This window comes from Phacochoerus africanus, chromosome 2 (genome assembly GCF_016906955.1).
Source record: "Phacochoerus africanus isolate WHEZ1 chromosome 2, ROS_Pafr_v1, whole genome shotgun sequence".
Classification (NCBI taxonomy): Eukaryota; Metazoa; Chordata; class Mammalia; order Artiodactyla; family Suidae; genus Phacochoerus; species Phacochoerus africanus.
In genome coordinates this window covers 270,788,617-270,930,524 of record NC_062545.1, presented here as the reverse complement: position 1 = coordinate 270,930,524, position 141,908 = coordinate 270,788,617, and the positions used below count along the sequence as shown (strand labels likewise).

Below are 141,908 nucleotides of genomic sequence, written 5' to 3'. Positions count from 1 at the left end.
TAAAATGAATGGACCAGGGCTATAGGTATCAACATGAACAAATCTCAGAAAATAATGTTGAGTGAAAGCAAGTTGAGAATGATTCCATTTATGTAAATATTTAGTACATGATATGTGACAACTTAAATATTAAAAACATAAAATAATACTGTATTTTAATGGACACCTCTATAGTAAAAGTGTAAAAATGTAGACGGCTGGATACACACCAATTTAGAATAGAATTTACCTATAGGTAAGTAGTTGTGAAAAAAGTAATGAAAATGGATTGGGAGGAAGCCAAAATCAGATGAAAGTAATATTACAAAATGTTAATGATTGTTAAATATGGGTGAGAAGTAGAAGGTTTTTATTTATTACTCTCTTATTTTTTCATATTTATGAAATATTTTATATTTTAAATTTTAATAAAATAATTTTTAAAAATCCCAGTGAAGGATTCTAATTGGCCTCTCCTGAGCCAGATGTCCATTTATGGACCAATTAACTGAGTCATGGAAAAACATGACAGTTGTATGCCATGTAGGGGTCTGGGGATATAGACAGTGTCTGGAGAAGGGAGGGGGGCTGCACAGACAGAACCAAAGATACTCACTGAGTGATGGTCTCAGGGGCATAAGCAGCCATGATAACATGGGGAATTAACCAGGGTGCACATTAGAATTCCCTAGGAGTTTCTTTCAGGACTCAAACCCAGACCTGCTGAGTCAGAATTTTCCAGGCATTCACATTTCATAAAAGCCTTCCTGTTGGTTCGAATGGGAAACTCTAGTTAAAGAAAGTCACTTGAGGCCTTGGGTTCAAACCCCAAGTTGAATATCTGGCCCAGGTGAGTGGACCCAAGCTTCTACCCACTAGGTAAAATAGGGACTTCTTTCCTCCAAGAGTTAGCCTGTGGACAAAGGAGAGGTCGCACACAGATAGACTGCTTTCTAGGAAGGCCCCACTCCTCTGGTAAGTAATACCCTTGGCCTGAACCATCCATCTTGGTTCCTCTGGGGTTTGGCTTTAGGAGGTAGGTTAGTGAGGGATTTGAGCTTCCCTAAGAGGCCAAAAGTGTTAATGTTGGTGATTCTCCAGAAGCTCCTTTACATGGTTTAAAATAACAATAGTAAAACAACAGTGACTTATTAAGTGTCAGATACTGTGCAGAAATGATATGTCCAAAGTCCTTAATCTGGGGGTTGGCAAAGTCAGGATTCAAACCCAGGCCTGTTAGATTCCCAGATCCATGCCACAGGGAATCTTGGATTATTAAACATCCTTCATAGTGTGGCCTTTTCTCCTTATTGCTGCATGACACCCCAGAGTATACGCATCTCCTAGCACACAGAGCACCACCTGGTGGTGGTGGTGGTGGTGGTGGTGGTGGTCCTGTTGATGGCTCCACGTTTTCTATTGTTGTCCTCCCTGCTTGGTGTCCTCTGAGTATCCTTTCTATCAAACCATCTATGTGGCAAGTCCTCATGGTTTTTCAGGGCTCTGCAGAATGTGCAGTGGCATTGGTTGCTTGTGTCTCATCTCTCCTATTCCACCAGGCACTCCCAAAGGTGGGCACTAGTTTTCTCATCTCTGTATCCCTAGTTGATGAGCAGAATGAGGGGGTGAGTGAATACGAGGATACTGAACGAATCAATGATGATAGCGATGGCAAGCAAATGGTAGCAGTGCGGAAGAGGGAGATGCAGGGGCCTGTAACCATAGTAACAATGATGTTGCTGTGTGATAGTGATAAGAAGATGGTAACCATGGCAACATTGATGGTGAGGGCTGTTTAGACAGTACTAGTGCTGCTGGCTGTCCTTGTCCATGCCGAGCTTGACCCTCTCAGTGGCCAAACAAGATGATGAGTGCAAGTAGTAACTGTTGTCCTGCTCTCTCTTCCAAGTTCCCTGCCCAGGCTGAGTTTCACAGTGGACACACCCTCTCTTTGAGTGGCCCATGAGACTCTCGGAATACCCTGGTGGGGGCAAGGAGGTCCAGCCTGCCTGGATGTGGGTATATGTGCACAGGCAAGAGGCAGTCAGATGGGCAAATGTGTAAGGTGTGATTTGCACTAAGAACAATCTCATGTGATTGTTCTTCATGCGAGTGTCAGGGAGAGGGTCTGCTGTGAGTGTGTTGGAGGAAGGGAGACAGTGCCATATATGTGCGTGGAGCACGGCCAGATGTGTAGAAGACTAAGTGTGTGGGATGGGGGAGTCAGTTTGCTGCGTGTGTGGCCGCAGTGCAGCATTTCTGGGGGTGGCGTGGTGGTGCATGCACGCGAGTGCTGAACTCTGTCAGCTTACTGGGCCCGGGGTGGGGGTGCTCTGCCCATCCATCACCCGGAGCGCAGCGAGCTAGGCGGATATCACAGTGTCACGGGCGGCCCGGCTCGCAGATCTTATCCTCTTCATTTCCGCCTGAGCCGAGCCCGCCTGCACTGGCTCCCTGAAGGCTCCATCCATCATGCGGGAAAGAGGGGGGCTGGACGGGTGGGGGGTGGTGGGGTGGTGGTGACTCTCAGGTGGTGAGGAAAGGGAGGGGGTGGCGGGAACCAGAAGCACCATCAGACACCCGAGAAAGGCGCTGGGACAAGTTGGGAGGCATTTCTGGGTACGCTTTTCCACATGAGGGAGGGGGTGCTCTCTGGGCCCTGGTGGGAAGGAGGGGACAGCAGCCAGACTCAGCCCTAGCCTGGAACACCCAGCAAGTTGCGCGGGTTCAGATCCCTGGTGCCTGGCCTCGCTCTTCCATGCTGGGAGGCAGCATGAGGAGCTGAGCATGTCTCTACCCCAGCCCTGGGGAGGGGGCTGTAAAGCGCAGGGCTGTAAAGCACAGTCCTGCACCTGGACACTCCAGGGTGACCTCAGGCCCAGGCGGCGCAGCCGCGGGCGGGCGCCCCGAAGGGAGGCCTTATTTCATTTCCCCGCGCTGCTGAGGTTTCTGCGAAGTGTCTCTCTCACCTCTTTAAATTTTACGGCACTTGGCTGTGGCCTCTGGGCCCCGCCCCAGGGAGGAAGCGGGTGCTGGGTCTGGGAGCCTCCCCAGCTGAGGGGTGGCTCCACCAGGCAGGGCGCGGGTCAGGCCCAGGGCTGCGAACTCTGCAGGGCACTTTGCCTGAGACCCCCGTTTGGTTCCCCCAGGTCTGCTTGGAGGGGGTCTGAGATTTTCTGGGTCCAGGGGTAGGTTTTCGCCTTGCAGCTTCTCAGGCCTGGCCCCGCCCCATTTTGGAGCTCCTTCACCAGCACACCTCCCTCCTCCCACTCCCAGAGAGTGTTGGGGTGTGTGTGGAGGGGTGGGGGTAGGGGATGGTGGTTAGGGGGCTTACTGGAGGAGGGAATAAGAAGAACAGAAATGGATAGCAGCCTTGGGGCCTCAGTGGTGTTGCAAAATGCCCCTCCTGCTTCCTCTGGAGACAACATTGTGCCCCCAAGTCCTAGCCTGGGTCAAGTACACCAGTATAGTCTGCAGATGAGGCGGGCAAGCTCTGGTCCCTCATGGCCAGCCTAGCACCTGCCTGTAGATCAGGTTGGAGGCTGGAGATGAAGGGAAGGAGTGGGGAGGCAGCTGGGCCCCAACGCTGTTCCCTCAGGAGCCTGAAATGACTCCTTACCAGGATGAGTTGTTGGGGATGGGAGCATGTTCTTGCACTGAAGGAGATGAGGCAGAACAGGTTATGAGTGTGAACAGGAGGGGGTCTTGAGGGAGGAGAGAAGTGTGAACAGAAGGGTGTAGAATATCTGAGGATCTCATTAACTGGGGGAGGCATTGCCCATAGATACCCGGCCAGTTTGGGTAGAATCAGGATTTGAACACAGTTATGTCTGACTTTAGAACCCTTTTCTAAGATTTGTAATCACCTTGATTCCTCTGCAGTTTACTTCTTATTAATACAGCCCCACACTACCCAATCAAGCAGCCACAGACATAACTTTGTTACAAGCACAACCAGAAGGAAACAAAGCACAGAACAAATTTGGCTCCACTGGGTTGGGAGATGTGGGGCCAGTGGCCCAGCAGTGAGAGACACCAGCTGCCCAGATTGCCCCTTGTGGGGGTGCTCTGGGACACCAGGGCTGGTTCTATTCAGAGTGGAGGGTAGAGGAAAGGGGCACAACTGATGCTGGAGCTGCCTGTCTGGTGGTTGAGGACTGCTGGGAGCCTCCAGGCTGAAGAAAGCTCTGAAACATTCTTTTTCTGCATTGACTGGAGTGGACATCTTCTGGATAGGACACTTCAGGGAGCTCAACCACTGGCATCTGCATGAGGAAAATCATTCGCCTGCACATGACCCAGCAAGGGTCTGTAATGGACACCCCTCCATGTTCTCACCCCTGCTCCCGGTTAACGCTCCTGTGTTTTCATACTCCTCGCAGCCAATCTCTCACCAAGTTCTGTGGATTTGCTCTTCTAAATACCTCTCAAATCTGTCCTCTTCTTTCATCCCTGCCACCACAGTTATCATCCTTTTACTGTGATTTCTCCTTGTGTTATTGCCATGAGCTCCTCTCCATCCTCAATACTATGATAACAATAGGGCCCTGTCATACTCTGGTAAATCCCTTTAAGGGCTGCCTGCTACTCCCAGGGGAAAGCCAAAGTTCAAGGCATCAAATTCAAGGCTGCCTTTCCTGCTGCCCTCAGCTCATTTTACTAAAATGACATTGCTCCTTCATGCTTCTGAGCCTATTGCATGTGGTTCCCTCTGCCTGGAATACACTTCCTTCCCTTCTCTACTGGGCTAAATTTTTGTCATCCCAGGCCCAGCTCAAATACCTCTTCTCTGAGAAGGCTTCTGGAGGGAATCCTCTTCTGTGCTCTCATGGCCTCTGTACTCCCTTGTCCCCTGGTTGTAATTGGCTGTCAGGACCTGTCTGAGTCTTGCACTTGACTATTAGACTATTGCTCACAAAGGGCCAGGACCCTTATTTAACAGGAGCCTGAGGACCTGACAAGAGAAGGTAAGAGGGAATTGCTATTGAATGAAAAAGGCAAACCTGGTATCATAGGGACCTAACACCTGGCTACCCATAGCCTGTTTCTGGACTTCCTTTGACCTTAGACCCTGAGGCCATAATAATTAGAGTGTGGGTGAGGAGAAAGGGGCCATTGAGTACATTGTGTGCTTGTTTGAGCATTATTCTTTCACATGAATTCTCTTTCCTCTGAATCTCCCTCATACTGCCCCCAGGGCTGCAGAAGACCTACCTGAAATGAGGACTCAAGATGCAGGAATGTTGCACTCACTGCCTGTGGCTTTTGCATCTCTTCCCATAGGGTGACTGGTTGTCATGGAAACCTGAGTGCAGGAAGCTTCTTCTGGCTCCCTGCCCAGGGTGGGAGCTGTGGGCTGAGTGCACTGTAGGGCTCTGGCTGAGCTGTTGCTGAGCTGGCATCTAGTGTTAGATGGCTGGGGCCTACCCAAACTGGGCCAGACTGGGTCTCATCATTCTTTCCACAGCAAGAAGTTTATGGGCTTTGTGTTGATCTAAATCTGACCACATGGAGTTCCCGTCGTGGTGCAGTGGTTAACGAATCCAACTAGGAACCATGAGGTCGCGGGTTCGATCCCTGCCCTTGCTCAGTGGGTTAACGATCCGGCGTTGCCGTGAGCTGTGGTGTAGGTTGCAGACACGGCTCGGATCCTGCGTTGCTGTGGCTCTGGCGTAGGCCAGGGGCTGCAGCTCCGATTCAACCCCTAGCCTGGGAACCTCCATATGCCGCGGGAGCGGCCCAAAGAAATAGCAAAAAAGACTAAATAAATAAATAAATAAATAAATCTGACCACACACTTCAAGGCTGCAACCCTATGTGTTTCTTCTCCTTTGGGGACCAGCAAAACTCTTGATAAACTCAGGCTGAGGCTTTAGAGTCAGATAACATGGCTTCTAGTGTCAACTCTGCCTCTAGTTGAGTTGGCTGTGTAGTCTTGGGCAAGACATTTAATTTTCTGAGCCTTAGTTCTCTCTTCTGTAAAATGAGAATAATAATAGCATCATAGGATTTCTGCTCTGGGCAAGATAATGAGCTAGTGCTCCAAAAGGCCCTCCCACTAAAATAAAACTAGATTTGCATAAATTACAAAAAGAAAACATACAAACCATTATTTTTAATGTATCACTGGGTTTGTTATAAAGTAAGGGAAATCTCTAAGGACTAAACATCCTCTGCCAAGAAAAACTCAATGAGACAATGGGTAACTAAAACTAAAGCATGGAGTGATCACTAACAGGTAAACAGGAAAGTCAGGCTGAATTCTGAAATAAGTGCTGTGATAGGCAAGTTAAATCTAGGGCAGAGGCAAGGTGAGAGAACTTAATTTGAGACACCTGCATTGTGCCAGGGCCTCTTAAAAGATAGCTAAAACAGTCCCAGGTTATTAGGAGCCCCGACTCCTGGCAGAAGCAAATGCAAATGCCCTCAGGATTCCCACAGTTTAAATTTAAAAATATGAACTCACAATTGGTGATCACCAACCCAAAGGAAACAAGCCACTATGAGTGAGAATCAATGACAATAAACAATACACTGAGACAGTATACCCTTCCTGAGTACTTTGGGTATTAGAATTACCAAATACAGACTATAACAATCACGTATAAAATATTCAAAGAAATATAAGATGGAATCACATCACAAAAAAACGTGCAATAAAAACCTATCAAAAATGGCCAGGAAGATTTGAAAATAAACCAAATAGAACTAGTCTAAATGGAAATTATAAATGATATAAAAATCTCATCAAATGGTTTAAATGGGTTAGATGCAGCTGAAGAGAAAATTATGAGCTGGAAAATAGAGCTGAAGGAATTACCTAGAATATAGCACAAAGAAAAAAGGAGATACATAATATTAAAAAGAGGTTGAGAGAGATGGAGGAAAGAATAAGAAGGTCTACTCTGCAACTGAGACTCACAAGGAAAGAACAGAGAAAGTCATGCTGAGATTTTATATATATACAATTTATAATTTAAAAAATATATAATTTATACAATTTAATATGTAATTGTTACAACTTAAAAATTTGTAATATATATAATTTATAATATATATATATAATTTTTTTTCTTTTGGGCCACCCCATGGCATGTGGAGTTCTCTGGCCAGGGATTGAATCTGAGCTAGAGTTGTGACTTATACCACCTCTATGGCAATGCCAGATCCTTAACCCACTGGGGATCAAAACTGCATCCATGCTGCTGCAGAAATACCATTGATCCTGTTGTGCCACAGTGGGAAATCCAAGATGAGATTATATTTAAAGAGATAATTGCCGAGAACTTTTCAGAACTTGTTAGAGACATGTATCCACACCTAGACACATTGTGATAAACTTGCAAAAGAACAAAAATAGAGAAAAAAACTTGCAAAAGACCAAAAATAGAGAAAACCTTAGAAACAACCAGAGAATAGGAAAAAAATTAGTTGTAAGTTAATAAAATTAGTTATAAGTTATAAAATTAGTTATAAGTTAAAATATAAAGTACAAGAGAATGGCATTTAGATTAACAACAAACTTGTCAATAGCTACAATAGAAATCCATAAGAAATGGGACACTATCGTCAAGGTGCTGAGACTAAATAATTATCAACCTAGGCTTTGTATGCTTAGTAAAATCATCTTTTGAGAATAAGAACAAAATAAAGTCATCTTAACATGACCAAAAACTGAGGGATTTTACCACTGTCAGACTTTCACTCAGGAAAGTAAAGGAAAATGATCTCAAAAAGAAAGTCTGTTATTCAAGAAGTAAGTAAGGAAATGGTAAACATGTACGTAAATCTAAATAAAAAGTCTCTGTATAAAATAGCATCAATAGCAATAATAATGCCTATTTTTTATGCAAGAAAAAGTTCAGAACTCAAATACCAGATGTTAATCATTTAAAGTTGGGAGGGGTGATTGGAATTAATGTGGTTTAAGGTCCTTGAATTATTTAGGTGGAAGAGGCCTAAGTAATTATTAACTATAGACTTTTTAAAGTTTGAAAGATAAATTTTAAAGGATAACTACTAAAAAATAATAGAAAAGGAGTATGCAACTACCAAATCTGTAGAGGAGAAGAAATAGGATAAAGGAGGGGAACCCCTCAACTTTTAAAGAAGTGAAGAGTTCCTGTTGTGGCTCAGGTAAGGAACCTGACTAGTGACTGTGAGGATGGGGGTTTGATTCCCTGGCTTCACTCAGTGGGTTAAGGATCCAGCATTGCCGTGAGCTGCGGCATAGGTTGCAGATGTGGGTGGCTTGGATCTGGCATTGCTATGGCTCTGGTGTAGCACAGCAGCTGCAGCTCTGATTCGACCCCTAGCCTGGGAACTACCATATGCCGTAGATGCAGCCCAAAAATGAAGAGAAAAAAAAAAGTGAGAAAGGTGAAACAAAATCCATGGAAAAGATGGGTGGGTCAAAAAGAAAGCACAAAATTTGTTGGAAGATACAAGTCCAAATTTATCACTAACTGTAAAAATTGTAAACGTGCTAAACTCTTTAGTTAAAAGGAAGAGATTATCAGACATAATCTTTTAAAAATCCAGCTTTATATTGTCTACAAAAGCCACTTCTAAAATATAAGGACACCCAAAGGCTGAATATAAGATATTCAAAATGATATATGAGAAAAAAAATGTAAACCAAAGGAAAGTTGGAATGGCTTTGTTAGTGTGAAAAATAGTCATTGGGATTCCTGCCGTGGCACAGTGGGTTAAGAATCTGACTGTGGTGACTCAGGTTGCTGTGGAGGTCCAGGTTTGATCTCTGGCCTGGCACAGTGGGTTAAAGAATCTGGCACTGCTGCAGCTGTGGCATGGGTCACAGCTGCACCTCAGATTCAATCCCTGGCCTGGGAATTTTCATATACTGCAGGTGCAGCCATAAAAAATTTTTTAAAAGTCATTAGGTTAAATATTATTATAAGAGATAAAGAAATTCCTAATACTGATAAAAGTTTTAATGACCTTGGAAGATAAAATAATTCAACTGAAAATATTCTAAAAATATACAAAGCAAAAATGGAAAAAATTACAGAGAAAAGTTGATAAATCAATGATTATTATGGAAGATTTCAATATACTTTAGTTATTGATATGTCAAAGAAAAAAATTAAGATATAGAAGATTTTAACTACACAATAAACTCAAATGGATGTACATAAAACCCAATTATAAATCCAACAATCAGAGAATATAAATGTTTTCATCTACACATGGGAAATGTATAAAAAGTGACCACATACTAGAACATAATAGAATTCTCAATAAATTATAGTAACTGGTATTATACAGATTATGTTTTTGTAACCTATAATGCAACTAGATTAAAAGTCAATGATAAAACAATAAGTAAAAAATTTATGTATGTTTGTTAATTAGAGAAAAATCACACTGGAAGATTTTAAAGTCCTTCTGAATGAAAATATTACATATTAAAACTTTTGTAATACAGTGTGAGTGGTAGTTTGAGGGAAATTCATAGCCTTAAATGCTTATATTTTTAAAAATTTTTTAATATTTTTAAAGAAGAAAGCTGACAATTAGCTAAATATCCAGCTTACAAAGTTAGGAAAAGAATAACAGAACTCAATGAAAATAGAGGAAAGAATATCATAAACTAATAAAATAGAAAAATAAAGTGGAGGGAATCAAGAAGGCAAAAATTTGTTCTTTGAAAGACTAATAAAGTGGATAGGGAGTTTCCGTCATGGCCCAGCAGTAACGAACCCGACTGGTATCCATGAGGACACGGGTTGGATCCCTGGCCTCTCTCAGTGGGTTAAGGATCTGGTGTTGCCGTGAGCTGCAGTGTAGGTCACAGCAGTGGCTATGGTGCAGGCCAGCAGCTGCAGCTCCAATTCGACCCTTAGCCTGGGAACTTCTGTATGCTCTAGGTACGGCCCTAAAAAAAAAAGAAGAAGAAAAAGAAAATTAAAATAAAATAGATAAACACTTGTCAGAGATTAAAAAGAATTTTAAAAAGGCATAATATCAAGGATGACAAAGGAAATATTGCTACAGTTAAAAGCGGAGATTAAAAAGGTAAAATATTCCCTACAACTTTGTACTAGTAAATTTAAAAACAGACAAAATAACACAAATTCCTTAAAACACATTGCTTATCAAAACTGGCTTAAGAAGAAAAAAAATCCTGAATCATCTCATAACCATCAAACATAATTGAATAGCTTGCTAATCCCACATAGAAAACACCAAGCCCAGATGATTTCAAATATTCAAAGAATGGATATTACAATTTTATACAAACTCTTCCAGACAATAGAAAAAGAGGGAACACTCATCAGTTCACTTTGAGAAACCAATAAAACTTTATTACCCAAACCAGGACAACCTCACTCATGTTCCTAAATGCAAAAATCAAGAAAGAGTAGAAGATTGAATCCAACAAAATGTTAAAAATCATGACTAAACTGGGTTTATGAATGTAGGGGGTGGTTTAACATTAATACATATCATATATTTAATATTAATATAACAACATTATATATTGTGTAATAAGATATTATATAGCATATTAGTATGCTGTATTATTTATGTAAAATTATAAATATATGCAGTGACATTATTAAAAGGTTAAAGGAGAAAATCTATGCAGAAAAAGCATTTAATCAAAATCAACATCTTTTCATGATTAAAATTCTTACCTTCCAGGAGTTCCCATCATGGCTCAGCAGTTAATGAACCTGACTAGTGTCCATAAGGATGTAGGTTCAATCCCTGGCCTCGTTCACTGGGTTAAGGATCTGGCGTTCTATGGCTGTGGCATAGGCCCGCAGCTGTACCTCCAATTTGACCTCTAGCCTATATAAAGTTTTAGTAAAGGTATTGTGCTATTGGCACAGGATTCCATGTGCCGCAGGTGCAGCCCTAAAAAGACAAAAAATAAATAAATAAAATTCTTACCTTCCTAGGAATATAAGGAAATTTTCCTAACTTGCAAAATGGAGCAAAATCATACTTATTAATAAAAAATAAAAAAACATTCTCCTTAAAAAAAGATAAGAATGCTAATATTCTCTGAATCAAGAATCAACATTTTATTGGAAGTCCTAGCCAATATGTTTAATATATAGAAAAGAATGAGAAGCAAAAGAAAAGGAAGGAAAGAGGGAAGAAAGAAAACATAATGATTAGAAAGAAACAAAACTGTCATATTCAGGTGAGATTATTATCTACATTAAAAAATTCAAGATAACATACCAAGAGATTAGTAGCATTAATGAGTTTGTCAATATTCAAAACTAAATTGCTCATCTTTGCACTTGTTTATAAAACAATTCAGAAAAATACAGCATTTAGGATAACAACAGAAAGCAAGGAGTCTAAAAATAAATCTCATAAAAGATGCGCAAGACATGATGCAGAAAATGATACAGCTTTATTGCAAGACATTAAAGAAGACCTAAATAAAAAGAGAGATGTATCCTATTCAAGGAAGGAAGGGCTCATTATCTGCATTTTATCAGTTCTCCCATTATTAATCTATAGAGCAATTGTTATTCCAATCAAAACCCCAATAGGATTTTTTTTTTTTTTTGTCTGCACCTGTGACATGTGGAAGTTCCCAGGCCAGGGATTGAACCCACACCACAGCAGAAAACAAAGCCACAGTAGTGACAGTGCCAGATCCTTAACCTGCTAAGCCATCATGAACTCCAGGATTTTTAAAAGTACAGGATGATTCTAAAATCTAGGTGGAAGAACAAAAGCTCAAGACTGGTTATACACTCCTGAACAAATGGTAAAGCATGCCTAAATGCAATCAAGACTTTATATAAAGTTTTAGTAAAGATATTATGCTATTGGCACAGGACTATACCAACAGTCCAATGCAATAGTAATAAAAGTTCACATGTGTAGAAACCTGACATATGATAGAATTGGCTTTTCAGATGCCTGGGAAAGGATTAATTATTTGATATAAGGTGCCTGGATACTTGGTTATTCATATTGCAGAATAGCAGGTTGGATCCTTATCTCACCTGCACCCCAAAATAGATTCTTTTTTTGTTTTTTTTTTTTCAGGGCCCCACCCACAGCATATGGAAGTTTCCAGTCTAGGGGTGTAATCGGAGCTGCAGCTGCTGTCCTACACCATAGCCACAGCAATGTCAGCTCTGAGCTGCGTCTGCCACTTATATCGCAGCTCACAGCAATGCTAGATCCTTAACCCACTGAGTAGGGCCAGGGATCAAACCAGCGTCCTCATGGATACTAGACAGTTTTGTTACTGCTGAGCCACAACAGGAACTCCCCCAAAATAAGTTCTTGATGGATTAAAATTTTAAATGTGAAAGTCAAATCTTTAAAATCGAAGTAAAGGGAGTTCCAGTGGCTATGGCTCGGATTCATAGCCTGGGATTCCTAGCCTGGGAACTTCCATATGCCCTTAATGTGGCTGAAAAAGAGAGAGAAATAAATAAATAATATAAATAAAATCTAAGAAAAAATATAAGAGAATATCTTTATGATTTGGGTAGTGAAGGATTTTGTAAATAAGACACACAAAATAGCAGAAACCATAAATATAAGATGAATCAGACTACATTAAAATCTACGTTAACTTCTATTCCACAAGCCGAAAGAAATTATTTGTGGCACATATAACTAGCAAAGTATTTGTATCTAGAATATATTTCTTAAAAACAACCCTCAAAGTAAATAAGAAATAGACAAACAACCTGAAAGAAAATAAAGCAAAAGACATAAATAGGTGTTTCATAAAAGAGAAAACACAGATGGAGAAGACACATGGAAAGATGCCCACCTTCATTAATAGCAAGGTAGTAGCAAGTTCAGATTCTTTGGAGCAAGTCAAAAATCAGTCAGTATAGTCAAGGATGGGGAGCAGTGGGAACTCTTCTTAATTGCTGGTGGAAGTGAAAATAGTAAAATTACTACGGAAAACACTGACTTTGACAAAGCTGACTGTGCATCTTCTGGCAAGCCATCGACTTCCACTAGGTTATGCTCAGGAAAGACTCTGGTATGTGTGCTTTAGGAGCCATGTGGATGGAACTCATTGCAGGACTCTTTATTTTGAAGAATAATTGGAAAAACTCAAATACCTGCAGCAGGAGAATTAATAAATATGTAGAATTTTACATAGCTATGAATCATGGCTAGGTGCAAAAATGTGGATGAATGTTGGGAATGAAATTGAGTAAAAACTGAACTAGTAGAAGACTATGCATAGAATATGGCTTGTATAAAGCTCAGAAACATGCAAAAGTGAACAATATATAACTGGGAATTTTTTATCAAAGCAATAATATATAATTGTGTATGATATAGATTATAATATATATAAATACATATTAGATAATGTATAATATTAAACACAAAATACAAGATAATGGTTATCTTCAGGGTGAGGTAAGGGGAGAAATGGGCTGGAACACAGGAAGACTCAATTGTCTTGGTAAAGTTCTAGTTCCTGTCTCTGGTAATGTTCTACTTAGGCTCATAGGTGTTTATCTTATGTTTCATAACATAGCAGTTATAGGTTTCTGTATGTTCCAAATATAACAAAAAGTAAAATGAACTCCAGTTGTATACTTTTTTTAGAAAACAAGAAATAAAGAAAAACGGACAAAGAAAGACTGTAAAATATAAAGGGCTAGACAAAGATAGGTTAAGACAAAAAAAGAACGTATGAGCACCAGCATTATTACTGAAATAGAATTCAGGACAAAGAGGAAAATTAGCTAATGAAGAAAGATACATTCCTTGAGAAAGATAAAAGAATCATAACCTTTGTTGTTCCAAACAACACAGCAGCCAAATAATACAAAGTAAAAACTTGGAGTTCCCATCATGACTCAGTGGAAACAAATCTGACTAGCATCCATGAGGACGCAGGTTTGATCCCTGGCCTTGCTCTGTGGGTTAAGGATCTGGCGTTGCCATGAGCTGTGGTGTAGGTCGCAGACGTGGCTCAGATCTGGCATTGCTGTGGCTGTGGCGTAGGCTGGTGACTACAGCTCCAATTCGACCCCTAGCCTGGGAACCTCTATATGCTGCAGGTGCAGCCCTAAAAAGAAAAAAAAAATCAGAAATAAAGTAAAAACTCCAGGGGGGAAAACCTCAGTAGTTTGTCTTAATATTCTTTCTGCTTAGTGGTAGGAGAGTCTTCCTTGCAGTGGTGCTGCTGGCCAGGCCCTCTTCTGAGCAGGGCCATGGCTATGAGTGTCACCACTGAGACAGATCCCCCCCTTTTCCAGCGATTTGGAGAGACCTCAGGGAGTATATGGCCAGGCTCCCAAAGGTCCCAGCCTGGCATTGTCCAACTTCCTGCCCAGCTCTTGCACCTGCTTCTGTGTCTTATCTCCCCATGGATAACCCTACTTCCTGCTTCTTTTCCTGACCTGCTGATGTTCATCAATTTTTTAGGCTCTCAGTCTACAAGATTTCTTCCCTGGACTCTTGGGGGGTGGGTAGATAAGGGGGAAGACTTTAATCTGTGAAAATGAACCACCCTCCTCCCTTCTCTTCTCCATCTTCCCATCTGTGCTGATTGGCTGTGAACTTAGCAAGTGGTGGACTACTCTGAGCTCAGCGCTTCCCTTCTGGACAGCACAAGGCCATGATGCAAGAGGCACAGATCACGCCTGTAATAGCCTTGAGACGGAGGGTGGCTTTCTGGTCGTCAGTCTCCCTTTCTCCCGCTTCCCTTGTCCTGGCCTGTCTGAGCCAACCTGCTGGCCAGCACCCATGAGACAGCTTAAGATGGGCCACACCTCTCAGCCCTGCTGTTGAGTCCTCACTCCTGTTGCCTTGGGATGTGGCCTCGTCCTCTGTCCTCAGGCCATTCCCAGGCAATCCTTGGCTTGGAGCCTGTCTGATGAAGTCTGCCCCACCCCTCAGAAAGGCAGAGTTGCAAAATATTGGGGGCTTTTCCTGTCTGTCTTGGCCTTCCTTTTAGGCAGAGTTGCTTGTTTAGATCGGTAAACTGCTCTCAGGATCTGCCACTCACTCTGCGACCTTGAACAAGCTGCTGCACTTCTCAGAGCCTCAGTGTCTTCATCTGTAGAATGGTGATAATAATATTTTGAGTGAAAATGAAATGAAATAATCCCAGAGACACTGGCCTAGGTTAAGTACTTAGTACTCAGCAGCTGCTATTATTGTTCTGGCCATCATCACTCTTTTCATTATCACTCATTGTTAGCGGAGTATTTTATAAGCAAAAAGACCTATTGCAGTAAGTTGCCTTCTTCCAGAGTTGCAGCTTCACTTTGTTTTACAGAGCATGACTCCAGGTTTCTGCCCTTGTCACAGTTGTTCTGTTTGTGGACATTTTTGTGGTGGGTGTAACTTGATTATTTTCTTATTAGTAACTCAGCACCAGTAATTCATTTTTTCAGTTGAACTCTGTTGTTTATGAAGTACCCCACTGCCTGATCCAGTTGTGGGTTACCCAGAGGGGGTTCCACTCTATGCATATGGGACCGGAGGTAACCCTACATGTGTTCTCTTAGGCATTTTACACCAACAATTATTTTCATTTGTTCTCAGAAATCTCTGACAATATCCAGCTGAATGGAATCTACAGAGAAAATCCCCTCCCCCCACTGTCTCCATTTAAATACCAGCTCAAAACCTGTGTTCATGTTAGGGAGAGTTTTCACAAATTGTATTGTATAAACACAGTGGGGTGATATTGCAAAACTGGGGATGGAGAAGGTGCAAAGGTCATTACTGCATGTAGCTGAGAATCATCTTATTGATGACTTTTCTGAGCACTGATTTTTATGCCAGAGACTTGGAAATATTATCTCCTTTATTCACCCAATAACCTGGTGAAATGGTGTAGGTTTTCACCAGGACACTTTGGTGACAAGTGACAGAGAATTAACTCAGACTAGCTTAAGCAATAAACGGCTTTATTAGCCACTTATTTGTTAGCCCTTTAATGCCTCCACAAACTGAAGCTTTGGGCTCCCATCTTTACCCATCTTCCTTCTTGTGTCTGTGAATTGGCCATGGTCTCTAGGGCTCCTCCCTGTGGTAAAGGAGCATAACTACCCAAATCCCTGTAATTGTGTCAAACTTCACCTTGGACCCATGGCAGGGAATGGAGTATTCTGGCCTGGAGGCCTGGGCCAGGAGACACAGGCCTGGCTGACAGGCAGGGACAAGCCCACTATCTGTGCCTCAGTGCCTCCTCTGGCATGGCCCTTGAAGTCATGGGAGGTCTGGGTGTCTGTCAGCCTCAGAGGATGGGGAAAAGAAGGCTGGTGTCACAGGACACCCAGCTCCTGAAAGCCTTTCTGGCCTAAAGCAGTAGGGGCAACCTTGCCATTGCCAGTGCCAAGGACCACCCCACACCTACTCCCTTCAGGGGTCTTGGATCCCTCTTGGTTCAGTGTCTGGGCTAGATTAATTTTTGGGATGACAGGCACCCGTGAATAATATTAGCCCCACTGTTTAAGCACCTGCGGTGAGCTGAACCCTGTGTCTGTTTCGCTTGCTCATGTGACTCCCATGATGGCTCTGTGCTTGTCCCTTGGTTTACAAGGCTTGGGTAGTTAAGTGACTTGCCCAAGGTCACATGGCCCAGGGGTAGCAGAGCTGGGACTGGAGCTTGACAACACTGTACTCCCCATTCCCTGAAGCAAGCTGGATTGGGTGGGGCACCCTCAAACCTCAGAACTCAGGCCTGCCCACTAGGTCGGCTGCCCCTTACTGGTAGGCTCCAGAGACTAAAAAGATCAGAATGAAATATTGACCCTTAAATTTGGGACTCCCAACTCTTGCCTGCATTGCTTGTTCTAGAAGCATCCACAAGGGCCAGCACATGCTTAGGGTGGACCTAGATCTTGCACCAGTGGGGCAGCCTCTCTTCCTGTGACTGGGGCAGGTGAGGCTGCCCTGGGTCCTGAAGGAGGGGTGGAGAAGAAGGGGCCAGGCAGGGCTGTAAGTGTTGCTCAGCAGCCCTCTACTCACCGTGTGGTTCTCCCTCTGGGCTCAGGAAGGCTGATTGTCCAGGAGCCATGCTTAATGAGGATAAGCAGCTTCCCCCAGGCTTTTAGTCTCCCTGAGCCTTAAGTTTTCTTATCAATAAAATGGGGGTAATGACAGTAGTGTGAAGAGTCAGTGAGATGGGCAGACAAGGCTGAGAGTCACTGAAGCAAGTGCTCAAGAAGAGGCTGCTATTTTTCCCATCGCACTTCCCCTTGTTTTCTTCTTCCTTTGTCTCTGTCACTGCTTCAGCTCTGGTTCAAATCCCAGTTCTACTAGTTCCTTAACATCTCTGGGCCTCCTCCTGTTTTGAAAATGAGAATGCTGAGGAATGCATGCTATCATCCTTGTAAAGCGCCCGCACAAGTCCTGGTGCACAGAAGCCTTTCAGAAGGAGGGTTTTATTCCTCTTTCCTTCTCTGGCCATAATCTGAAGCCTCCCTCATCCCGGCATCATCCTGATGCTTTGGTGCTCACCTGTTTGACTCCTGGTTGCCACCTTGTGGCCTGATGGGTGACTGCATGTTCAATTTTTTTCAGAATTCAAACTAACTTCTGTTCTGTCTTGGAGATTTAGTAGCAAAGCACCCCAAGTATTAATAAGGGAGTTGAGTGAAAGTGGGGTGCCACCCACAGAAATATTCTTGGATGTTCTGCCCATATGGGAGATGCTGAGGAGTCTCCTGCCACTGGGCCTATTCCTGCTAGATTCTGTGCTAAGAGCTTCCTGTGCTTTACCTTGTTGCTATTTGGCTCCAGTTTGGAAGGCAGCTATGTTCGCCACTATACCACCAACACTGTCTTGGATTCAAATCACAGTTTTTCAAATGAAGAAATAGAGGCTCCTGGGACCATGTTGGGGCACATCAAGGGCTCCGAGGAATTTAAAAAGGTACCTTTTCTTTTTTTTGCCTTTTTGCCTTTTCTAGGGCTGCTTCCTGTGGCATATGGAGATTCCCAGCCTAGGGGTCTAATCGGAGCTGTAGACGCCAGGCTACACCAGAGCTACAGCAATGTGGGATCTGAGCCGTGTTTGTGACCTACACCACAGCTCACAGCAACGCCGGATCCTTAACCCACTGAGCAAGGCCAGGGATCGAACCCGCAACCTCATGGTTCCTAGTCTATTCGCCAACCACTGAGCCACGACAGGAACTCCATCGAGTCGGATTCTTTAACCACTGAGCCATGACAGAAACTCCAAAAATGTACCTTTTCTTTAGCTAGGGAGCGGGTCCAGAGGTTTTTAGTGTTTGTTATTCCTCTTAAGGCCACAGGGAGGTACTTTACATGTACTCCTCTGTATTATTCAAAACCTCATAATTCTCTCACTTTAGTCTCAGCTAAATCAGAGTATAGGATGTGTCAGGCATTGTCTCACTGCCAAGGGCCTGACTGACCCTCAGCATGGCCAGAGTGGGCAGTGGCAGCATGGAGGAAATCTCACCTCCTGCCACGTCTGGCCTTTGGACTCTGAATTCAATCTGAGTGTGCCCTGCCTCACTGGTCCTCTGCAGCTCCCACCTCTGAGCACTTGTTCTGGCTGTTCCCTCCTCCAGGAGGCTTCCCCTGATTTCCCAAGCACAATTGACAAATCCTTCTCCAACTCTAAGTCTTTTATGCTTTTTTCCTAGCTCCTTCTTATGCTCTTCCCAGGCAGGCATGGGTCCTGGGACGGTCTACCATGCAAAGGATGATGACCAAAATGGATGAGCAATCTATGGGCTGTCTCCATTCTCCAACCAAGCCCCAGGGGTTGTCCTGCAGTCACAGCCATACACAGAGCCCCTATACATCTGTCAGTGCCCAGGGTTGTCTGCCTGGCATGGTGTCTTGGATACTCACAGCCATCTGAGGCAGAAAAGTGCTGACCACAGGGTGGGAGGAACTGGGGAGAGCAGTCTTCACTATGAAGTGGACATTACAATTGCTCTTGCCACAAAGGGCTTCAAGAAGAAAGTAGGTCCAAGATGTGCGAGGCTCAGCATAGTTTTGGGTGCACATTGAGGGTCCCCAAAGTCTGCTCCTCCCTGATCCCAGGGGCAATGAGTGGAACCCCTCAACTCCCTACTGTTCTGCCTCAGCACCCATTGAACCTTCTAGCATATCAGCCATGGGCAAGCAGGCCAGCTGCATTGCCCAAGCCCATGGGGTGCCCCTGCTTCATACCAGCCTCCTAATATCTGTTGGGCCACCTATCTAACTGCCCGTCTGTCCAAGAGAATTTGCATTCTGTGTAGCTGGCTGCACAGACCTCCAAACCAGGCCTCAAAGCCTGCAGTTTTCTTAGGGAAAGCTGACGAGACTGGCATCAGTGGTGAACTCCAGATCAGGACTGGACTGGGCCTCAGACCCTTGAAGACAAATTTTGTAAGGTGGGCTTAGAGTCAGTTCCTCTCCTGGGACCATCCCCCTTTCTCAACTTCCATAGGACTATGGCCTAGGCCCTCTCCAACCCCAGGTTCCTGAGAGGAATTGCTCCTCTCCAAGCCTCAGTTACTTCTCTCCAAGCCTCAGTTTCTCGTCTGTGCAATGGATAAGAGCTGTTGTGGGTTGTTCTGAGGGTCAGTGAGCTGAAGTCTGACTGGCAGTTGTGGGGACTTGGCTAGTATTAGTCCTCTGGAAAGAGGGGCCTAGAAGGAGACATCTCTCACACCCTCTCTTGTCTCTAGACTTGGCCTACATTTCTTCCCTCTCCTCTGGCTTCACCTTCTGGGCTAGGGGGAGAAGACGGGAGAGACGGGAGCAGTAGATCAGCACAGCCCCTCCCCCTCACCTCCCCCCAAACATTTTTTAGTGACAGGATTTTATTTTTATTTATTTATTTATTTTTTTGGTCTTTTTGTTGTTGTTGTTGTTGCTATTTCTTGGGCTGCTCCCACGGCATATGGAGGTTCCCAGGCCAGGGGTTGAATCGGAGCTGTAGCCACCGGCCTACGCCAGAGCCACAGCAACACGGGATCCGAGCCGCGTCTGCAACCTACACCACAGCTCACGGCAACGCCGGATCGTTAACCCACTGAGCAAGGACAGGGACCGAACCCACAACCTCATGGTTCCTAGTCAGATTCGTTAACCACTGCGCCACGACGGGAACTCCGAGTGACAGGATTTTAAACAGTTGCTGTTGGCAAGAGAGCTGGCAGCCCGCTTCTGGGAGGTTGGCGGTGGAGCTTTGAGGCCCCTCTCACAGAAGCCTAGACCTGGGGCTTGGATGGAAGACCCGGTTTAGTCCTGCCTCTGGGTTGTGCGGTCTGGGCCAAGTGACTTGATTTTTCTGAGCCTCAGTGAAGGCACTCTGAAGGTAGGAGAGAGTTTCCTTGCTCCCTGGGTCTCCAGGGCTGACCTTGGAGGACCAAATTGCAGGGCCAGAGAGAGTGAGCTTGTGGAGGCAGCCAAGATGGTATCACAGCCATGGCTTTGGTTTTGAGCTCTGGTTCTGCTGCCCTTTGTTAGCTCTGTCATATTGAGCCAGGCACTTCTTCCTTCTGAAACGTGGGACCTTGACATCTGCCTCTCAGGGTGTATGGGGTGTGAAGCAAGCAATGGACAGAAGGGCCTCAGCAAATCTAGAAGCCAGAAACCCTCTGGGGCTTCTAGTTACCTGAGGCTACAGGCGAGGGTGCAGACAGGGCTGCCCCCAGGGGGCGCTGGTGCCCATGGGCAGAGGCAGAGATGCTCAAGGTGTCTTCCAGGTGATCCCAGTTGCAGAAGGGAGGAGGGGGCTAAGAATGCGCAACCAGAAAGTGGGGGAAGGAGAAGACATCAGGACTTCAGGTCTGCAGACACGAGTCCTCCCAGAAGCACAGCTGTGTGAAGTAGAGTAATATACCAGGGTACGGATGTGCAAACATCTTCACTGACCCACAGACACATGTCCAAGAGGCCTGACTCCTTAGGCAGATCTGGACAGCCAGCTGTGCCCTATACTCTGATACCTGCATACAGCTAGCCTCCTGCACCACCTATCCAGGCAAACAGATCCCTAGAGCTATTTCCATACACACATGTGCACACGCTGATACTCTCCAGGTCACTCTGAGAAAACTTGAGACCTCGAGGAACATACTTGTGAGAACCAAATGCCTTGAGTGTTCCATCTTCCCGCCTCCACCCCATCACCATCTCCCTTGGGTCCCAGGGCATGTCCAGCCTCAAGTTCCTGTGATTCCTCAGGATTTGCCTTCAGCTTCTTCATTCTCCTTGTCCCGTTCCTCTGGGTAGGCTCACCCACCTTGTGCCTCAGTGATCGCCTACTTGGTTGTTGAACATCTAGGTACTCAGGTCTGGTCTCTAGAGGTTCAGCCCTGACCAGGACATCTCTTGGATGTCCCAGAGACCCTCAGCTCCACTTCCCCAAGATCAGAGTGCTCTGGGAAACTCCATCTCAGTGAACCTAGATGTTGACTCCCCTCTGTCACCAATATCTCTGGGATCTGCCCCCTTCTTTCTCCTCCCTTACCACTGTAGCCCCCTAACCAAAGCCATCATCGTCTGTCACCTAGGTGATCCAGTTAACCCCAATCTCCACCCAGTCCACCTGAGCTAATTGTATCTGCTCTCCACTTGGCAGTCAGACCCTGGATGGTCTGGCCTTACCTCTGGCCTCAATGCTTCTGCCCCATCCCCACCTTAGCTATTCTTGCAGTTTAGGAGAAACATGAGATTTTCCCAGCCCCTGAGGTTTTGCACAGGCCTGGAGCACTCAGACAGTTCTCCTCCCCCTCCTCCTCACCTGTTCCCGCTCATGCCAGCTAACTTTCCGTCTCAGTTTAATATGTAGTTTCTTCCAGGAAGCCTACCATTATGCTCTGCCCCTCCAGACGAGGTTGAGTACCCCTGTAAAAAGGCCCACACCATACCTCAGCTGAGCTCACATCACACCATCTATCTCTTTGAGGTAGGGACCAATCCCCAGTTCTCAGCCTAGTGGCTAGCACTTAAGGGGGCCCTTCTTATTGGGTGAATGAATGGATGAATGTGTTGGGGAGTGGGATGGAGTAAGATTGGAGATGCATTTGTTTTGAGGATGGAGATGAGTCGGGTTGGGATAGGACAAGGATGAAGAGAATAAGTTTATGTGATGGGACAAGCGAATGTGTTGGGCAAGACCAGGGACCTCAGGCCTCTCCCTCCCTGACCTGCTGTCCCTGGTACCCATCAAGAAATCTGCTAACATCTCATGCAAGACTGGCTCAGGCCCCACACAGCCCCTCCCCCCAAGGAGAGGCACCACATGCGTGTACAGGTTGGTTTATTTACAAATATACTGATGTCTCATCTTTTTTTGTGGTTTCCATTTTCTGCTTTTGTGGGAAGAGGTGGAAGGTGAGAGTGGAGGGCAGGGTAGGGGTGGTGATGTGGTAAACGCTAATAAATAATTTAACAATGACAAGTTATTAAATAAAATGTGTCTGGGGATGGCGGGTGGACAGTGAGAATCTGTACAAGGAGAACAGGAATGGTCGGCAGCCCAGTCCCCACACCGGTCTGGGCTGGGCTCCTTTGGGACCCCCAGTGGGGGCAGGGGCACAGCAGAGAGGCCCACTGGAAATGCACGTCCAAGGGCCAAATGTTGGAGGTCCTTCCTGCTCTCCTGGCCCCCAGGCGGCATGTCTGTGAGCCTCCCTGTGTGTCTGGGTGTGAGTGTGTGTCTGTGTGTGTGTCTGTGAGCATGGATCCCCTTCCCCACGGAGCAGAGTAAGCCCCAGAGCTGCAGGTTTTCCCAGATGGGAGGTGAGATCCTTATCCCGGGTGGTGCCCAGAGCTCAGGCAGGGGCCAACCAGTTCTTCTCCCAAGCCTCACTGCTAGCGCCTTGCTCATCTGGACATAGTAGACCCCTGCCTCACCCCCTCCAGGAAGCCTCCCAAGATGCCCAGCCCACTTGCACTGGCCCCTTTTCTACAGGTTCTTCTGGCCCCATGGTCTGACCTTTACATCCTCTGTGCTGCCTCCCTGGAAGGCTCTATGGGGCAGGCAGCAAAACTGCTGTGTTACCTGGGGCAGATTCCTTCCTCTCTCTGAGCCTCAGCTTCCGCACAGGGAAGCAGAACACGGCTTTTCTCCAACACTCCCTCCGCCTACCTCTCACTTTCTCCCTCTTCCTCCAGAAGCCAGACTGTCACCTCCCACTTCTCTTGGGCTTCCCACCCAGCCTTCACATGATGGTGGTCCCACATCATGGTAGGATGGTCCTGGCTACTCATGCCTCCCGCCCCAGGTCAGAGCTGCACTTCTTCTGCGAAGTAGGAAGAATCTAGTCACCTCAGCTTGCCCTGGATCCCAGCAAGCCTGCTTGTCTCTGAGTGCTTCTGCCGGGTAACCTCTTTGAGTCTCAGGTTCCTCATCTGAGAAATGGGTCCCCAACAACGTCCAGTCAGGCTTGGGATGGAATGTGTGTCTTTCCTCTAGGAGAGAGCCCCTCACGGGGGGCCTATATCTTGCTCATCTGTGTCCCCACACCCAGGCTGGGGCCAGGAAGAGTGGGCATCAGAGCCTGGGGGCAGTGAACTGCAGTACAGCTAAGGAGTTACCTTAACTGGCTGATGGGGTGTCTCCGGCATGAGGGGCTGAGATCTCTCTGGCTTTGACAGTCTGTGGGTCATCAGCATGGGTGTCCTATACCAGCTCCTGGCACTGGCCCCTTTTGTAGGTAGAGGCAGAGCCCAGGCTGGACTTGGGGTTTGTGAGGTCCTGGAGTGGCAAGTTGACTAAGACACATCATGCCTCTGGACCTGGGGTTGGTTTACCAGACACAGAGGTTGAGGGGCTGGTGTGGTATCCCTAATTCTCAGCTCTAGCTTGGTCCCTGACTGGCTGAGAGGGGTCTTGCCCCTGCCGCTCTCCTGGACCATGATTTCCGGTGGCAGAATAAGGGGGTGGACTACTTGACCCATTCCTGAGGTTCCTTCCAACTCAAAGAGTCTGTGAGAGAAGCAGGGAGGCCTTCATACCCATGATTCGAGTGTGGGTACAAGAGGAGAAAGGGGATCATCTCTAAAGAAACCAGAGTGGTTGCCTAAAGGACCAGTGGTGACCCAGGACCAAGAGATGGACCAGAGCCCAGGTGGCCTGAGGATGCCGAAGGACCCAGGACATCAACTGAGACCCTGTGGAGTTCTGTGTGGAACAAGAAGAACTCAGAAGGGCCAGGCTGGCTTCTTGGGCCCGACGGCTGACTTTGAGCCACACCTCTGCTCTGACAGCTCCGCCTGGGGAAGAGCGTGGGCGAGGTGTGAGTGCAGAAGTCTGGGGGGCTGGGGAGATTGGCTCAGTACGCTCCAGAGGGACTGAGATCTCCCCAGAGAAGAGAGAGGCAAAACCACAGAGGATGTAGGGGAACTCTGAGGATCCCAGAGAGAGCTAGACAGAGGGGCCCAAAGGTGGAGAGACACTGTCATCCCATCTGCTCAAAGGCTGGATCAGGCAGACCTCTATAGCCTACGGCTCAGTGTTAGAATAAAAAGCAGGGCCGTGAGCACTTGGGTGAGGACACAGTGGCCTTCAGGGATCAGCAAAGGGTCACTGAGAACAGGGCCCGTCACCTGAACTCATTTCCTCTTTTGATGGGATTAGAGTTGAGTAGATTGGGGGCAGAGGTTGATACAGTGTATCTGGCTCCTAGCAGGGCATTTGACAAAATGGTTCACACACTTTGAGGCACACAGGGCTGACTCCTTATACTGACACATGTGCTCAGGAGAGAGAGCAAACCTGTTGTCACAGAGTTGGGGTGCAGAGGAACTCCACAGGCTGGACTGAATCAAATAAGAGGAAACGTAATAAGAAAAAAAAGCCAAGATCCTTTGCTGGGTGTCCAGCAAATAATAAGTGCCCCCTCCCCACACACACACACACACACACACACACACACACACACACACACACACACACACACACACAAGAGATGTGGCTTAGCTGTCACACATGTGTGAAAGTTAGAGGATCCGGTTACATTAGGGTAGGATGAGTTTCCTAGGTTATGTGACCTAAACCATTCACTGGATCTTGAGCCACATTGAGAGGAAGGGTGCCTAAACAGGGGGAGGTGAAGGGCCTGCTCACTTTGGCTGGCTGATGACAGTGGGAAGACTGGGTTATATCTGCTCCATACCTTTAGCGAGAAAGCTGGATCCAGGCTTTTGAAAAGTTTTACAGGAACAGTTTTGAAAGGAAGATCTAGAGAAGCTGGAAAAGCCTGGCTGTGAGAAGCGAGGACACAGGGCGGACAAGGGCACAGGTGAAATCAGCAGAAAAGGCAGCTGACTTGGGACCCAGTGAAGTAGTGGGCCACGTGTCACTGGAGGTATGCCAGGAGAGGCAGAAGTGGCTTGGGCAGGAGCCAAACATTGGATGGAGTGCAAGATGGGTGACTTGTGAGATGCCTTTCCACCTGAAAGTTCTGCCATTTGGCCTGAATCTACCTGGTTCTGGGGCCTCTGTCTCTGCCCTTGGAGCTAGTTAGGTCTGGGGCTGCCCTGCCTGCCCAGGCAACCCCATCTGGGTGGAGGCCAAGATACATCTGCGTCCACGTGCTTCAAGCTCACTCCATCCTCTCCCCTTCCTTCCTCCCCTCCTATCGCTATGAGGGGCTCCCTGCCCCATCTGGCCTCTTTCCCCTTCCTGACATGCAGGGCTGACCCGCAGAGCCACTCTGTCTCTTCAGCATTTCTGTGCATCTGCGTGAGTGCACCTTTAAGTGTATGTGCGTTTGCATGTACATCTCTTTTTTTGAGTCAGCCTGGGCTCTATCTACCTGAGCCCCCCACTCCCCATGATTCCCCCTCAGGGCAGAGTTGTGCCAGGCTCTTCCCCACTCCTGCCCCAGGCTCTGGCTGGAAGAGGTGATCCTAGGCTGGCAGGCCTGCCCACAGAGGTGGGCACCAGCGCAGGGCATGGGTACACATGCTTCTCATAGGTAAGAGGCACTGTGCACACCATTGTCTGGGGTGTGCACCCAGGGGCCCTGCCTCCACCTAGGTCTGGGCCATGGAAGTTGGCTGGACATAGAGAGGACGTTTAAAAAAATAGAGAGAATTTAAGCTTCTCATAAAAGAGATTGGGAGGGAGAAGGAGGTGATGGAGGCCGAGGTGGGGCTGGGAGACGAGTGGCTGTCTGAGAGCTCTGGGTCCCTGGGGGTGACATGGCCTCTGTGGACAGGACACAGCCCCTGCCCAGGCTGCGCCCATCTGCCTGTCTGGCTGTGCTCAGTGGGCGCTTTAGCCAGGCCCAGGTGGCCGAGGGGTGGGCACCGTATGGCTGTCTGTAGAGTCTGTATGGGCAGTGGGGCTGGGGGTGGCCAGGCTGGCCTCTGTGTCCTGCAGTCCCACCCCAGGACCCTTGCCCAAGCGTCCGTGTGGCCCAGCTGGCTCTCAGGAGGCGAAGTAGGAACTCTGCATGGAGTAGAGCCGGTCGATGGGGTTCCCCACGCGGGCCTGCAGGGAGCCTACATCCGAGGAGCCGAGGAAGCAGTCGCTGAGGCTGGTTAAGGAGGTATCACTGTCGATGTCGTGGAAGATGGAGTCGTTTCCTGGGGGGCAGAGGCAGCGTTAGCAACAGGTTAGGGCCCCTGGGGGCCCTGTCTGCTCTGCAGGCAGTATGGTTTGGAGGGACAGGATGACCTGCCAGTAGCGCCTGACTAGAAGGGTTGGGGGCCATGGGTGGGGTCTTCAGGGTGCCTCCTTCTGGTCAGGAGGAGGCAGGTGGGCTGTGTTGGCAGGGCCTGCCTGGGCCCTGGGCGAGGAGGTGGCTCTCTTGGCCCCAGGCCTGCCAGGGCAGGCAGGGGGCAGGGGTGGTGCTGGGGCAGGTGGGGGGTGGGGTGGCTTACCATAGGGGTTCATGTGGTCACCTGGCATTTGGGGTGGCGTGAGGCCCTGCTGGAAGGGGTCGCTGCTGCCGTAGGGGCTTTGCTCCATGGCCACGATCTGCTGCTGCGGTGGGGCCAACGGTGTGTAGGAGGCCATCATGCCCTCCATGCGACTGGACAGGACCTCTGGGGACAGAGCACGCCCTCACTGACTGGCCCTGCCTGCCCTGTCCTGGAGACCTCACAGATGTGCCCTAGGAATCCTACTGACCTCCTACACGACTCCCCAGTCCCGGCTGCCCACTGTGGTCCCTCTGACCTCCTCTGGACTTGCCAGCCCCTCCCCTTGCTGAGGTTGTCTGTGACCTTCCAAGGTCACTGAACTCAGGTATCTGACCCCATATGCCCCCCAACATTCCCCAGCCACACATTTCAGTGCCTCTTCCAGAATTAGCTTATCCAAAGTCAGAGAGCAACCCCCTTCCTCCAATAGCCCCGGCCTCCGGGAAGTTCACAGCCTGGGGAAGACAGACACCTAAGCAGCCAGGAAGGATTCAGTGTGTGGGTGAAGACTTCTGAATTCTTTTGTGGGCAGCAGGATATAGGTGTGTGGCTGCATCCAACAGCATCAAGGTGGAGCCTGTACTCAGGCCAACAAGGTTCAGGGAAGGAAAGCTTCCTGGAGGAAGGGGCCTTCTACCTCCATGTGACTTAAAGAGCCACCAGAGGTTCAACCAGCAGGGAACAGGCATGCCAGGCCAAAGGGCAACAGAGGCAAAAAAGACAGAAACTGCCCGGTGGGAGCAGGGAGACCAGTCCATGGGGCCGGAATGTGAGGACAAGAGAGGGTTAGGCATGGGGAGAGAGAGTAGGGAGTCTCCTGAGGCTGTAGGAAGCAGTGGAGGGTCTTCGCTGTGGAGGGACTGTAGGGAAAGGCCGGGAGGGTAGAGACTAGAGGTGGAGGTCACTGGTAGAAGGGAGATGGAGGGAGGGTAGATTGGGGAAAGTCTAAGAGGGGCCTGAAGGACACGGGACAAGAAACCGTTGCCCGACTTGGTGACTGAGCAGATGCAGCATGTGTAGGACAGGATGGGTCACAGGAGACTCCTGGGTTCCTGGTGTGGGTGCTGGGTGGGTGGTGGAGCCATCTGCTGAGACGGGGCAAGAGCAGAGGGTGTTGTGTGCACATGGCAGCAGGGGCAGCAGTACAGAGTACAGTATGGGCTGTGATGAACTCAGGATTATGGAACATTCTTGGGAGGCTGTATCCAGGGGGCAGCTGGGAACACTGGAGAGTGAGACACAGCTTGGGAACAGGCTGGGAGACCCAAGGCAGCGGCTGCAGCCCCAGAAGGCTGGGCTGTCTTGGGAGACAGGGCAGAGAGAGGAGATCGGAAGAGCTGTTCTAAGGCACAGCCTTGAAGCCCTGGGTCCAGCCTGGAACACTGTTCTAGCCCCAGAGTTCTGAATATAAGGGATTGCCCATCAGTGTCTTGGCATCTGCTTCGGAGCCCCGGACTCACCTGGGAGCAGGCAGTGGAGGCCCCTACCCCAGTTCAGCAGTCCCTGGGAGCTCCCTTTGCCCTTCCTTCAAGGCCTTGAAGGCTCCATGTCCCCATTGGCCCTGAGAGGCCAGCCCCAGCCCAAGATGTGGAAACAGCATTTGAGAAAAGCCCAGTCTACCCTGGACTCCTCAACACCCTGCAGACTTTCTCTGGAGATTTCTCTGGAGACTTCTGAATTCATTTGTGGGGTATATGGTCATGTTAAAGGCACAGGCTTAGGAGCCCTGCACTTGGGTCTGAGGTCTGGCTCTGCCCCTTACTAGCTAAGTATTCCCAGCAAGTTCCTCAGTCTCACTGAGCCTCAGTTTCCTCACTTGTGAGGTGGGATGTAATGATGCCCTTCCTCTCTAGGGTCTGTGAGGATTAAATGAGATAGAGTGTGTCGAATAGCAAGAACAGTGCCTGGCACACACTGAGGGTGAGAAGATGTTGCAGCTTTCAATATGAAATTCTGCCACCCCTTGTGCCACCTACCCTGCCATCTATCCTTCTCTGTTCCATGGTGTCCACGGCCTCTCTACTGATCTCAGCAGGTTCCAAGGCAGCACCTCCCTGAGCTCTGACTGTCTTGAAGGTTTCTGGGGAGTCATGTTACCGAGACTGAGCCCCGCCCCAGCCCTGCCCAGGCTCACCTTGGCCCAGCCTCTGGGAGTTTTGCTGCTCCTGCTGCTGCTGGTGCCGCCTTGCCAACTTCTTCATCTGCAGGAGACACAGTGCGTGCCAGTCCCCGCCTCCCAGCCTCCATTCATTCCCAGCCCCACCCTCATTAGGCCCCTGGTCTTCTGCCTGCACCCCAGGGTGGCAGGTGGCCTGTGCTCACCTTTGCTCTTTGGTTCTGAAACCAGACCTGGACCACACGCACACTGAGGCCCGTCTCTGCCGCCAGTGTCTCTCGGACCTGCCCGGAGAGAGAAGGAGACCGGTCAGGCCTGGGGGTGGACACAGGGGCAGCAGCTGGGAGGTGGCAAGATGAGGGGGACTGTGGGATAGGTGTGGAGGTGGAAGGATGTTCCAGCCCCCAGCAGGAGCAGAAGGGATAGTGTCTGGAAAGCGATTGTGCGGGTGTCAGCCCCCACCCCACCCCAGCCGCCCCTCACCTTCCGGCAGGGCTTGGAGGAGACCTCAAAGGAGGCCTTGAAGGCTCTTCGCTGCTGTGTGGTGAGGATGGTCCGGGGTCGCTTGGGCCTCCTCGGGTCCTTCCCGTCGTCCCCACTGCCCTTACTCTGGCTGCCCTGTCCCTTGGCCGGCTTCATGTCCCCATCCTCATCCTCGCTCTTCACTGTGTGAGACACAACTCAGTCCATCAGCCTTGTGTCCTCAGGCAACCTGCTGCCTAATGGGATCCCATCACCTGCCATGGCACCCTGATGCCCTCAGGGTAAAGACCACCCACTTCCCCTGCCTAATCTGGTCTCTCAGCTCCTGTCTTCCCCCAAACTGTGCCCTGTGTGTCCCCTTCCTCAGCACACACTCCTCACTTCTTTATCTTGGCCCCGGGGCGGGGTGGGGGACCGGAACCAAGCCCTCCAGCCTGCACTGCTGACCACACTGTATGCACAGGAAGGCACCCAGGTGAGCAGGCATGGACACACACACACGCATGGCTGCACATTCAGATGCACACTTTCAGGAGGGCAGAGATACAGGCCCACATGGGGAGAGGCACAGATGCTGCAGATACACTCAGGTGCACACACGTGGCTGTGTGCATGCCTCTGTGCATACACACGGAAGGGCACACAGAACTTCCTGAGGAGAGATGCTCGTACTGGCCCTGGGCTTCCCCTGACTCATCTTGCCTGGAATCCACCTTGTCCTGATGGCCTCGGGTGCCTGGGAGACCCCAGCTCAGCGTGTCAGCCTTTGGGAAAATCACTTTTCACTGCACTAGCCCAGCACCAGCCGGGCCTCAGGGCTCAGAGAGGAGACTCTGAGGAGCCTTCTTCCTTGGAGCTTCCAAGGACTAAGAGTTGACATGCAAAGATGCATACACTCCAGATGTTCTCACACAGGAATATTCAAGGCCATGGCTTGCCCTCTCTTTCTCTCTTGCATGCTCATGTGCACGTGTGCACACACACACACAGAGGTGTATGCTCACAGGTGGGAATGCACACAGCTGAGCAGGCACACCCATGTGCACGCAGAAGCATGTGTATTCACCCAAAGACACACCCACACCCACCATGCACACACAGCCACTTCCACACCCAAGTTGTGGGTCTTAGAGATGCCAGCCCCAGGCAGATGGCAGAGCCTCCCTCAACTCCCTCTGCCCACCCCATGCCTCCTGCTGCCCTAGAGTCTGAACTGGTCTCCTTTCCCTCCTGCCCATCTTCCTCTGAGATGAGCACTTGTGGAGGGGGCCCCCCTCCAAGACCCCCTCCCTCAGCCTGGTGTGAACATGCCACTGGCACCTGGATGGCCTCTGCTTTCCCACAGGAGCTCAGGTAGCCTGACTGCCATGGTGCCCTGCCCAGAGATGGACAGAGGGACAGATGGATGGGGAGCTTACATATCCTCCAAGGTCCTAGGAGTGACAGTGCTCCTTCTCATGGCAGGTCCTGTGACCATGGCCTCTGGTTCCTCCATAAGCCCTGGCAGACCAGGGCACCACCTCCCCGTGCCCCCTGCTCCAGTCTATCCCCACCACTCCCATGAATGACAAGGTACCAGCCCCCCTCCTTAAGACTGTTCCTGGCTGGCCCTGGCCTTCCTGCTAGGAGGGCTCCAAACTGGCAGAGTCCTTGGGATGCTGGAGCAGGGTAGAGAGGAGCCTTCCCCTCCACCACAGAGGGCCCCAGTCTCTCCATGTAGCCCAGCTGGGAAACAGGGAACGGCCGGGGCCGCTGATTCCCACTGCTGGAGGCTCTAGGGGAATGACGGAGAGAGGATGTATCCTAACAGCAGCCTGCAGCCTCAGGCCTGGTGCTGAGAGAGCCCCCTGTGGGGCTGCGCTGTGATGAGGCCACAGCAAGGAGAAGAGGGTGAAGGTGGCAGGCCAGCAAGCAGGGTGTGTGTGTGTACCTGTGTGCAAACTGCCATACATGTGAGCATGTGGATAAATGTGTGCAGCCATGCCCACAGATGCTGACTAAACATGTGTGCTGAGGCATGCGTGCACATGTGTGTTTACATGGGTGGGGCTTTTGCATGCTTGGGCATGTAAGCTCATGTCTACACGTGTCACGAGTCCGTGTATTTACACTCTTGGGCATGGGTATTCACACATGCATCTGATGTACTTCTCTGTGTGTGCATTTGTAGTAACATGTACCTACATGGGTGCATGATGGTGTCCAGGTGCATTTGTGTGCTTGTGGGGCTGTGCACACACGTACGTGTGCTCTTGCACACATGCATGTGTGTGTTGAACACATCAGTAGGGCACTTGTGCATCGGATGTGGTTGCAGTGTCTGGGTGTAGCTCAGGCCCTGGGTCAGGAGCAGAATTCTCCAGCAGGGTGGCGGGCCCTCTGCAGTGCACTGCCAAGCTCCCCTCCCAGCCACCTGCCCCAGCTCCAGCCACTGCTCACCAGAGTCGGACTCATCAGGGCTCACGGAGCTGAGCAGGTCTTTCTCCTTCTCGTAGTCACCCTTGCACAGCAGCTGGCCCTCCTTGAGCACAAACTCGTCGCCTTTGCGTAGCTGCCGCTCACACACGCAGCAGCAGAAGCAGCCCAGGTGGTACACGCACTCCAGCGCCCGCATCACAAACTCAGTGGGGGCGATCTTCTCCATGCAGCCGCTGCACTTGGCCGCGAAGAGCCTGCAGGTGCACAAAGTGGGTGCATTGGCTGGGCTCAGGGTCTCTCCCAGAGGCACTGCCCACAGAGTGCCTCTTCCACCACCCTGACCCTCCAGGTCAAGTGGGAGAGGCCCTCCCAGGGTACAAAGCTAAATGGTGGGAGCCCTACCCCTTGGCTCGCAAGGTCCTGGTGGCCCGAGGGTGAGCACGGGGCATCCTGCCCAGAGGTGCCCTCTCCTGGGAGCATCAGCTCACGGCCCTTCTGGCTCAGAGACACAGTGGCCACTAGAGGGCAGAGTGCAAGGTCAGTTCCAACCTTCCCTGAGAGCTGGGTCAGCTCCTGCCCTGAGGGGAAGGACAGGCATCCCACAGGTCCCATCCACCCTCACTTTAGTACCTGCTCTGCCTCTTCCCTGCCCCCACCTCTCTCCCACATCCAAGCAAACCTCAACCTTGTCCAACCCATCACCCAGTCTGGGTCCCTCCTCTCCTGCCTGAGGGCTGCCCCAGTGCCCTCCCTGGGTTCCTGGCCCCTCCAGCCCATCAACTCACCCTCCAGGATGAGAGCCAGAGGGATCTATCCAAAACACACATCTGATCATGCTGCTTCCATGCTCCAGACTCTTCCATAACTCCCTAGTGCCCTCAAGAGAACTTCCAAATTCCTGAGTCTGGCGCTTGGGCCCTCTACAATCCTGCCTCTTCTCTCACCCTCTGGTCCCCAAGGCTGCAGCCCATAGAGCAGCCTGCAGTCTCTCCAGAGCACCATCCCACTGGCCTTTTGGCATGTTCTTTCACTGGCCCTTGTCTTGCTAACACCTGCTCATCCCTCATTTCAGCTTAGGAATCTCCTCCATGAACAGGTATTCACAGAGCACATATGAACTACCTGCTCTTGTGAGTACTCTGCATGCAGAAATGCATTTCATCCTTGCAACAACCCTATGAGGAAGGAACAAATATTAATCCCATTTTAGAGATAAGGAAACTGAGTTGCTGAGAGGCAGAGTCACATTCTCAGGGTCACATGGATAGTAAATGAGGAAGCCAGCTCTGTGCCCGGGCCTGATCTGGTCCATCTGTGACAGAGAGGATCCATCTTCCATCTCTAGAGGGGGTGGGAGTGGGGTCTCTGTGGCTCTAGCAAGTGTGCAGAAGGGTCTGAGCAGCACGGCCCTGTCTGCCTGCACCTACTGACCGTTCCTTCTGGCCCCCCATCCCTGTCACGTGCCCTGCTCTGTGGGAACTCAGCTTCAACAACACTTTGATGGAAAAATTTATGAAGAATCAAATTATTGCTGCTGGGAGGGAATTAAAACCATTTTTCATTCCCCGCGTCCCCGGGCCACGTCTGCGGGCGCCACCTTGGGAGCACTGCACACATCCCATCCCTCTTTATGGCCCGTCAGCACAGGCACAGATTACAGCTGCAATTCTCTACTAATCGGTTCTGGAACAGAAATGGCCATAAATGCAAAGCTCTCGGCCTGCCTCCCTTCTCGGGGCTGCCATCAGTACCACCCATGGCAAGCTGGTGGGGTGCTGTGGACAGGCCCAATCTGAGCTCTGCCTGCTGCCCTGGCACTGGCCAAGGCACTCAAATTGAGGGCACCCCAGCAACCCCTGTCATCCACCTCTAGTCTACCCAGCAGGCTCCTACTCATCCTGCAATGCCCAACTCCAATGCCACCTCCTCTGGGAAGCCTTCTTTGATGCCCCAGTCTGGGGGATGTGGCCTCCTCTATGCTCATCTCAGGCCTCTAATCTCTTTTCTGTAAAATGGGGATGTCAACATGACCTTCCTCAAAGGGAGGGATACAATGATGTAAGCATCTAACTCACTGAATGAGTACCACATCAGAGTGACTGTGCCAGCCCCTGTCAGCTCCCACTTCTTCCTCAAGGAAGCCTCAGGGAGTGTTTTCGAAGCAGGTAAATGAAGGCTTGGAAAATACAGAGGCTCAGGCAGATAGGAACCCACTGGCCTCTCACAAAGGGAACATGAGCTGAATTCAGCTCCAACTTGGCCCTTTGGCTGGAGACCTTTGTTCAGGGTGCAACCTGCACCATTGTCCATGGCACGTTAAACCAAGGCCCCTAGAATCTGGCTGGTCCTCCAGCTCTGGCAAGGGGCTAGGGAAGGAGCCAGGTTCGCAGAACTGCTGCTCTGACGTGGAGGACACTTCTGCCCTGCCCCTCTCACTGCCTCTCTGTCCCCTTCCCCACACTCTATCTCCTGACCTAGGGGCCCCATTAAGGGCTGCAGCTCTGTGCCAGCATGACAAGGCCAGGGCCTCAGGCTGGGTTGGCACACCTTGGGTGGCTCCCGGAGAGGAGGCCCTCTTAGTCTGGAGGAAGGGGTAGGGGGGTGACCCGCATTTGCACATGCTGCCATCATGCAGGCTTCCTTCAGAACAGCCGCGCTAATGCCTTGGCAGCAGGGGGTCGATTGCTACTTTCTCCAAACTCATCAACACAATCTATTATTAATACTTCTCCAAAGGCTCGGTGCCGCCATTACAGAGGCAGCGCCAGCCACTCGGGGCATCATCTGTTATCTAGATTGCAAAAACTCGGGAAATAAAACAAACTGTGCACACTTTATAAACGGAATGTGCCATCCGTTTGGTCTCCAAGCATCTCTCCACACAATAAAACATCGGGGGGGATGCATGAAATACTCGCTCCCAATTATGGGGCTGCCTTTGTCTACCAAGCCAGGGTGAGAGCTACTAAGGGCATGTGTGGGAGGGATTGGGGTGCCAGCAGGATCCCCTCCTCTCTGTGAGCTCCCACTCACTCCCTCGGTCCCGCCCACCATGAAGGATTGGTGGAAACAGCCATTGAGAAGCAGCCCCAGCCACTGGCAGATGGCATTGGAATCAGATGGACTTGGGTTCAATGCCTGTTTCTAACACTTGCTGGCTTGTGATTGAGCAAGTAATTTCCTCTCTTTGAGCTTACTTATCTGTATAATGGGCTCAATAACACTGCCTGCTTCTCAGTGTGAAAATGCAGTAAGTTGCCAGGATAAAGCGTGAGCACAGAGTGAGTGATCAGGGGGTGCCGCCCAGAAGTTGCAAATATTGACCAGAGATGCAGAGTATCTCAGGCTGAAAGACTCCAAGGCTTCTTGCCTCCCTTCTGCTCCTGCCTCAGAGACACTCTGAAGCCTGATGGGAAAGGGCCTGACACCACCAAAGGTCCTGGATTTGGAGCCCGGGTCCTGCTCTCCATCCCGACTGTCTCTGTGACCTCACTTCCTCATCTGTAAGATAGGGACAACAGCTGGGTTGAGGATTTCAGATGGGTGTGTTTCTGTTTCCCACTCTTGGACTGTGAAGCCAGAACAGGACAGGCTCTGGGGTCAGGGGATGGTGGGGTGCTATGGGGCAGCTGTGAAGTTCTGGCCCAGAAGAAGCTAGCTACCTGGGGCCTCTCCTAGTTGCCCCGCCCTCTCAGTGCCAATCTGACCACCTCAGCTCCTCCCATAATCCAGAAGCTCCAAATATAGATGGCAGCCTCCTGACCACATTAGAGACACACAGGCTTGTCGGCAGACCACACAGCCGCCTCCCCATTTTTCATGTGAACTGCTGACCCTATAACCCAGAAGCCATTCCCCCCATCCCCAACTTTTGCCTGACAAATACATGCTTATTTTGAAGGATTTAGCTTAGGCATCCTTTCTTCCAGGAAGTCACTCTTCTCTATAGCCTTAGATACTTCTCCTAAGGACTGTACATACTTCCAGGTCCACCTTCCCCATGTCACCTCTGTGTCTTTCGTGCTGAGCACAAGTCCCTGTACACACTAAGATGAGTGGTAAATGTTTGTTGAATGAATGCTGAACCAACCAATATTGTCCTGTGAAGCAGGGCAAATTGGTCCCCACCCCAAGCTGGTTTGTGGGAGCTCCACCCACCTTCCCTAGGGAGACAGGGCCACCTGGGAGGGGAGCAGTGTCGGGGGAAGGCAGCCTGGGATTCTCTCCTGGCTCAATAGCTTTTTCCTTGCGTGACTTTGATCTAGTCATTTAACTCTTTCTGAGCCTCAATTTCTTCATCTGTAAAATGGGAATGATGGTACCTAATTACAGTGTTGTTGGGAGGGCTGAACATGTGTGAAGCCCTCCGCCCCGTGCTGGCATGAAGAAGGCATTCCACAAGAGCTGGTGTCTGCCTTTCTCTTGTTCCATGAGAGTCCAACATGCCTTTGTTGACTACCCTTGCTGGGGTCTCCCAGAGGTCCCTGGGAGCAGCCTTCCTGACTTAGTCCCAACATGCCCCCCTTTCATGACCACCCTGGGTTCTAGATGGGTCCTTCTAGCTTCTGTCTGACCTAATTCTGTTTGTCTCACGAATATCATTGAGCTCAGTTAATATCTAACTGCATCACTTCAATAAGTCCTCACAGTACTTTAAAAGGAAGACACTGTTCCCATTCCCCATTTCACAGATGAACACAGGAAGGTGTAGAGGGCAGGTTCAAGGTCACACAGCAGCATCACGATGGACTCCTTCCCTGCTCTGTGCATCCAAATGTTTCTCTATTCATCACTTATCCTCCCCTTTGCTGTGAGTACCATGCCCATGTCTGTCTGCCCTCAAAGCTCTGAAAACGCCAAGTTGTTTTTACTTGGCATAAGCCTAGCACCAGTACATGTGGCTGGGTGGGTTTTTCTTAGTGCAAACTGAACCTCTCCCCACCACAAACACACTCCTTCCCCCAGGATCACCTGTGATTACAGAGTAAGAAATTCTCTTTTGGAGTTCCCGTTGTGGCACAGTGGTTAACGAATCTGACTAGGAACCATGAGGTTGCAGGTTCGATCCCAGTGGGTTAAGGATCTGGCATTGCCGTGAGCTGTGGTTTAGGTTGCAGACGCGGCTTGGATCCCGAGTTGCCGTGGCTCTGGAGTAGGCCAGCGGCTACAGCTCTGATTGAACCCCTAGCCTGGGACCCTCCATATGCCGTGGGAGCAGCCCTAGAAAAGGCAAAAAGACAAAAAAAAATTCTCTTTTTAGGGATGACCTTCTCTTTTAAAGAGTCCCAGGCTAGGACAACGTATCTCTATCTCCTCCGAGGTTTTTACTGGTTTTTTTGTTTAATGCTCAATTTATTAAACTTATAAAGCTAATAAACAGAACAATTTTTTTCTGGAGCATTTAACTATGGATCACAAATCTGATTAATTAGTTTCTCTTAACACATTGACACCTGCAGAGATTCATGCAGTCCTGGGGGCCCTCCAGCCTCTCAGTGCCCATCTGCATCCTCAGATCTTGGAGTCCATACAGCAGGCACTAGGCGTGGAGTCCTGACTCTGTCACCCCCTCACACTAGAACCTTATACAAGTCCCTTCTCTCTGAGCCCCAGTGGCTCCATCTGTCCAGTGGGGATCATGGCTGGGTACAAGAGACGGGCTCAATAAGTGGGGATCACGATCCTACTGATCATTGCCATTAACTTGCCGCGACTTTCTAGCACCAGTTCACTGCCCTTGCTCCTCTGCCTCCTCCTTGCTGTACTGCCATCCCTGGACCCCTGTCACTGCGTTTTACAGTTTAGGTAGCTCCTCACTGGGTTCTCAGTCCAAGAGCTCCCAATAGTTTCAGGATAAGCCCAAAGATCTAATTATGGCTTTCAAGGCCCCACTCTACCCCTGTCACACTTGGCCTCAGATGCTCTGCTCCAGCTGCCATTCTTTTCATGGCTCCTGAACACAGCAAGTTCTTCCTGCCTCCTTAGCACCAAAAATTCCATCTGACTCCAAGGCCTGGCTTTTCAACCCCTTTCCTTTGCTTCTTGTTGAACTCCTTTTCATTCTTCAAGACCCAATTCACATGTCACCTCCTCTGTGAAGCCTTCCCTGATGCCCACAGACCCAGGTATTTGTGTCTGAAGTCCCCACTGACTTAGAAATAAACTAGGTCTAATTCAACCCCCTATCCTTTGCTCTGACATTGAGTTAGTGACCGGCACTGGGTTGGTGGTTAGTTACTATTTGTTGAATGAATGAATAACCTTGCAGAAATTAAACGGGCAGCCAGGTAGGACAAGAGAATATTAGATACTCTGCTTCTGCCAGGATGGGGGGTCCTGAGAATACTACCAGTTAACAAGATAAGTGAACTTTCCCTCCCCTGCCCCCTTTACAACTACACGCCTGGAGTCCTGTGTCCCAATTTTTTTTTTTTTTGGCTTTTCTAGGGCCGTGTCCGTGGCATATGGAGGTTCCAGTCTAGGGGTCTAATCAGAGCTGTAGCCACTGGCCTACACCACAGCCACAGCAGTGCCAGATCAGAGCCACATCTGTGACCTACACCACAGCTCATGGCGACACCAGATCCTTAACCCACTGAGCAAGGCCAGGGATCAAACCTACAACCTCATGGTTCCTAGTGGGATTTGTTAACCACTGAGCCACGACGGGAACTCCTATGTCCCAATTTTTATCAACAAAGATTTATACATGCCCCCTGTTAGGCTGGAAGTCCCGCAGTAACACCTCCCCCCACCACACACACAGACACACACAGACACACACACACACACACTGTATCCTCATCTCTAGTACACAGGGAAAGCCCTGGGAGTGCCGTGCTGCTCTAAAATGGCTCCCTCCAATGGGCCAGGCCTGGACACCTGACTCAAGGTGGACCAATCAGACCTGTCCTGTGTCTCTTCCTTCCCCTGCTCATTCAGGGGTTCTCTGTCAGCTTCCCCTGCCTCATCCTCAGAGCTGTGGCTTTCCACACGTCCAGCACCAGCTATGTGGCCTCGGATTATTCACATTCCTTCTTTGAGCCACAGTTTCCTCTTCAGTCAAATGGGGGTGTTGATAACCTTCCTCACCTGATGATTGAGAATCCTCTGAGGTTTAATCAGTATGATGTCAGAAGGCCTGGCCCAGTGGGCATCTCTGCACGTGTGTGCTCCCTTTCCCTTCCCAGTCCACGTCTCACATGGTGCCCAGTGCAGGCTCTGGAACTTTCTCCTCTGCACTGCCAATTTCAGTCTGAAGCTCCCAGTCACATCACTGATATATGAGCTTCTGTGAGTTCACCCAGGGCTACACTGGGGACCTGGTTTCCCTTAGGGCCTCTCCAGGGCCAAGTCCCACAGTCCCTGGGAACACTCTCCACAGGGACCAGGAGGCTAGGCATTGAAACCGAAGCCTCACTGTCCCCACTGGCCACGCCTTCATGGATTTACCCAGCAAACACCCAAGGAGGCTAACTCTGTGCCAGGCTCATGCAGGATACTTGGGCGACAGAGTGAGACCAAACCTCGTCCCATGTGAGCTGGTACAAAATGGCGTGTGCTTTAATAGGGTACCCTCAGAAGGTTAGGGGGCATCAAAAGGCATGACAGTCAACCTAGAGGACAGCTGGGGACTTCCTGGAAAAGGTGACATGACACATAGTTAAAAGAGCCTGGACCTGGAGGCAGAAAGAACGGTCTGAGGCATCTCAATCCCAGCTCTGCCACTTACCATCTGCCTGACTTCGGGGCAAGCCACCTCTACCCTCTGAACCTGTTCCCCAGTCTGAAAACCGAGACCACGCTCTCCACCTTATGTGATCACAGTCTCACACTTACCCTCTCTGTGCCACACCTTCATAGGCTGGCATGGGATTCTGGGGCGGAATGGCCACAGAGCCCTAGGACAGGCCCCCACACAGTAGCGCTCAGGAGGTAGATCATGCTATTATGGCTCCTGGGACTGCGGTGTCTGTGATGACGCCTGGTGAGGGATGAGACGAAGTTCACAGGAGCCGAGGGGACAGGACCCCAGACACTCTTGGGGGTCCAGCTGCTGCTGCTGGAGGCTGCCTGTCACTTGGAGAAGCTGATGGGGTTAGAGCAGGCAGAGGGAGCTGTCTGGCCTCTTCCCTCCCCAGCTCGCTGACATCTCCCCCACGTGCCTGCCGCGTCCTTATCATTCCGGGCGTAGCTGTTTTTTATTTTGAGACAAAAAGGGGCCTGTTGATGGGGATCCAACTCAAACCAGCTGCAAACATCTGCTTTGATGCGGCGGCGGCGGCGGCGGGCCAGGCGGGCGGCGGCGGGAGCCGCAGGCGGGGGCCCGGTGCGCGCGTCAATCACGCGGCTGGAATGCTCGGCGTGGCCGGTCGCTGGGAGCGGCGGCTGCCGGCGCGCGGGCCTCGCAGCGCCTCTCCGCAGCCTCGCCGCGCCGGGGCCTGGCCTGCCGCGAGGGTTGCCCCGGCGCTTCCTGCGGGCGCACAGACCCAGCTGTGCGGGGCGGCTGGCTCCAAGGCTCTTTGATCCCGGCCTGGGGCGCTGTCGGGAGCCCCGCAGCTGGGGCTGGAGGTCACAGGCCGGGGCAGGGAGGGACAGGCCCAGCCAGGAGCCCCGGGTACCATCCAGGGGCCAACCATGCAGGGCAGGCACACATTCGGTGATTCTACACATATTTATTTAGCACCTACTATGTGCCAGGCACTCTCTGAAGGCGGGGCGCATCCCTCCCAACACCACGTCCCCTCCAGCTTCTCTTCTAATTTAATGGGGGAGAGGACTGGCAACAAATAGATTAATCTCTAGCATACAGAACATAATAAAAGGTGACAAATGTGAATAATAAATGAGGCAAAGGAGCAGTGTGTGAGTGTGTGTGTGTGTGTGTGTGTGTGTGTAGTGACCAAGGGGTTTAGAAAGAACAGCCAGAGGCCTTACTGAGCTGTCTGGGGGAAAAGGATTTCCAGCAGAATCAATAGCAAGTGCAAAGGACCTGAGGCCTGAATGTATCTGGGGTATTGGAGAAATGACAAAGAGACTCAACAGGGGAAGGGGCTAGGAGGTGCAGGTAGAAGCGGGGTGGGCACAGATCATGTGGAGTTTTGGAGGGAGGATTTTGAGCGGAGGGGAGATGTGAGCTGATTGACATTTAACCAGGTTCCTCAAGCAGCTGTGTGGGGCTAGGAGATGCTTTGTGAGTTTATCACAATAAGCCAAGCTAAAGATAATGGCGCTCAGATCAGGGAAGTGCTGAGAAGTCACCCTACCCAGAATGCATTTGGCACATAGTCAGGAAGGAGTTGTCATTCAATGAAATGGAGACTAAGGTGAGGTGGGGAAGGAGGGAGTTGGGAGTACAGTTCTGGACATGGTACATCTGAGCTGCCTTCTAACAGCCCAGTGGATGTGTCCAAGGGGCAGCTGCATGTATGAGCCTAGAGTTCAGAGAGAGGCCCCAGGCTGAAGATGCTGTTTAGAAGCCACCAGGGTAGACACACACACACACACACACACACACACACACACACCCCTACAGACTGAGTTGCACAGGCTTGGCACCTGATAATGAATCTCTACCTTTGGGGCTCTGACCCCTAGGGGTGGAGAGGCAAGACCCAGACTCTGCCCCAGGAGTCTCTTTTCCATTTCATGGTACTGGGACTTCTCTGGGGACCCAGACCTCTCTTGGCGACATCAGGGAGAGACAATCAATAGTACAGAGCAGGAGTTCCCGTCGTGGCGCAGTGGTTGACGAATCCGACTAGGAACCATGAGGTTGTGGGTTCGGTCCCTGCCCTTGCTCAGTGGGTTAACGATCCGGCGTTGCCGTGAGCTGTGGTGTAGGTTGCAGACGCGGCTCGGATCCTGCATTGCTGTGGCTCTGGCGTAGGCCGGTGGCTACAGCTCTGATTCAACCCCTAGCCTGGGAACCTCCATATGCCGTGGGAGCGGCCCAAGAAATAGCAACAACAACAACAACAACAACAACAACAAAAAGACAAAAGACCAAAAAAAAAAATAGTACAGGACAGGTGAAAGGTGGAGCATCACGTCCCTCTGACCATCCTCCCACCTGACTCTTCCTGCCCTGCAGCCCAGGCTGACATGCATCAGAGGTCTACGCGCTCCAGGCCAGGCCCCAAGCCAAGGGCTTTAGCTGTATTATTTCATTAACCCTTGAGTTGAGGCTCTTCCCTCTTCTGGCACCCCCCCCCTTCAGTGGCTTATTCTATTCATTTGATGATTCATTTCTTCACTTATCCATCTAATACTCACTAAGCACCTACTATGAACCAGGCTCTATGCCCTGTCCTCCCACCTGCATATCAAACCCCTCTGGGCTGATCCCAGGTTCCCTCCCTCCATTCTCACTGAGTCACCAGCTCCAGCAGCCATAATTATTGATATTATTACTTACTAAGATTATTGTTTCCTATATACCAGGCCCAGTGCCTTATTTGCACACAGTCTCCTCCCCTCCTTCGAGGTAAGCACTGCCACTCTTTTCACAGAGTGATGCTTGGAGAGGGTAGCACAACTGCTCAGTGGCAGAGCTGGAATGGAAGCTGGGATGTTGGACTCCTGAGCTCAGTCTTCCTGTCTTGACACCTGGCTTCTTGGACCTCCCTGCGCTTAAAGCCCTCTCTTGCCTCAGCCTCTTCCTCCCTGTCCCTCACTTTGTATGTCTCTGCACTTGCTCCATCAGCTCAGAGCTGTGGACCTATGACCTGGACTGGGCCTTGGGGTAAAGGACAGCAAGGATAGAAAATGAAAAGCCCCATTCTGCAAGATACAGAGGTCTTTGGGTTTCTTTCCAGAGTACTGAGTGGACAGAATAGGCCAGGCCCAGAGCTGTGTGCCTAGGACGGACAGAGGGATCCAGGACAGAGCCTGAGGAGGTGTAAAGTTAGCTGGGTGGGGGCCAGGGCTGGGGAGCAGTCTGACTTCCTGGAGAAGGGGGGCTATAAAGAGTGCAAAAGATTGAATGGGACAAGTGGTCTGGCTGAGATGGAAACAGGCATGTATCTGATTCCAGATTGTGGGCTCTGTGTAGGTAGGGGCAGAGAAGCAGGGAGGCCATTCTGGGAGGGAGAGGTTGAACAAAAGCAAAGGCATGAAGAAAATGGAGGCTATTTTCAGCGTTAGGGAGACAGTCCATCAGAAAGGTTGGAGCATAGGTGAGAAAGGAGAAGGATCAAGCTGGAAACCTTGAATGTTGGGTTAAAAAGATCAGGTTTCTTTTGTTCCCATTTTTCCATCCATCCATCCATCCATCCATCCATCCATCCATCCATCCATCCATCCGTCCGTCCATCCATCTAGCCACCCACTCACATAGCTACTCAGCTAGAGAACCATCTATCTATCCATCCAGTTGCCTATCTATCCAGTCACCCCCCACCCATCCATCCACACACATCCATGTACCCATGCATCCATCTAACACATACTTAGGCTCTCTGTGCCAAATCGTGTACCACAATTCCTCCTCTTGAAAGCCTTTTAAGCCTTTACTACAAGGCTTACTGATTCTGTAAGCATTTACCAAACACCCACCATGACCAAGCGCTATGCTAGGTGATGAAAAATCAATGGAGAACAAGGCACAGGGTCACTTCTTCTCAGGGGGCTCCTGGTGTAACGAGGAAGAGGTATTCTAGGGGAAAGGAGGTCTCAGAAGAAGAAATCCAGGGCACTACTGGAGAGCCTAACAGCTGACCAAGCTGACATTCTGCTCCCATCATTCTGACTCCAAAGATTTTGGACTTTGTGTACACAGGCCACAGCATTTTAATTAGGCTTAAACCACTTTGATAAACTTCCTTTGAGTAAGTATTTTCTGGAACATATTCCATTAAGGCGATTTAATTTTTTGATCAATTTTCTTTCTAGTGCCGTTTAATAATTTACAACTTTTCCCATTTCTATTTTACTAAAATTATTTTCATTGAGATAAATTATTTCCCATGAAAAAGCTTCAATAAAGCTTTGCTTCATTGTCAGGTTTGTGCTTGTGTTGCCTCTTGGTGATTATCAGGGTTTGATTCTTCGGTTAATTTGTAGCCAGTGACACAGTTTACCATGGGTAGTTTCACTGCTGTCTGTTGTATTTTGTACTGGTTCATTTACCAAGTGAGAATTTCCCCCAGGCTCAGGTAGGGTGGTTTTTAATGTTAGCAACAAAATTACTAAATTTGATGACCACAAATTTTGCCAGGCAGCCAGTGAAAACATTCTCAGGGTCAAAACCATGTGTCAAGACAGCCTTGTAGTGTCATATATGGGGTGCAAGTGCTCAGCTTCAGCTGGGACCCCATAAACTAAGTGTGCTCTTTCTTACTCAGAGAGTGATCCTTCCCCTGCCACCTCCCTCTCCTGCTTAAACTCCGCAGGTTCTGGTGGCTGTTTCTCCACAGATTGGTCCTGAGCCTGAGTTTGTCAAAACAGCCCTCATTGAGGCATGGCACCCAGCAACTCACTGCTCAGCCCAGTCCTCCAGGAGCAAGAAGAGCTATCTCCTCTGTTACCCCTACCCCATACTCCTCTTAATGCAACCAGAGATAACACTGTTAGCCCAATTACCGAGGGCTTCATGAGATCTGGACTAAGCACCCCCTGCCCCCCAGACACACACACACACACACACACACACACACACACACACACACACACACACACACACGCCTGTGTTCCTGCTGTCCCGTTTCTGAACCACACCCTGGCATACATTCTCACTGTCACACTCTTGGGAACCAGACCAGCCCTATGCTCAAAACTTCACAGGTGGGGCCTCACCCGTGCCTCATGACCCCCCCCCCCCCTTGGAGGCAGGAGTCCCTTCCTTACGCAGGTCACCCAGGGGGTTTGGCTGAGTAAGGGTCCCATCCCAGGTCAGCCTGGCTAGTAAACACCACTGCCCTGTCTTCCTGGAGATCTGGAAGATGGGTGGGGACAGGGGAGCAAATGCCCCAGCGTCTGGGACCTGCTCCCAGCCTGTCTGTGCCCAGCTGACTTTGCAAGGGCACAGCCACAGTTGTGGGCAGAACACGTGCCTCACATGAGGGGCCCGAGAGATTAAAACCTGAGAAAGAGGTGCAGGAGAGGAGCCAACTAAAGGAACGCAGGGCAGGTGGCGGCCGGAGGGGAACTTGTGGAGGAGGTGGCCCTCGAAGTGTGACGGGCGTTTATTTCCTCCCCACAGCCCGGGTCCCTTGCCAGGGGGCAAGACGCTCTGGGAGACCCCCTCCCCGGAGCTCTGCGCTCGCTCGGGCCGCTGCGGGCTGGGCAGGACCCGGCCCCGCCGCGCTTCGCCGCTCCGGCCCCCGCGGCCCGGCCGCCCGTTTAGTGGGTAACTGATCGCCCCGCGCCCCGCCCCGGCCGCCCGCCGCCCGCGCGAGCCGCTTAATCACCGCCTGCCCGGCCGCATTAGCATAGTAATGGCCTTTAAATTGAGCCTCTTTGTTTTTTAATTAAGCTCCCAGCAGGTACAGAGAAGAGCGATTATTGAGGAAGCTGCCAGCGCTAATCGCCCGCAGTCATTTGACAATTAAAAAGCGCCCGGCTTTAACCCTTTCCCCGCGCCCACAGCGGTTCCCCCCGCATTTATCCAGCGCCGACTGTGTGCGCGCCTTCTCGTTGGGATCCGAGGGCTTCGCCCCTAGCAACTCTGAGAGACCCCTGTCAATGCCTCGGTTCTGCTAAGGAGCAAACTAAGGCGCAGAGAAGGCAGGTAGCTTGACCAAGACACAGAGCTCAGCTTGGGCGTGGGGGAGCGGGGGCTGACAGAGCCTCCCCGGGCTAGAGAACGAAATTCAGCTGCCTGGGCTTTGGCATTGCCCTCTGCTTTTGAAGTACAGGCACTTTGTGAGTCGCACAACATCCTGCTTCGAGGCCCAGGTGGGCACCTACCACCCCCCCGTAGCAAGAGCCCTCTCCTTGGAATTCCCAGGGCACCCTCTCCCCCTGCTAGTTCACCCATTCCCTCAAATACGGATGTGGTACAAAACGCAACGCTGGGCGCCGGGGACAGCTGTGAACAAGCCACTAGTTGGTTCTGCCCACATGGACCTACCCTAGAAGGGAGTGAATGGGAAGAGAGTGCAATGGCTCGTGATCCAGCCCAGGTTGGGGGGGGGCGTGAGTCAGAGAAGCCTACTCTCCTGAAGACAGAGGGGAAGGAGGGTCAGCCAGGTGAGGATGGGAAGCAGCAGAGGAAACAGTGAGTGCAAAGTCCCTGAGACTGGACAGCATTAGTCAGAAATAAAAAGAAATAAAAGCTGTGGGGGTGGGCGGGGAGAGGACAAGAGGAAGAAGAGTAGCAGGGCCAGCTGGAGTGTGCAAGGTCTTGCAGACCATCTATTTGCCAGAGGCATATGGAATTCCCAGGGCCAGGGATTAAATCTGAGCTGTAGCTGCGACCTATGCCACAGCTGTGGCAGCATCAGATCCTTTAATCCACTGCACTGGGCTGGAGATTGAACCTGTGCCTCAGCAGGGACCTGAGCTGCTGCAGTGGGATTCTCAACTCACTGTGCCACAGCAGGAACTCCCGGACTATCTACTTTTTAAATTGGGGGTATTTAAAAAATAATTGAATGTCTTTTTGAATAAGTAGTGCATCGCATGGTTTAATATTCAACTGTACAAAAGGCGGTCGCCTTCATCCCGTCCCTAAGCAGCGTAGATCCCCTCTCCAGAGACAAGCCAAGTGTTCCAGTGGCGCCCCCTTCCCAAGATGGCCCACACATACGATACACAAGCCTGTGGGGATCTATTAGTAGCCCCCTGCCCTGATTTTTTTTAGAAAATGAGGATTGGTTGGAGGAGTTTTTATCCATTTTTTTTTTTTTAACACAAACATTACATGTTGCTCTCCTGGTGCCTCTCTCTTCCCCCTCGCCACCCATCTGCACATCTGCTGGCGAGGACTCCTGTCTTGGCCTCGAGCACCTCCTTTTACAGCCGCTCAATACTCTATTGTATGATCAAACCCTAATTTATTTAACCCGTGCCCTGTAGATGGCCTTGTGGGCCATTTAAAAGATTTTTGTCTTAATCTTAAGAGCTGTGGGAAGCCATTGAGATGTTTTAAATGGGGCGTGGCTTGGGTAATTTACATTTTTAAAAGATCCTTTTGGCTGAAGAGCTGGGACCCAGGGTGGAGGAGTGCAGAGCGTGAACTGGGAGACCAGTTAAGAGGATCACTGTCAGTGCCCTGCCTGTGAGAGGCACCGGGGTTCCAGTCGGGGGTGCAGGGGTGTGGGAAGGAGGCAGATTATTTGAGTGAGATGGACTGGGGCCTGGGGTGGGTGGGAGGAGCCCAGGGTGGTTCCCTTGACCTGACTCTGCGTGGTGGATGGACAAGCCCAGGCAGAGATGGGGACAGGTAGCAGTGGATGGGCGATGGTGTGGAGACACCAGATCCAAGGTCACCCTGGCCTCACTGCACTGACAGGCGATGTCTGGTTCATCACTGGGTCTGGGGTCTCCCCCCAAGTCAGGGTCTCCAGATCTGAGCCTGGCTCCCTAACAGTGGGCATCAAGCCCCATCTCTGCTAGCTCTCACTTTAGAGGGACTTGCTGGTGGCCCTGAATCCCCCTTTCTCCACTCCAGGCTGAGACAGTGTTTGTGGAGAAGGGCAGCCCTGAGGAAACCTGGCAGCTGGGCTTTTTAATAAATGTAGAGGAGGCTCCTTAGGCACTGTGTGGGGGTGAGGAGGAGGGCTCTGGACAGATGGGACAGATCCTGCCCCTGGTCACCACTGGCAGGGACACACTTCTCTGACCTTGGCTCCGTGGCGAGAGAGGTGCAGGGGGTAGACCCTCCATGCCCTGGAGCCCCCTGAACTTGTCCCTGACTCAGAGCAAGAGGTGTCCTCACAGGGAAGAGCTGAGGTGGGAGCAGCCAGGACTACCCTCTGCCCTCCTTGTACCCATGAAGGAGGCAGTGAGCACGTGGCAGTGCAGGCAGTGAGGGGTTAACAGTCAGCCCACCCCCATCTATCAGCCAGCATCTCCCAAACAGACGGACAGACAAGGCAGCTGTCCAAACAGGCCTGTGTACCTGGCCACAGCCGTCGAGAGGACTGGGCAGTGGCTGTTTACTTTGCTTCCCAACCCCAGTACAGTCTCTCCCCACCCCACCACCACTTGCAGGGTATTTGCAATCTCTCCTTGGGGTTGCACCCTTTACCCCTGCTCCTCCCACCACCCCTGAGAAAAGGATGTCTTTGCTCCGGTCTCTAGGAGGTGGTGACTAAAATGCTGATTGGTGTGGCCGCAGAGCTCACTCCCAGGTGCCTACTCTCTGTCCAGGAGACTTGCAGCAATGCTCCCCGATGCTCACTTTCTGCCAAGAGTGGAAGCTGAATGTCTCAGAACCTGGAGACCTGATAAAGTTGGGGTGTCTGGGGAATCACCTTCTCAAATCACCTCTTGGGAATATGTCTGCTCAGGGCAGGCATGGCTCCCATGGCGGACTCTCCAGGCTTCCTGGGCCCCATGCCAGGCCTGCCCTCAGCCCTTCTTACAGCACCTGGGCAGCTCCTGGGCAGCTCAATGTCCCAACCGTAACTCCTCTGATGCCTCAAGGGAAGCTGACCTCATTGACTGGCCTCCAGACCCATGTCTCCATCTCCCTGAGGCCACCAACAGCCACCCTGCACCTCTACCTGAGCAACCCCTGGGTCCTCCCAGTCCCTTGACACCTGTCCCCACATTGATTCATCATCAGGCTCCTAGGTGGCTCTCAATCTGACCCTCCTGACTGGTGGTGCGTTGTTCGTGGGGCCCAGGTTGCTAGGTGCCCACAGTGTCTAATCACCAGCATGCCGCACCCTCCCCCAGGTCCCCTCCAATGTCCTTTCTCTTGGGAGGTGCCCCCTAGGGTCAGGCTCTCCACTTGCCCTGGCACCAACAGCACTGGGAACTGAGTGCCTACTGTGCTCCTAGCCCTGTAAGGCAGGGGACATGACCAGCCATTTCAGAGGTGAGAAAACTGAGGCTCAGAGAGGCAATGTGCCTTGCACCAAGCTTCACAGCTGCAAAGTATCACAGCCTGAAATAAGAGAGAAGGTCCGTGTGCGATTTGGCAAAGGACAAAAAGAGCTACTTGCTTGGTATGTGAACAGAGTGCCTGGCACAGGGGAGCAGAAAGACGTGCACGACTCTGACCAGGTCCCTGTGGCGAGGTGCCCCATGGGTCTGTGGACCTCATCACACCAAGCCATCACTTGCCTCACAGCTGGCATCACTGGTGTGTGTGTGGGGGGGGGGGCACATGATCAAAACAAATGCTCCCACTTAGCCAGGGCTTTCTGTGTCCTGCTTTACAGAGGGCGCCGAGGCTTGGAGGGGGACGCTCTGGTCCAGGCTCATCTTGCTGGACGTGGTGCAGCCAGATTCTGTCCCAGGCTGTGTTCATCCCTCTACCCCTGAGGCTAGGCCCTGGATCCCTCCTCGGCACCCCCACCCAATGTGACATCTTTACGGCACATGCTGGTCCTGCGAAGGCCTGGATGGGGTGAGGGGTAGGCAGGACACCTCTCAAGTAACGGATTGTAAATTCCTGGGCCCCGGCTTTCCATCCCTAACAACCTCCTCCCTGGGTTCACAGCGCCTGTCCCTTCGCAGCCAATTTAAATGAGGGGTCCCAGACCCTGGGCGTAAAGCATTCCAGACTCGGGAGAGGGGGCAACTATTGTTTCTCTAAGAAAAAATAAAATAAAATAAAATCAACTGGGTCTCTGCAGCTTCTAATCACTCTCACATGTGCTGCGTGGCTCCCGCCGAGGACAGCCCTCTACAGTGTGTGAGCCCCTCAGGGGCACAAACCCTGCTTCTCCCAGAGCCCGTGGGGAAGGCCCCTGATCCCCATTATACAGTGGAAGAAACTGAGGCTGGGGGAGGGAAGAGAGAGCAACCATGCTTTGGTCACCCACTCACAGAAGGGACAGACGAGCACCCTGCTCGGTCATCAGCCAGCGCACACACGAGCCAGGATCTCCTCAGGCCCGTGGGATTTGAACCCCCGGCCTTCGGACTCCAGAGCTGGAGACCTTGGCCCTCTGCAGTGTGGCCTCCCCACATGAGGAGGAGCGTCTGCTGCCCCTTGGAAGGGGCCTGGTCCCCACAGCCCTGCCAGGGGCAGGTCCTCCCACCACTGCAGCTGGGGCCTGAGAGCATCAAGGCTGGTTTTTAATAAGGAAGATGAATTTTCTTGGAAGCCGGGTTCGGGAGGAGGGGGCAGCAGAGGCTGTGACAGAGGCTCTCTCTGCCCTTCTGGTGGGAGGGGAGCGGAGGCCTGGCCGCTAGGGGCTTGGGCTGTGGGGGGCCGCCGCCCCAGGCCTGGAGGGAGCTGGCTCTGCGCGGCCTGAGCTCTTTCCCCGTGTAAGCCCACAGGATATTACACTGCCTTTGTGTGCCTGGTGACCCAGCTGCTGGTTATTGAAAAATTCCACCGCTCGGCACAGGGCAGGCCCGCTGACCCCTCATCCCGGGACGCGCCTATCTTTCAAAAGATACGGGATTAGAGCACCAGACCCGACCTGGAGCAAAGCCCCGTCTGGGGTGTCTGTGTTTTCGTGGCCTCTCGGGATACTGGCTGGAGTGGGCTCTTGGCGCAGGATTTAATTAGTTGGAATCAGCCTGCGATTACTGCGGCGACTATTTACCCAGCCACTCTGCAGTCTGAGCCCTGCTCGGAACAAAGATGGGCCCCTCGGCCCCACTGGCCAGGCCAGGGGCCCCGGCTGAGCCGTGGCCCAGCTGCTAGGAGGGGAGGGCTGTGGGTCTGGCCAGGCCTTCCGCCGGCGCACCTCATTTAGCCAATATTTGTGGGTTTTTGCAATGCAAAGCATCTACGTGGGGCTTTTAAAAAATTAAAGCATCTTGAGAAATTTATGGTCAATTTCCGAGCATGTCCCCTCCCCCAGCTCATAGCCCAGCCGGTGGTGGAGCAGAGCTGGCTTACTGGGGTGGGATTGAATCCTGCTGATTTGAGGGTGAGCTGGACGCAGACGCGTGTCCGGGATGCCGAGTCCTGGGAGTGTTGGGGAGGTGTCTTTGCCCTGAGCTTCCATCGCCCCCAACACTACCTCCCAGGATGCCCCCCTCCTCTGTCCCCACACCCCAGCTGCCTGTCTGTCTTGCACTCCCACCAGGCAACCACCACCGTGGTAGCAGTGAGCTTGATCAGGGAGAAGAGGTCAGTATACACAGTCTCCTCCACCACGTACCCAGGACTCCACACAAACATACACACGCGTGTGTGCATACAGGGCTTGGACGCGCCAGGAGTCTGCAGCCCCCCACATCCGCCTACCTGTGCCTGCCAATACAGGTGTGGATGTTGCACTGCACAGGCACCTATCCTTACACATGCATGTGCAGCCGCTCACACTCACCTGAACATCTGTATCTGCCCCACCCTGCTGTTCCTATATGCCTGCATGTATAGACATGCGTGTCTACGCCCATGTGCACACACCCAGTTCACACATACTCATGTACGCATTAATACCTGCCACCTTTCAAGGCTGCACATGTGCATAACTACGTCCGCAGGCTGATCTCAGAGCACATTCAGACGTTCCACCCCCACGCGTACACACACAGATGCACATTCGTTTGCACCAGGGGAGACATCACATGGGTGTATGCAGCCACGGGAGGCTCTCGGGGCTGTTTCATGGATCTGCCCATTAGAGGGGTGTCCCCTGTGATGATCTAGGGCCTGAGATGCTCTGGGGGACCTGGGTCTGCTGGCCTCCATTCTGGGAGTTAGAGGCACAGGCCAGAGGTACTCTTGGAATCAGATTTAGAAGACCTCCCAGTGCCAGGTTTCTGGAAAAGCTGCCAAGGTGGGGTCTCTCTCAGTCAGGCAGGGTCCGCCTGCAGTTGTTAATCTCAGGCCCAGGAGCCCTGCGCTCAGCCTCCTCAAAGGCTTCCTCCCTCTCACAGGCCTCCCTCACCTCTGCTGAGGTCACTGTGGCCCTAGGGTGCTTGGAGGGTCAGCGTGGGGGCAGGGAAGGGGGCTGCTCAGTTTCCAAAGGATTTGGGGCTCCCTTTCTGCCCCGCTGCAGATACAACTGCCCCCCGGCCCCAGCTCCACATGGCCTCACACGTACACAGACAGGGCCCCATTCCTAACACATACATATGTACACCTATAGACACACATATGCAAACACACTGTCACACACACCTAAGGGGACTGGAATGTCATCTACTTACACAGGGAAACCTGCAGGCACATACAAAGGTATACTCAGGCACCTGCAGACACACGGTGTGCACAGACACACAGGGAAGCACAGGTTTACACTAACACACAAGAACATAAGAGAGGCTGGACAAACAAGGACGCAAATGACACATGGAAACAAAGACAGAGGCTGACACAAATGCCCAAGGACACACCTAGACAACAGGTACACACACACACACACACACAGAGTACACCGAAGTAAAGCTCTTTTACAGAAGAAAATGTCTAGGAAGGTTTGACTATCCTGAAAGTGGCTGTGGGCTATTGCTGGATGGGGCAGGAGGCCCAGGCAGAGGGGAAAGTGGCCAGCCCACAGGCTGAGGCTGGTTTGTGGCGAGTCCAGGGCCCCCAGCTCATTGGCTGCCTCCTCTTCCGAACTCCAATCTGCCCCCAGTCCTTTTCCCTTGCAAAGCCATCCATCCCCGTTTCTGCCCTCTTGGCCCAGCCCTGCTCAGGCCTCCCTTAGCCCTGTCCATCCAGCTCCCCTTAGCCCCGTCCCATCTTAGACACGTGAGGTCCCAGCCCTCAGCTGGATCCCTGCTCTGCTTCCCTTCTGCTCCTTGTACACACTGTCACCTCTCCACCTATCCCTCCTGCCAGCTGGCTTCGTGGAATGCCCTCCCATCTTCTCTGCTGTGCGAGCTGCACACTTCCTCCCACGCTCCCCCCCGACTCAGGCTGCAGGGCCAGGGCTGCCCAGTGCTCCAGGTGCCCAGATAGCCCCTAGGCTGGACTGGACCCCAGGCCCATCACAGTCTCTGTGTCCATTTCTAAATGGCAAACAACTCCGACTGCATCTTGTTTTTTTTTTTTTTTTTAAACCCAGTAAGCACCCAAGACGTTTAAGAAAGGAGGAAAAAATACAAATGCTCCCCCCATTCTGTGGGTACAGGGAACCAAACCAGTTCCCTGAGGGCTTCTAGCTCCTATCTGAGTATCACGCTTTGCTAAGTACCACCCCAGGAGGGCCAGGGCTAGGGTGAAAGTTGGGGGCACAGAGGTGGAGGCTTCTTCGGAGTCTGGAAGATGTAGATTCATCTTAGCTTTGTGATCCTGGGCTCATGACTTCATCTCCAGGGTCTCAGTTTCCTCATCTATAAAATGGGAGGTTATAATCTACCTCTGCAGGGTTCTGGTGAAGCTACAAGGAGAGGGTGAGAGCTGAGAGCCCAAGACAGTGCTCAGGAAGTGACTCCCACATCCCCTCCAATACCGGGGTCCCTGTGGGCTCCTGGCCTCAGTAAGAGCTCCTGTCCCTAAGCCCCAGACTCCTCAGCATCTCTTCCTCACCCTCCCTCTCCTAACCTGCCAGGACACGCAGCTGCCCCTCCACCTCTTCAGCCTGCCCACCTCTCCCCTTCCCTGGCCAGCCAGACTTCGAGGAGACTCTCCACAGCCACTGCTACCACATCCTCACCTGTGCTTTCTCCCCTACTCAACCTGGTTTCAGCTTTCGCCCCTTGCCCCAATCTGCCATTCAGCTGAAATCATATTAACACCTTCCAGACCTAAGGGCCTCATTCATTCATTCATTCATTCCTTTAACCAGCCAACGTTTATCGAGCAGCTACTATGTGCCAGGACTGTGTAAGGGGCTTGATGCCCTCCTCTGCCATTTACCACATTCAGCCATCCCTTTCTTCTGGAAACCAGGATACTATCAGGTCTTGGTTTTCCCCTTGGTTTTCACCTGCTCTTAAATGCCAGGACCCTCAGGGCTCTGTCCCCTCATGACTTCAATTATCACTTTGATGCCAAATGCCCTCCAGCTACCACCTCCAGTTCTGTAGCACTGAGCCCCCCTTCACGCCCCCCTCTTCCTCTCCTGGGCTCCCGGTCCCTTCGCCCACCTGCTTCCTGGGCTGCTCCGAGTAGGTGCCCCCAGGGCACCACTGCCCAATGTGTTTATACCCCAGTTCCCATCACACGGCACATGTGCACAGAGATAGATGTACCAGGATGTTGATGTATTGTGTGTGTGACAGTGAAGCACTGGCTACAGCCCAAAAGGCTGTCAGTGGGGAAAATGGGTCAATAAATCAAAGCTCACCCATTCCCTGGACTGCTATGTCGTGGTTACAAAGACAGAGGTAAATCCACATGCACTGACACGGGCAGATGTCCTCAGCATGTTGTTAAGTGGAACAAACGAGTGCGGAGCAGAGCAGTACAGAGGAGATACGGATGCTGTAAAAAGGGAAGCCAACTGCATGTGCACAGGACATGCTTGCACACATGTAGGAAAGGCCTGGAATGTTCCCCCTCAGTCACTGACTGCCTTTGAGAAGGGGGTGGGGCAAAGGGTGAGGACTGTACCATTTTGCTTGGCTTGCCTCTGCTTGGTCTGGATTTATTAAATGAGCAACAAGGACTTTTATAATATAAAAAAGAAAGAGAATGCGCCAGTCCAATCTGTCCTTCCCTCTAAGCTCGGTTTGCCTGACCAGCTCTTCTGTGTTCCCAGAGCTGAGACCCAGGACCGAAGGCCCCTGGTCTACTCCTCTTCTTATTCTGCCCACGTGGCGCTTCTGCGGGCCCTTCTCTCTGTACACCCACACTACCGGGCCTTATGCCGCCTCCTGGCTCTCTCTGCCTCCTCCTGGCTCTTTGGGAATGAACGTCAAACCATGTCAGGCTGCTCAGAAGCCAAGGCCCTCTGCTGGGCAATAAGCCAGAGCAGCCTGCACATCTGAGTGTGTCTCCAGGGTCCTCTTCAGCCAGCCCAAGCTCTCTGTCCACATTTTCAATACGCATGAAGCACCCAGAACGGTGCCAGCTCACAGGAAAGGCCAGACACCTGAGCTGTTGTCCTCAACACTGCGGCCACTTCAGCAACCTCTCTTTCCACTTCCCTTCTTCCTTTGGCCCTTTCTCTCGTTGCCCTCAATTTTCTGTCTTCTCTCCCCCTTACTGCCTCCCCTGCCTCTTCCTAGAAGTGGATTTGAGGCTCCAGCCCACAAAGGCAAGCTCTCCCAGGTCTGGTCCTATTCACTTGATTGGCCTCACTCACTCGGGGGGGACTGCACCCTGAAAGCCTCGCCCATCCACCTTGCTGCCTTTGCTCCCTGCAGTCCCTCCTCCTGGCCCGGCCTGTTGGTTGGCTGAATGCTTTCTGTCCTTCGCAGCTATTCAGCAGGTGCTTCCTTCAGGAAGCCTGCTGTGCCTGCCATGCCCTGGTGTCCTCCTGCAGGCTGGCCTCTGGGAAGTGGGGAGCTGAGCAGCCAGACCTGGGTTTGGTTTCTCAGACCTCAGTTTTCCCATCTGTGAAACAGGGCCAATATAGTGGCTTCCTCATGGGTTGTCAGGAGGATTGCTGAGCTCCGGGACTCAGCACCTCCGCCCAGTGCCGGGCCGGGCGGTGGTAGCTCCGAGGAGACAATTCCTCCCCCTCCTCCTCCCCCTCCCATCTTTGTCTCTCTGGCACTAGCAGCCTCTCAATGCCTGGCTCCTTCTGGGTTTTGGTCAGTGTTGCATTAACCCTGGAGACAATGGTGTAGCCCTCAGGGAGGGCCCACGCCCCCCTCATTGGGTGTGTGAGGGTCTCTGTGCAGGGGACACAGCTGAGATGCCCCCAGGCTGGCATGGGCTGGCCCCGCCCAGGAGGTGGGCTGCCCGGGGGCGGGCGGGTGGCAGCTGGTGCCGGCTCTGTTCAAAGGCCAGATTCTCCACGCTGGTGAGGGCGGTGGGGGGCGTCAGGCAGGCCTGCTCCACTCCTCCTAAACACACACCACCTGGGGAGGGGGTGGCCCGGATCAGAGACTTGGTGACCCCGCCCCTGCAGCCCAGCTTTCGAAGCACCAGAGGGGCCTTTGTTTCTCTGGGAAAGAGGGGCCGCCACCCCCCTTCTCCAGAGGAGCCCTCCTGGAGCAGCCCCGCTGCTGCCACTGCCTGAGGCTGCGCTGCCCTGAGCCGGGTGAGCCCTTTTGCCAACACTCAGTAAATACTCAATGCTGCATTAAAGCAATAAATAGTCATTTTAAGGAAACCGAGACTCAATTTAGCCACCAGAGTCAGGAGCAGTGGTTAGCAGGGCTGCGGAATGTCACCACACGGCTGGCAGAGCCCCGCCCCTGCCTTCCCCGGCCCCCGGCTCGAGGGGGGGACCAAACAATGGGCTGTGCCAGGCTGCGCTGCCCCGCCCCCCAAATCAGGTTACCGTTGGGGGGACTAGGCAGCAGTTCCCTGAGCTGGAAGAGGCCAGGGAGGCAGGAGGCCCTGATGGGAACGCCCCGCCCCACCTGGGAGTAATAACAACAACAACACAGCAGCAGCCCTACCTGCAAAAAGGCATCCCCACCAAATGGGCCCTTGCTCAGTGCCAAGCACCACGCGGAGCACTGTATGCGCATCATTTTATTTAATGTTTCATCCCCTCTAATGAGGTAGAGACCTTCATCCCCATTTTGCAGGTGGAGAATTCGAGGCTCAGAAAGGCCAACTACTTTGGTCAAGGACAGGAAAGATTTTGCACAACCTGTGCATTTATTAAGCACTAGTAGAGGCCATATCACGTTTGGTCTCGTGACACAGACAAGGGAAGTGAGGCTCTAAGAGGGGAAGGGTCTGGGAGGTGACAGGGCTCAGCTCCCTGCTGATGGTCTGGTCTGGTCTGGGGGAGGAGGAGTGTGCCGACCCCACTCTGGGCCTGTCCGTCTGATCAGGTCGGGGAGTGTGCTGGGCTGAGTGGGGTACTTGGGGGGGCTGGGGCCTGTGACATAGTCTCCAGAGTTATGCGGGCAAAACAAACAAGGCTCCTCTGTGAAGGGCTAGGGGATTTGTGCTCATTGCCATAGAAACCATACAGAGCGTGGGGGGGAGGGGAGCCCGGCAGGCGCTGGAAGACCCCCACAGCCTCAGACCTGGGGCCGGCTGTGGGTGGCCTGGAGGCCGCTGGAGGCAAATGAGAGGTGGGCGGACAGGTGTCTCTTCCACCTGGTGTCTCCCTGGGCTGGAGTGGGAGGCAAGACCCTGGCCCAGGACTCAGGCCAGGCTCCATTGGGCGCTGCTGGCACAGGAGGGCAGAGGAGCCCTGTCAGTCAGGATGTGCCAAAAATACCAGGAAAGATAAGGGCAGCAACTCCTACCCACCCAGCTAAAAATAGTCCCATGCTGGGAGGCAGAGCACCCAGGAGGGGGGATTCCCCACAGACAGCCTGGCCCGCTGCCCCCGCCTCGTGGGTGGCCCCGGGCTGGGATGAGCCCATTTCATGAGCAGGGCAACCGAGGCCAAGGCCAGGGCAGAGGCCCTAGCACGCCGTCTTGGAAAAGGCGCTCTCGAGTGTGAGCGCTGGCTCTGTGCCAGGCGCCTGGCAAGTCATCTGCAGGCCTGGTTTCATCCCAAACAAATCGGGATGATGATGGTAATAACAATAGCTGCAGTCGTTAACATTTATTGCACATTCATTATCTGCCAGCACCATTATAAACATCTCATTTTAGAAATGAGGAAAGGATTATTATTATTCCCACTGTACAGATGAGGAAACTGAGGCTCCCAAAGATCCTTGCCAAAGGCACTCAGCTGCGGGTAGTGACAAAGCTGGGATTTGAACCCAAATCTGACTTCAGAGCTGTTAAACTTTAGGTTGTTCCCTTAAGGTCACCGAGGCACAAACAGGGGCACCCACTTGCCTTAGGTCACAGCAAGAGAGCCAGGATCAAAACCCAGAGGGTTCTGACTTCTCCAGGTCCCAAGTGAGTCACCTCAGCCAGCACTGTCCTCCTTGCCAGCAGTGTGCGGATGGTGCCTGTTTGTTCTTCCCGCTTGGCAGTCCTGCCCCCACCCCAGCCTCCTCCGTCTGCCTCTCTGAGCCGAGGATACTAGCCTCCCTGCCTGTCCCCTGTGGCACAGCTCCACCCAGACGAAGGCCAGGCCAGGGCCTGGGGCTGCCCTGTCTAGACACTTCTCGAAACTCGGCAGCGGTGTCCGCTCTTGAGGGCCTGGCCTGGCTGGGCCCAGCAACAATGGGCCCTCTGTGCCCAGCTCAGGGCCTGCTCCAACAGGCCGCCCACCGGCTCCCAGCCCAGCCCCAGCCCCACACACTTCCGAAGTGCCTCCCCAGGCCCCTGTGCCCACCCTGGGAGCAGGCATCCTTCTCCCTAAGGGCAGGGCGTGGGAGTCGCACACAGCTAGATCAGGGAACTGGTTCTGCAGAATTCCCAGGGCTGTGCTCCCAGGCTGCGAGCCAGGAGGTCTCCAAGGGTAGAAGCCAGGCCAGAAGCCATGCACAGGCTGGGACATTTCAGTCTCTGCCACTACCCTCAAGCTAAGAGGCTCCTGGCCCCATTGTACAGCTAGGGAAAGTGAGGCTGAAGGGAGTTCCCTGGCAAGGGTCACTAGGAAGTATAAATAAATGAACTTTTCCTGGGCAGGTATAGTAATGATAATTATTATTGGGCTCCAATGTACTGAGCAGTCACTCGTGCCAGGCCCCTGCTAAGCACTGCACATGGGCCATCTCTCTCAGTCAGCACACTCCCTGAGCACAAGGTACCATATTAACCCCCTTTGTACAAGCTGAGAGAGAGGTGAAGTGACTCTTGCAAGGCCATACAGCCGGCAAGTCATAGACTGGCAGTGCCACCCAGGTCTCTCTGACTCCAGACTTCTTTAACCTTCGAGGTGCTGAGCAGGGAGGAGGAACCTGTGGGTGGGGGAGAGGTGCAGGGGGCTCTGCTGTCCTGCAGGTACCCTCTATGCCCGGAGGGTCTAGCCTTGGGAGAGGCTTGTTTCCAGCCATTCTGCCTCCACAATCCCCACATTGTTGATTCATTAGGTAATTTCCCTGGAAGCACCAGCTGTTCAGAGGGTGGCAAGATGACTGATTGAGGCGGCTGGGGGCTGCAGGGGCCACTGGGTGGGGAGCGCTGCAGGCCTGTCCAGGCGAGGGCAAAGGTCGCGCCTGGCCAGGTGTCTTCCTCCTGGCTGTGGCGCCCACACCTTGCAGGGACCCCTTTGAGGATAGCGAGGAGGCAAGCCAGCTCCTCCCACCAGGGCCTGGCATTTCCAGGTGCCTGCTCAGGGCTGGGCCCCCCACCACAGGCTGGTGAGCAGGGAGGGGCAGGTGGGCAGGGCCCCCCCAGAGCCTCAGGCTCTAGCAGCCCAGCTGAGCTGAGGCAGTCGGGGAGCAGGGAGGAGTCTCCTTCTGCTCTGGCTCCTCTGAGGGTCGCCTCTCCATGCCTCCGGGCTGGCCCATTAAACCTGCTCCGCTGCCCAATAAACAGACAGCAACCATGTGCTGCGGCTCAGCTTCAGTGCCCCCCACGCGCCAGCCCTTGGCCCACCTGCTGGAGCAGCTGCCCTGGAGATGTCTGCCTGCCTCATCCTGGGCTGCCTATGCTGCTTGCTCAGAACCACCCTGCCCCTGCTGGAGCTCCTGGCAAGAAGCCAAGGGAACTCCAGAGGCAGTCCTGCAGTGGGGTGTCTACACTGGCTGCAGAGGCCACTCTGGGTCAGGGTATCTACATTGGCCTCAGAGGTTGTCCTGTGTGGAGAAGTTGTTCTACTCTTTTTCCTTGGGCTGTCCTGTTCCCATCCCAGATCTTAGATCTTGCTTTTTCAGGGACACTTTTGTGGGGTCCCCTGACTGGTTAAGCTGCCCTGCTCGGACTCTGCAGCAGCTGCCTGTGGGCCCCCCACCCCATTACAATACCTACCAAAGACCCCGACACTGCCTGTTTCATGGTTTGTATCTCCATTCCAACCCACGAACCACAGCAGGCATGGGCCAGGGCTGGCTTGGTTACAGCCGCAGCCCCGGCCCACACAGGGCGCTCAAAGAAAACCAGCATTAGGTGAAGGAAGAAAGGGACAGGTAGACAAACCCATTAAGCGAAGATCACCTGAATGTTCCCGCAAGACTGGAAGTCACTCTGACCTCCTGGATTTCAAGCCCTGCTGTGGGGCTGTGTTCTAGGCTTCGGTACAAGTGCTTTATAAATATTAACTTGTGTTAGCCCTCCCAGCTCCCTGTGGAGGTGGGTTACAACCTTGTTTACAGATGAGAAAACTGAGGCACAGAAAGGTTAAGTAACTTGCCCAAAGTCTCGCAGTGGTCAAGCTGGGGTTTGACCCAGGCCAGCTGGCTCCAGAGGTCCTGCTAATCACTTTATAACGACACTGGCCTCAGAAATCACTTCTTTGGCAGCTCCAGGAGGGTCTACACTGACCAGAGAAAGCACATGTTGCCTTGGCCACAGGAGGACAATCTCCAAGGTTAGTGGAGACACCCACACCTTGGACAACCTCTCAAGTTAGTAGAGGTGGCCCCTCTGAGGCCAGGGCAGATAGCCCCCTCACAGGACAACCCTGAGGCCAGTGTGGACACCCACACACAGAACAGTCTGGAAGGTCAGGCCAGTGTCTGCAGCCAGATGACTGAGGAGGGCCCTTGCCCTGACCTGAACATGGAAGAGGCTGGATGGGCCAGGGCCGGCCCTGGGGGTGGGGAGGAAGGCTGGGTGCCTGCAGGGCTGGCCTATCCCTGGCCCAGCTGGGGCGCAGGAGGGCCTCCTGGGGATGGCGTGAAATTGCCATTCTCTACTGAAGGGCTTCTGCTGGAGGGAGCCTTCCGGGCCCAGCGGGGAGGGGGTCAGCGGGCGCCCCGGACACGTTTTGCCCAGGCCTGGGACCCTCCTCACCACCTGCTCAGCACTGGTGGCCAGGACAGGAACCAGACAGGCCTGGGGCATGAGTTGCCTGAAGCTGTCCTGCTCTGCGGGGGCAGGGGGTCCATTCAGGCCTGTGACAGGGCCCTTCTGGGGCCAGACAAAAGGCACCAGCCCCCAGCAACAGAGAGTAAGGAGTGTGCGTGTGGGTGTGAGAGAGTCTGTGTGTGTTTGTATGCATTCTGTGTGTGTGTGTCTGTGTATATATGAGGGAGAGGGGGCCACAGTTCCAGAAAGCCCCCTCAAAGGGCCCCACCCATCTGCATCCCAGCCCCAGGTCAGGCTGCCCCTGTCCCAGGATGGGACCTCTGGTCCCCAGTATGGACTTCCCACCCCTGCCAAGAAGTCCTCACTTCCCGCCCCCCAAACGAGGTCTGAGAGGGGCAGGGGGCTCTCTGGATTGGGACTCTTGGCCTTTCCTGCTGCAATTAATGCAAATGATTTTCCAAGGTTTGGGCTTGATAATTTGATTATTTGTTCGGCATTTATCTTAAGCAAAGTGGATGACAAATAACTGCAAACTAATGTGATAAAAACCATTTATAAAGCTGCCTCGTTCGGGGGCCTTCCCCTAACTATTTATGACAAGGTAATAATGCTGCCGCGTGCGTCCGCCTGACTTTAAATTGGTTACTTAGAGGCATGATGGATGAGGGGCGAGGCCACCTTCTTCTGAGGAGAGCTCCTGATTTCTGATCTCATTTTTGAGGATAATGAATTATATCTAATTAGTCCTTCCCAAATCTAATCAGGAGGTGGGAATTTGGACCAGAAGGAGGGGGCTGGCAGGCGGCAGGGAGGGCACAGGGTCAGCAGGCAGGGTGCCCCCAGGCCCTTGGAGGTCTGGTTGCCTGTGGGAGGGGGGGCGGGCAAACTGGAGGCTGGCTCGCTTGCAGCCCACTCCCTGTGCCCTGGCCAAAGGGATCCAGCGCTGACAAGTCCCCCCCACCCACCCACCCCCCGCCGGCTATAGACCCTTCCCCACTCCCCCTAAACTCAGGCAGTGCTTTTGCAGGCTCAATCTCTCCTGCTCCACTGGCCTCACGGCTCACCCCTCCCCCGAATCCTACAAGCCAGCCACCACTTTCCCCAAGACAGCATCCTTATTCCTGCCTTCTTGACCTTTGTACTCACCCCAGAATTCCCTCTCTGTCCTCCACATTTGGGAATCTCCCGACAATGCTATCACACGTCGCTTAGCCACTCTTCTGAGAAGATTTCTCCCATCCCACAGCTACACCCCCCCCCCCCCAGGCAAAGCCCCAAGGCCCCTTGTTCATCTCTTCCCTAGACTGTAGACTGTTAGCCCACCCTGGACCTTGATGCTCTGTGAAAGGGCTGTCTCTTCTCTGGCCAGACATGGCCCTGTGCCAGGTGAACAAGGTACAAGATAGATTTCAGTCTCCCCACTCACTTGACTGGGTGCCCTTATGCAGTGAACAACCTATACAACAGTTCCTAAACAGCCTTAGGCGCTCTCACAAAACTGGGAGCTCCCTGGGGCTCCCTTACTTATCCCGTATTCCATGCCTAATACGGTACCCGGCACACAGCATGTCCTCACTAATTGCTTGCTGAATGGATGAACGCACCAAGAGCCTCCCGCTTCCAAAACTGGAGTTCCTGTCGTGGCTCAGTGGTTAACGAATCTGACTAGGAACCATGAGGTTGCGGGTTCGATCCCCGGCCTTGCCCCAGGGGTTAAGGATCCGGCGTTGCCATGAGCTGTGCTGTAGGTTACAGACGCGGCTCGGATCCTGCGTTGCTGTGGCTGTGGCATAGGCTGGCGGCTACAGCTCTCACTGGACCCCTAGCCTGGGAACCTCCATATGCCTCGGGTGTGGACCTAGAAAAATGCAAAAAGACCAAAAAAAAAGAGCCTCCCACTTCCAAAACTGACTCAGGAGCTACAGGGTACCCATGCCCCTGTGGAAGTGGCAAGGGCTCCACAATCAGAATGCCCTGCTGCCCTCCTTCAGGAGGCTCCCAGGATCCCTCTCCCTGCAGACAGGCAGCCCCTGCAAATGAGTTACTGTTGCGTAGCAGACTTATACATATAAGCAAAGTTCTGTCTGCAGAGAAAAGTATGATCAGGTTCCCAAGCACACTTTCCCTTTTTTGTGGGTTTTGTATGTCATAAAATATCTGCCGCCCCTCAGCATATGGAGTCCCAGGCAAGAGATCAGGTCAAAGAGCTGCAGTTGTGACCTTTGCTGCAAGCTGCGGCAACACCAGATCCTTAACCCCCTGGGTGGAGCTGGGGATGGAACCTGTGTCCTGGCTCTGCAGAGATGCCACCAATCCCACTGCATCAGAGTGGGAACTCACGCCCAGTCTCATGAAATGCTCTCCAGGGTTTTTCATGCACTACCACGTTTGCGCTCTTTAGTATCATTATCTTCCTTCGGTCTTTTGTCCACTTCGTCAAGTTGGAGAGGGCTCCCTTTGTGAGAAGAATGTTTCTTCTTAATAGCACTGCCTTTATCGTGACCATTTCCCACTTGTTTAACCTTTTGTTTTGGGCCATACCTGTGGCATGCAGAAGTTCCATGCAGAAGTTCCCTGGCCCCGCGATCAAACCTGAGCCACAGCAGTGACCCAAGCCACAGCAGTGACAACGCTGCATTCTTAACCCACTGTGCCCCAAGGGGCTCCTTGTTTAACCTTTTTAAAAGCTCGGAGCAAAATGTAGTAAGGTAGTCCAAAAAAATGCATACACCTTGTTTAAAAGGTGGCAAGGGGGCCAGATGAATGACTAGCAGGTGGCCAGTGCCAGCTCTCGAGTGTGAGTCCTTCTTTCCTCAGGTGATGGGCAAGAGCCAGATCCAGGATAGAGCGCGGTTTGGGTATCCGTACATAGTATCTCCAAATGCAGCCACACCAAAGTGTAAGATCAGAAGATCTGGGGTCCCTCCAACGCAACCGTTTTCACCCCTAAAACTGGGGGTGATTTTTGCCCCCCCAGGGGGCATCAGGGATGTCTGGAGGCATTTTTGATGGTCATGGCTGGGGGGTGTGGTGCTAGTGGCATCTTGTAGGTAGAGGCTGAGATGCTGTTGGATATCATTCAATGCACAGGACAGCCCCCCAAAGCCCAGAGCAATAGAGGCTGCAATCTAACGTGGTTCAGACTCTTGTCAGAGAGCTCAGTGCTAAGCAGCAGAGGGCACGGAGGCCTGGGATGGATGCGAGCAGTGTGCCTCCACCCTCCTGCTGGCCTCCTGAGCCCTACCTGCCCCTGGGTCCCTCGAGTTCCCTGAAGCATCACATCCCTTCCTTCCCTGGCATATGACCCTCAGAAATTCCTTGTTCAAGCCACTTCTACACCCCTTGCTCTTGTCTGCTTGAAACTATCAGCCAGGGGCAGGGGCACGGGAGGGGAGATATGGGGGGGAGACAGCCTCTGCTGAAGAACTTGTTCAATATGTCACTTCACCAAAGGTTTAACGGGAGCCTCTATGGGCAGGCACTGGGCAAGGGCTGGGATTTGACACCTGCCCATTTTCCATCCCTCATATAAGATACCTGCAAAAAAATGAATTTAGTAAAAGGAAAAAAAAAATCTCTCCTGATAAAATTCATCAGCCTCCTGCAGTCAGACAATGGCGATTCTCTACTCCATCCTACTTCCCCTTCTGTCTTGGCTGCTGGGATGCTCAGAGCTCAGTGTAACCCTCATCTTGGTAAAGTATTAGCTTGGGTGCTTGATTTACATCCCTTGCACTCTCCAGGGATTTGAGCCGCTGCATTTGCTTTGAGAATCTTGGAAGCCAGCTCACATCCTCTAAGGAAATAGCAGGTGTGCATCATAAATGAAGACGCACAGCCCTGTCCCCAAGCAGCAGGGAGAGCCAGTCACTGTGGACCGCTGGCCCCTTGGTATCACGTTCAATGACTAAAACTTGATGTTCATATGACCTTGCGACTATGCTTAAAACAACAACAACGACAACAGTGAATTGCACACTTTTAAATTGTGAACTTCATGTTATGTGAAATTCTGTATTATGTGACTTATATATCTAAAATGAAACAAAACAGCAGCAACATATTCCTATATCCCCTCTGAGGCTTAGGGAAGTGAAGTGATTTGCCCGAGGTTGATTCAGTCATTCAACAAATATTTTTTGAGCAGCTACTGTTCTGGGTACCAGGGAATCTATGTCTCAATGAACAAAACAGCAGAACCCCTCCGTCTGTGCTGCTTCTGCTGTGGAGAGCTTCTCAGCTAGTGGGGGGCAGAGCCATCCTGAAGCTCCAGTCCCATCTGCCTGCCTTCCCTCTTGGGACAGCATTCTCCCATGCTGGGCAGGTGACCCCCAACTTCCGGTGCCCTGGGCAGCCCCCTCAGCCCCATTGCATCTTTTTTGTTCCCCTCAGGAGAACCAGCTGGGTGTCTGGGGGCCGTGCAGACCCTTAGAGCTTCCCATCAGTGGGGCCACTGCAGGAGGGCTGGAGCACAGGGCTAGCAGGGTCCTCAGGGCTGAGCTAGGGACACCCTCCTGGCTGCCGTCCCAGGCCAGGGCACCTTTGGAGGTGCCCCCCCCCCCCAAAAAAAGTATGCTTCCCACGACAGAAGCACACCTTTATCATATTCAGGCCCACTGCTTCCCTGGCTCCTCGTAGGCACTGCAAGATCTTGTCACAACGCACCGTTTCACAGGGTGAAGGGACTTGCCCAGGGTCACACAGCAGGCAAAAACAGACCCAGGATTGTGTGTCACAGCTGTCCCTACTCCCTACTCTTCCCACTGGCCCTGTTCCCTGTGGCATGCTCCAGGTCTGGCATCCAGAAGGCACGCAATAATTATTCTTTTATTTCCTTCTCCAGAGCTGGCTGCTCAGGCCTTGGCACTCAGGTCACAGGACAGAAGACAGAGGTCACAGGGGAAAGGCCCTCTTCTGGGATATACGGCTATGGTTTGGCAAGAGCAAGTCTGTCCCTCCACCAGCCCCAGCCTCTGGCCGTCTGTGTCCCCCACCTGGCACCTACCACCCACCCACCCGTCCAATGATCATTCACACAAACGCCCTCTGAGTGCCTGCTCCCAGCCACACAGACACAAGGCTCCCAGAGCTGAACTAGACACAGTCTCTGCCTTCAAGTTATTTGCCGTCTCCAGGGAAGAGCAGTGAGTAAACAGATCATGACAATACATGGGCTGGGGGCTGGGGTGGGGCAAGGACAGCGGGCTGTGGGAGCCCAGCCAAGGGACAGAAAAGCCAGGCAGAGTGCTAGGGAAGGCCCTGGATGTGGCGCTCCACTGAAACCTGCATGAGAGGCAGGAGTTACCCCAGAGGAGGCAGTGGTGGGTGTCGGGCTCCAGCAGAGGGGATGGCTTGGGAGTGTGGCATCCTGGGGCCCTGAAGTAGCTCAGAACCACTGGAGCAGAGTGAGAGAGTGGGGGTCAGCAGGTGGGCAGGGCAGAGCTGGCAGCGTGTACCAGGTTCTTACCCTAAGAGTGGAGCTGTCGGCAGGCGGTGATGGAGCTAATGTGTCTGAGAAGGAGGGCCAGTTACAGCTGCCACTGTGGGTGGGTTGGCACAGCCTGGAGGGGGAGGGTCCAGGCACAATGGAGACATGAGCCAGCGGTGGGAGACTGATGGGAGGCTGGAGAGAAGGGGAGAGTTCCAGAGATGAGTGGGGTTAGATGAATGCCCAGGCCTTGATGGTCGCACAGGGTGAGGGGCAGAGATGATGGGTACCAAGACAATATGCTGGTTTTCAGCCTGGGAGCCTGGTAGACAGAAGTGCCATTTTCTAAAGTTATATGAAATAATAAAACCCAGGGGGTTAGGGATGAGGGTAGGAGGGAGATGGGCGTGGCTATAAAAGGACCCCAGGAGGGATCCTTGCGGTGGAACCAGTCTGCACCTTATCTGTGGTGGTGGATTCAGGAACCTACACAAGCGATGAAATTGCAGAGAACTACTCTCGTGCACACATTCGAATACACATATGTCATATTAGGAAAATCTGAACCGTACGGATGTCAGGGTCCTGGTTGTGATATTGCACTTGGGTTGAGCAAGATGTTGCATTGGAAGAAACTGGGTAAAGGGTACAGGGGACCTCTCGGTTTTATTTCTTACAACTGCTTGTGATTCTACAGTTGTCTCAAAATAAGAGCTTAATTTAAAAATATCTGCTTAAAAAAAAAAAAAAAAAAACCAGAGGAGCAGGGTTTGGGGATGAGGGGGATGGGTCTCAAACTAAGGCAGCTCCTAACACAAAAAGATCCAGGCTCTATGGCACCCCTGTGCCCACTGCTCCGTCTCAGCCTTTGGGCACCTCGGGTCTGTCCTGGTTTAGTTTCCCTCTTCAGTCTTTCCTGGCCCTGGGCTGATCAGTCCCCCTCACTTGATTTGGCCTCTCCCTCGGGTTCTTTCTTCTCCATAAACATCCTGGGAGGCCACACCTCGGCATCATGCCCCTCCTCACTCCCTGTCCCCACTGTCCCCATGAGTGACCTGTGACACCACTTACCTACCCATCCCCTGGTTCGCACAGGAAGGTGGGGACCGGCGAGGACCAGCATCACCAGGGAAGCTCAGTCCCAGGCACAGATCTGCGCCCGTTCCTTTGTCCTCTGTGCCGAGCGGGTCTGCTGTGCCCACTCAGGAGCACAAGGTCCTGCGCAGGTGGGAGATGTGCACAGAACCGGCACGGCCATGTGCACACATGGACAGACACACAGGCACGCAGACCCGCAGACCCGCGTGTGCAGAGACCGTGGATGTGCGTAAAGATGTGTGTGCACTCACGGATCACAGGGACACGCGCACCCTGGAGCCCCAGACCCGCCCAGGCTGCCCACCCCGCCCCCCACCTGCAGGAAGGCTTCCCTGCCAGGTGCAGTTATCACGCCCCAAACAAATCCCAGCTGATAAGGACCCTGCCTTTGAACCGGAGCCCTCCCCTCCGCTGTGATCAGATAAGCACAGAGGGAAGAAAGAGAAAATCCCCGCTCTTTCTCCTTCTCAGACTCCCGCTGCGCTGCTGCTCCAAGAAGAGGGGCTGCCTGAGGGCCTCCAGCCCCCTCCCGCCTCACCCCCTCTCAATCATGCCTCGGATCACAGGCACGGTGACAGGCCGCTCCTCCGGTTTGGGTTTCAGTCCAGGGGAGCTGCAGCCTCCGGCAGCCTAGCCAGGGGCCCCTACACCTGGGTTTGAAGGGCCACTGGGGGCTCTGTTGTGGGGACCCCCAAGCTGTATGGAGCGTCCCACCTAAGGGACCCCTCAGCCTCAGAAACCCTGGCCTCTGAGGTTTTTTTGTCTCAAGGGTCCTGATTTATAAGACTCTCCTATTTTATGGGGTCCCCCAAGCTCACACCTCGGTGTGTGCGGTTTCCCACACAACCTAGATTGTGGGACCCATCTAAGGCCCTGAATTATAGGTCCCACCCCACCTCCAAGGGCAGGATCTGTGGCTGCTTCTTAAACCCTTGGCTCAGGGCCTGGCTTTGGGGATCCCCATCTCAGAGGCTCTATCCCTGAGCAGTCCATTTTTCAGAATCTGGGTCTTCAGGATCCTGCTCCCCCTCCCCCAAAACCCGGGCACTAAGAGCCAGGAGGCCTCAGGAGAGGAAACTGGGACCTAGGGGAGAGGGGTCAGGCGGGAAGGTTAAAGGGGCAGCGTTCCCACGCCCTGCCTGGGGCCGAGGCATAATTAGAGGTCTCAGGTGTGTGTGTTGTGGGGCGGGGCTGGGCTCCAAGGGCTTTCATTTTGTTTATCTTTCACAAAGACCCCCACCAGGGGGCCACTGTCCCTCTTGAGACAGCTCAGCATCTCAGCTCGGGGCTACCCTAGTTCTCTGCACCCCATCCCCCCTCACACCTGCCAGCTGCCAAGAGGACAGGAGCCCTCAGGGGTCCAGGGACCCGCATGGAGTCTGTGGCCAACAGACCAGGCTGCCCTGGAGCCCAGGGCAGGTCAGAACCCTCTCCTGCTCCTTCCAGCCTCCTTCCAGGTGCCTCCCCCGCTCAGCTGACTCGACAGAAAACCCTATGATTTATTTATGCCCAGGAGCAGCCTCTGCCCAGGATGCAGATGGAGGAGGATCCATGCAGTCCCAGAGAGGAGAGGGAGCCGGGGGAGAGGGGAAAGAGGAAGGAGAGAAGGGGAGAGAGAGAGGGAGAGACAAATACATGGAGGAGAGGGGAGCAGGCCTGTCTCCACCCTGGAGCCCCATCCAGGCCCCTGTCCCCATCACCTTCCCCACATCTGACTGCATCCTTCCCCATCACCGCCTCATCTGGGCCTTCGCAGACCCAATTACTTATAATAAACAATTCCGTTTATCTTTATCAGAATCATTATCTAAATTGGCTACATGACACATACTGTTCTCTAAGTGTGCCCCGGGGAGGAGGGGCCATAAAAGCCGGGTTCTGCACTCCGTAATTATCCCTCTATGGGCCATAAACCATTACACTGGTGTTTAAAATAGGTATGGCGAGCAGTTTCCCAGCCCACTGAGGGCCACCCAGGGCACCCACGAAAAGGATGTGCTGGAAGTTTTGCTGCGGCCAACAACTTCCAGCTGCGCGGTGGCTCCTAATGGGGCTCCTGTGAGGCTAGCAGTGTGGTCCTGGGGACAGGAGGGTGAGCAGTGGGCAGCCGAGCCGCCAGCCAGGAAGGAGGCTGCAAGGCAGGGCTGGCTTGGGGCTCTCCCGCTGCCTTCCTGGCATAATGAATGTCCTCTTTCTAGGACCGCTGGCTCTCTCTCTCCCGCCGCTGCTGACTTGGGTTTTCCTCACTGTTTGCAGAAGCGCCTCCACCATCCGTGGGGCTGGTCTCCCCCTCACTGTCCCCAGGGAGGCCCATGTCAGCATCTCGCTCGTGATTAAAACAAAACACTAGGCTTCCCCCTCGGAGCCCCACCTGCCTTTCAGCTGACTGGTCAGAGCTGCAGCTCTGGCCTTGTCTTCCCAGAGGTCTCTGTCCCCACTAGCCTCTAGGAGGGCCGACTAGCGTCTGCATCCCCACAAATGGCCCATAGCCCTGGCAGCCAGGCCCTGTGCTTGATGTGCCAGGACATGCCACCCAGACACTTGGGCAGGGCAGAAGGCCCCTTATCTGAGGCCTCCTATGTCTGGCCCTCCTGGAGGTGGTCAAACAAGAGCTCCAGCTGTGCAGACCAGGCAGGGACAAAAATATGCTGTAAGAGAGGGGCTCCTAGTGGGCCTCCACCTGGGGACGTGGTGAGAGGATGGGTGGGCATTCCCAGGCTGAGGAGAGGAAGAAAGAACAAAGAACAGTCTCATCAGCAGGTACAGCAGGTGCAAAGAGGCAAGAATGAAACTGAGAACAGTTAAAAAAAAAAAAAAAAAGTGCCTAGAACAGTGGTTCTCAAAGTGAGGTTCCCCAGAATAGCGGCCTCAGCCTGGAGGCCTGGAATCTTATTAGAAATTTAAATTCTCAGGCCCCACCCCAGATGTATTGAATCAGAAACTCTGGGGAAGTGTTCAGTTTAATATAACTAGTTGGTTGGTCATTTGTACAAACTAGTTTGTAGTTATTTTAACAAGGCCCAGGGTGGGGGTTCTGATGCCTGCTCAGGTTTGAGAACCCCAATGCTAGAGCATACGCAGGAGGGGAGCTGGGAAGAAGCAGGGAGATACAGCAGGGGAATGCCTCTAGGAGGTTCCTAGAAGGTCTTGAATCCCTGGAAGGGTTCTGCAGAGCATGGAAGGCTTTTAAGTAAGGCAATGATAAAGTCAGATCGACATTTTAAAAAGTTCACCCTGACTTCAGAGTGGAGGGAGCAGCTGGCAGGCAGGGAGGCCAGGAAGAGGCTGAGGCAGGTGTTCAGGGGAAGAAGGATGAGAGGGCCTGGGCTGGGGACGGCCAAGGGGACAAGGAGGAGGGGAGAGGTTTCGGGGACAGTCAAGGGGTCAAATGGCCAGGATGGAAGGGGTGAGGGACGTGGAGGCATCAAGGAATCAGACCTAAGTGCCCAGGAGGATGACAGGGACCTCTCTCGCCAAGACAGGAAGGGGGGTTCTGGAGGGGAGGGACCATGACTTCACATCAGTGCTGTCTCAGGGCCCTGCAGAAGTCCCCCGTGAGGAAGTCGCCAAGTCCCTGATGCCCCATCCAGGCGGAGCTCTGGGTGTGGAAGTTGCTCACGTGCATGGCCTCCCTCCACCTAGTTAATTGGTCCCAACCTTTGGGCCCTTCCGTTTCAGCCTCCCCATTCCTGGTGACTTCATGGTCCTGGGCAGCCCCGTTGCTCAATCCCAGTGCCTCCGCTGGCAGCCCAGCACCTCTCTACCTAAGTCCAGCATCATCTTCAATTGGAGAGTCATCCACCCATGCATCTGTCCAGCCATCTGGCCACCTGGCTTGCTGAGCCACCACTCTGCCCATTCCCGGGCTCCTTGCTTCATTATTTTCCCCATGCTTTCTAAGTGAGGGTTGATTAACACCACTTCACAGATGAGAAGACTAAGACTGAGAGAGGCCAAGTCACCTGCTCAAGATAACACAACCAACAAGTGAGAGGAGTTCAGGTTTGATCCCAAGTCCTGCCCCCACCAGTCCACCAAGAGGATGCCTGTGTTGTTTCCCAGCTGCAGGGCTCCAGCCCCGCCTGGTTCTCCCAGGGCAGGAAGGAGTTAGTACCCACGCGGTGGGCGGTGGGCAGACCTGAGGGGCTGGGACCTGCCTTCGAGGGAGGCCCGGGAATCTCAAGGTCTCCTTAATGTGCCCATAACTCATTCCCTGGGTTCACTAATGGTCCCAGCTATTAGTGCCGAGCACAGCTAAGCAAACTACAAAATATTCCTCTGACTCAACAATCAATTTCCATATTGTTACAAATGGAGTCCACACCCGCCACGGTTCATTTTTCTTCAAGGGCCTTTTCCCCCCTTCGTTCTCTTTACCCAGTACAGCGAGGAAGTCATTATCGGGTGTTATGAATTTCACAATGGGCTGAAAAAATAAAAATGCATACCACGTCACATCAAGGCCGTATTCTGGAAAGCTGCCTTTCCCATCACCCAAGGAGCTGCCAGGGTCAGGAGAGCAGGAGGGGTGGAGCAGAGACAACAGCTCCCTGGAGACAGCAGGAGAGAGGGTCGGGGGCAGATATTGGATCTCTGCTGTGTCCCCATGAGCTCACCCAGTCTGTTCCCAGGACTGCCCTGGACTGGCTGCTCCTAAAGATAAAGGGTGGGGTGGTGGGGCTGGACCTGGGGTTAATGAAACCTCTGGGCTCCCCTGAGAGGCTGGCCTCCTCCACGGGCAGGGGCTATGGAGCCCTGAGCAGGTGCCCTGAGCTCTGAGCCTCCTCCTGGTGTGGCTTCCTAAAGGGATCAGCCAGGTCAGGGATTCTACCCTCAAGCAGCACTTCAACCCGGAGGAGCCACTGACCAGTCCCCAGAGCAGGCAGAAGCTGCTCCATATCTGGGGGTGGGGTGCCTTTCCCTTCAGGCCCATCTGGTGGTCTCCACCTCTCCTTTGCCAAACCCACTGCTTGTGCAACTGTGCAAAGCTGTTGGGTAAGGACGTTCACCATGGCAGTGTTTATAATAGTGAAAATCAGATGCAAACCCCTTGGTTATCTTTAGGGTTGGTTGAAGGAACTCTGGGCCAGCGCGTGAAAAGGGGGCACCAACATGAAACGAACCACCCGGTAAGTGAAAAATGCAAGTTGGCAAACAGTATGTGCAGCACAATTCTATTTTGCCTCAAAGTGTTGCCTGTAGAACTGAGTGTAAATGTGCAGGACAACGCCTGGAGGAACTTGTCCCACCTCTAAGGGAGTCTGTCTCTAAGGGGAGGGGGGCAGGCAGTGGGGCAGTCTATATTTCAATTTTTCCTAGCATGTATTGCCTTGGTAATAATAATATTATTATGAATATTACTATATATATTATTATTAAAAGATAATTGTTCAAAAGAATAAGTCCATTTGTCTCCTCCTACCTAAGACGTTCCCTGATCCACCAAAGCAAAATACATTTGTCCTTCCTTTTAGCAAAACCCAGGCCATGATTCTGGAGCTATCGAGGCACACATCCCAGTCTGTCTGTGTCCTTTAGACTGTGACTTTGTTCAGTTCACCTTAGCAATGGCAGAGCCAACACCAGGTATGAGCGTTACATGTAACCCCCACCTCCCCAAAGGCAGGGACCCTAGGTCAGGGTCTGGCATAGGAGAGACACTCAAGAAATATATGTGGACTGGATCAAAAGTTTGATTCTGTGGATACTGGCTCTGAGAGCTGGACTTTGCTCACCCCCTAGAAATGGAACCCAGGAGCCAAGGGGCTTGTCTTCACAGATGTCCACATTAGCCCTGGCCTTGTGGGATTGGAGTTTGCAGCACCTCGTCACCTGACTACTTGACTGTCTGCCCCACTAGGTTGTGAGTCCATGAGGGCAGGCTAGGCCTGTAGGTTTCACTGCCGTCTTCATTCATCTAACATGGGGTCTGGTATGGAGTGGACTCTCCGTTAATGCTGGATGGGCGGATGGGTGACCGGGTGGACAAATGGATAGATGAGTAGATGGACAGGTGGGTAGATGGGAGGATGGAAGGATGAACAGATGGATAGGTGAAAGAATGAACGGGTGGACAGATGGATGGGTGGATGGGTGGGCAGATGGGTAGATGGCAAGATGGATAGGCGGGTGGATGGACAAATGAGCTAGGAGGGGTCAGCACACCCTCCTGCATTTCCAGGCACTCAGGCATTCCTCTTGTCATCTACACTCTACTCTGGGGCATCAGCCCCCATCACAGGGAGCAAACTGAGGATCTCTTCCCCTTTTCTAGAGGGAGAACAGAGTTTGGCCCAATGTTTTGCCCTGGTAACACTGCCAAGAAGCCAGGAGTCTCTGGCCACACATGAGGGGAACTAAGCCAAGATTCTAACCCTCTCCCCTGGATTAATAGTCCACTTGGGAAATACTGAGTGCCTACTGGGCTCTGGGTACCGTACCAAGTGTGTCGAACAAGCCAGGGCAGGCCCTGCCCTCGCCTCCCTCCCATCCCAGAGGTGTCCTGTTTCCCTAAACCTCCTCCCTCATCAGCCCACCCTCCCCGGGGCACCTGGGGAGCCACTGCTCCCTTGCTCTACACCCCTTTGTGGCTCCTTTAGAGTCAACTCAAACTCTTAAGCATGGCATGTGAGAATGCTGAGGACAAGCCCACTTCCCCTGCAGGTCCACCTGGAGCCTCCTCCACCAGCATCATCCCCAGCCCTCCCTTCCTGTGGGCCCAAGGGCCCCGGAGAGCAGATCTTCCCCCTCCAGCCTTAGGAACCCCGTCTCTGACTTACGCGGTCTACATAATGGTCTTCTCCAGGGACCCTGCTTCCACGTATCTCCCAGGCTGCCCTGCGTGCTTGTGTAGGTTGTTCACTGAACAAGATGCTCCTCAGAGGGGTGAGTGGGTTGGAATTCAGTCTGTGCTCTGCTTGCCCAGCATGTACTGCGGGGAGAGCTGGGGGCAGGAGTGGTTCTGTTGGTTGCAGGTCACCAGACATCCCTCAAGCAGAGCAGGGATCAGCCTGGGTTTGGTATTACCAGTGTTCTCTCTGTCTCCCTTACAGACCAGGTGCTCCCTGAGGACAGGGTCCAGGTCTGAGTCCTCCCTCTGGCTGTCTTCAAGGCCACCCTGGCCCAGAGGAAGTGTTGGTAAGGGGTCTGCCGGGGGCCGTGCTGAGCTCTGCAGAAAGGTGCCCGCTGGATGCAGGGAGGGTCCTCTGAGAGGTGGGCTCCCTGGTCTGAGGAAGGCTCTTCACCAGGGCCTCCGCTGGGGCTGGGTTGGGGGGCAGCACAGCCAGGTGAACACAAATCAGGAGCAGGCTGGAAGAATACCACTGAGGGGATGCCTGCTGTTGCCCACTGCTGCTGCCGCCGCCGCCACCACTGCTGCTGCTACTGCGGCCAGGTGGGGGAAGGAGCAGAGGGGCCTCTCCGGGGGGAGACTGACAGCAGGTGGGCTGGGAGGGCAGGAGAAGCCCCCAGGCCCACATCCCTGTCAGCTCTTGGCAGGGATCCTGAGGAACTCAACTTAATTGCTGAAAGGGCCTGTCTAGCTCCAGAGGATCCCAAGTAAAACATGCCCGTCTCCACCTGACTCAGGAAGATGCACCCAGGAAGCGCCCTCAGCCCAGCTGGCACCCTGCAAGGCGAGTAGTGGTCCCACTGTACAGAAAGGAAGCTGAGGCTCAGTGAGGGGCAGGCACTCGCCCCGTGGTCCAGGGCCAGGAAGCGGCAGAGTAGGGCTCTCCATCAGTTCAGCTGGAGGGCGAAGCATGCTCCACACTCCCCCGCCCCCGCCCCCGGCCCTGTTTCATCGAGGGCACATGTCACAACACAGCCCCGCCACACAGGCTGCGGAAACAGGGAGCTCCCGATGTAGGAAACAACTGATCCCAAAGATGACTGTGCTGAGACTGCGGGACAGGGAAGGGGACTGCCCAACGAGGCCCAAGCAAGTTATTTTGGGGAGGGGACCAGTCTGGGGGGGGGTGGGAGTTGACATTTCTCTCGCCCTTACCACGCCTGACCCTTCCATCCTCTATTGGCCATTAAGCTTAAATGGTGACTTGGGAGGAGCCTTCCAGTCAATCAATAGCTCACCAACAAACAGGTTTTTCAAAACCACAGTTTATAGATTTCTCTCCCCATCTCATTCTTTAATCCTGACAGCTGCTGAGCTGAATGGGGGAGACCCTCCAGCCGGGAAACCAATTCTGCAGATGCCTGGCTGGTGGGTGCAGGACACCGAGGGCCTGGGGAGGCCCGTGCAGGCCCAAGAGCTGGCAGCCCGGTTACCTGGCAGGGTGAGATGGCTCCCACCTGGCCTCCAGATGGCCCTTTATCAGCCCAACCTCCTCTCTCTCAGATGCTGGGGCAGAGGGACTGGCCTGTCCTGCTTGGAAGGTAGGCAGTACAGTCTAGTAGTTCCATCTCCACCGCAGGAGGCAACCAGACTTGCTTTCAGGCCCCAGTTCTGCTCCCCCTTGGCTGTGAGACCTTTGCAAGTCACTTGACCCTTCTGAGCCTCGGTTTCCTCATCTGAAAAGTGGGCATAAAAGTGGCATCTATCTCATCTGGCACAGTAGCCACAATTCCATGAGAAAACACAGTGCCTCGCATGCAGTTAGTGCTCCCTAAATATTACACCATATTGTTTTTAGCCAATCCCAGGAGCTCTTTGCCCACCAACAAGCACTGGAGAAAGACGAGGGAGCACCATGACACACCAAGACATGCCGGGTCCCTACTCGTAGAAAAGTGCCTTGTCGATAGGTGATCACAGATCACAGGATGCCTGGGACCGTCCTGGTTTGTATCTGTAGTCCTAGCATAATTACTAACAGCAGCCCCTTTCACTCTGAAAGTGTCCTGGTTTGGATAATGAATGGCTTGGTCACCTAAATTTTGAGTTGCTTAGCTGTGTTAGGGACAAACAACTTGTCACTGAATCTTGTCAACAATCCAGGAGTAGGAGTTGTGTTCCCCAGTTACAGGGTAGGCAACTGAGGTTCAAAAAGGGTGTGTGACTCCCCCAAGAGCACATGCTGAGCCACCGACTGTGTGACCCCATCCAGCTGCACTGCCTGCATCTGTCCATTCATCTGGCCTCTGTCGGGAGATGCAGTTGAAGGCTCAAGGATTAAAAGTTGGTGCTCCTGGGGGCAGACAGAGGCCTCGGGACCCCAGTTTCTGCTGCAGCTGTCTCCACACGTACACACAGCCCCTCACTGCTCTGCAGGTGGGTTACACAGGGCAGATCCAGCTACCTGAGAGTTCCCCCCAGCCAAGCACAAGTCAGCCTGATCTGACCCGGGATAACAAGCTGTGAAGATCTTATCAGGCCCCTGATGGCTGATGCTGATGCTAGCAGGCCATCCCTCCTGCCCACAGCAGCCGCAGCCTCCTCCCAGTCTGGGGAATCCTGTTTTCTTTCCTAAGTGGAACATCAGATTACTCAGGTCTGATTTCACTGCTGATTGGGGCTGGGAAGGGGGGGGGGTCCACTTAACACCCAGACGGCTCTCAGGACAGGGTGAGGCCAAAGGGGGCTGCTTATCAGTCACCTGCTGACAGTGTCCCTGTCCACACTTGGAGCTGACAGAGTTTTAATCCATTTTCCCTTCCACCCCAGGCTGGGAGTTTCTGGGTGAGCAAGAGGCCGATTTGTCTCAGACCCCCAGTCTGGGTAGGAGAGTTGCCAGAAGTGTTTCTTCTCCTTGTTTCCTTCTTTTACTCATTCATTCATCCACTAGGCCCTCCCCAGGCTGTCTGGGACAGCCTCCTTCCAGGAAGTGCCAGGCCAGCAGGGGACAGTTGCAAAGCCATGTGATGAGGGCTGGGGCAGCAGGGGTGTGGCAGAGGCTGCCTGGGACATGACCCTGGAACTGGGTGGTACAGGATGAGTGGGGTTTGCCTGTGAAGGGAAGGGAAAGCTCTTTGGTGGAGAGGACAGTGTGGGCAGGGCAGGTGGCAGGAAAGGGAGTTGAGTGTCCAGGGAAAGTGAGACCTGGTGGTGAGAACCAGGCATCTCGGCAGGGGCTGAGGGGCTGGCACTGGGACCTGAGGGGTATGTGGAAAGAAAACCCTGGCACCTGGCATTCAGAATGGAATCTCTCCTGAAGGTGCCAGGAGACTTTAGAATGGCTGGAAGGAGCAGTCTAGAGTATATGGGCTTTGGGGCTTCGCTTGTTCATACCTGCATTTATTCAATCTTTCTGGGATCTGGGGGGTGCCAGGCCCTGTTAGAGCAGCAGATATAGGAGGATGAGCAGGCGAGACCCAGCCCCTGCCCTGCTGGGCCTCCTGAGCTGGCTGGGGCCACATACATGAACACAAATTGCCATAGCATTAAGGTGGTAGGAGACACACAAGAAAGCTAGGGGGCAATGCAATTGTTCTGGTTGAGGCGGGAGTTGCGAGACAGGTTTGAGTTGCACTAGGTCCCTAGCAGGAATGTATCCTCTCTGATCCTCAGTTTCCTCATCTGTACAACGGGGATAGTCACGGTCCTGGCCTCACAGGGGTGTGGGAAAATGTGTGGGAAAGGCTTGCCCAGGGCCTGGCCTCAAGTCAGGGCTCATAACTATGAGCTCTTACCGAATCTGCTTACATTGAAGCGGACAAGAGGCTGGTGGACTGGTATTGTGGACAGGAGCCATGCAGATGAGATGGCCAGGACACAGCAGAAACTAGAGCAAGATGGCAGGTTCGAATCCCCCAGGATGATGAGAAGGCAGCCATTCCTCTCCAAAAGGCACCAAATTCCCCCCAAGACAGAGCTCACGTGCTGTGCCTAAGCCAGCAGCGCTGTGGATGATGAGGGGAGCCTGGCCCAGGGGCGGAAACTAGGGTCAGCTGTGCTGAGGAGGATGAGCTGGAGGAGGAGAGGGGAAGAAGAGGAGGACCCAGCTAGGGGGTGACATCTCGCCCTGCGCAGGCACGCCCCGCCCTGGGAAGAACACACTATCAGGAACAATGCGGTCAAGAGCAGTGCCTCTGAAGCTACACACTCCTGGGTTAATGTTCTGACCCTGTGATGACTATGGCCTCAGGCAGGTGTTTTAAAACTCTCAGAGCCTCAGCCTATGTCTCTGTGAAATGGGGATAGCAATGGTACCCACGCTTCCTGAGGATGCGATGAGATAACGTACAGAGTGCTTAGTGTGCTGCTGGCACACAGTGGGTGTCCAGTAGAGAGGGCAGCCAGATTAGTTCTGCATCCCCAGACTCCTGCAGTCCAGGCCCCTTTGCGCTCCAGGAAGGGCACTTTCCAAGCCATGGGGAACCTGGACAGACCCTCCCTGGAAGGCCCGAGGATGAGCTCCCTCACTGCTCCCTGGCCAGGCTGCCTGGCCTGCCCACTGGAGCCTGGAAACCCAGGACACATGAATTCAGCCTACTTGTTTTGGATCACTGTCCCTGCTCATTTCCAGGCAGGCCACAAGGAAGACCTTCCCAAGCATTTCTTGACTCCTTTTCCGCAGAAGATGTTTTAGAAAATCCAGGAGTTCTGATGTGGTGCAGCAGAGACGAATCCGACCAGGAACCGTGAGGTTGAAGGTTCAACACCTGGCCTCGCTCAGTGGGTTAAAGCTCCAGTGTTACCATGAGCTGTGGTGTAGGTCACAGATGTGGCTCAGATCCCGAGTTGCTATGGCTCTAGTGTAGGCCGGTGGCTACAGTTCCAATTGGACCCCCAGCCTGGGAACCTCCATATGCTGTGGGTGTGGCCCTTAAAAAAGAAAAAAAAAAAAAAAGAAAAGAAAATATTCCAGAGCAATTGCTAGTAGTCTAGCCCAAGCTGTCCTGTCATAGTACCTGCGTCCTCCCTGGCCCCACCATGCTAACCAAGGGCGGAAGGCCACTCCTGGCCGGAGCCCAGCCTGTGGACTCACTCTGGAAAAGAAGGTGGCTCAGCTTATGGGGAGCTGCCCCAAGGAGGTGGGGGTCCTCCACCTCGCTCTATGGACCTCAGTTTCCTCTCTGCTCTAGTCCAGCCTAGAAAGAACCAGCATGGCCTCTAGGAGCCCAGCTCCTGGATATAGAAGAGTCAGGGCCGGCCCTGGCCATGCCCTCCTACTCAGCCTTCCCAAGGAGGCCAGGATGGAGAGGTGCAGGCAGGGCAAGAAGTGAGGACCTCCCTGAGCTGGGACTTGGAAGTAGACACATTTGGTGAATGTGGCTGAGGCCTCACAAGGACTTGTCTCAGAGATGACAGGCAGGTCACAAAATCGCCCCTGATTTCAAAGGCCCAGGACTCGTGTAGCCCCTGCCCTCAGATGCAGTCCACAAAAATTACTGGCAGTGGGAGGGCTGGCCTCCCTGACTCGGCAGCTGCTCAAAACCGGACAGGGCAGTGACCTAAAAGCCACTTGGAGAGGTCTTATGACAAGGCCTACAGGCCATGGAGCTCAGGACAGCAGGGGCAAAGGACTGCGTGCTGGGCCCCCTGCCTGAGCCCTGGCCACCACCATCACAGCCCAGCTCCCACACCAGAGATCTCCACCCCAGGCATCTGGGCCCCGCGGCTCAAAGGGAGAGTTCCCTTCCATGGACACAACCTTAAATATACACAGGGTGTGTTCTTTTTTTCCCCTCTTCTTTCTATACGTCGGGCTCTAAAAACTGGGCCATCCCGCAACCCGCATTAACTGCGTTAAGGAGGAATTATAAAAAGAAATCAAATTTCCCATAGCATTTGAACGCCATTAAAATGCCAAACAATAAACTACCAGGCTGCAAATTAGATCAGTGGAAATATCAAACACATTGAGGTATAAAATCCATAATTGCATTTAGTGGCAGCTGTCCCTGGAGAGGCCCTGCTAAAGATCATCACAGCCCCACATATGAGAAGCTATTGACAGAAGAATAAAAATCGACAGGCCAACCAAATAAACCGTGCAGGGTTCATTAAATATTCAGCAACGGAAATTTGACTATCCCGGGCCTCTCCCCTTGGTCCCATCCTGAGCCCTTCCCTGCCCAGCTGGGGGCTCAGCCCCTGGCCCGCCCCAGACACTAACAGCTTGTGCAGGCAGGACCGGGGGAGGGGGTCAAGTGAGGGTGGGGGGAAGGGGGGCTGCGGCTGCAGCAATAACAAGGGGCGCTCCACCAGGATTATTATTGTTGGGCGGGTGTTATTAGCTTTCACTCTGGAATAGGTGCCCCCCCCCAAGTCTTTAATTAGGTCATTACAGGGGTAATTTCCAGGGAGGTGTTAACTCCTTAGGTGCTGAAGAGCCTCTAGTGGGAGTCCAGCCCCGGATGCCCATGGGGGTTTAGGGCCTGGCCCTCCGGGTGGGTAAGGGAGTGGAGGACAAGTCCCTGAATCACACACAAGGCTTTGTTGGGGGCCCTGCAGGATCAGGTTCACCTGCCTCCCAACAACCCTGGGCTCCACTTGCCCAACCCTGGAGGGCCAGCCCTGGGTTCAGCAGGACCCTCATCAAGCAAAGCCAGACCCCAGCTCCACTGGGCTCCAGCCCATGAGGACCCCCGGCCTCTGCAGGGTGGCTTTTCGCTCTGGCCCCTGCCCCACCCAGCTGGCCTTGGCTCTCCCCTCAGTTCCTCTCCATCCCTCTTTTCAACAATCCCTTCCTTCCCGCTTCTCCTCCCTGCCTCTCCCAGTTCCTTCCCCTCCTCATTCCTTTCCTCTCCACTGGTCCTTCCCAACTCTCCCCTCCCCTCCCCTCTCCCCTCCTCTCCCCTCTCTCCTCCCCTCCCCTCTCCCCTCCCCTCCGCACCTAGGGGCCCCCTGCCATGTATAATGCATGCAGTGGAAGCACCCAATAGGATTAGGCACCTCCGCCCGTCTTTGCGGAGAGAAAGTTTATGTAAATGACTGATGACAGCGCTATTGTGTGAGGAATATCAATGGAGTAATTACAGTTACATCGGGCGCCCGCGCCGCCGGCCCGTGTTAATTTTTCACCGGCTCCCCCGGGAGAGATCGGAGCGCGCTCCGAAGAGCACAGCTAATAATGGGAGCTCGGAGCCGCCGCTGCGCCACGCGCCCCGAGGTCTTTCTGAGCAGACTGCTAAGCACTGGCTGTCTCCCCGGAGAGCCGAGAACAGAGATAAAATGATTAAAAACTGCCAAGCGGGCCTGGCAATCACTCGCTCCGCTGTCAGCCCCAGACAAGACAAATCTCTGCGATTTTTCTCTTCCCTCCTCTCCCTTTGTGAGCCCCCCAGCTGGGATGTGGGGGGCCGGGTGGGGTCGGGTCAGCTCCAGTTGGGGGGGGGGTGGCGGGGGCGCAGGCAGGGCAGCAGCAGTGGCGGGAGGGCCCTGGCCTCCGGGCTAGGAGGTGGGTGCCGAGGGTGAAGCCCTTGAGGCTCCGCCAAGTCACCCAGGCAGCCCAGCAGCTAGCTCCCCTCGTTCCTCCCACAGAAACTCAGTCAGGGCACACCTGTCAGGATACACCTGTTGGGGGCCGAGGGCTGGGGCACACCTGTGAGGACACACCAGCCAGGACACATTCACTGGACTGCACCTGTTGTAACCCACCTGCCAGGGACACCAGCAGTGGCTCACCTGGGGTGGGGGCTCCTTGGCCTTCCCCAAGGAAGGAATCTGGTCCCCCGCCCAGGTATCCTGCACCCTCTCCAAGTGCTTGCAGGCCCCGAGGTCCCAGCTTGGGCACCTTGATGAGACCCCTGACCACAGGCCCAAAGTAGACCCCCTGTCAGGTGCACAGAAGAGGAGGGGGGAGGTCTATCTCCTCTCAGGGTCTGGGTCTGACCTCGGGGAGGGCATCCTGGGCATCCATACCTTGGGCCTAGCATCTGAGGTGGGGGGGAGGAGGAAGAGGGCTGGAAGGAGCTGCAGACTGTTCCCACCTGGGAAGGGAGTGGGGAGGTGCCCGCCTGCCCCCCCAGCCAGCAGCCCCAGAGCAGTCGCCCCTCATCACACCCCACCATCCGCCCTCCTGACCAAGATAAAGGTGAGGGAAATTCTGGCCTAAGCCTGGGCTGGGCTCTTGGGACTGCCGCAGATGTCACAGACCAGGGGAGGCCTTCTGCTCTTCCACCTGTCACACCCACCCTGTGTCCACACACACACACACACACACACACACACACAGTGCCCTCACTGACACGTGTGTGCACACCCTCCCCATGCTCTGCCATATCAGCCCACAATGGCCAATACCCACAGCCACATACAGCATCCCCTAGACTGACACTGCACCTACCCACCATGGAATTACCCATGTCCACACACACACACACACACACACACACACACACACGCAGCAGCACGCCCTCCCGTGCTGACACACACAGACATAGGCAGAAGGTACAAATATGAGTGTGTATCCTGAGACCTGTGCTCACTGATACAGTCACAGGCTGATACAATGTGTCAGCAGCACACAGACACACCTGCAGTGCAGCACGCCCAGACACATGGTAGCACATGCAGGGACACACACACAAACACACACACTGACACAGCCGCTGTCCTTCTCCACTGCCCGCTTGGCGTATGCGCTGGCATTCAGCTGTGGGAGAATAAGCCAGGGTCCCTGAGGAGGCCCAGAGCTTGCCTTTCCAGATGCTGTCTGTTCGAGAGCGCTGCGCCCACCACTGCCTGCCATCAGCTCAGCAGTGAGCCAGGCAGGTACTGCAGCGACCAAACCGATTACATCGCTCTGGACGATTTACAGCAGCCATAACCCCCTGCTGGACAGCATGGCGCTAAAGCTAAGCAGAGGCAGAACCGACAGCCTCCAGCCAGGGATGGGGTGTCAACACTGGGTGGTGTCTACACATGGCGGGCATGTCCCACCTTCTGGCCAGGGCTCTCTGGGCCTCTCCCAGACAGCATGGCTGGACAGAGTGGCCATTTCACAGCCTGCCAGGTGTGCACGCACACAAATACCCTTGGAGACACTCAGGTACACACATTCCCATCACAGATGGACCCACACAGACGAGTGCCAGGGATGTCACACACAGATGTGGATGCCTTCTGTCTGGTGATGTGTCACCACACCTTTACCGCATCCTCACATGGGCCGGGCCCTCACCGAGCTCAGGTCCGCCAACATCCATCCACACAGATGCCTCTGCCTACCTGTACTTAGAGCCACATGCACTCAGGCGTGCACACCTGAACACTGCCTTGCACTGTTCCCAGCTTCCCCTCTGGCCCTGCCCTGTTCCCCCTGCGATCCATCACTCAAATCTGACCACGGCACTGCCCTGCCTGGAATCCTTCCGTGGCGTCCAGTGGCCCCTGGGGTGGAGGCCAGACTCCCAGCACGGCCTTCGACACCCCGCGTGATCGACCTCTCCCTGCACCTGCGCCACGGCTGACCTCCAGGCCCTTGGGTATGCTGCTCTCTCTGCCCCAAAGCCGCTCCCCTCCCCTCTTTACGGATAATCCCTCGGCTCTCAGTGTGGACAGCTCTTCCCGGAAGCTCTCCTCCACACCTCACGTCTGTGAGCAGAGCCCTGTCCCGCTTCCTCCAGAGCCTTCACCCAGCTATTGTCAGGGACATGCCTCCCTCCCACCAGATGGTGGACTCTTTGCAGACAGGATTGTGTCTGCCCTGCATCCTCAGTATTTGGGGTGAGGCACACAGTGTCCTTGCAGTAAATACCTTCCCACTTAGGAAGCCCCAAGTGGGGTCCTAGCTCCTAAATGAGACTAAGTGACGCTTGCAGAAGGGCCAGGGATGGAGTCACCAAGGGGAGGGCCCTGCTGTGAAGGACACCCAAAGAACCCTCGGGCCATCAGGCTGCCCTTCTGCAGGAAGTGGCTGTCGCTCTGTCTTCCTTATCCCTTGCACCCGTTCCTGAGCCATGGGAGTGGAACACCTCCCATCGTCCACCACTGACGGGCTGGCAGCCCACAGGGCAGGTGCTGGCTCAGACTCCCTGGGTTTGAATCAGGCCTTGGGCTCTCCCCTCCTTTCCCCTGGGAGGCAGCAGCCCATAGCACCGAGAGGTACGGCCCTCAAAGATCGGGACCACCAGGCTCTGAACCTCCAAAGTCAGGGTATGATTGTGTCGTGTCATCAGCCGTGTGTGGCGGATTATTAGCATAGCCGGGGCTTGTACCTCTGCCCAGGTGGCCCCCCAGCCTGGAGTGCCCTCACCACAGCATCTCCTCTGACCCAAGGTGGTTTTTTAAAAACTTCTTGTGGCCACCTCTGCTGTGCACCTGTTCCCAATCTCCCCCGTCCCAAGAGTCCACACCTCCTTGTTTGCCTGTGAGCCCCAGGATGGGCCTGGGCAATGAGCCAGCGGATGACAAGCAGTTGGGGGTGGGGGAGGGGCGGGGGCTGCCGTCAGACCTGGTTGTGATGCAGCTGTGTGGCCTTGGGCAAGTTGCCTACCGCTTCTGGGCCTCGGTCTCTTTACCTGTAAATGGGAACGATTATCACACCTACCTCCCAGGCATGACACAGGGCTTGCTTCATAAGGTGCACGTGACAAGCTCACCCAGAGCCTGGCACGAAGCAGGTGCTAGGGCTTTGAATGAAATCTGCCGAATCGAATCGCGCTGATCTGAGGGGCGGACAGCCAGGGACAGAGCAGGGAGGGAACACTGTGCTTCTCCTAGTAGCCTGCGGTCTTCCACGTCCACTGGGTCCGGGCCCCCACCATTCCCGGTGCAGTGAAGGCCCCCTCCTGCCTTTCCCGGCTCTGTCCAAACGTCCCCTGCTTAGTACAAGCTTTCCCGCCTCCCCAGGCAGCATTCACCACCCCTTCCTCCAGGGGCCCCCTCTCTAAGGACTCTCCCCTCAGTCACATCCTTCTTGCCATGGGATTATCCTCACCATCCCTGTCTTTCCCTGGCTCTGTCCCGCGTGAGCCTGGAGATCCAGCAAGGTCTGGACCAGCTGAGTCCCCCTCCAATCCCTGGGCAGGGGAGGGGGTGGGGGCAGTGACGGGGGCTGGCCCCAAGGAGGTGGGAGGGGAGAAAAGGCCGGAAGCCGATTTTTAGTGAGCTCAAGGGGGAAGGCCGGCTTTCCTGTGGTTGGTTGGTAGAATTCTTATTAATAACAAAGATAATAATGACTGCCGCAATAGCTATAAAGGAAACATTTCTTCGCTCTCTCCATTTTCCTTTTCTTTTTCTTTCTTTTTTTTTTTGAGTGACAAGTTTTATGCTAAGTGACTCACATCCTCTTATGGTCGATCTTTCTGATGATCTGGAGAGGAGTAGTTGTACCCATTTTACAGGTAAAAAAAATTGAGGTTCTTCCTATAAAAGTGGATTGTGATGATCATTGTACAACTCTCAATGTAATAAATTCATTGAGTAATAAAAAAAATAAAAAAGAAATTGAGGTTCAGAAAGGTCTAAGGACTGGTCCAAGACAGCAGCTTGTAGTCATGGCATTAGGGAGGTCCTGGAGCCTGGCCCTCTGGGGTGCTGATTAAAGGTCTGTGGAAGTAAGTGGACCACTGAGAAATGTCACAGGGACGGTCCCTGGCTGAACACCTACGACGTGCCAGGCCTGCTCCTGGCACCCGGACCCCACCCACTCAGTGCCCCAGAGCCTTCTGGCTGGGTCTCCTCTGTGCTATCTGCCCCCTGGATCATGAACTCCCCAAGGGCAAGGCTTGCATCTGTCTGGCTCCCCTGGGCTCTCCAGGGCCCTGGCATGGAGGGGACTCCATTCGTGATTCTGAAATGCCATCTTTGAAGACTGGTCCATCCAGGTCTCTTGACAGAGCCCCATCACCACTGGGCAAGGAGGCTTTCCTGGTCTTGCTTGGTGCTCCACCATGGAGCCTTCTCGATGCCCCCTCAGAGTCCATCCCGCTGGCATCAGCTGCTTCTCTCCTGAGTGCCCCTGCACTCTTCAGCCCCAGCAAACCAGCTGTGATGATCCCACTCACCGTGGGCTCAGGTGTTGGCCCAGCCCTGTCTGAGCAGGGGTCCTTCTGGTTGGATGGGAGAGGGGTTGGGGTGGGCTTCCTTCCACTCTCCCTCCCTTCTGCAAATACTCATGAGCACCTGCCAGGTACCAGGCACTTTCCTGGGACATCACGAACAGCCACAGGAGGTGATCAGGCATCTCAGAGGCCAACTGGTGGTGTGGTTGAACTAAGCTGTGTGGTTTTGGACAGCTGACTTCCCCTTTCTGTGCCTCAGTTTCCAATCTCTGAAATGGGGAAAATAATAGGTCCTGCCTCATAGATTTGCATGGGTTTAATGAAGTAACTTGCATCCTTAATTCAGTGCCTATGCAGCATAAAGAAATACAAACTAAAGCCCTTCACCTCCGTTGTGCAGTTACGATGGTATGAAGAGAGGACCATATTGGGAGCAGACAAGTCTAGGAGAAGCGGGGAAGGGCTCTGCCTGCTTCCTGTCTCCAAGAGGTAGGTTCACCCACATCCTGAGGTTTTGGGGAGAGAGGAAGAACCCTGGGCCAGCCAGAGTCCCCGGGATGGGTCAGGCATCCTCCTGACCCTCCTCAGATCCACACATGCTGCCATGCCACCATCATCTGGAGTCATTCATTGATGTCACTCCATGCCAGGCAATGTGCCAGGCCGTGTGCAACAAGATGACAGACAGGCACAGCTTATTCATACATTCACCCAGCAGGCAGACACGAAGGACCTATGCAAGTGCCAGGCCCTGTGCTGGGCTTGGGGGTACCTGGGGCAGAGGTTCTCAGACCCCACTGCACCCAGCATCCTCAGGGCCAGCTGGGAATGGAGATTCACCTTGAGACTTAGAGTAGGAATCTGCGTGTTTCACAAGCCCTGCAAGACAGACCCAAGCCTTGGTGGGGGGGAAGGGGGTGCTGGTGGGGGAGGATGAAGCCGGGGAGACTCGGTGACACTGGTGACTCCTGCGCCAGGTCTTCAGAAGACTTTTCTAGAAGAAGATAGGTACAGAGGTCAGGGACATATCCTGCAGTCTGAGCAAGACCTAGATGTGGATAAGTGTCTGAAATGTGTGGGGAACAGCAGGTAAGCTGGTGGCTGAGCTCAGAGAAGAGGCAGGGCCTGACTGAGGAAAGCTTTGAAGGCCAAGCTGAGATCCAGGAGGAAGAAGCCACCTGAGAGCAAGCCTTGGGCCATTGGTAAAGAGGTTCGTGCAGGGCGGGTTCTAGCTCATGCCCTCCCAGCCCTCCCTCCCTTCCAAGAGCCCAGAGTCTGAGACTCAGGGACTGGGACCAGCTGCGGCCTTTGCGGGGCCCAGTGCAAGATGAAAAGGCAGGGCACTTGTCCCAAACATATTAAGAAGTTTAAGAGGGCAACAGCAGAGCATTAAACCGAGCACAGAGCCCTTCTAAGTGTAGGGTCCAGTGTGACTAAACAGTTAGCCTGCCCACAAAGCTGGACCTGTTGAGGCCCCAGCCAAGTGGGTCACCCCTGCCGTGTCCAGCCCTGAGTGCTCAGAACCTGGGGTTCCAGGCCATACCCTGGCCCCCTGGACTCTCCCTTTGCCCCATCCCCTCCCCTTAGCCCTCAGAGTTGGCTTGAACCTGTCCCCTCTCCAGTCCCCTCCACTGCCCTCGCCTCCAAGGTGGCAGCAGCCTCTCCCAGCCTGTCTCCAGTCTCCAATCCTGTGCGTGCGCTGCCAGTGTCATCTCCATAAAGTGCTGCTCCAGTCCTGTCACTCCCCTGCCCAATAACCTTCAATGGCTCCCTCCTGCCTACAGGCTAAGATCCAAATGCCGTTGCATAGCTACTGGCCCCCGCCCCCCTCTGCAGCCCCAGGTCCCAGCAGCCCCTAGGCAGTCCCTCCAGCCAGGCCTCACTGTCTCAGCCCACTTTCCTTGACCCACCAGTTTAACTCCTAATATTCCTGCTACCAGTGCTCCTACCTGGAATGCCCTCTCCGAATCCTCCTTGGTGCCAGCCTCTCATTTCACAGGCACCTGCCCAAGGTGACCCTGCACACAGACTCCTGCTGTCTTATGTGATTCACCAGACCCTTGTCCATGGTCCTTCTCAATAACAAAAAAATAGCTCACATCTACCGGTATGGCTCTTTGTATACATCAGCTCATTTAATACAGCAGCCCTAGAAGCTGGGCTTTTTTTTGTTTTTTTTTAATCCCTGTTTTACCAACAAGGGAACAGTGGTTCAGAGAAGCTGAGGAGCTTGCCAAGGGTCAACAGCTAGAAAGAGGCTGAACCTGGAATCCAGCCCAGGCAGTCTATTCCCTTACGGCTTCTTTCAGTACTAACTGAGCACCTGCTATGTGTCATGCCCTGTTCTAGCTGAGGCATGGTGCATACAAAGAACTCTGGCAAAGAGACTGCCCGGCACATACAACCAAAGCCAGACATGTTCAGACTCAACACAAAGGACTATGGGAGCATCAGTGACAATATCAGCAAGAGCCATGCACCCAACAGGAGACCCTTTCAACTGCTGTCACTAGCAAGTCTCATCATTACTCTAAGCCAAGTGTGTGGTTCTCAGTAGACTCTGAAGGAACTGAGGCACAGACGGGTAAAGCACCTAACCCAAGGTCACACAGCCAGTAAGTGGCAGAGCCCAGATCGCATCTGAACCATGGCGTTCCAAAGCACTGGCATCTCTTCTTTGCCTGGCTAAGAATCTCAAGTTCTCAGCCTCCCAGGGAATGAGTTCTGGGGTCACAAAATCAGAGAAGAGGCCAACATTCCCAGGGACAGGGACTGTGCTGGCATGACATCTGCTTACCTCTGCTCCTGCCCCACTACCTCCGTTTAGCCCAGGAGCTCTCTGAGGATAGGGTGGGTCGGCCCCAGCCTGGCCCAGCCCAGCGGACCTGGCCCAGCCTAGCGGACCTAGCTGAGCAACTAAAAGGCCCCCAAGCTGGGTTCCTGGTCATTAGCTGCCCAGATGCACCAGTCTCTTCCCTAATACCCCTCCTGACTTCCTGCCACTGAGCAGTTACCAAGCAGAGCTCATGGTTGATTCTGTGATACTCTCTGTGCCCTGGGGCAAGAGGTTTCCTTTTACAAGTTATTATTACTATTAGTATCATTACTGTTATTTTAATTTAAATCTCTGACATTTGGGGAGATGCTTCTCTGCAGCCACGAGAGCATGTCTGTGGGAGGATGGCACCTCGGGGACTGGCTTGAACTCTGGCCACGTGGGACAGCTGGACCAGTGGGCAGCCTGCTCCATCCTCCTCCAGGGGTCTGCCGCTGCTCACTTATCAGGCTGACATCCCACAGCGGGGCCGCCGCCCTGCCCGCCCCTCCGGCTCCAGGCCTGCCGACTGGAACCAGACCGGGGAGGGGTGGGCGGGCAGGGGCATGTGGGAGGGGGCCGAGCCCTCACCGCAGGCCCCTTTGCAGTTCAAAGTGACAGGCTCAGGCGGCTGTCCCCTTCAAAAGGCAGCAGAGCCTGCCTGGAGCTGCTGTACGACAGCCTGATCCTAGAAGGCAGGGCCAGAGTAAAGCCAGCCCTGGGAGAACTGGCAGAGCACCCATCCATGGGCTGGTCTTGCTCCCCTGTCCCCTTACCCAGAGCAGGAGGGCACGCCCTGGCCAGCTCCCTCTTGCAGGGTGACACTGGGAAAATCACCTTCCCTCTGGGACCCTCCCTGCTGTCATTGTGTATTTGCCAAGCAATCAGAAGGCACTGGGAGATGGTCATGCATGATGCTGACAATGCTGATGATGAAGATGATGAGTCAGACGCCCTGCCTGAGAAACACCGCCCCAAAGCCAGTATACCGGAGTGGCATCCTCATCGGCTGCCTGCTAGCTCTGTGACCCAGGGCAAGTCACTTAAGCTTTCTGTGCCCCGGTTTCCCCATGTGAGGGGGAGGCTAGGATGGGATGACGCCATGCCCTCTCAGCATGAGGCAGGTCACAGACACGCTTCTCCCCTTGGTGGCAAGATACACCCCACCTACTACTGCCAGGACAGTTGTTCAGCCCAAATGCGACCCACCAAAAAGGTTGGTCCGCGTGCTCCCCCTATCCCAGGCCCCTCAAGGCTCAAGAGTGGTCACGTCTTGGCATGTGCAGATGCTGGCTCTGTGCCGGTACAGCTCCCCACTGGCTGTGTGACCTTGGGTGTGTGGCTTCATTTCTCTGAGCCTCAGTCCTGTTACCTGGAAACACGGGTAAACAACAGAGCTTTTAGGAACTCTAAGATCTGGGGTGCCGAGGGCTTAGCCCTAAGCCTAGACACAACATATGCCCAGGATATGTGGTAGCTCTTCTCATCATTACCTGATGCTGCATGACCTTGGGAAAATGCACCTCTCAGGTCAAGGTTGCAAAATGGGAAATGATAATAATAATACCTGCCCAGGGCAGTGAGAAGATTCAAGGAGCCAGTCCCCTTGGAACCTTTACCACAGGCAGCACACAACGAACCCTGGCCTTATGAAGCATTCATTCAACAAATAGCCTTGGGCTCTGGTGGCAGAGCATGGAACCCAGCAAGGGGCCAGAACCTGCCTCCCAAAGGATCACTGAAAGTTTGCTCCTGACAGAACGCCTGGGCTCCAATCCCAGTTCTGCTCACTAGCTGTGTGGCCTTGGGCAAGTTACTCAACTTCTCGGTGCCCCTTGCCTCATCCGAAAATGAAAATAATAATAGCGCCTATGTCCTATCGTCGGAAAGAATATGAGGCGCTTAGAGCAGCGCCTGACAAACCACAATTGTCCAACAAGCATCAGCGGTGATTGTTATTGCGGCTGCTGTTCTTGTGTGCTGTCCGGGCTGGGCCTGCCAATCGGCAAGCCCCCCTGCAGCCAGGCCCCCTTCTGTAGCTCACAAGCTTGGGATGTGACAGCTCCTGAGAGGCTCCCCGAGTACCCTGCAGAACGGAGGCTTCTGTGGGCTTCCTCCCTGGGCTGTTTCCCCAGCAGCTGGAATACAGAAAAAAAAAGCTCCCAGCCTGCTGGGCTTGTCAAAGCAGGGCCAGATTTACTAGAACCAGGTTTGGACGGTAATTTTGCGGTCATAACAACTATTTTCTTTACGTACTGCTATGGAAAGGGGAACCCCCAGCTTAAAAAAAAAAAAAAAAAAAAGAACCTAATTGAAGACACCATCAAGAGTAAATATGCTGGAGTTTTTAATAAAAACATGATGGAGGAAAACATTCAAAGCTCAATAATCAGAAGCAATTTGCGTTGTGAGCAGAGATGTGTCATTCCCACTCCCCACCCCCTTGGCTGTGCGGGACTGGCTCCGGGGCTGGCAACTTTAGACCTATGGCAAAAATAATGAACAGCGGCGAGCCTTGGAGATAGGCTGAAAAATATCCTGGAAAAGAAAAACATATGCCAAAGAGTGTGGTGCAAAAGTCATATTTCATGCCTGACTTTAGAGAATGTTAATAAGGATTAGAACCATACTCCAACAGAACAACTATCAGTCAAGGCGGGTAATTAATTTTGCTTCAGATCTCTGCTTGGGAAAATGAAAGCGGTAAGTGTTATTTCACAGCATAGAGATTCCACCGCACTAGAACAAGTCAAAGAACTTCCAAAGCCATGTCCTGATCCCAGCTGAGAGAAACCTGGCTGTTGCCGGCGGTCTCTCCTGATCTGTTGCCATGTAGATTTGGGGATCTTTTCCGAATCGTAACAGTATCAAACTCTTTTTTTTATTTCAAGATTGGTTAATAAATATGATTAAGATAACACATCCCAAACCACATGTCCTCTGCTCGGCCTCCAACATGTGGAGGACAGATGTGTCTTCCGTGCACAGATGACCCAGCCGGCTGCTCCCCCGAGGCAGGGACCCTGGGAGACGGAGCCCTGAGAAGTCCGGGCAGCCCAGTGGCCCTCTGTGGCCCTGCCTAGGCTGCTGGCCTCCCGGTGACCTGTGGCAGAGGAAGAGCCAAGCCCAGGGTGTCTGAGAGTCAGACGCTTGGAGGATGGAGAGAAGGTGGGATGTGGCACTGCGCCCACCCAGCTCTTGTCCCTCAAGATGCCACTTTAGAAGATAAAATCCCCCCACCCACATAACCCCACACTATCCAGAAAGCTCGCAATATCAATTCATCATGGAGGCCTGTTAACCCCCTCTCAGGCCCCAGAATTGAAGGACCTTCCCCTCCTAGTGACCTCAGCCCGGAGGGACAGACTAAGTCACTGAGAAAGCCAGAGTCTGGAACAGGGTTCGAGGAAGAGTTGTGGAGCTGCCTCGTAGATCCCTAACCTGGCAGCAGGCCAGACTGAGGTTCCTGCCTGTTCTGCTACAACCAAGTAAGATCTGGGGCAAGTCCTGGCCATTATCTGGGCCTCCGTGTTCGATTTCTACAAGGATCTTGAGGAGCCCTTCAGCTGGGACATTCTAAACCAGCCCAAGGTCCCAGTGGTGGGTGTGGCCCTGCCACACCCTCTCTGAGGTCAGTGAAGAGGTCCCCGGAGGTCTCAGGGAAAGCCAGGTCCTGGAGAGCAGGGCTGGGAGGCCTGGGCGTGCTGGTGTCCACAGCAGGACTCCAGCTCTGGGGGGAGGGGCAGCAGGCTCAGGGCCAAGGCTAGCGTGGGTAAGCACCCCTCCCACCCCAAACCAAATAGGGCCCTACCGCCAAAGCAAGGCTCTGGGCCAAGGTATGAGTGAGACTCTGTCCCAGCTTCCCCTTAGGGCTGGGAGGGAGAAAGGAGTTAGCCCAGGCCAGTCAGAGGGCTGAGCAGGCAGAGGGAGGAAGGGCGTTCTACCTTAGTGGTAGAATGAATGAAGGAGGAAGGAATGCCAGAGGGAGGTGGACGCTCCCCAAACCCGTCACAGCAAGCAGGTCGAGGACAGGGTGGCTCCGGGAGAGGAAAAAGGCTACTAGAAGTCCCTTGGGGAGGGGCAGTTTGACCTGGATGAGCCCCAGATGCTAGAGGGCAGAGGCAGGAGGGTCTCCGTTCCCCAACCTCAGAGGCCACTCCAGACAGACGGAGGTCAGGCCCCACCTGAGCTGCTGGGGTCAGGACAGCCTGCTGGAAGAACCCTGTCACTGTCTGCCTCACCCGCTTGCAGCCCGGGCCCACTGGCCATTGACCGCTCGTGCCTTGGCCTCCCTGGAAGACCCCAGGCCTCTTCCCTGCCGAGGAGCCCAGGCCATGGGGCAGACACTGCGAGCCTGGGGCTGGCCCGGCCGGGCTGATATGAACCATCTGCGTTGTCTTAGGCCGCCCCTCTGCCCACTGTCCCTCTGAACTCGGCCGGTTCCCGCGGGCCGTTTGATGCCTCGCAGGGTCACAGACCCCCGCACACAAATCACCGCCGCGGGGCTGGGGGTGGGGCGGAGGCGCTGAAACCTAATCCGCAAAGTTTGCTCTGCTGCCGGCTCCCTCCTTCCCTCACTCGCTCGACCACCACCCCCCCTTTCCAAACAAGGCTTATTTTTCTTGCCAAAAAGACAAAGTTGGTATCAAGTGTTTGGAGGGAGAAAGTCTCTCCTTCACCCGCCCGACTGAGCCCTGGACTGACTGCCGAGGGGGCTCCGTGAGAGCACAGGCGGGAGGTGAGCTCTGGGCTCCCAAGTCCTCAGGTCCCCTTCCCTGCTTAGTAGCCACAGCCCCGACTGTTCCTGTTCCTGCCCTGTCCCCCTGGCTGTCCCCTGCCCAGATGGGGCTCCTTCCATGGGGCTCTCTGTCCCAGAGTGGCCAGAGATGGAAGCATCACTTCCTGCCCCCTCTCCCTCCCCATAAAACAGCCCTTGCCTGTCGCTTTTACGAGGTGACATCCTGCTCTCAGCCCGATCCTCCCCACACCCGGAGCCTGGGCTCGAGAGGGAGGAGACTGCGTGCAGTCAGGCGTCTTCAGAGCGCTCCTGGGGTGCTCAGGGGTCCCCAGGAGGCTGCCCCAGAGCACAACCTAAGAGCTTTAAAAGGAGGCCCAGAAGCCAGCTATATCAGAGACAAATCCCTCCAAAGTCCCCCTCCAGCTCCTTGACTCTGGGGCTCTGATCCTAGAAGCCAGAGCAGGAGGTCTCTGGCTTGCTCCTCTGGAGGGGTGCAGAGCAGGGCCCTGGGGGCACACGGGTTTCACTTGCTGGGTGATGGTTTTGCTTTTGGTTTTTTTCAGCCTGTGCAGCAACCTGGAGCCTTGCATGGTGGCTTCTCAGAGGCCCTGAGGCTTCCCACTGTGGCCAGAGGCTTACGCTGCCGCTGCCCGGGGCTCAAGCCCGGGTGCTCAAGTCCCAGCCTGAGGCGCCTGCTGCAGAACTGGAGTTCTAGCTGTCGGAGCAGGCAGCCCGGACTCAGGCAGGGCGGCACGTCGAGGGCTCGTTCTGTGGACCTGGCTGGATCTGCACGGCCAGAGCACCACGGGAAAGATCTGCACACCGTGCAGGGGTGGCGGTGGTGGCAAGAATAAAGGCGCCACTGGCCCGGTGCAGAAGCAGGTTTCCGCGGGGGTCGAACAAAGGAATTCGCCCTCGAAGAAAGGGGCCGAGCGGGCAACCGGGAATGGTCAGCCCTGAGACTCGCAGGAGCACCAGCGTGGATACCTCAGTCCCGGGCATCTGACGAAATCTGCCCCTCGGAGGACCCCAGCCTGGCATCTCCATTCTGCCTCTTATTGCTTCTCAATGGGGATGGAGGGCATGCACTGCCCAAGGCCACTTTTCTTGGGAAAGGGGGACAGATGGGGTCTTTGCTCTCTGTCAGCAGAGGCAAAAATTCCCACCAACCTGTATCCTTTGGTCCTGGGGCCCTTGCCCCCATTTCCCAGAAGCTGACAATTGAGGCTCCCACAAAGCAACCCCTTCCCCCTCCTTTGCTGCAACGCTCGGGAGACCCAAGAGCGCTGGGAGACACTAGGCACTGGGGGGCCACAGGGCTAGAGCCCCCCTCCTCCCTCCACCCTCGGAAGGGGTGGAGGGGACACGGTTGTAAGGTGCTCGGCTTCTTTTCTCTGCTTGACATGAATAAGGGGATTAGGACGGCAAGTTTCCGTCGTTCACTCCGTCGGACAAAGGGCCCCGCGGTTTGAGCGGCGCAGCCTCTGATTAAACGACAGAGCCCTGTCACTCAGCACCATCCTAGGTACTTGTGTTCCTGACATAATCTTATTAGAAGATAAAACCGGGTGAAATCCTTTTCATAATGAAAAGTTACATTTAATGGCTGGACTCGCCCCCCACTCCCTCCCCAGATCTTGCTCACCTCCCCCCGTTGCTGTTGGATATGGCTCGCCTGTAATTGGCATTTAAAGCACCAAGTCCGGGAGAAAAACGGGGTTTAGGGTTTTTGTAATCCCCCTAAACTGTCTTTGTTCGAAATCTCCACAGATACAAGTCTGTTAAGAGTAAATATTTGTGGATTGATACAACCCCATTTCCCCCCTGCAAACTAAATCTGAAAAAAATCCGCCCTCCCGCCGCGCTGCGGGGCCGGGGACAGGAGGGAGGGGGCTGGGTCGGCCCCGGGGTCCGCGCCGGGAACTCGGGCGATCCCTCGCCGCCTCCACAAGCTGAGGGGCTCTGCACACATCTCAGGCGGGAAAACGGTCTTAGACTCTTTTTTCAATTTTCTATTCCCTCGATAAACAAACCTCTCAATCTCTCTGCTTTGGGGCCTGCCCGAGGGGGTCGGCTGGAGGGCTTGGGGAGGGGCGAGGGCTTTGCTCATTCCGAATGAAAACGCGAACTCCTTTCCGCCAGCCTTGCTCCCTTCCAGCGGGTTTAAAGTGGCTCCGAGGGGACTCTTGAGCCGCGGGAGGCCCCGCCCGGCAGGGCTCCCTGAGTGCAGCCCAGGAGAACGCCCGGAGCCACCAAGGGCCTCCGCAGCGCGAAGGAGCCCGAAGGCTGCCGCAGGGGCCCCGGGCTCCAGCCCAGCCCGTCCCGGGGATCGGATTCCTTCATAAATCAGCGGCTGGGTGAAAGGGCTGCGCTTTAGAAAGGGCAGGACCGTGTGCGCGTATTAGAGCGCGCGGTTCCCAAATCCGGGCTAAACCCCTGGTGACACCGAAATTCATCAACCACCGCTGGCGCCCGAGGTTCGGCCAAGGAGCCCGGGAGCCGATGAGCCTGTGCACCCCAGCTGCCCCACTCGCGGGTAAGGGAGGATGAGGAGCAGGAACCCTCGGAAAGGTGGGCCTGGAGGAGAACATGAGTGGAAACGCTGAGAGCCGCCCTACCCGGGGCGCCTGGGGGCGGGGGGCAGGGAGGGCAGCGAAGGAGGCTCACCGCGGAGAGAGGCAGTTATTCTAACCTTTTCCCATCTCTAGCAAGGGCTGGCCTTACTGGGGGCATTCTGGAGGGAGAAGGCAGCGACCCACCCAACTCTACCCCTTCCAACCTCCCGCCGTGCCACCCCCACCTCCCGCCCTCTGGGCTGGGCACTCTCGGGAGCACCAGTGTCCAGACCTGGAATCTGGAGCTTTCAGAAGGTCAAGTGTGAGGGCCTGGGGGTCCCATTGGCTTTGGGAGTTAGACCTGCTTGGGAAAGAATCTGCTACAGAGTAACTGGACCTGGGGAAAAGTTACTTAACTCCCTCAGTCTGGGTTTTCTCACCTGTTATCGGGAGCAAAAAAGGTCAGTGCACATCCAAGCTACTCAAGAAATGCCAACTCCTCTCCTTCTAGATGCGCTGCTCTGGCCTGCCCTCGGGGGCTAGTAAGGCTCTGCTCCTGCCACTTCACATCCACACTGGCCACGCTCAAGAGTTTGTTGGGAAAAATTGGGGACACACGTGCCACAGTAGTAATGGGGGTCCATCCACAGTCTGCTGACTGCCTGCCTCCAAGGACCAGTTTCTGACAGCCAGAGCTACCCCATCCCTTTAGCAAGAAAGAAACTCTGAGCACCAGTCCACACCCAGGTGGAGAGCAAGAAGGTGGGCAAGGCCCCTCCAGGAGGCGTGTTTAGGAGGCTACACTGTCTGGGCCTCCCACGCAGGGCAGACAATACATTCCTGCCAGGCAGGGAGCCTCCAGCTTACTTCCCAGGCAGGCAGGAAGGAAACGTAGGTTGACTGAGTGCCGAATGTGGCCTGGCACCTTTGAGTTTGTTTGGCTTTCCTCAAAGCAACCCTGTGAGATTGGAATTAGCACCCCTATTTCACAGAGAAAGCAACTGAGTCTCAAGAAGAGCCATCAGCTTTCTAAATGCACTTGACCTGTGGCACTGGGGAGCTGGAGACATTCTCCATCCTGGATCTGTAACTGCAGGCTACTCTTTGCTTTGAGAAAACGTGCCCCGCTCAGAGGGCTCTCCTTTTGAATGAAGGAGGTGGCCCCGGACCTCTCCATCTCCACAGGCTTGGGCCACTCCAGGCCTGGGCCAGCGCCCACACCCGAGCAGCCCAGTAACTATGGCAATTCAGGAGTCACATGACAACAGTCACTGAGTCCCGGAGGAAAGAAAGAGAGAGGCAGGAGTGGGGGGAACAGCAGTCACACCCAGCTCAGACCCCAGTGCTGCTCCTCCCCTCTCACCGTCCTTGCTGCTGCAGGGCCAGCAGAGGCATCCCGGGGCGGGCGGGGGGACCCTGGCCGCCCTGTGATCCAGCACGCTTGCCATCTTCCTCACCTAGCCGAGTGCTCGGTGGTCTCCTCCCTCCTGCCTGGCCCAGGTGGGCACCTCTGATGCTCTAGGCAGCCTTTAGAGCCCTCCCTGGCTCACAACCACCTCACATTTCCTGAGGAAACCTTCTATAACACGGCCAGCCAGGAGGCAAACATTGTTGTTTCTTCTGGAACCAGATTCCAGGCACCGGGAGTTTCCCCCCAGTTCACCAAGTGCCAGGCCAGCCAGGTGCTCTGCCATCGGCAGGCATACTTGGTCTGGGCCTGACGCCTCTCACTTGAGACAAGGCCCCCTCCCCCCACAATGTGCTCACACAGCCCCCAGACCCCGAAAGTGCCCCCACCTCCCTTCAGGGCCCCAGGGTCCACCAGGCAGGTCCAGTGCTGCCAGTCAAGGCGCTGAAGAGAAATGGATACAACAGTGCCCCGGGAGAAACAAAGGAAGGGCCAGTGAGGAAATTTATTTGTACTGATCAGGCGAAGCAAAGGTAAAGGGCAGCGAGGAAGTGCTGTCAGCCAGGCCTGAAACCCAAGAAAGTTGCCATTCAGAGCCCAGTGGCCACTTAGACCCCCTCCACCCCGACGCCACAGTAGTTAAAGCAAACACAGGCCCTTCACTGCCCTGTCAGTTACACCTTCCCCCCAAAATTACACAAACTTTGAAAGATTTTTCTGAGAGAAGATGGATGCTTCAGGAGACTTGAGGTCAAGGCTAGGCTGTTTAAAGTATATTATTAACAAATAAACATTTACGGCAAAAAAAAAGAGAGAAAAGGAGAAAAACCCTATAGGCCACCGGGGAGCCAAATCATGTTGCTTTTGGCTTCAAATGACAGGAGACATTTATGACATGAATGGAGAACACCAGCCGGTCGATGAAATGGCAAACGTCTGCCACTTGGCTTCCTCTGCCTTCGTGAATCAACTTTTTCAAATATGGTTTTCCCCCTGGCCCTCCCCTCACCACCGCTGCCTCCCCACTTCTGACTGCAGTGGCAATAAATATATATAATTTTGGTTTTGCTCTCTGCTGCCATCAGCACAGAGTCTGGGGCTGGCGAGGGCTGGGTCAACCAGAGAGCCAAGGGCCTTGGGTCCTCCTGCACCCCCAGCTCACACGGGCCTTGGATGAGTGGACCATCCCTCTCTTCCTCCCTCCCCTAGAGCTGAGGCCTGACTGTGGTGTCCAACAAATTGCAAGTTATAACTCATGTCATTGAGCATATCCTCCATTCCTCCGCCTAACTAATGCCAAAACAGCACAGGGTGGTTGTGTGTGTGTGTGTGTGTGTGTGTGTGTGTGTGTGTGTGTGTGTGTGTGTGTGCGTGTTTTCTGTTTAAAAAATCTCACAGCTGCTGGGTAGAGGAAGTTCTCTGGGGAAGCACTGCCAGCTCTTCATGGACCAAGACACATCCCTAGACTGGAGGATCCTTCCGACTGCCTGCGCTGGTGTTTCTCACCTTTTGAACCTCATCTTCTGAGAAACATACAGCTCTCTGGAGCTCTCCCTCATACACCCCCTCTTCTGGATCTCCCCTCCAGCCTTGGAGATGTTGGTTGAGCTTATTTTCTGCCATTTGAATCACAAAAGCAATGAACATGAACAGTTTTCCAAATATTAAATTATATTATTGAGCATGCTTTTCCAAGCTATCCGCAGACCTGGGAAATTCCGATTGTCCCCCAGTGGAAAGATCTTTGCCTTAGCCCAGCTGCCACCCCTCATGAAGAAACAGGCCAGCACACCAGGCCCACCCTGCTGCCTGCCCTTCCTGATAATGCACAGTTGGCATCTTTCACCCACATAATCAGAAGCTTTTCTGCCTCTCTGGAGGTGCAGGAGACGATACTGGATCTCATGGAGTATGGAACATTTAGTGAAGGCCCCCCAAATCCAAATCCTCACAACCACGCTGAGAAATTATATCACCCCCCCCCCCAACTCTGCTCACAGAGAACCTAGGGCTCAGAGATGGGCAGCCACTTGGCTAAGACCACACAGCTGCTGAGTCCAGGGGCTGGGAGGTGAACCCAGGTCTGTCTCTTAGTGTCTCACTCAGGCAAAGGGGATGTTTTCCCAGGGGTGCCTCTTACCTTCCTGCATAGAAGGCTTAAGGCAACCCCAGCTTGCCAGCTGCCTCTCTCTTTGGCATGGAACCCATGGGCAGTTGGGTGTGTGGCCTTGGAGACAAGGCATTCCTTGACACGCTGATGGCGACAAAGTAATAACAATAATTTCCAGAGAATTAAGAACATGCCAGGCAAGATATACCAGGTCCACTGGGGCATGCTGATTAGATTCCTTCTAAGATACTTCACCCCACGTAGGTATGTCCCCCATTTTATAGAAGAGGCTCAGGTGGGTGTCAGGGGCCTGTGGTCCTAAGCCTGACTCCAATGGACAGATGGGAGGGAGCTGAGGGGCACAGATCACATACCCCAGAGGAGAACCTCACAGCCCGCTTCCCCCACTGGAGAAAAACCCAGCAAACAAATTAGGCTACACCAGCCCAGAGCCTGGGGAATAGAGGGTGAGCCAGGAGTCAGCTGTGAATAATGCCTTCCTTCAGCAGCGGAGAACTTCGGCCTCAGGAAGGCCTTGGCTTACCCTTCCGCCTGCAGCCACGGGAGGGAGGTTTAAATGCAGAGGCCGCCTCCCAGGGGCCAGAGGGTCCCCAGACTTGGGCTGGCAGAGGGAGCCCTTCAGCCCTCAGACCTCCAGGGAGAGCACTACAGAGTCCTTCTGACCAGGAGCGCTGGCCCTTCCTTCCAAGGAAATCCATTTCCAGGACAGGGCCTCTACCCCAGGCTGTGGGCAGGGGTGTCTGCAGCTCTGAATTAGTCTGATGGAGGCCATGCCAGCTGGGGTTCCCACTGCTGGAGGGGCTGCTGCTAGAAGCTGGCACCCTGCAGTAGGACCTAAGGGAGACCTCGTGAGCTGGGAGCAGCAGCCCCCAGAAGGCTGAGGCCTGACTTTGCTCTCCCCCTGCGCCACACCCGCGTTCTGAGGAGAGGTGAGCTTCCCAGGAAGGCCTTTCCCGGTGTAAACACTTCCCAGGAAAGGAATGTGCTGGGAAGAGCAGCGCTGAGCCACTGGAGCCGAAGCCAGCTGGGGTAAATTTAGGGGAAACAAAAAAAAAATCACCCCGGGACTCACACGGCTTTTTGCGAAACTCGGTCAAAGCCTCGCTGCCCCACTCCTGCGGCAGTGGGCGCATCCTACCTGGGCAGGCCAGGCCAAGGGCACCGCGCGGGCTCTGCGGCGGCCGAGAGGCGAGGCGGCCCGGGCAGGCCCGGGGGCGGAAGGGCGCCGCCAGCCAGGGTCGCCGAGGTGGGCGCGCGGCCCGGGCAGGCGCCCCGCGTCTCCGGCGCACGCAGGCTCCCGCTCGCACCCCGACGAGGCGCGGGTCGCCAGACCTGGGAAGCCGGCTTCCAAGCCATTAGGCTCCATTTTGTGACAGATTTTTGGACGCTTCCCACCGACCCTCCCCCCTTCCGGAGCCTCCTCCCGGAATCCACCACCTCCTCGGATAGAAAGACAGAAACCCTTTCCAGACGAGCGACAGACGGCAAGAAAGGAGTTACGTAACTCTGTGTGGCTAAGCGGCGAGAGGAAAAAACGAGGAGGGGGTTATGTGGTCTTCTTTTTCCCCCCCGTGGGTTCTCCGGCGGAGGAAGGAGAGCAGGGTGTGTGATGCTGGGTTTGGAGGCCGCGCTTCCTCCCGGTTTCTAACCGGGTTTTCGGGCCCAGAAGGAGCTCAGGCTGCCGAGGGGCCAGAACCACGGGCGCAGGAGAACCAGCCGATGGTCCCCCTCCCCCACCCGCTGAAGGAGGCCCCCCCCCCCCAAAAAAAACAAGGACTGGGAAAAAGGAGCCTTCCGAATTTTGCGTGAAAATGCCCACATGCGTGGCCCGCGCTCCTATGCAGCCCAGGACTCGCGGGTGGGTTTTATCAAATGCTATTAAAGGCGCCCGAACGTCAATTAATCACCCCTGTGGTGCGTAAAATAACGTTGTGCTCTGGGCGGCCTAGATCTTTAAACCAAATCGAAAGGAGGAAGAGACGCTTAATAAAAATAGCAATCTCTTTCCAAGGACCGAGCCCAGCAGCTCCTCGCGAGGACGAAGAAACATTTTTCAAAAGTTATTGGTGGGGGGGGTTGTTAATTTCCCAATACCGCTGACGCACAGACTCCGCAAAATCGAGAAGGCACGTTTCTGCGCCCACTTGCCTGGATTCTTTTCTGAAAAGCATTTGCGCACAGATGCAATAAATATGCATCTGCAGCCCTCAAAGAAAAAATACATCGTGAAATACATTTTTATTGTGCAAAGAACATCGCTTCCCAGTGAGCCCCTGCCTGCCTTTTGCACTGGCTCTCTGGGAGAAAAGTTGATGCCAGATCCATGAGGTATTTGTCCCCAGGTCTGTCTTGATAACAACTCCTCTTCAGCCGTTTGAACCGGTCCACCTAATGCAGATACCTACTTGGTGTTACGTGAAGAAAGACGGGGTGTGAGAGGAGGAGGGCATTGTGAGCGGTGTGAATAATGGGTGTCTGCCATCCGCACGACCTAGACTCCGGGGAGATTCGCCCTGATCCAAAATTCACTTGAAAACATACCCTAACTGCACGGAGGGAGAAAGCTCTTTGGAGCCTTTTTTCTTTTTTAAACAAATATACTCTCGGCAAAGCAAGAGCTGATGTTCAGTTGTTTTGGAAAATGAGGGAGTTGGCCGTTCAGTTCTAAGGGATCATCCAGTTCCAATTTTGTGACTTTATAATTTTGTGCTCTAAAGAACCATCCTCTCCTTGTTTTAAAGAAAAGCTCTATAAATGACTGGGCATGGGGATGAGAGAATAGGTACGTATGCACAAGAGACTGGAAAGAATATTTACAATATGGAAACAAAATTTTCCCCCAAAGAAACCTGCACAAATAATTCAGAGGCCCATTTCCAGTTTTCTGGGCCTCCAGCCCCCACATGTTAAGTCATTCGGGCTGAGCTGAAAGGTAGTGGCACTGCCAGAGCCGAGCTCCCGGTCTGGGAGGCAGAGCAAGGTGAGCGGTGCAGGACAGCAGGGTATGGGCTGGAGGCCCGTGAACCCTGCTGAGAAGCCAGTCCAGGGGCCAGCCCAAAGCCTTCTGCCCCATCTACCCTAAACTTCCTCCTCATTTTACTTATGTTGCTCTATGCCTGCCTGTGGCTGAGCTGACTGGTGGCCTCACCTTCTCCTGGAACTGGAATCGAATCAGTCCAGGGCGTAGCACAAACTGGATCAATGGCAGTGTGCCTAATCTGGGATGCGCCAAACAGAGGGGGAGGCCTCTGGGACCCCAGAAGAGACTGAACAAGGTTCCAATTGCTGCCTGCAGAGCCCCCCAGCTGGCAGGAGGAGCTAGGCACAAAAAGGAGCTCCTGCTGCACCCCCGCCCCTCGCCCTGACCAGGGAAGCAGAAGTCAGAGAAGGTGCTAGCATAGGGCTCATCCAGAGCTTTTCCCAGTAGAACCCGATGCCCTCTCAAGTGCTCTGCCCTTCAGTGCCACCAATTTCCCCCTCTCAGCCTTGCAGCTGGAGAGGCAGGGCAGGGGCACCCCCAGCTGCTCCCCTTCCCATCAGGGCCTGGATTTAGGGACAGTTCCTGGGCAGAGCAGGTAGGCTTCATTCACTACTAAGCACTGGCAGCCTAGCCTGTTCCCAGAGGCTTAGGCACACACAGCCCCCTCTGAGCCCTGAACCACCTGAGAAGCCTACCCACCCTGCAGCCCCATGTGAAATGGTTTTCCAGGCTTCACCAGGAAGTTCTCACAGACACCCACTTGTCTCCGAACTGCTGCTCTAGGGATCCCCATACCCCTCTTTCTGCTGGGCTCCTCTCTGCCTCCCTCTTCATCATATTGCCAGACACAAAACCCAGAGGATCAAAAGAAAAAAATTCGGAATCTGCTCTTATCTGCCCAGAGCCCCCTGCCAGACACACCGAGTCGCAGCTAAAACAAAAGTCAGCAGGTAGGGCTCGGCCCAAAGTCCCTGACCTCAGCCCTGAGGCTTAGGCAGCACCAAAGCAGAGCAGGCCATCCCTGCCCAACATGTACACATGGCAAGAAAGAAAGCTGCTGGGGAAGGCTGACTTGGTCAGTTTCTCACCCCATGGGAAGCCCGGATTGTGGTTTGCCACCTCTTAAGGTCCTCTTCCTAGACAGCTTCCAGCCAACAATAATTATAAGTGCAAAATTCCCGCATGGAACGGTCTGGGGAGGATGCATAGCCTTTTCTCTCCATCAGGGACTGAAAGTGCAGCAGCCAGTGAGCCTAGAGGGAAGGGGGCAGCCCCCACTACTCCAGCAGTTCACCCCCACCCCCAGCACTCCACCTCCTTTCTTCAGGAATCCCAAACAGCCACAGACCCTGCCTTTGGGCCAGGGAAGCACACTGCCAGGGCCCCGCTCCCTAAAGCACTGCTTTCGTTTGAAAATCAATTCCTGCAGGCCTCCGTGGAGCCAGGCCTTGTCCCACGACCGCAGCATCTTATTCTCAGTCGGACCTGGGCCTTGTCCCTCAACCCAACTAAGCTGCCCAGCGCAGGTTTCCCGGACAAAGGATGGCAACTAGAGGCTGCCCGAGGCTCCCAGCCACCCTACCAGGGTTGGCGGGGCTGAGATGGTTCTGCCCTGCCGGGAGGTCGGAAACCACGGAGTTCTCAGAGCTGAGGGGCCCAGCGGCGCGCGACGCTGGCGGCAGGGCTGACACGGGCCGGACCTGGCAGGGGGGCGGCCGGGCTCGAGTGCCGGCGGCGGCGGGGAAGGAGTGGGACGAGAGGCGCTTACTGTTGGTAGTCTTGTTTGCAGTACAGTTTCCGATCCCGGAAGTAGCAGCTGGTGGTGAGGGCTTGCTGACACGCCGCGCACTGCAAGCACTCCTCGTGCCAGGACGACTCGTTGACTCGCATCAGGAAGCGGTCGGAGATGGGCCGCTGGCAGCCCTCGCAGACGGCGGGATGCGGGCAGTCGGAGCCTGCAGCGCACAGGGCGAGAGCCCGGCCGTCAGCGCCGACCAGCCTGGCTCAGCGTCCGGGTCGCGCGGTGCCGCAGTCCCGGCCCCAAAGGCGAGAGCAGCCGGGGAGCGCCGCCCGCCGCCTGCGCTTCCCCGGCCGCCGCACCGGGGGCCGGACAGCCTTGCTGGTTCGTCCCAGTCGGCGGACTCCGGCGCGGAGAGGCCGCGGGCTTCGAGCCTTGGCTCGGCGCTGCGCTCTCCCCTTCTCCGGAGATCCAGCGCTTGGTGTTAACACACAGGAGAACCGCGCGGCGCAGCCGGCTGGGACCGGGGCAGGCGAGGTGAGGCTGGGGCGCTGGCTGACACGCCCCACCGTGGCGTTCGTTGTCTTCTGTCCCCCATCTCCCCAAAAGGTGTGCTTTGGGTGACCCAGAGCATAGCTTCCTTTTCGAGATTCCCCCTCCCTAAGTGACCTGGCATCACTCCCGAGCTTGCCAAGGTGACTACTTGGGTCCTCCATCACTCCTGCCACCCACCTCCTACCTCTTGCCCGAAGTGGCAGCTCTAGAACCGAGGACCGGTGAGGATGGGGGTGGCAGCTGGAGCTGCCCTGTCCTCCCTATTCCTAGGTGGTGTCCCTGCGTACTTCTGTCCCCTCAGGATGCCTTCCTAGGCGAGCGTGCTACCCCTCTGGTGATCACTCCAGGAGTCTTGTCGCCCACGCCCCCATGTTCTGCAAACCAGTCCCTTTATCGGTTGGCCTGGACGCTTGTGTCCACCTCTGGACGAGGCCCCTGTCCCCTGCCCGTGACCACTCGGGCGTTCCGACCCCGCACTCACCCAGCAGCACCCCCAGAGTAGCGGGCCCGGGGCGCAGGGCGTGCTCCTCCATCTTGATGCCGTCCAACATCTTAGCGCAGTCCGTCTGCCCGCGGGGGAAGCACCTCTCCAGCGATTCGGGACCTGTTGCTATATCCATGGGACGCGGGGCGCGCTGCGGGCCCCGCCAGCCAGGGTGCTCGCCCTCCCGCCCGCCTGCCCGCTTGCCGCCGCGGCCCCGGAGCCGGGGAGGCGCGGCCCCCGCGGGGTCGGGGCTGCGGCTGGGGCCGCGGGCTGCCCCCGGCGAGCGCGGAGTGGCGACGCGCTGGCCCCGGGCCCCGGCGTCGTGCGGGCGGGCCGGGGCGGCTGCGAGTCCGCGCCGCGCTGTCGCGGGCACTCGTAGCCACGCGCGCCGGCTCCTCTGTCACCTGCTTGTCAGCCCCGGAGCCGGGCTACGGCGGCGGCGGCAGACGGAGCCGCGGGGAGGAGACGGCGGCGGCGGTGGCTGTGGCGGCGGCGGCGGCGGCGGCGGCGGGCGGGGGAGGGGGCGGGGGTGCAGGGGCGGCCCCGCGGGCTGGGGGGGCGCGGGAGGCACAGCGGGGTCCCGGGCGGGGCGCAGCGGGCCGCGGGGCTCGAGGCGCGCACCCCGCACTACTCCAGTGCCATGGTGCGCCCGAGGAGCCGCTCGGTTTAGAGCTGGGGCTGACGGCGGAGGGATACTCCGGCCGGGAGCCGCCTCACCCCTCCTCAAACTTCCTGACATTTGAACTCATTGGTGCGCCTCGTATCCCTGCGCCGGGATGAGCCGGCGGCTCCACGTCAAATAGTGCCGTCGCTGCCCCCCCACCCCGCGGGAGGGCTCCCCGCGCCCCGGGCTTGCGCCCCGCGACGCGTCTGGCCCCGAACGCGGGCCTGGGCGCCCCGGCCAGGCCGAGCGCCCCCCTGGCCCCTCGCAGAAGTTTGGGTCGCCTTCGAAACAAATCCTTCTGCCCCACCCCCTTGAAAAATTGATTTGGGAGTTGGGGAATGAAGGCTTTCTTTTTTTCTTTCTTGCCTTCTTTATTATTAATATTTTGCAAAGCTTCAGCGCTAAGAGGAGTGGCCCCGAGCGAGGGAGGCCAGACTGCGCGGACGGCGGGAAGCGCAGCGGCTCCACCAGGGGACGGCGCCGGCCGAGAGTGGCCGCCTGGGGACCCCGACTGTCGGCCGAGGTAGGTCGCACCGGGCTGAGTTGGCGTCCCCCGGGTGGCGGCGCCTTCCCGGAGCCGTTTTGGTCCGTGGAGAGGGCTGGTTGCTGGGACTGGGGGACGGGGACGGGGACGGGCGAGAGGGGAGGGCTACTGGCCCAGGACTTGCCAAAGGGGACTTTTACTCGGGGAGAGGGAGATTGAGACCCACATTTGGGGTGGGGGTCTGGGAAAGCTTCAGGAATGACCGAGATGGGGCGGAGGTGTGAACGAAGATCCCGGAGGGGTCCCGGGATTGTGGATGGGCAGGCGAGAAAGGTGAGGCCTGGGTTCGGGCGAGGTGGGGTTTGAGAGGATTAGGTGTGAGAAAAGATCCCGGGAAGGGGTAGAGGCAATGGACGAGAACCTGGCCTCACAGAATTGGGAGTGAGAGGCATGGGTAGCGGGTAGTGGTCCCAGGTCGAGGACGTCATGTGTTCCGCTGCTCAAAGGAAATCGAATTGACCGCTGGGATAGACGACCTTTGGTGGCAGAGGGACCCGGCTGGCAGTCGGTAGGCCGCGCTTGGCAGGGACAGGTCCCCGGCCAGCCTGGGCAAAGTGGGCCTCGGCACTGGGGAACGAAGGGCTGGCGAGACCGAGAGGCTGATTCGGGTGCCCACCAGGCCTGGCACCCATAGGGCCCGTGACCCGCGCTCCGTGCGCAGGCCGCTGTGTCGCGGTGCAGGGAATGGCGCCCAGGCCAGCTGTGTCTTCGGCCTCCGGGGTCCCAGTGGAGGCGCGGCTCCCCCGGAAGGGGGTTGGGCAATGTGGCCCCGGGGCAGGCGCAGGTTGACCCCCGCAAGCCGCTGTGGGGAGGCCCCGGCCCCTCCGGGAGCGGAGCACCCGCGCGGAGCGGGGCGGGGGCGGAGGGCAAGGGAGGCGGGTCCCCTGACCCCGCTGGAGGCGAGAGGGCGGATCGGATTTGGAGCCTGCGGGAGGCTTGGTCAGAAGTGGCCCCCTGTATCGCGGGGCCCCGCGGAGGGGCCCGGCTTTGTGGAGGATTAGAGGCTCCCGCCCCACCCCAATACCTGCGTGTGTGTCGGTGGGTATCTGTGTGTGTCTGTGCGTGTCGATGCTCCAGCCTCTGAGGCTCTTGTGTGTCTGTACGCCCGTGTCTCTGTGCATATCCAGTTTTTCTGCGTCCCTGAGACTTTCTGGGCTGAGTGTGTGAATCTGTGTCTGATTCCCCTGAATCCGTGTATGTGTGGGTGGGTGCAAATCTGCTGGGCCTTCCATCCCTCCGTATCTTCCGTGTTTTTGTAGGTCTTTGTATGTGTCCCTGTGTCTGTCACTCTATACGGGTGCCGAGGTTCTTTGTATGTCTCTCCTCCTGCGTGTAATGTCTGGGATCCTTTTCTGTATCTTCGTGTCACTTTTGTGTGTCTATATGTACCTTTGAGTTTCCGGATGATTCTGTGTGCTTGGATGCCTCAGAGTTGTGTGTGTATGTGTATGTGTGTTCATCTCTACGTATTTCTTGGCGTCTTTGTGTGTCTGTATCCAGGACGGTGGAGAAGTGGAAGTTTCTCGCACATGCCCTTGGTCCCCGATCCTTGCGCCGCCTGGAACCCCAAGCCTCGAGCTCCGAGGTTGGACTTGGGCCCGGGCCCGGGCCACCCTCTCCCGGCATTTGGGGCAGGGAAGCAGTAGCCGCCGGGAGAAGCCGGGCGGACAAGGCTCGGGCGCGCAGAGCCGGGCGGCACAGAGCCAGGCGCAGGGCCGGTGGACCGACCGGGCGCATTCTGCCCTCTGCTGGCAACGCTGCGTTCCTGCACCTGCTGTCGGGCGACTGCCTGTAGGCAAGAGGGTCCCGGTTCCAGGCCCAGACCCTCTTCTTGAGAGCGCGCTTAGGAATCCTCTTCCATCACAGGCCCACCCCAGATTCCACATTCCCAGTACAGCGTTCCCTCCTCCTCCTGTCCCACTCCCCACCTTCCCGTGCCGAGCCTCTTCTCCATACTCCTTCCGTTTGGCGAATGGGGGTCTTTTGTGACCCGGGCTCTGAGGCTTCTTTGACCCTCTAGCCGGCGTTCAGAGTCGAGCTGGGACTTCCGTCTGTGCCCAGGGTCGCGTTCCCGGGCCGCCCGAAGGCTGGGTTCCAGACAGGAGGGCATGCGGCAGGTCTCCCCTCGGATACCAGGGCTCATCTCTTCTGGGGTGCGCAGAATCTTGGCACGTCACTCCGTGCCCCTGCCGGCGTCACAGCCCACACCACCCGGTTCAACATTCGGAGGGCTGAGGGCGGTGCTCAGAGCTGCTCGAAGCTGCCAAGAAGCGACCAGACCCAGACAGCTGCTCTCCCAGGTCTGCGAGTGGGGCTGCTCAGTCCACAAACCTGGGGGGGGGGGTCCTCTCTTCGTTCTTGCCACTCACTACATTAATCCTACCCGCCCCGCCCCGCTCCGGATCACCCCATAGGTCCTATTCCTTGCCCTTTGTCCCCACTCCCTGGGTCCCTTGTTCCCCCAGCTGAGTCAGCTGGCGGTCCCGGCTCCTCCGCAAAGGCGCGCAGAGGCCCCCAGATCTCTTTCAAGCACAATCGTGGCTCCTGCGCCTCCCCGCCGCTTCCCCTGCTGAAAACGTGGCAAACTGGAGGGCAGTAACCGGGCCTAGGCCCGAAGTGGAGTACTGTTTGTAGCGACGGCCAGCGACTTCTTGCTCCGCGGAATTGGAGCCCTTGCGATCCCCGACCCACGACGCCGGCGGCGGCTCACACCTGGGCACTCCGGCCGATCCGGGTTTCTCTCTGGCTCGGACTAAAGCGCTAGAAACAGCTGCAGATTTTCTCCACCAAACGAAAGACCGAGTCGGCTGTAAAAAGCAAGAACCGAGGCGGAAGCTCTGCGGCGGGAGTCCTAGCTCCCCCAGTTCTGCGGTCGCCCCATCTCTGAGCCCTTCCCTGTTCCTCCTTGCTCCTCTCCTTAGGGCTTTGATCTCCGGGCGCCTGCCTGCTCTACCAGCCGCCAGGAGCACGACTGATGACCCCCTCTGCCTGCAACAGAGCGCTGTCCATCCTCCCCGAGCCGTGCTTCTGTCCAGAGCCAGCCACGGGGTCCCCTTCCAGTTTACAGTCCCAGCTGGAAGTGAGAATCCTGGGCAGGGGTAGAGTACAGGGTGCAGCATGAAGGCACCGCGGTTCCATCCAGCCAGGAGGGAGAGTCGGCTGCCAGAGCGCCCAGATCGTCCTGCGAGGCTCGCCGACCGTTGGTTGGCCTTGGATATACTCAGATCCACGGGGATGCAGCCAGTCAGGACCAGCGCCATCCCCAAACCAAGGCCCAGGCAGGGGGATGCTATTCCCAGGACTGTAGCCTAAGGTCCTGAGACCTGGATGCTCAGGAAGTGGAGGCAGCCTGGCACAGGAAGAGGCTGAGTGTCCAAGCCTTTAGAGCCTAGGGTGACCACGCTTTCCTCCTTGAATCCCTGCTGTACTTGACCACAGGACAAGTGGGTCAAAGCCTCAGGCCTGGTCTCAGCTGATAGACGGATTTCGGTGATAAGTAGTCCCATCACCTTCTCACAGCCGGGGATTCCTGTATGTGCTGGGAGCTCGGAGCCCCTGAGCTCCGGGGAAGTGCACAGAGAGGAATGAATGGGGAGGGCCACGCTGGAGTCCTTCCGACTCAGGGCTGGGAGCAGGTTCTCACTCTGCCGTGCATCTCGGGTTTTCTAGGCTGAGGGGGCAGGGGAGAGGATTTTAGTCAGAGTCACTGGTGAGGCATATTGTGGGGCTGTGAGGCCGTGTGTGTGTCTGTGTGCAGTGTGGGGACCACTCAGCCCTGGCAAAATCTTTCTGTCCTCCCTGCAGCCCAGCCCCACCCTCAGCCAGCTGGTGGGGTCTCTGGCCACAGACTCGTGACTTCTCCGCACAAGGTCTGGGCCATTAGTCATGGGATTTCTCCCCTGTGGGTCGGGAGATCAGGCTCCCTCAGATCCAAAGGCTGCTTTGAGCCCTCAGGGCAGCGCCCTGGCCAGGTGGCCCAGGGCTAGGGTCTTTCACTGGCCAGGCAGTGGTCAGAAGTGGGGTCAAGACGTGGTTCACGATCTGGGTATGGGACCTCTGCTCTCTGCCCTCTCTCTGTGCCGCAGCTTCCTCATCTGTAAACTGGGCATAATAGCCTGTGTTCCCACAGGGTTGCCGAGAGATTGAAAGTAAGTGCTCGCCACAGTGCCTGGCACATAGGAAGTCTCTGGCAGAGTATTTGGATGAAAGGGAGTCCCCAGGACTTGGGGACATCACAGCTGCCTCCCTCCAACCAGGGCCTGAGGGGAACCAGACACCACGCGCTGAGCTCAGCAATCTGTCTTTCTTTAGGGCAGGTCCAGGCAGCCGAGGGCTGGGCACTGGGGACCCCTGCCCCCAGGCAGTGGCCAGACGTCCAGCACAGACAGCCTCAGCCTTCGCTACTTGCTCCCGCTGTGGAGCCCAGGCGGGGGATATGTGAAAGGCAACAGAATTAGGGGCTTCAGCCCAATGCTTTGAAACCGACCACGTGGGACTCTCAAGGTGTGATTTATATTTATTTTTCAAAAGGCACTATCCTCAAGAATCTGCATTTCTTGCCAAATGGATGGGCTGGGCTATTTCATCAGCCCATCTAGAACCAGGAGCTTCCCCGACGGAGGACCTGAGCCAGAACAAAGAAAAGGCCAAGGACCATATTTGGAGCCATAAAAGCCCCATTAGGACACTAAGAATAACTCATAGAAAGACATTTTATATGAATTGGACACAAATTCCCCAAAGCAAGAAAGTTCATTGGTCTCCACCCTGAGGGTCCATGGCTGGGGAAGGGGGCTGGGTGTGATGCGGGGGCCAGCGCCCATCCTATTTGATCTTTATCTTAAATCCACTTCAAAAGCTGGGGATCGGTGGAGCTGGAGGTTTGCCTCTTCCTGTAATTATTTGGTGTCTAGTAAAGTTTTTATGAGTGTCTGTGCAAATAAATGCATTTGATGTGCATTCGTTTGAGCTAGTACCGCTTTGTATAGGAGGCGTGTGCATCTTCTGTTGGCCCTCAGAAAAGAATGAGAGTGAAAATAAAAATAAAACCAAGATATCTGGACCAGGCAGAGGGGTGGGTCCGAGGCAGTTGTACTGCTGATCACTGCCCCTCTGATGAGGGCCTGTGGGTACCACGGAGGCCACCAAATGAGTTTTCAGCCTCGGGTTTGCTGTGCGGATCTGCTCCGGGCTGGGAGCCAGGCTTGGTGAAATACCCATTCTAGGAAGGCTTTTTTGGGAAATAGAACTTGCCTCCTTTTGGTTACTGTCCTCTGAGTAGTCTTGGTAAAGTAAAATGAATAATAAATAAGGGTGAGCTTGGGGTGGGGGGTGTCGTGTTATCATGTAAGTGGTAGGGTAACTCCATGTCTCTGAAATTGGAGCTCAGCACAGTCTGGAGGCAGGGTGAATGGAGATGTGAACGGATAAGGCAGCCAGCATGTGGCAGGATGGGTATTCCTCCTGTGTGGCTTGGGAAGCAGGGGTGCTCCCAAAGGACCAGGAGCCAGGCCAGGGTGTCAGGGCTAGGGGCACTTGTCTCAATTGTCTCCTTCTGCCCAGGATGCAGCCTGCAGGTGCATTTCGTTTGGTCCATGCTGGCTGTCTCTCCTCCCAGCACTGCAGTCTTGATGTATTTGTTCTCAAATTATCTTAGCATTTCTATTGACGTGTGATATGCATGTAGGGAAGTAGGCAATGCATATATTTACAAAGGAGACACACTATGCCCACTACACCCCATCAAGAGAGGGTGTTCCAGAGTTCCCATTACGGCTCAGTGGTAACAAACCTGACTAGTATCCATAAGGACGTGGGTTTGATCCCTGGCCTCACTCAATGGGTGAAGGATCCAGTATTGCCGTCGTGAGCTGTGGTGTAGGTCGCAGATGCGGCTTAACTCTGGCGTGGCTGTGGCTGTGGTGTGGACTGGTAGATATAGCTCTGATTCAGCCTTCAACCCCTAGCCTGGGAACCTCCATATGCTGCAGGTGTGGCCCTAAAAAGACCAAAAAAAAAAAAAAAAAGAGAGAGAGAGAGAGAGGATGTTCTAGCTTCCCAGAATCTCTCCTCATCCCCCCTCCCAGACACCACATGCTCCCTCCGCCAAGGAAACCACACTCTGGTTTCTGTCACCATACATGAGTTTTGTCTGGTCTTGCATTTTACATAAATGGAATCAAAGGGTCTGTGTGTCTTACCATACTTTAATCATGGGATTTTGCATGAAAATTGGGGTTTTTCTCTGGAAAACTCAGAGGTCTGATTATCGTGGACCCCCTCTTCTAGGGGGGTGTTGATAATCTGGAGCTGAACTGTGCCATTCCTCCCTCCCACAATCAGCCTCCACTCCCACCCTGCTCCAGGCAGGATGCCCGTCCTCCAGTTTGCCCACGAGTGTTTGTGTTGGTGACTCCTGCTGTAAACCTATGGCTTCTCCCCTGATCTCCAGTCCTTCCCCAAAAGGAACTACTGTGTGCACACTAGGGAAGGGCATCTTCTCTTATCCCAGTCCCTCCATCACGTTCAGGACCCTCTGCGGTAGAAATCATGAGCCCTTTTAACAGGTGAGGAAATCAGCACCTCGGCCAGGTGAAGTCACTTGCCCAGGGTCACACAGCATTGCAAGTGTCATATCCTGGATTCAAACCTGGATTGGCCAGACCCCACCCCCCAGGCTCTTGTCACCTCCCCACAGCGCTCCCCTGGGCATCCTGGCCCAGGCGTGAACAATCCCCTTCTGCCTCCTTCCAGCAGGGAGGAAGCTGGACTTGGTCCAAAGGAAACGCTGGGAAACACAAAACCCAAAACAGAAAACAGGGCAGGGATGGTTCCCAGGCCCCAGCAGCCTAACCTCGGGTGATGCAAGCCTAGTCTGGGATGGGCTGGTCTGGACTGGTGTAGCCTCCCCAGATGCAGCAAGGGAGGGCAGCATCATGCCAGGCCCTGAGTGTCCACCACAGGCCAGGTGCTTCCTGTGTGTCATTCGCAAATGTTCACAAGGTGCTGGTGAGGTAGGTATTATTATTTAACCCCACTTTGCAGAAGAGAAAACCGAGGCTCAGAGAGGTCTAATGTCTTTGCCTTAGGCCACAAATTATGAGCAGTATGCCTTTGCTTTGTGGACATGGGCCCCACCCTTCCCCTTGGCTCAGCCCTCTTATCCGAGCTCCCTCCATTCTCCTGTTATGATGGATGGAGGTGCAACCAGGCGCTTCCTCTTGGACACTCAAAGATTCTGGAGTCTGGCTGGGATGGCTTGGGGCTTAGTTTCAGGAGCCACATGATCATCCACCGAGCCTCAGTTTCTTCATCTGGAAGGTGGGGACAACATTACGACTGTACGTCATCTAGAGGTTCAACAAAGTCTGAGGCCTTTTGCATCTGGAAGAATTGGCTGTGGCCTGTTCGAGGGAACAGGAGGGCCACTGGATATGCAAAGGTCCTGAGGCAGGAAAGAGCCTGATCCATTGCAGGCCTATCTGGCTGGGTCGGAGGAAGGATGTGGCTGCAGGTGTGGGCAGGAGCCTGACCACAGAACATCATAGGTCGGGATGAGGAGTGTGGATTTGAACCAAAGGGCAGTAAGGAGCCATGGGAGGTTTTAAACAGCCTAGTTTAAACACCATAGTGCCACGGTCAAGTTTGTTTTTTGGGGAAGATCTCTCGGCTTCCGTGAAGGGTGAGACCATAGATGGGAGGCTGAGTGACGAGGCTATTGGTTTCAATATCCCTTTTGTACGGAATGAGGTTGGGCGGTCCGCGGAGCAGAGCTTATCCTCGAATTTCCCAGAGAGGTTGTGTTTCCAGATTCAAGGTTTCATGTTACACAGAGTTATTCTTTCTGGAATGTGTCCCCCAAGCAACCCCGCTGGACCTTCTGTGGAGGGAGGGGCCCTTCTGAATGCAAGATGCACATTTATGCAAAAAAGTGGAGCATCCCCCCCCCCCCCGGGGGGGGGGAGGCTTGGCAGTGTCTGTCCCTGAAACAGTCCAGCTACCATCAGATGGGGCTGCGCCCAGGAGTCGGAACAGCCTGCAAACACCAATAATAACGATGATGATGACAACTCGCCTTTCTTGATGACTTACCACACCAGGCCCTTTGTGAAGCCTCTCACATCTGTGATTGCATGGAATCCTCAAATAAGCCTGTGAGGTAGCTGGCACTAATGCCCATTGTCCAGATGAGGAAAGCAAGGCCCAGAGGTGGGAGTGTCTTGCTCATGGTTACTGAGTGGCGGAACCAGGCCCGTAGCCACTGCCCTTACGCTGTCACCTGTGGGCATTGGGCAGCCTCAGAAGTGTGGCAAGCCTGCATATTGTTGGGCAGTGTGGCATCCAGACAGCCCTGTAACTGTTCCCAATGCACAGAAAAGCCAGAGAATTCCAACCCAGCATCCTGGCCTCCACCTCCACTTCAGCCCACACAGTCTGCCCGGCATAGTTATTCTCCCTGGAAGAGCTTGGTAATTCAGGCCTTTCCAAACCCAGGCAAAGCTTCCAAGTCTAGAATCCTCCCAATGGCCTCTAAGGCCTCTTGGCCCGCATCCACCTCCCTGGCCTCATCCCTACCTCCTTCCCCTCCAGGCCACATGACTCGCCAAGCGTATTGGCCTTATGTCAGCTTCTCAAGCAACGCGTACTCTCTCCTGTCTGCAGGCTCTGAACAGGCTGTTCTTTTGCCTGGCAGGCTTCCTCCACTTCCTTTTCCTGCCTTACTCCTATTCATCCTTTCTGTCTCCGTGTAAACATCACCACCTCCCAGAAGCCTTCCTTCACTTCCTAGACTAGCTTAGACCTACCTTCTATTTGTTTTCGGCCACACGTGTTTCTCCACCATGGTGAGCTGGGTTCCCAGGCTTCCCTCCCTTCTCTGGCTCCCTTGCAGTCTCAGGAAGCAGCCATGCAGGGGGCATCCTCCGTGTCAAGGCCATGGAAGGGGGTCTGTCAGATGGGGAGGGGACAAGTGCTCTCGAAATACAACATGCTTCCCGTTGTGCTTGCTTGGTGGTTGGAGACAGGCCTCTCCCATGTGGACCAGCCGAGGGCGCAAGGCGAGAAGGGGCTTGCTTGCTCTGAGTGCTCAGCCCATTTCCTCCGCCCACTTTCTCGGCCTTCCCTTCTACTGGGGAGCACCAAGGCTGGGGGCGAAGACAGCTCGGACTCACAAACCGTGCTGGAGAAGATGCCAGTGGAAGCTTGGGCTTGTAGATTCTAGGTGTGGGTGGAAAGTTCTGGGGAAACTGAAGCAGCAGGGTCTTGGGTCTGAAGGGAGGAGCTAAGACGCCTAGAGGTGGGAGATGTGAGAGGAGGAGAAAAGCAGAGACTGGTCTCCGGGAATTCTTTTTCTTTTCTTTTTTTTTTTTTTGAATTACAAAAAATCGAAGTGTACCTGGGGATTCTTGATGGCCACCAAAGAGGCAGCTCCTGGGGGCGTTGTGGTGGTTTCACACTCAACGGGACAAGGAGAGGTGGCTCGGACCCTGGCCTTCATCCGAAGCACCCAGTGCATGGTGGTGACTGTCACCCTTAAGGCCTCAAGCCCTCATCTGCCACTCTTGAGCAGAGGCCAGTTTCCATGGAAGGAGCTTTTAGCGGTGTGTGTGTGTGTGTGTGTGTGTGTGTGTGACAGCCTTGAGGGGACCTGACCAAAGGAAACTGTTTTTTCAGGGGAAAAGCACAGGAGCAATTTAAAAAATTTGTTTTCAGCCATTTCTTGGAGAAGCTCATTTCTTTTTAATAAAAGGACGTTAAGATGCTTAACACAAACAAGAGCCTTTTCGCCACCAAGTGTTCTGTGTTTAGGAAGCGCCCAAGTGGAGGGGGGAATGGAAGGCTTTGGGGGGTGGGGTGGGGTCTGGGGGCCCTGACCTCTGGGTTCTAGGCTGTGTGGGAGCCCAGAACAGTCCAGGCTGTCCAAGGAGAGCCAGGCTGGGGGGACTGTGCTGATGGGAGGTGATTCCATTATGCCCTGCATGTGTGAGGAGCAAGGGAGAGCCCTCTGCATGTGCCTGAGGGGAAGACGCCCCACATTTTTGGCCAGTTTGCGAATAGAAACTCAAGATGATGCAACTGTCAAATGCCTACTTAAAATATTAATTTTGTGAGTTGGGTATTACCTGCAAAATTGTAATCACAATTTTATTATAATTTGGACGTATATAAAAGTAAATGGGTTAAAAAGAGATCATAAATACAAACATTGATTTTTCTGGGACAGTTTACTCTTATTTTTATTTTACTTTTTGTCTTTTTAGAGCCGCATCTGCGGCATATGGAGGTTCCCAGGCTAGGGGTCCAAATCGGAGCTGTGGCCGCCAGCCTGTGCCACAGCCACAGCCACACAGTGATCGGAGCTACGTCGGCGACCTACACCACAGCTCACGGCAATGCCAGATCCTTAACCTGCTGAGCGAGGCCAGGGATCGAACCTGTGTCCTCATGGATACTAGTCAGATTTGTTTCTGCTGCGCCATGACGGGGATCTCCTTTCTGGGACAGTTTAATTTTAAACTCTTTACTTGCATTTCTTCCTTTATTATTATTATTATTATTATTATTATTATTATTATTATTTGGCCATAGCACACAGTGGCTTGATGTGGAGTCTGTTCCCAGACCAGGGATTGGATCTCGGCCACAGTGGTGAAAGGACCAAGTCCTAACCACTAGCCCACTAGGGAATTTCATTTATTATTATTATTTTATTTTTATTTAGTTTATCTTTTTAGGGCTGCACCTATGGCACATGGAAGTTCCCAGGCTAGGGGTCCAATCGGAGCTGTAGCCGCCGGCCTACACCGCAGCCACAGCAACCCCAGATCTGAGCCACATCTGCAACCTGCCCCACAGCTCACGGCAATGCTGGATCCTTAACCCACGGAGCGAGACTAGGGATGGAACTTGCGTCCTCATGGATACTAGTCAGATTTGCTACTGCTGAGCAAATGGGAACTCCCTATCACTACTTTTAATTGTGATGAAATACACATAACGTAAAATTTACTGTCTTTATTTTTAAGTGTACAGGGTACAGTGGCATGAAGTATATTCACGTTGGTTGTGCCCCACCACCCAGCCCCAGAACGCTTTTCATCTTGCAAAGCCGAAACTCTGTCGTCATCAAACAATAACTTGCTATTCCCTCCTCCCTTGACCCCCTGACAACCACCATTCAATGTTGGTCTCTACGAATTTGACCACTCTAGGCATCTCGTTTAGATGGAATCAGACGTATATGTCCATTTGTGCCTGGCGTATTTCACTTCACATAGTGTCCTCGAGGTGCATCTGTATTACGGCATGTGTCAGAAATCCTTTCTTTTTAAAGACTGGATACTATTCCATTGTAATATACACCCCACTTTGTTTATCCATCTGTCTGTCAATGGACCGTGAGTTGCCTCTACCCCTTGGCTCTGGTGACTAACGCGGCTGTGGACGTGATGTCTCTTCGTGGCTATGAATTGCTGGATCACATGGTGATTCTATCTGACTGTTTTGAGGAACTGCCACACCCTTTTCCACAGTGGCTGCCCCATTTTACGCATCCACCAACCGTGTGCTAGGGTTCCAATTTCTCCACATCCTCTGTTGGTTGGTTTGTTTATTTTGGATCGTAGCATCTTCATGCGTATGAGGTAGTATCATCGTGCTTTTGATTTACATTTCCCTGACGAATATTTATGCTAAGCATGTTTTCATGGGCTCATTGGCCATCTGTAGATCTTCTTTGGAAAAAATGTCTATCAAGTCTTTTCCTCATGTTGGGTGGTTTTTTTGGGGGTTTTTTTTTGGTTGTTGAGTTATAGGAGTTCATTATATTCTGGATATTTATCCCTTATCAAACACATGATTTGCTGATATTTCTCCCATATAGCGGATTGCTTTCAATCTGTTAGATTGTGTCCTTTGAGGCCCAGAAATTTTCAATTCTGAGGTCCCATCTATCTTTTTTTGCTTTCGGGGCCTGTGTTTCACATGCACCTTGGAATCTGTGTCCTTTGTCATTACCAAGCCACTTTGCAGTATGTCCGGCTTCCAGAGCACCTCTCCGCACTCCTCTTTGTTTGATAGACACATTCACGCACGCCGCTGTAATTATCCCAGCCGCAAATACCTGTTTGCGAAACATTACACCACCAGGTTATACTCATTCTCCTTGTAGGTTCAGATTCATAATCTGCAGGGCTTCTCTATGGCATCATAAAGTGAATTGTAAAAGGCCTGTCTGCAACAGTATCCACCCTCTGTGTGTGCGAGGCCACACTCCCAGGAGAAATTCTACCGCTACACAAAATTACTTTATCTCTTTTAGCCCATTTGTCAGCTTACTGCGATTAACATCCGAAATGAGCACCCAGTGAGGTCATTTCAGGCTAATGCATCTTCCCCAAACAGCATTCTGTTGGTTCCATGAAATAATTGAGAGTGGCGCATAATACAACATGCTTTGGAAAGAGGCAAACCTAAGGAATAATTTTGGGGGGGAAGCCCTACTTTATATTCTAGCTGTAGAATAATTAATAAAAAAATAGCAATAATAATAGCAGCAGAAATAATCATCATGGGGTGCTGAGAATCCCTGCAGCCTGGCACCGAGCTTATCACTTCACCCATGTTCACATACTGAATCCACTGAGAATGAGGAAGGGACTCATATTGCCCCCAGTCTGCAGATGGGGAAAGTGAGGCTTAGGCAGATAAAGATACATGCTGGGAGGGCTGGGATTTGAACTTGTGTCTTTCAGGCCCTTAGTCACTACCTGATTCTGCTTTCATCCGTCTGGTTTATGCCAGACTGTGAGTACCCAGCATCATGTGTGACCCAGACAGGAGCCCGCCCAGGAGGTGGTGGGGTTCTAACTCCTATCTTGCTCATGCAAACTTGGCTGCAGGGCTGGGGCCCAAACCCAACTTGGCTTCCTCTGCCTGATGGTTGGTGGTCCTGCGCAGCAGGTGGCCCCTCCTCTCCCCTGCTGGAGCAGGTTGGAGCCAACTCACCAATAGGCATTTGGAAGGCAAAAGGCAAGAAGTTACCACTCAGGTCAAGTTCACACAAAGAGGTGATAGCATAAAAACAACAGAGGCACACGAAATCCTGGGTTTCCTCTGCCTTTGTTAAAAGGAGCTGCTATTTTTAATTTTTTCATAAGCTTTTTTATTACGGAAAATTTCAAACATATACAAAAGTAGAGAGAATAATGCGCTCATCCGCAGCTTCAACAATGATGTCATCCCCAATCTTGTTTCATCCGCCTCCCACCCTGATTCCTCTATCCCAGTGGATTATTTCGAAGCAAATCCCAGACACTATAACATCTCAACCATAGCAATTTGGATATATCTTTCTAAAAAGATAAAAACATCTCTTAAAACAAATGGAAAGACGATAGCTATAATATCATTATCACACCTGGAGAAATTATGACATCACACCTGTCTAGTTAATGTTTACATTTTCCTGACTGTCTCATAAATTTTTTTTACAACTTGTAAAATAAAAGCCCAGATAGGTGTCTTAAGTCTATTATTATTATTTTTTTTTTGTCTTTAGGGGTGCATCCATGGCATATGGAGATTCCCAGGCTAGAGGTTAAATCAGAGGTGTAGCCACTGGCCTACGCCACAGCTACAGCAAGGCCAGATCTGAGCAGTGTCTGCAACCTACAGCACAGCTCACAGCAATGCCAGATCCTTAACCCGCTGAGCAAGGCCAGGGATTGAACTGGATCTTCATGTGTACTAGTCAGATTCGTTTCCACTGAACCATGGCGGGAACTCCTCTTAAGTCTTATTTATTTATATTTATTTATTTTTTATTAAAAAAAATTTGTTGTCTTTTTTTTTTTGCCTTTTCTTGAGCCTCTCCCTCAGCATATGGAGGTTCCCAGGCTAGGGGACTAATCACCGCTGTAGCCCCCAGCCTATGCCAGAGCCACAGCAACGCGGGATCCGAGCCGCGTCTGCCACCTACACCACAGCTCACGGCAAGGCCAGATCGTTAACCCACTGAGCAAGGGCAGGGACCGAACCCGCAACCTCATGGTTCCTAGTTGGATTCGTTAACCACTGTGCCACGACGGGAACTCCCCAAGTCTTTTTTAATCTGTAGTCCACTCCCCTCCCTCCCTCTCTGCCATTGTCATTTATTTGCTGAAGGACCTTGGTTGTTTGTCCTGTAGAGTCTCCCTCAGTCTGGATCGTCTCCCTCTGGGATCCCTTAACGTGTTCCTCTGTATTTCCTGTAATTAGATCGAAGGCCCGATCAGATTCAGGTTTGATTTGGGGCCACAATACTTCGCAGGAGGTAGCAGGCCCTTCCGTCAGGAGGCGCATTGTGGCTTGTGATCTCTCTTTTTGGGAAGTTAGCAATTGTTGATATTTATTGCCCAGGTTCATTTGTTTCATGAGGGCCTGCAAAATGATGAAACGCTGTCTTCCTTCTTCATTTATTAGCTGTAATACTTGTAAGGGGGGAACTGTATCTTTGTCAACTGTTCAGTTACCTCGAGGTACAGTACAATAGCCTTCATACATGTAATACAGCTATTACAAAGTCTTGATTCTTTAACAGTTCTCAAAGAAGGAGCTGGATTCCTGAGTTATTATTTATTTATTTATTTTTTATTAAAAAAAATTTTTTTTTGGTCTTTTTGCCATTTCTTGGGCCGCTCCCGTGGCATATGGGGTTTCCAGGCTAGGGGTCAATCGGAGCTGTAGCCCACCAGCCTACACCCGAGCCAGAGCAACACGGGATCGAGCCGATTGCAACCTTCACACAGCTCACGGCAACGCCGGGTCTTAACCCACTGAGCAAGGCCAGGGATCGAACCTGCAACCTCATGGTTCCTAGTCAGATTTATTAACCACTGTGCCACAACGGGAACTCCTGGAGTTTTTTTTTAATCAAGGTTTGTTTTAAGTATCATTGTGAATGTAGAGATTTAATGTTATTTGGTGCGTTTTAATCCTTTGCAGTTGTTACTCTTATTGATGCTCAAATGATCCCATTCAGCCAGATCAAGGGTCTTCAGGTTGGCTCCTGCAGCTTTTGACCTCAGTAGACTTTGATAACTTCCTGCTTTCTGGAAACACAAGAAGTCCCAGATGTGTGGACATTTTTTTTTTTTTTTTTTGCCCCAGACCTGGAATCAGCCATTTCTCCAAGGAGCCCCGTTCTTTGAGTGGGAGTGGTATTTTGAGACCAGCATCAGGGTTTAAGTGATGCTCAATGGGTTGGGCATTTTCGGTGGACAGAGCTGGGAATCTACTTGTGTTTGGTTTTTTGTTTTGGCCGCATCCAAAACATGGGAGTTCCCGGGGCCAGGGGTCGAACCCTCACCACAGCAGCAACCTGAACCATTGCAATGCCAATGCCGGATACTTAACCCGCTGAGCCACAAAGGAATTCCAATCTTTTTTTTTTTTTTAAAGAGAGACTACATGAGTCATAATTGCCAAAACTTGAAAGCACACAAAGATGTCCTTTAGGAGGTGGATAGATAAACAAACTCTAGTATATCCACACAATGGAATGCTATTCAGCGGTGAAAAGAAATGAAATATCAAGGCATAAAAAGACATATAGGAAACACATGGCATATTGCTGGTTGAAAGGAGTCAATCTAAAAAGGCTACCTACTCTATGATTCCAACTACATGACATTCTGGAAGAGGCAGAACTGTGGAGACAGAGGATCCGTGGTTCCCAAGAGTTAGGGGGAGGGAAGGATGAATAGGCATAGGCAGAACAGGGGATTTTTTTAGGGCCCTGAGTCTGTTCTGTATATTACAGTGGTGGGTACATGTCATTATATGTCTGTCAAAATGTACAGCACCAAGTGAACCCTAATATCAGCTAGGAGCTTGGGTTATAATTATGTATCAGTGTTGGCTCAATTGTAACAAGTGTATCCCGCTAATGCAAGATGTTAATAAGGGGAGTAGGGGGGAGGGGGAGATGAAGGGGTACAGGGAAACTCTTGGTACTTTCTGCACAATTTTTCTCTAAACCTAAAACTGCTAAAAAAAATAAAGTATTAACTTATTTTAAAAATACGGGTTCATGTTGACACTTTTAATTTCAGTTCAACTACACTGTTTTACCTTATCCATCTTACATCTGCATATCCTCTCTCCCATGCTGGGTGTCCTTTCTCCTGGTTCCCAGTAAAAGAAGCACTCATTTGCTGAGTCCTACTCACACAAAGCATTCTCAGATACCAATGTCGGAGTTCCCTGTTGGCTCAGTGGGTTAAGGATCTGGCATTGTCACTTCCGGCTCTGGTTGCTGCTGTTGGTGGGGTTTGATCCCTGGCCCCCAGAATATCCACATGCCTTAGGTGTGGCCAAAAAAAAAAAAAAAAAAGAATACCAATACCAACAATACAATAATTGATTTTTTTTTCTTCTGCAGTTTATTTTTGCTTTGCCTTTAGGGACTATCTTGTTAGGGACAGACAGTTAAAAGTTCTGTGTTTTAAATTCTGCATGTATTTATCACTAACTTGCCATAAGTTAGCTTTTTGTTTGTTGATATTTGGAATTTCTTTTCTAAACACTGAACATGTTTAACATGATTATGTAAAATATTTGCCTGGTTTCCGAGCCAGGTCCACAAATCATAGAAGTTCTGGGTATTCTGACTTCTGTCTCTGCCCCTCTACCCTGTTCCCTTCCTCTCCTGTTAGTAACTTTCCCTGCTTCAAATTTTTAATTTGTCCCTTCATTTAAAAATGTTTCTTCTTCCTTCCCTTCTTTCTTTCTCCCTTCCTTCCTTCCTTTCTATACCACAGCCACAGCAACGCCAGATCCGAGCCATGTCTGCAGCCTACACCGCAGCTCATGGCAACCCCAGATCCTTAACCCACTGAGCGGGTCCAGGGATCAAACCCATAACCTCATGGTTCCTGGTCAGATTCTTTTCGTGCACAAAAGAATACATCTCTAGTGCTTTCTTCTTTGTTCTCTTCTCTCTTTCTCTCTTCTTTCTTTCTTTATTTCTGTTCTTTGCTGTTTTTTTTTTCTTTTCTTTCTTATTCTTTGTATTTATTTCTTCTCTTTCGTATTTATCTTTCTTGCTTATGTTCGTCCTCCTTCCTTCCTTCCTTCCTTCCTTACTTCATTCCTTCCTACTTTCCTTCCCTCCTCCCTCCCTCACTCTCTTTCTCTCTTCTCTTTTTTCTTTCTTCTTCTGGGGACTGCAGCATATGGAAATTCCTGGGCTAGGGGTTGAATTGGAGCTGCAGCTGCTGGCCTCCACCACAGCCACAGGAACACTGGTTCCGAGCTGCATCTGTGACCTAAGACACAACTTGAGGCAGCGCCAGATCCTTAACTCCCTGAGCAAGGCCAGGGATCAAACCTGCATCCTCATGGACACTAGTTGGGTTCTTAACCCACTGAGCTGCAATGAGAACTCCTATTTAAAAATTTAATGTCTCCTCTTTTCTTAGATAAATAAGAGTACAGTCTACACACTGTTCTCCAACTTTTAAACCAAATTTCTTCCTAGTTAAGCTCCTTGCAGAGGAAGGCCTGACCCCAGACTTTGGACACTGTCATAATCTACCCAATTTGAAATAAATTATTTCTGTTTTCATTAAGGACCTACTGCTATTTCCAGGCATTGTAATAAAAATATTTCTGAGAACATAGGGTGGTTAAGCTTGGAGACTCCAGACACATTCAAATAAGGCACTGCATAGGAAAAAAAAAAAAAAAAGATTCCTGCATGTCACTTGAGCCTTCAAACAACCCCAGGAGGTAGGTATCCCTCTGTTTTATAGAAGTGGAAACTGGAGCTCAGTGAGCTGGGATTTGAACTTGTGTCTCCCTGATTTTATCCTTTGTTCCTAAGTATTTCTGGAGCTCCTACCTCTGTTTCAGACCCCATCCCAGGTCCTGGGATACAGAGATGGACCAGGCAGGGCCCTGTCCTCTCGGGCCTCACATCTAATGGGATCATTCATATCTGAGCATCTGTTTGTTTGTCCATCCAGCACAGCACAGAGAGCGCCTCAAGGGAATCTGTCTGATCTACTCTAAGCGAGAGCCTCCCACATTGGAAATCAGTGGATGTTTGTTGAATGAATAAATAAATAAATGAAGACAGAAGGTTGAAAGAAGAACAAAGCTTGAGGTTGTTATGGAAGTCTTATGCTTTTACACTTGGAAACTTTCGTTAAAAATTTAATAACTTCTAAATTATGGATATAATATACTTCATTGTAGAAAATTTGGAAAGTATAGAAAAGCACAAATGAGAAAATAAAAATAACCCATAATATTAGCCTCCAGAGTTAGTCTTTTGGTTTATTCCTTTGGTCTTTTTTAATGCATGGATAGTTTTTTTAAAGAAACAATATTTGGATATATATATATATATATACATAGTTTGCATTAAAAAAATCACTAACGATGTATCATGAACATTTTCCTAATTGAACACACTTCCAAACCTGAGTGTCTACTTAGAGGTTGAATTTATTTTCACCAGTGACAATAATCTTTATCATATAAAATAACGATAAACTCAAGACTGAATTAGAAATCATAAAGGGAAGAATATTTAGCAGGGTTCTCGGCTGCACACTGTGTCTCAGCCATGCCTGCGAATCTTTACCAGCAAACGCCCAGAGAAATACCTTGAGAAATACCTCAACCTCAGCTTAAGGTTGAGCCGGAGGCATCAACCTTACTTCGTTCCTTTGATACTCGGAGTTATGTTATCAGCACATTCACTTTCTACAGTTCTGATCGCTGCAGGTACCACTAAAATTCTCTCTTGGTTGCAAAGGGACTGTGATACAGGCATCAGAGTGTGTGATTAAGGGCTGGCTCTGGAGTCAGATGCAACCTAAGCCCGGCTCCATCTGAGATGGCTGTGTGATCTTCGTGAGGAAGTTCACCTCTCTGTGCTCTCAGTTCCCTCATGTGTAATACGGGGCAGCACATGCTCCCACCTCCACTGGCTGTCACAAGGAATCAATACCACAATGCCTGGCACATGAAAAGACACCAATAAATATCAGATATTGTCACTCAATTGTGTGTTTGGATCATTTTCTTTCTTGCCAAGCTGCACTTGCCATTCTCTGGTGTCAGGGTTGCTCTCACAAGTCGTCTTGATATAAAGATACGAAGCAACTGGATGACCGCCATTTGGAAGAAGCCTTGGGCACAAGTGTCTCAGGCGTGCTCTGACCCCACCCTGGCCTTAAGCAGCCAGGCCCCCTAAACATATTGACAGGGGGAATCTGATTTTATTTTGTTCCTAAACTCATCAGAATGCTAAGCAAGTAGTCATGTGGTAACTAGGTTTCTGGTCTTTGGAGCTAGACAATGAAGGTTCAAATCGCCAGCCCCTTACTATCTGTATCATTTTTAGCAAGTTATTTCCCATCTCTGAGCTGCAGCATCCTCATTAGTAAGCTGGTGATGATCACTGCAGTGGACAGTTTTTTTCCCCCCTCCTATCCAGCATCAATTACACAACTGTGATTTCACCCTCTGGCTCCATGAGTGGGGCATGTAACCTGGGCTAAGCCAATCAATACACCCATCACTTGATCACAGAAATTGGCTGGTGGGTGGTCATGTGACCCCAGCCAGTCCAATGGAGTGTTCCTTAGGGCTTTTGGGAACCACTTCTTAGCCTGGGTAGTTGTGAGGGTGTGACTGGCCCCTGCTACAAAGCCATCTTGCTCCCAAATGGGAGCATATGCCAGGGGAATAGAGCCAAGAGAAAGCCAGTTGTGGACAACTTTTGAGTCCCTGCTTGAAGCCAATCATGACCTTCCATGACACAAGTGAATTAATCCTCTTTCCTTGCTTAAACCAGTTTGAGTTGGGGATCCCTTCGCTTTCAACTGAAAGAATCCTACCTGATAAACAATTGTATCTGTCTTCCAGACTTGTTATAAGGATTAGGTAAGGAAATGTACAGAAAGCCCTCTATGCAGTACTTGGAGCAAAGTACATGCTTACAGATGTTTATATTGTCATTATAACTCTGTGGGAGAGCAAGAAAATGCAGGTAAAACCAACCAACCAACAAAAAAATACCAGGGGAAAAAAGTGCACATTATTCCTAATTTCACCTCTTAAAGATAATCAGGTAAATATTTTGAAATATTTTTCTTCCAGACATTTTCTTAACATGCAATGTATTTATAAATACCGAAATGGGATTATTCTCTAAACTGTATTACAATGCTGTTTCATTCAGATAGGAATCAAATACATCAGAGTTATACCTGCCTGCATAGTCATTCATAATGGCTGTATATCATTCCATGTCTATTTTTTTTTTTTTTGCTTTTTAGGGCCGCACCCATGCATATGGAGGTTCCCAGGCTAGGGGTCCTATCAGAGCTACAGCTGCCGGCCTACGCCCCGGCCACAGCAACATAAGATCAGAGCCACGACTGTGACCTACACCGCAGCTCACGGCAACGCCAGATCCTTAACCCACTGAGCGAGGCCAGGGATTGAACCCGCAACCTCATGCTTCCTGGTTGGATTCATTTCCGCTGCGCCATGACCGGAACTCCCATGTCTTTGTTGAATATTCAGATTGTCTCCAATATATACGATGCTGTGATGGCATTCTCTATTACCTACCAGTCAATTGATTTATATCTTCGTGCATTTCATAGTTTTCTAACGATCGACTTCTAAGACCAGCATTACCGACTCAAAGAGTTTCACAGATTTGAAAACCTACCTTGTAGGATTTCCCCTTGTGGTTCAGCAGTAACGAACCCTGGCTCAGTATCCATGAGGATTTGGGTTTGATCCCTGGCCTCGCTCCGTAGGTTAAGGATCCAGTGTTGCTGTGAGCCAGTGGTGTAGGTTGCAGAGGGGGCTTGGATCTGGTGTTGCTGTGGCTGTGGAGTAGGCCGGCAGCTGCAGCTTCGATTCCCTAGACTGGACATTTCTTTTTTTTAAATTTTTTTTATTTTCCCACTGTACAGCAAGGGGGTCAGGTTATCCTTACATGTATACATTACAATTACATTTTTTCCCCCACCCTTTCTTCTGTTGCAACATGAGTATCAAGACAAAGTTCTCAATGCTATTCAGCAGGATCTCCTTGTAAATCTATTCTAAGTTGTGTCTGATAAGCCCAAGCTCCCGATCCCTCCCACTCCCTCCCCCTCCCATCAGGCAGCCACAAGTCTCTTCTCCAAGTCCATGATTTTCTTTTCTGAGATGTTCATTTGTGCTGGATATTAGATTCCAGTTATAAGTGATATCATATGGTATTTGCCTAGACTGGACATTTCCATATGCCTCAGGTGCGGCCTTAAAAAACAAAACAAAAAAAATTTTTTTTTTAATTAAAAAAAACCCTAACCCCCCCAACCCACCTTGTAATTTTTGTCTGAATGTTTAATTTTTGGATAAAACACACATCTTGGTCTTTTCAGGCGGCTCTAACAGAATATGAGAGACTGAGTGGCTTATAAGAAACAGACATTGATTTCTTACCGTTCTGGCAGCTGAGAAGTCCAAGATCAGTGGGTTTGGTGTCTGGTGAGGACGCGCCTCCTGATTCATAGGCACCTGTGTCCTCACGCGGTGGAAAGGACAAGGGAGCTCTCTGGGGTCTGTGTAGATGGACACTAATCTCATTCATGAGGGCTCCACCCTCCTGACCAATCACCCCCAGAGGCCCCCTCTCCACATGCCAACACATCAGAGATGAGGCTTCAGTATATGATTATGGGGTGGAGACACAAACATTGAGCCCATAGCAATACTGTCAAACATTTAAATGTCTTTTCCAGATGGCAGGGCTCCCCAGTTCTGGGCTCCTCATCTTCTCAGCTCTGACGTCATGAGTTCTCACGATTCCCCTGGAGGGGAGGGGCTGTGGTCTCCGTGACTCTGGATTCACGAGCCTAGGATGACAATAACGGGATCTCGCTAGCTCCGAGCCTCAGCCTCTTCCCTCAAGAGACCTTGCACCCTGCAGAGCCCCCTCTTCTAGGTGTCTCAAGGAGAACCCCCTCAAGGGTGTGGAACATGCACCCAGAGGCGAGTCCTGGTTACCACTTTATTTTGAAAGGAAAACAATAGAATTGATTTATTTGCAGGTGACATGGACATTGACATAGAAAATCCAATGTAATCTACGAAAAAACTGCCCGAACGAACAAGTGAGTTTAGCAAAGTTGCAAGACACTCGATCGAAGCATAAAAATCAATTGGATTTCTATACACTAGTAAGGGACAGTCACAAATGACATTTTTTCTATGGTGACGTTTTTATTGGGATGGAATTCACGAAAGCCCTGGCTCCATCCTCCCTCACCTCCTGTGCCGTTGCTCTGCCGAACAAAGTTCTCCAAGGAGGCCACTGGCCAGGCAGAGATGCTCACACTCCTCCCTGTGGACTCCCTGTGCCCTGATGACCTTGGAGGGAAGGGGAGGTGGCTCCTCTGGCCTTTGTTCGGTTAGGGAGCCCCCAGCAGCAGGGCACTGCCTGGGCACACGAGGAGGTAGAGTTTAGCGAAGTGAGGTTTTCTTCCACACAGTTCTCCCCCCCCACACACACACCCCGCCACCGATCTGTGCCTACGCGGTGTCGAGACCAACATCGTGCCACCCACAGCAGCCTAACCCTGCCTGGGCCCCGCTGTGTTCCTCAGGCCCTGGGCTGGGTCTGGCTCTTTTCCTCTCGGGGGCCACCGCTCCCATCACCCAGCTCCCTTGTTCTCCCAGCTGTCACACATCACATGTCTGAACCCGCTATGGGTGAGGCCCCCCCCCCCCCGGGACACTGCCTTGTCCTCAGTGGGCACCGTAGCTGCTAAGCAGAAGCGTGTTCCCGACCTTGGATGTGGCTGCTGCTTGGCCCCGGGCGGAGGGTCCATTCCGTGATGCAGATGTGGGGATGCTGGTTCAGAGGACCTTACTTGCTCAAGGTCTCACCACAAGTTCTGACAGAGCCAGAATCTGCGCCGTTTCTCCCTGACGCCACGTTCTGAGCTGGTTCTGCTGTGTACTTCGGGGCTGGCCATTTCCCACCAGCTCCTGAAGCCCGTGATGGGAGAGGCTCTAGGCGGAGAGGCTGGTGGGTGAAGGGTGTGAGAAGGATGAATGGCATGGCGCTTTGTGCAAGGAAAACCGGGCAGCTTCTCCCAGCCATGTCCCTGGACTCGAGTCCCACACACTCTGTCCCCAGGGCCATCCATCGGAACCTTCTCTTCCTCTTCCTGGATCCTACTTCCAGATCCAGCTTGCTGCCCCTGGGGCTCCTGAGTTGGGGGCCCTTCACCTGCCTGAACCCCGGGTGGTGTCATGATGGGGTTGGGAGGGAGGGAGGCTGGGTTTTGACAGGCAGCTGGGCTCACCGGCTGCAGGCTGGGCCCCTCCCTTCTCCCCATCCCAGCTGGCTCCAGAAGAGAAGCGGGGGTGGGGGCAACTTCACAGGGAAACTTTTGTTCTTGCCCAGAACAGACACAGGGCTGGGGACCCAGCTTCCCCTTGGCTGCCACGGAGACCGGGGCCACTTGAGTTCATGTTTATTTTCACAGTGTGGATTCCATGGAGATAATCGGCCCTGACGGGGAAGCCGTGGAAGAGGGCTCGGGCCTCTGTGGAGTGCCTACTATGTGCTAGGCCTGCCCAAGACAGGCAGGAGCCTGTGAAATCTTAACTCCCAGAGATTAGATGCTGCGTCGTACTTGACTGAGGAGGAGGCTGCCAAGGTTCAGAGAGGGGAAGCCACTTGCCCAAGATCACAGAGCAGGTCCTCAGAGTGCTGGAAGGAGAGGCCACCTGCTCCCCCGGGCGCTTCCTACTTTGTGCCTGAGTTCCTGGCAGAGAGACTTGGCCTCCCTGGGGCTTCATGGAGCAGGAGGCATTGCCAAGGGCTCCGCACGGGCCTGGAGCAGGATGGCGAAGAGTGCGGGCGTCTCTCCCCAGGGCTCCAATGCAAGCCGAGGCCTCGGGCGGCAGCCGTCTCTAAGCCCCAGTCTTCTCCTCTGTGTAGGGGGAATAATAACGAGCTGTGCAGGTTGACGAGGAGTAAGAATTCAGTGAGAACCGTGGCTGATGTTGTTATTATTACTGCTATTCTTCCATCGCACCCAGTCCTAAACCCTCGGGCTCACCGTGGGCTCCGGAGCCTCCCACAAGATGCGTCCGGGCTGTTCTCAAGTGGAAGCTTTTCCTGCTGAGGACCCGTGTTCAAATCCCTGAGGGCAAGACTAGGGATTTCTGGAGGACCCCCCTCCCCCGCCCCAGCCCTCCCTGGCTGGCCAGCACCCCTCACCCTGCGGCATCCTCCTCACCCCCCACTGCCCTCCCCCACCCCCCACCCTACCTCCCCCAAATCCGCCCTCCCCCAAATCCGCCCTCCCCCGCCCCACCTCCCCTGTTATTTATTTATGTTTCTGTATTTACTTTTCCTATCACTTCCTTTCATTCCTGAAATACACCTCAAAGCCCCAAACAGACCCATCGCACCAGGCCAGTTACGAGCCCGCCAGTAAGACCGGCGGCCGAGTGTGAGGACCCGAGGAAACAGCCGGATCCAAAACCAAACATGGAACCAATAAAATCTTTAACCTGACACTACAAACTTCCCACAGACTTCAGAGAAATACCTCGAGAAGTGCACGACCTTTCAGTTTCTCCCCAAGGCTACCTCCTCCTCCAGCGGGGTCTTTCTAAAATACAGATTTGACCTTGTCACTTCCCGGCTTCAAAACCCTTCGATGGCTCCTCATTATTTATTATTCTTATTCGCTCACATTTACCAAGGTCCTGGGCTGAAGGCCTTTCGTGCATTGGTTCCCGTGGGGCAGGGATTTGCTGTCCCGGTCTCGGCAAAGAGGGAAGGGTGGCATGGGGACCCAGGGTCATGCAGCTGGTCAGTGGCCGTGGGGGGAGGCACACCCAGGTCCCTGAGCCCACAGCCCGTGCCTCTGCAGCTCCTTCCGCGCCCCTGGAGTCCTTGGCCTGCCTTCGACGAGCCCCCAAGCTGGTGTCACGCTGCTTCTCCCTCTGCCCTCCAGCTCATCACTTCTGTCCCTGAGTTTCGGTGCAAAAACCCTCCCGGCCTGCAGACCAGCTCCAGACCTCATCCCGGCCTTTTCCAGTAACCCATCAGCTCTTGTGACTTGAACTCCTGAATCACCAGCAGTTCCTCAACTGTCCCATTGTGAAATAAAAACCCTCCCTTGACGCTGAGGCTCCTGTTAGTTGCCACCTTCTGTCTCTTTTCCCGTCTGCTGTCGAGCTTTTATTTTATTTTTTTTTTGTCTTTTTGTCTTTTTAGGGCCTCACCCGCGGCATATGGAGGTTCCCAGGCTAGGGGTCCAATCGGAAGTGTAGCTTCTGGCCTACGCCAGGGCCACATGGGAACACCAGATGTGAGACACGTCTGCGACCTACACCACAGCTCACGGCAACGCCGGATCCTTAACCCACTGAGCAAGGGCAGGGACTGAACCCGCAACCTCATGGTTCCTAGTCGGATTCGCTTCTGCTGCACCTCGATGGGAACTCCTGCTGTCAAGCTTTTAAAAGTCCAGCATTCGGCGCCCCATATGCCAGCCTCCTTGCCCCCATCCACCCCTCAGCTCTTTGCAGTCTGGCCCCACCCCTTCCCTGAAATGTCTCCCCACAAGGCCCCTCTGACCCCTTGTCATCTAGTCCCTTTGTCCAGTTTTTAGTCTTTATCTTCTTTCTCTTAACATTTCTCCGACTCATCAGCTTCTGGCTGCTTCTTCTCTGGCTACATTTTGGCGTCTCCTCCTTTCCTCCCGGTCCTGAAAGGTGTTCTGACCCAGGGCCACAGGACTCCCTGCACGGCCCACTCTCCCCGGGAAACCCAGCCACCCCCACCACAGGGTGGTGTCCAAGCCGAACCCCAGCTCTGGCCCCTCCCCTCACCCAGGAGCCACCTGCCTCCTGGTGACTGGTGCCTTCGCTGGGACATCCCGCTGGCCCCATAGACTCAGCACCTGCCCATCGGAACTCCCAGGGAGTCCTCCTCGGGGGGTCGCCTGTCTTGCTGGAGCCATCACTGTCAGTGTCCACGCCTGCATGAAAACAGAGCATCCTGTAGACTCCTCCCGCCTCTCCTCTTGCTCCGAATGGGACACCAAGTCCTGTCGCTTCTACCTCGTGTACATCCTGGGTTCCCCCTCCTCGTATCCCCTGTCCACTGCCCTCCTTCAGGCCTCTTCACCATCTCCCATCTCCAGGCTTGCTCCTCCAAACTCTTCTCCCCACTGTGCACAGAAACAGCTTTCTCAAATGCAAATTTTCTCTGGTTCTGTCCCCTCAATGGCTCCCACCATCATGACATGGCCCCCGCCAGCCTCTCTGTCCTTTCTCACTGGGGGACCTTGGATCAACTCACTCCCCTCTCTTGCCCAACTCCCACATTCAGTATTTTTTTTTGCCTTTTCCTTTTTTTAGGGCTGCACCTGCAGCATATGGAGGGTCCCAGGCTCGGGGTAGAATGGGAGCTATAGCTGCCGGCCTGCACCAGAGCCACAGCAATACCAGATAGGAGCTGTGTCTGAGACCTACACCACAGCTCAGGGCAACACCAGATCCTTAACCCATTGAGCGAGGCCAGGGATCAAACCTGCAACCTCATGGGTACTAGTTAGATTTGTTTCTGCTGCTCCAGGACAGGAACTCCCCACGTTCAGTATTAACATAGACCCCATGTGGTCCCCATCGCTTGAGGCTTTGCTGTTTCCATGCTTTTATGCGGCGCTGTTCATTCTGTCTCAGACACCCATTCTCTCCGGGCCTTCGGGCAAACTACTGATTCTTTCCAAGGCTTTGCTCAGATGCCATCCATCTTTGATTCTCCCTGAGAGGTCTCAGGGGCCCCTTCTCTTACGGTCCTACTAGAGCTTATACAGGCACCCTAGAAACAAGTGTGCATTGTAGTATAATTGTCTTAATGGATAGGTCTGTATCCCTCACCCTGGACCCCACTGGATGGGGAGCTTCCTGAGGGCTGAGCTCAGGGAGAATTTAACTCTGGGCCTCAAGCGCTTAGCCCCGGGTCTGGCACGGAGAAGCAACTCAATGAATACTTGTCAGATTGCTTTCAATGCAGAAAAGAAAATAAAAATAAAAAATGAACTGAAAGTTTGAAAGAGCACCTGGGTGGGGGCTGGGAAGACCAATAGCCGAAGGCTGGTGAATTGAGGCTTCCTGCAAGAGCCAGACTTGCTGGGTCTCTTGAGCCATATAATCCAACACCTCCCCAGCACACTTCCTGGGGTGTGGAGAGTCCCACAAACTCTGGGGCTAGAACTGGGCTTCCAGCTTCCTGGAAGTCACACCTGCTTGGGCTCTTGGAGCCCCACAGACCTGGCTTTGAACTTCAGCCCCTCTTCCCAGCTGTGTGACCTTGGGTGGGTCCCTTCACCTCTCTAAACCTGTTCCACCATCCTGCAACTCCACGGGAACCTCCAGCAGGCTGCGTGGACTTGATGAGGCGGTCTCAGTAGGGCAACTAGACTAGTGCAGCACCTAGAGTGTACTCAGTCCTTTCATATGGTCATGCAGTCTTGGGGCCTCCCTGGTGACTCCACCCCCTCCCTCCGCCCCAAGGGACACCTGGCTCGACAGAGGCGATGATCAGGAACAGTGGCTTCCTTTATTTTGCACTTGTGCCAGGCATTGTGCTTGGTGCCCTCCTGCCTTATCTCATGCCATCCCCTCTAATCGCTATTGAACCACCTCAGGTTCAGAGAGGTTTGGCTACTTGCCCAAGGACACACAGCCAGCGAGTGACACTAGGATTTGAAATCAGGATGACTTCTTAAGGGCTGGTCTGATCTGCGTGTCCATCCAGGCCAGGCTCGCCGAGCCGGCTCCTTGTCCTGGAGAGGCCGGGCTTCCCGAGCAGCTCTCCCGGCCAGGCAGGCTTTTCCCGCTTCCCCCGCCTCCCCTCTGCCCACCGCTAGATCTGTTTAAACTAGCTGAGCAGGGTGAGGTGGGGAGGCCGAGGAGAAGGTACGGAGATGTTTGTTTTCCTTGGGGGTTTATATCAACATTGGTCTTGACATTTCGCCTGTTATTATGTGTGGTTCTTTAGAGGGTGAAATAATATTTTCTTTTGCTTGAGAAAAGGACAAAGTTCAGACAGAGCTCTTGGCCCCAAATGGATTTTCCTCCTCTGCTTTCCATGTGCCATAGCTGCTCCGAGTTCCCATCTCAGCGGGCAGACACCCTCCCTGGGCCACGGGTATCCTCAGCGAGCTGGGGATGCACCCGGCTGCTGCAGACTCTCCCGGGGCCATAAACAGCGTCCATGTGCCAGGGACACAGGGTGAGGGGCACGCCTGGTGCCCCTGACTTGTGAACACGTGTGTGTGTCGCCGGTTGCATCTGCATCCTCCAAACGCATTCGTCTTTCCTCAGACACATGTGGCAAGCTGCCTCCACACACTTACCACGCTGTGAGACCCACATACACCCAGGGGTCGTGCACACAGGTAGCGCCGATGGTGTACGCTGTAGACCCTTGGTAACTCCCAGGGCCTCTAGAGACCCTCCATGAGCCTCATGACTGTGCTCTCTAAACATGACTGGGTGCCTGGACATACAGATGTCCTCCCCCCACCCGCCCCCCGATCCTCGGAGACTCAGCTTGGGCACTGGAGCTGTGCACAGGTGCCCTCAGGGTGTGGAGGTCTGTGGGCTTCGATATGTCCCCTCTGTGTCATGGCCAGCACAGCCCCGGATCAACTTGCTCCAGCTGCTGTAAAACAGTACTACAAACTGAGCAGCCCTAAAATATCAGAAATTTATTCTCTCACAGTTGCTGGAAACCAGAGGTCTGAAATCAGGGTGAGGGCAGTGTTGGTTCCTTTAAGGCCCTGAAGAAAATCTGTTTCAGGCCTCTCTCCTGGCTGTAAGGTTGCACAATTCTCTCTCTCTCTCTCTTTTTTTTTTTTTTGTCTTTTTAGGGCCACATCTGCAGCATATGGAAGTTCCCAGGCTAGGGGTCAAATCGGAGCCCGTAGCTGTCAGCCTACACCACAACCACAGCCACTTGGGATCTGAGCCACATCTGCGACCTACACCACAGCTCACGGCAATGCTGGATTCCCAACCCACTAAACAAGGCCAGGGATGGAACCCACGTCCTCGTGGATACTAGTTGGGTTCGTTACCTCTAAGCCATGATGGGAACTCCAAGGTTGCACAGTTCTTGCTGTTCCTTGGCTTGTGGCTGCATCAATCTGATCTCTGCCTGTCTCCAAGTGGCCTTGTTCCGGGTGGGTTTCTTCTGTGCCCATGTGTTTTCATGTCTCCCTCTTTTCTCTTATAAAGATATTAGTCATTGGGAATTCCTGCTGTGGCACAGTGGCTTAAGAATCCCGGTGTGGCAGCTCAGGTCACTGTGGAGACATGGGTTTGATCCTTGGCCCAGTGCAGTGGGTTAAGGATCCGATGTTGCTGCAGCTGTGACATAGGTCACAGCTGGGGCTCAGGTTCAATCCCTGCCTGGGAACTTCCATATGCTGTGGATGCAGCCATTAAAAAAAAAAAAGCCACTAGTCATTGGATTTCGATCCCACTCGAATTCAGTGTGACCTCATTTGGTTTAACGAATGACATCTGCAAAGACCCTACTTACAAATAAATTCACAGGCGGAGATGCTGGTTGGACAGGAATTGGGCAGGGGGGGGGGATACTATTCAACCCAGCGCAGCCCCTGTTCCCTGCGCTCTCTTGGTGAAGAACTGAGTTAAACCCTTTTATAAATTATCTCATGTAATCCTCCTGCAACATATAGGGATGGGTGTTGTCTTCTCCACTGTAAAGTCCAGGCAGTTGAGGCTCAGAGGGGGACCTTCACTTGCCCCAGGTTCCACAGCCACTCAAAGGGGATCCAGGCTTCAAACCCAGGTCTGCTGGGGTCTCGATGCCACACTGCCCTGTGCAGCATGGGGCTGAGGGCACATCCCATACACACCGTGCATCCTCCAGAAAGAACCTGTGATGGTGGCTTTTTAATGGGTCGTGACTTAACTTTTAGAGAGACCTTGGGCCAAGCCTTGTGGGCCAAGCCTTGTGAGTCAAGCTGCTTTCTGATGCCCATGCAGAACTGACTCTGGGTCCAGCAGAGTTCCAACCAGTAGGAGCGCCTCCTGGGAAGTCAGAAAACTGATGTAAACCAGGGGTGCCTTCTGGTTGGAAAGTTCACGATTTGATGATAACTGTGGATACTTTGGTTGCGCTGGAGTAGTGCTTACCAGCAGAAATACATAAAACACATGCGATTTAAAATTTAAAGTGAAAACAGGAGAAATTAATTTTAATAAAATATTTAATCCAGCATATCCAAAATGTTATTATTTCAACATGTAGTCTATATAAAAATTAAGGAGACAGTGTGCATTCTCTCATTCCTCTACGTGTTCACAATCTGAGGTGTATTTTACACTAGCGGCACACATCGGTGGTACTGGCTGGACTTCTAGTGCTCAGCAGTTACACGTTGCTCCTGGCTACTGTTGTACAGCACAGGTCTAGAGGTTCGAAGTATAATTTGTTTTTTGTATTCAGAGTTGTGTTTCTATTGTCACAACGTGGAAGACAACTGGCTCAACAGCAATCACTGGCCCAGGAGTCAAAGCTGAGGCATTGTCTTTGGTGGACATTCTATGACTTTTTTAAAGTTAAACATTTTATTTTGCAATAACCCTAGATTCACATGCGGGTGTAAGAAATAACATAGGGAGAGCCCTGTGTTTTTTAACCCAGTTTCACTCCAATAGTAAGTCTTGCAAAACATGGTATGATAGCACCACCAGGAAATTGACATTGATATAATCCATGGGATTTGTTTAGAATCCTCTATTTGACTTGCACTCATTTGCATGCAGGTTTAGTTCTATTCAATTTTATCACCTGTGTAGGCATGTGTATCCACCACCAAAGTCAGGATACAGAGCAATTCCATCACCACAGCATCCTTCCTGGGGTCCTTTTATAACCATACTGACCCTTCCCCCAGCACCTCCCACTTCAGCCTCTGGCAACCACTAATCTATTCACCATTTCTAAAATATTGTCATTTTTTAAAGTGCCATAAAAGTGAAATTATATAACACATGGCCTTCTTGGATTGGCTTTTTTCACTCAGCATAATACCCTGGAGATTCCTCCGAGTGACTGCCTATATCAGTGATTCCTTAGTTTTTATTGCTGAGTAGTATTCCTCATCCTCTGACTGTTAGCTAATAACCTCATGTGGCAGGGTGCCCTTCATAGCCAGTTGACCTTAGGTGATTGAATAGAAGTCACATGGCTCATGGCCAGGCAGGCTCTGATTGCTTTACAGAAATTAGTATTTAAAGGACCAAGGGTTGGAGTTCCCATCGTGGCTTAGCGGAAACGAATCTGACTAGTATCCATGAGGTTGCAGGTTCGATCCCTGGACTTGCTCAGTGGGTTAAGGATCTGACATTGCCATGATGTGGTGTAGGTTGCAGACACAGCTCCTATCTGGAGTGGCTGTGGCTGTGGTGTAGGCTAGCAGCTACAGCTCTGATTTGATCCCTAGCCTGGGAACCTCCATGTGCTGTGGGTGCGGCCCTAAAAAGACTAAATAAATAAATAAATAAAGGACCGAGGGTTAAGATGAAGGTTAGGATAAAGATTAAACAAGATAACTCACATAAAGGGTTTAGCAGAATGACTGGTGAATAATATATACCTGATAAATATTAACCAAGATAAAATTATTTACAAAAGTGAATTTAGGTTCGCTCTAACGCACAGAAAGAGGATTAAAATCTCCCAGTTCAATGTTATTGAGTGTAGATTTTTTTTCTTTTTTCTTTTTTGCTCAGGGAAGTAAAGGGGCTGGATTCAAACTTGGGCCAGTCTGACTCCAGGTTTTGGATGTTGTTTCACGTGCCCTGGCATCAGAGGCAGCAGACAGACCAGCACTGGCCTGCTAAGTCCCAGGACTCTTCACAGAGCTCCCCGCCCACCTTCCAGTTTCCTCCCACCCTCATGCCTACCTGCTGGCTCTGCCCACCCAGCCCAGCCTTCGTCTTGCATCTCTCACTCCTGCCGCTCTGAGTGAACAGGAGCCATTCTCCCTCTGCCTGTGCTCTGGGGTGGGGGCAGCACCCCCTGCTGCGATGCACAGGGTGAGTGTGTGTGTGTGTGTGTGTGTGTGTGTGTGTGTGTGCGCGCGCGCGCGCGTGCACGAGTGCAGGGGGTGGGAGGGGCAAGCTGCCTGCACTCAGGGGCATTTCTGCAACCACTGTAAATTATCACCTACCCCACAGCCCCGTCCTCCACTGCACTGACTCGCTGCCCTCGGTGCATGAAGTTAAAGGTCAAAGTGGAATCCCCACGCCACCCCTCCATCCCAACCCCACTCAGCCCGGCCCTTCCATGGCCTTCCCATCTTTACACAGGGAATTCCTTCCTGCCTCTTGCTATGGCCCGAAACTTTGCCTCTTCTCTCTCTTGCCGCCTCCACTGCATCAGGGACCCTCCTCTGCTCCCCGTTCTACCCTGGGTTCTGCTCATGCTCCTGGGCAGCGGGGTACCCCTAGGTCTTACCCTTTAGTTGGGTTCTTCATACTCCATTACTCCCATGGAGCCAAGGAGATGGCAGGGGATCATGTGCGATTCAAGGAGGCCCTGCTTTGTGCCATGCCTTCAGTGGCTCCTAACGTCAACCTCGGGATGCAGGTCCCACCACTGAGCCATCCACACCTGGGCCCCTGGCAAGTGCCAGTTGGAACTAAGTGTCAACCCGTCTATCCTGTGCCAACATCTGTGGTATGCAGGGGTGGAGGGGGTGTTTTGGGCTGATGTTTGTAGGTCAGAAGCTGCCTCAGGATCTGAATGCCTCTGTGTCCCCAGCTGCACCTTCAGGCCACCTAGGATGAGACATGAACCAGAGGCTGGGGAGGTGGGGGTACGTTCAGCTCCTCCAGGTCCTTCCATATGCTCCCAGGGACTCAGCTTTGCACAGGTTTCTCCGGTGTTCTTCTAACCCTTCCCTTCAGGTCCCATCTGCTTCTGGAATGTGGGGCTTCAGGGGCTAGGGGGAGCCCCCATACTGTGACCTGCCCAGTGAGTTTGGGGCCTGGACTTCCCCTCCCACCACACAGGGACACTGACACCTCAGAGCATGAGTGTTGTCCCCAGGCATGGGCAGAGCAGGAAGGGCATGGAAAGGCACAGCCAGAGCTGTGAGGACACAGGGAGGGACAGGCTGGGATCACACAGCAGTGGTGGGGGGTTCAGGGGACAGAATCAGGCCCACCCCTGAACGGGGGGCATGAGTCTTGCCTACACAGAGTCGGGGACACAGTGGACTGTGGGGGAGACGCAGTGGGACCGTCCTTGGAGACACGGCGGTCTGGCCCAGAGCTGTCCCTGCTCTTCCCCTGGGGTCCCGCAGCCCCACCCCCTCACCCCAGCCTTGCCCTCCCCGGGTTCCAGGCGCTGCTCCTCAGATTTGGCGCTGCCACTGTCTGACGCGCCTTTGAAATCTTATCTCTCATCTTGTTCTTCGTTTCCTCCCGTCCAGGCCTCATCTGTCTCCTGCCTCCCCCCCCCACCCCCGCCCCACCTGCTTCCCATCTGTGGCCCCTCCCCCTCCCTGCCCGTGGGCCTCCGTCTTGTCCTGTCCTGTCAGCCCATCCCTACCTCTCCAGGGGGAGATGTCAGAATTGCGGCTTAGGACCCTGCCTGCTGCCTCCTGCATGCCCTGAGCACCAGTCCCCAAGCCCATTCTTTGTCCTCTGTGCTTCCACTGGATGTGCAGGCTACAGCCCCAGGCTGGCTGTGATCCAGTTCTCATCCCCCACCCCCGTCCGGCTCCCTGGGGGCCGACTCCCAGGGCCCCTCACTCCCCTGAGCCTGCCCAGCCCAGCCTTTGCCTGGATCCCATGGATCAGAGCTGCCTGGGGTCCTGCCTCCCTTCAGTCTGTGACCTCCTCATGGGCAGAGACAACTCCATGCTGCATCCTTTCCAGATGTGGAAGCTGAGGCTTGGTGAGCAGGTGCACCATCTGGTGCTTCACAGGTCCAGCCCTGCTCCATCCTTCAGAACCCAGCACGAGTGTTCCCTCTTCAGCGAGCCTGCTCTGACCACTCCATCTAATGTGGCTCTTCTCCTGCCTCACCCACCCATCCTCCCTCCCTGCACCCTGATTTCATTTCCTCTGGGGCTTTGCCTTCTGCTTTACAGAGGAAACACATGGGAACCGAGGGCACCCATCTTGGTGCCCACAGTGCCCTGGGGCTCCCAGCAGAGCCTTCCAGCTTCTGCCCCTAACCAAAGCCAGCATCCTTGGCTCTGCCTCTGTCCCAGGGGTCCCAGCTGCCTCAGGAGGAGCCTCCATCCTGACTCAAACTCAGAGTGCAGCCCCCAGCCTACCCGGACTCGAATCCCAGCCCTTCCACTTAGCGGCTGATGATCACAACAAATCCTTCTCTCTGGTCTGTGTTTCTGTGCCTGCCAGTTGCTGAGAGGAGGAGGAAGAGGCGCTTATCTCAGGATTATTGTACATAAAGATTAGCCCTGCCCCCCACAGGTGTTGTGGGCACAGTGGCAGCAAAAATACAGGAGTGAATAGTGTACCTGAACATGAAGACCCCTTTTACTGGCGATCGATGATAATCACGATTGTCAATCATTTCAGTACCGTGATCCCCTTCCTTCCCGAGTCCTCTACACACTAAATCTCTTCGAGTCCCTCTCAACGTACTTGGAAGTGTGGACACTTACTCCCAGTTTCCAGATGAGCCAACCAGGATGGAGAGGGCAGCACTCCCCCACCCCCCATCCCCAGGTCACACCCAAGTATGTAGGAGGCAGAAATGCAGGCCAACAGTGAGGCTTTGGGGGCTGTCGGATCCTGGATCTGGTCTAGCTCAGGCATTTCCCACCGAGTGACCGGGAGCAAGTCACACGCCCTCTCAGCCTTTGCTTGTCCATCTGTAAAATGGGGATAACAGGCCTTACCGCCAAACCACATGGAGGATTCAATGACTTCTATGGGTTTACTCATGATCACTCAGAGAATGATGACTGACAGGTGAACTCAGAGCTGGGTTTGCACCAGATCTGTCAACCCAGAGCCTGAGCCTTCCCACTCCAAGGCCTGGCCTTCCTG

General features: G+C 53.2%; 1 protein-coding gene and 1 long non-coding RNA gene across 3 annotated transcripts; one reads left to right on the top strand and one right to left on the bottom strand.

The window, feature by feature from the left end:
- Positions 1-22,203: 22,203 nt before the first annotated feature.
- On the bottom strand, positions 22,204-105,736 carry LMX1B (LIM homeobox transcription factor 1 beta). Of its 2 annotated transcripts, none has more exons than XM_047768421.1 (8): positions 105,541-105,736; positions 104,535-104,721; positions 31,868-32,100; positions 29,429-29,610; positions 29,152-29,229; positions 28,964-29,030; positions 26,788-26,952; positions 22,204-26,490 (listed from the first exon to the last, which is right to left on the bottom strand). In XM_047768421.1, exons 1-8 carry the CDS (start codon positions 105,677-105,679, stop codon positions 26,333-26,335), a joined length of 1,209 nt encoding a protein of 402 aa, XP_047624377.1. In that variant the 5' UTR covers positions 105,680-105,736; the 3' UTR covers positions 22,204-26,332. The 2 variants fall into 2 exon arrangements, with proteins under 2 accessions (XP_047624377.1, XP_047624378.1); XM_047768422.1 differs by having other exon boundaries at positions 26,809-26,952.
- Positions 105,737-106,836: 1,100 nt separating this feature from the next.
- LOC125120361 (uncharacterized) lies at positions 106,837-111,710 on the top strand. Its single transcript, XR_007133306.1, has 2 exons — positions 106,837-109,051; positions 109,217-111,710. It is a non-coding gene; the product is annotated as an uncharacterized LOC125120361 (long non-coding RNA).
- The last annotated feature ends 30,198 nt before the right edge of the window (positions 111,711-141,908 follow it).

Bases quoted from the DNA above. Each gene is read 5' to 3' on its own strand.
- LMX1B (XM_047768421.1), bottom strand. From the start codon at position 105,679: ATGGATATAGCAACAGGTCCCGAATCGCTGGAGAGGTGCTTCCCCCGC. The intron at 26,953-28,963 runs GTGAGCCTGGGC...CTCTGTCCCCAG, and splicing joins CTCCCAGAGGCTGGGCCAAG to AGGTCCTGTCCAGTCGCATG. The intron at 26,491-26,787 runs GTAAGCCACCCC...TCTGCCCCCCAG, and splicing joins TGACCACATGAACCCCTATG to GAAACGACTCCATCTTCCAC.